Source organism: Rhipicephalus microplus, chromosome 6 (assembly GCF_043290135.1).
Source record: "Rhipicephalus microplus isolate Deutch F79 chromosome 6, USDA_Rmic, whole genome shotgun sequence".
Lineage (NCBI taxonomy): Eukaryota > Metazoa > Arthropoda > Arachnida > Ixodida > Ixodidae > Rhipicephalus > Rhipicephalus microplus.
The window spans coordinates 179,486,533-179,603,755 of NC_134705.1; the positions used below are offsets into that span (position 1 = coordinate 179,486,533).

The following is a 117,223-nucleotide window of genomic DNA, read 5'->3' on the forward strand; positions in this document are numbered from 1 at the left end:
ACGGGCCTAAAAGAACTTTCGCCTCCATAGAAAAAAAAGTGCCCGCTGTCGGGAATTGATCACGTGGCCTGCGCGTAGCACCATTGAGCGGATCTTGCATTTGTATTCATTTATGTGTTTGACCCAGCCCTGTTTCTTATGTTAATGTTTGCTGTTGCATTTTCAAAGATACTGTCCGTGTAAACGTTCGTGTACCGACACCGCCACATGAACCTCGTCCACTCTTTCGGACTTATCCACGATATGAAGAGGCAGAGGTCGCAGTTACACGCTCACCACCCTCTCCTCTTCCCCTCCCCCTCCGCCCCTCCCAGGGGCATGCCAGATATTTTTGCTCGAGGGGGGGGGAGGGGCTTCAACTATATTTTATGTATGTTCGTTCGTGCGTTTGTGTGTATGCGAGTATATATACGCCAGTAAATTTGAAAAAAAAAATTGTGGGGAAGGGGGGGGTGGTTCCCCATATCTCCTTGGTTACGTCACTGTACTCCCCTTTTCATTTTACTGACGGAGAACGCCTGTGCCCCACGAGGTCTCGATTACACAATAATTGGCGCTGCGGCTTTAAAGGCACCAACGCGGTCCTCCTGTCACCAGGGCGGCACGCGAAATCGCCGACGTCGAGATAGGGTCATCGTCTCCAACGCGCCCCTCTATCAAGGGCACGACGCCTTATCGAGCGCGCCCGTCCGTTGCTTTCCGTCGAGCTACGCGAAACCGTCCGCCCGTATCTCTCGGCACCCAGTGAATCTCGCACAGAACAGACGCTTGCGCGCATTGTATCCGGGACAGGGGGAAAACAAATTCGGCTGCTGTTGGCATACGTAGGGTCCGGACATATCCTTTCTTGTGATTCCTGCGCAGGACTGTAGAATAACCAGTATACGTTAGCTGTGGGAGCTCGCTTCATTCTCCAGCTACTCGAAAGGGCACAACGTGCCATATAACCGCCCAAACTTCTGTGTCCTCTTCAAAGGTGCCTTGCGGAAGCTTAAGTCCCTTGTTAGACCCACAACCCGTCCCCAAGATTGAAGGCTTGATGTGACCGACAGAGTCATAACAAGGGAATTCCCGAGTGTTCACTGCACACAGCCTCACCAGTGCAGCCCTGTGGGAGGTAACAGCATTAATTCTGTTGAAACCCCCGGTTGATTGCAGTGTGGCGAGGGGGAGTTGAAGCTCGGTGCAGTCGACCGTGTCCCGACAAGAGACGGCCAGGTGTTCACTATACAGCGCATCACCCGTGTACTCCAGAGGGGCTTACTGCATTCTGCCGAAACCGCCAGTTGACCGCTGTGCGACGGGTGAAGAGTTGACGTCAGCACTATTCTTGTCGGCGATCGCCAACCGACGTAGTTGAAACCATGCATCGCGTCCTCGCGCTGTTGACTCGCCTGGTGTCGTTCTTGTTCGGCTGGCTGCCGTTCTGTGGCCGTCGAGAACGTCTCGTCGGCGGAGACGGAAGACGTGTGCTGGTGAGTGGCTGCGACTCCGGCATCGGCTTGCGACTCGCGCAGAGGCTTCACGAGGCCGGCTATCGCGTACTGGCGGGCTGCCTCAGCGCGGACAGCGAGGGAGCCCGGCAACTTTCGAAGCTGCGCGACAGACAGCATCCGGTGCAGGTGCTCCAACTGGACGTCACCAGCGACAGCAGTGTGCAGCGGGCACTCGTTCAGGGACGAGTGCACGACGAAGGTAAGCGCAAGCCCAACCTCCGCCTATCCGGTGTTGTAGCCCGTAGTCCGAAGGATTGCTTGGGTTGGGTATTTCGCGTGATCCATCAGCAATACGGATTACGCGAAATTTCTGTAGACGAAAATTAAATATTCTAGGCTTCAAGCCCATTATAAACGAGTTAATCCTTACCTGTCTCCTCCTGGAATTTGTCAAGTAAACAGAGCGCAGGTCGCGGGATCTAGTCCTGGCTACGGCGGCTGCATTTTCGACGGAGGCGAAAATGCTGTAGGCCCGGGTGCTCAGATTTGGGTGCGCGTTAAAGAACCCCAGGTGGTCTAAATTTCCGGAGCCCTCTACTACGGCGTCTCTCATAATAATATGGTGGTTTTGGGACGTTAAACCCCACATGTCAATCAATCGAAGTAAAAAGACTGAAACACGAGAAGGTCAAATGAATACAGAAAGAAAGTTGGTCTGACAAAACAGGCCTGCGTTGACATTTAGTTCAAGATGGAGATGAAGAGATTTTCAAACCGTACGTTTAATGTTGCAGCCACATTAAAAAAAAACATGGTTGTGAACTGTACTTAAATAACTGTTGTGATTTTTATGCTACCCGTCAAGTGTACAAGCTCGCGAAAACCAAACGGTTTGTTTTGTTATATCCGATATAATGGCAACGCTCGCGTTTCCAGCTTTTTAAAAGAAAATAAATGTAATTGAAACGAAGTGTACGCAATCAAAGTTGAATTAATTATGGCGGTTTTGCGTCCCAACACAATGATACGATTATGCGGGACGCCGTAATGGACGGGTCCGAAAATTTCGGCCATCTGGAGTCGGTGGAGACGTGACTCTAAATGCGCGGGCTTCAAGCATTTCCACCACCGTCGAAAATGAGGCCGCCGCGGCCGGGATGCGATCCCGCTACCTTCTGGTCAGTAGAGCAGCCCGGCGGGTGTGAAAGATGGCATATTTCGCTATTACCGATAATTCGTATCATCGGGTGTTCGTTGTAACGCGGTTCGGCTGTACGCTCCGCTCACTGCAGGGCTGTGCGGTCTGGTGAACAACGCGGGCGTGTGCGTGCTCGGCGAGTTCGAGTGGATGACACCGGAGCAGGTGGAGCGGACCATGGCGGTCAACCTGTTGGGCACCATGAGGCTCACCAAGGCTTGCCTGCCTTACATACGGCGAAGCAAAGGTTAGACACGCGGTCACCACGCGTGAAGCGTGAGACCTCCCCCTCCCCCCTCTTCGTTGGAGGACGGCGTAAAATCCAGGATAACCGCTGGTCGTTAAGGGTAACTAACTGGATTCCCAGAGAAGGCAAGCGGGTTAGGGGGAGACAGAAGGTTAGGTGGGCAGATGAGATTAAGAAGTTTGCGGGTATAAATTGGCAGCAGCAAGCACAGGACCGGGTTAACTGGCGGAACATGGGAGAGGCCTTTGTCCTGCAGTGGACGTAGTCAAGCTGATGATGATGATGATGGCGTAAAATCGGAGTTCCCACTTTTTCGCGAACAGGTAAGCGCGGGTAATGGTAATGCACGATCGGCGTTATCTGTAGGGAAACAAGTAATGATGTGTTTTTTTTTCAATTGATTGGCTGGTTTCGTCAAAGTGTGCGACGATGTTGCGCTTATAATGACGGTTTGTTCATTTGTATGACGATGTAAACGATATTTCCATACATTTGCCAGTACGGTGGTGATGCACTCGCTCGAACCATCCTCGGTTTTACCGCCTGCTTCTCGCTATACGTGTGTTGCGATACACTAATAAATAAAATGAAATGATTCACTGCCAATAACTCACCGAAACTTTCACGTGAGGACAGAAGGTTATGTAAACCATTCAAAAGCAAAAGAAGACGGCCTTGTCTGTCCATGTGGGCATGCGTGAACAGTAAACACGAACTACTGAATCGGCCCTGTTTTACCATTATCTAAGAAAAAAATCTCTGCCTCGTGAGTATGTTATTATGAAAGAGAAGCCGACAACCACCTGAATGTCTCTCGAAGCCACAAGGAAATCCGCACGGATTTCTCACAAAGAAAAAAAAAGACTTCTTATTCGATCTGAGAAAATTCTTTGTGGTGCGATGGTCACCCACGGACCAACGCCTTTCATGCCAGCCATTGTGGGAGGGCAAATCGGTTCACGACAACTAGAAGCACACGGACACTATATTGGTCTTCCACTTCAAGTTGTCGACTGATCCGCCCTCGTGCTGAGAATGGTTAGCATACAAAAAAAAAAATCGGTACATTGACCTTCCCGGAGAGGCCTTAGTTCGGGTTCGGTCCTCGGACAAGGACGAACATTTATGACTAAGAAGATCTCGTTTATCTCTATATACATTGTCTTTTTTTGAAAAGGCGAGTGTATTTGCGGGTAGCTTCGTGCTACTAGACAGGCGGTTTTCAATGTTCCTTTTCAGAACTCGTCCGCCACCTCGCAGGACTCCCGCAAAACTGATTAGAAATATTCATTGCACCTGATCACTGCCATCCTGAACCATAGGCGTGTGCGGGGTTCCCCATTGAGGGGGGGGGGTGATTTCACTACAGAGCCTTCCCTTGACTCCCCAACCGCTGTTAGAGTACGTGCTTCCCACAACGACATGCACTAGGCTTTCCGGGGCTGAAGGTGAAAGGTAAACAGTTCTTTTGATGCATGGAGGAAAGAAATAGAAGGAGGGAGACGTCGCACAGCAAGTCTTGGCAGGCCGACCCGTTTTAAAGCCAGCAGTGTCGGCCCAAAACGTTACCTTTCTTGTCAAGATCTCGCTAGAAGTGAGATTTGCCGAGACTTCGGGGTATAGAACCCGGTAGCTTTTAAAAGCTCTGCGGGCTGGCCGGTCTGCGGCCAGCCCGCAGAGAAGGTTCAAAATCAGAACGTGACTGCGAGCACCAAAACCTACCGCACGCTCCGGCGTTTTGACCACGTCTTGGCCAACGTGGTGGGCCTCAATAGTGGGATGTAATGCTTCCTCCTTTCTTTTGTCTTACTTCATGTCTGAATGCAATGTCAGGGGTCCTCGGCCACCGTCATTGTCGAAAATCTCCACGGCCATAACCTTGAACTTCATTTTGTAACAACGACAAAGGCGCACTAGAAACAGCGACATAAGGAAGGCACATACACTCACGCAACGCTGTTACCGTTCTTGAAAACGGAGCCCGAATCGCCTGTTTCATGAACTTGCACTGAATAGGTAGTTTGGGAACTGGGGCCCCATGGAGCTTGTGGGCACTAGAGATTAGCAATTTGCCTGGGCGCGTGCGCAGACTCCAAGGCAATATTGGATTCTTGCCAATGAACCATACATTGTATCATGGCCTGCGCTGTCTGCATCGTCTTGCTAGCAACCCAAGACGCCTTGGGGACCCACGCTAGTTTTCAATTTTTCGGGGAAATCGGGTCAACGCAAGCAAAAGAGCCGCAATGGTTCGGGTCTGTGCATGCGCCCTAGAGGATCACAAGTTTCAAGAGTCCGAAACTCCCCAATGACGGCACAGGAACGACATAACTAAAGGTATGGGGCAGATTGCACACGCGTGTGTCCTATCTCAGAGTAGCAGTAAAAGGGGACTCCGAAATAATGGTAGATATAAAGTCACAGTTTGTGTATTGTAGACTATAAGCTACACTGGCCGAGGTTGAGCAGTTTCGCGTCACTCATCAAGAGCAGTGATACGCATACGCGAAAAGCAGTGACGTCATACAGCACACAGCTGGCGCGCCAGAGAAAGCCTGGAAACACCTGCAGTCACGTGTCGCGCTTAACTCGCGTGCGCCCACTCACTAGTCCGTCCGTCCATCTGTCCGTCGGTGAGTCCATCCATCCGTCTCTCCTTCCGTCTGTCCGTAGCTCACGCTACACATATCCTGCAATAGCCAAGCTAAGCCACTGCTAAGTTTTTCTGTGGTCTCTCGTATAGGGCGTGTGGTGTGCCTGAGTACGGTGGTGGCTGCGGCTCCTGCCATGCCGTGCATGTCCGCCTACTGCGCCAGCAAGACTGCCGTGGAATCGTTCACCCGCTGCCTGCGGCTCGAGTTGGCGCGCCACGGGGCCCACGCGATCGTCGTTCGACCCGGGGACCTGGCCAAGCACACGGGAATCATGAGACGCCAGGGTGACGACAACGAGGTATTACGGAGAGCCCATCTGAGTTCGTAACGAAAAATTGCTCTTGTTGCGTTCGTTCTAACGATAGGCATGCGCAAACTTGTCTATCAATGGAGGGAGGAGTAAGTTGAACCGCAAACGGCTTCCCTACTCCATGTTCAAGCAATAGAGATTCCTAAAATTAACGAGAGAGAACCCTGGCGCTGATGATTGTCCATCCACCATGGAAATGACGGGAAGCACGAACTGTTGGGCGAGTTGGTAATTAATCTTATCTGAGCGAGAAAAAAATGAAGTGCAAAAGAAAGACACCTGCACAAAGCGCACACTAGCAACGGCACCTTTATTGGAGAAAACAGACATATATATGCGGTTACGAGAACTCGTGTGGGGAAAGAAAATGAGTAGAAAGTGCGCTGTGTCCAAGTGTCTTCCTTTTATACTTCAATTTTTTTTTCACGCAACTCAGTTAAGAGGGACATGACGGCTACAACACAAATTTGCCTATATAGTCTTCGTGCTTGCGGGCATCGAACGCACTTGTGAGTTTGCTTATTGCCGTGTTTGGTTTGTTCTCTTTAATAAAAAGAACGGGCCGTTGCAAAATTCGTGAGCCGATTTGAACTGGTGAGCCCAAAAAGGTCAAGGCGGTGACGCGAAACTGCTGAACGTTCGATTAACTTCATCTTGCGGCAAAGCGAATTCACACACCACGAAGTCAAACGCAGCTGGAAGAACGAAGATTAGACAAATCCGTGTACTACCCACCACATATGGTGGGTAGTACACGGATTGGCCATGGAGCGTCAGTTACGCTGTCTGGAGCGCCGTGCGTTGAAGCTCCCACAGACACTAGTGCCAGAGTCCCCTCTAGTGTATCTTAGGAAAGCTTTTGATTGAAGCAGTCCAAGCAAATAAGGAGTCCGGTTGAGTGCGAAGGAAAACAATTCCCGCAACGGATTCAAAAATCAAAATGAACACGCGACGTTCTTCTCAGCGTCCATTCTTCCGCATGGTCCAGCGGTTGCGATGCTAGCTGCTGACTCGATTTAGGTGGCGGGCTGTCGCATTTCGACGAGGGGTGCTATATAGGTCCATGTAATGTGCGATGTCAGTGCCAGGTAAGAGCACGTCAAAGAACAGTAGACGGTCCGAATTTCCCGAGCCCGTCCCTCGTAAGGATATCGTGGTTTTGGGATGTAAAACTCCAGACATTACTACTATTACTACAACGGCCAATTCCTTTGGTCCCAGACTGTCCAGGAGTGAATGTAGGGAATAACGGTTCTAGTGATGCAACACGAGTGGTCTTCAGTCACCATTATCGCGGCGAACTTGCACGAGCGTACTTATGCAGTTCAGACAGGTGAAATAATGAGACAAACTTCGCCCCCCTCCCCCCCAAGATGATTAGTCGGAGCAGCCGTTGTAGCTGAAGGGTAAAAAGAAATGATTAATCAGTGCTTTATTTTTTTACCATGTCCAAAAGGAAATACGTCGCAGGCGAAATGCAAAACGTGGTTGTCTCTACCACCTATACTCTCTTTCGCACACTTTAATTTTATTTCTATATTTTTATTTATTATTATGTATGAAATTGAATATTAGATAAACGCTAGGTAACTTTCCCCGGCTATCTTTGGTCCTCATCGTCAGCTAGCTTTATTATGATTGTCAATAACGGTGGAAGTTGAGCCTGTAACATTCGGCTTCATCATCAGCATCAGCCTGACTACATCCACTGCAGGACAAAGGCCTCTCCCATTTTCCGCCACTCAACTCGGTCCTGTGCTTGCTGCGGCCAATTTATACCGGCAAACTTCTTAATCTCATCTGCCCACCTAACGTTCTGTCTCCCCCTAACCCACTCGCCTTCTCTAGGAATCCAGTTAGTTACCCTTAATGACCAACGGGTATACGTGCTACATGCCCGGCCCATGTCCATTTCCTCTTCTTGATTTCAATTATGATATCCTTAACCCCGGTTTGTTCGCTAATCCACTCTGCTCTTTTCTTGTCTCTTAGGTTACACCTACCATTTTTCTTTCCATTGCTCGCTGCGTCGTCCTCAATTTAAGCTGAACCCTTTTTATAAGCCTCCAAGTTTCTGCTCCGTAGCTAAGTACCAGCAAGACGCTGCTGTTATACACCTTCATCTTGAGAGATAGTGGCGTTCGGCTTGTTCCAGTGTAAAGGGGCGTTCTGAAGTTCCTCGGCAGACCATTATGAAGCTGGAAAACATGACTAGGACCGGAAGGCAAGACAGGGTACCGAAAGGGCCCGCGGAGCCTGACATAAACCGCCCTTGCATTGTTTCTAGTTTCAGTGTGTATCAACAAATCCACTGTTATAGACTACAGCATTATAGTTTATGTCGGTTTCCTCGGGCCTTTTCAGTGCCTTGCCTTGTCGCTTCTACTTTGCCCTCATTACTAAGCAGGAGAGATATCCTCCGTTAGTCAGACAACTTATGAAACTGGCTGCCACTGACCAAACCCCGGAAACACATAATTTGGGCTCCTAGCCATCGGAGTTTACGACGTAATGAGGCCGCCCGAGCGCTTATTAACACCGGGTTCCTCATCCCAGCTCTTACGACTCAGAGGCTAGTAAACCATTGCTGCTGTTCAACAATTATTATCGCGACACTCGCTGCCTTTTCTCGGCTCCTGCAAAGGAGCTGAGCTGGACGGTTGAACGAATTCTAAGGCGCCTGCATACAGGCCCTATATACTCTGTCTTGCAATTTTAAAACACATTGATCCGAACAAGGATCGGCGGTGCCCACAGGGGATACCTGCGATATCTCCCGCACGGTGACGGCATATGCCAGAAATCCCGACCTGCACGTTTCTGCTACCCTTTCCCGAGAGGCATGTGAGGCATGGGAGACTGCCCTCCTCAACTGCTCCTCCCTGGAGTCTTAACGGACTCCGGTGAGACGGGCATGCGGTGGGGCCTCGTCATGTGCCGTCCCGGGAGTATTTAGCTGGACCATGCTTTGGCCGCCAAAGTCTCTCTCTCTTTCACAATAAATGCAGTTTCTATCTATCTATCTATCTATCTATCTATCTATCTATCTATCTATCTATCTATCTATCTATCTATCTATCTATCTATCTATCTATCTATCTATCTATCTATCTATCTATCTATCTATCTATCTATCTATCTATCTATCTATCCATCCATCCATCCATCCATCCATCCATCCATCCATCCATCCATCCATCCATCCATCCATCCATCCATCCATCCATCCATGCATCCATCCATGCATCCATCCATCCATCCATCCATCCATCCGTCCATCCATCCATCCATCCATCCATCCATCCATCCATCCATCCATCCATCCATCCATCCATCCATCCCAGAGCGGCTTTAGTGTTTCACTACGTATCATCAAGTCCACATTAGCACACTTCATTGTGAAAGCGTTTTGCTGTATATGGCATCGCCATCTCCTTATTCCCCTCTTTCCCACGCAGGCAATGTGGGACTCCATGGACGAGGAGCAGCGTTCGGTTCACGGGCCTTACGTGAGGGGCTTCGTGCGCGGCTGGAAGTCCCAGCAGGGCGCGCTGTCTCCGGCTCGACTCGACGACAGCCCCGTGTTCGACCACGTTGAGCACGCGCTGGGCTCACGCAGTCCGCGCGCCCTCTACGTGAGCGACAGCGGCCTGTGGCCGCTGTTCCTGTGCGCGCTGTCCGTGCTGCCAACCGCGTTCTCAGACGCCATGGGGTCGCTCTACTACAAGTTCCTCAGGCGCAGTGGAAGCGAGTGACGAACTTCTGCTTAAACATGCACGGTGTCTGTACAGGGGCGGCGCAAGGGGGGGGGGGGGCAAGGGTGGGCTGGAGCCCCCCCCCAAATTCTCGCCTGCCCCCCCTATGCCCACCCAAGTGCCCGGAAGCATATATTGAAAACCTAGTAGGAGCAGAGCTAGCTTGCCCCCCCGGAGGAACTCACTTTTCGTGGTTGCCCCCCCCCCCCCCAGTAAAAACATCCTGGCGCCGCCCCTGTGTCTGTAGTGTTCCGCACATTAATGCTGCGATCAATTTTGAAGAGAGGGAGAGAAAGAAATAGCGCTTTACAAACGGAAATATATGTGTGCATGCTATGTATGTGATCTGTTTAGAAGAACTGGGAACTGGGCTATATAGCCACGGTGTCCGATTGATGATCACTAGATGGCGCCACGAAGCAGCCCAAAAACACTAGAAAGCACACGAAACACGAGCGCCGTACTCTGAACTTGGCTTTTATTCACATGGACAGATCATGTAAATCTGAATAAACATATCATCTGCGGGATGCCCGGTGTGTGTATATATGTTTATACGTTCTGAGCACGTGAATAAAAGTAGAACTGAGAGTTCGGCGCCAGTGCTTCGTGTGCTTCCTCGTTAAGTTCGTCCTGCTTCGTGATGAAGGAGAAATGAACTCTATTTGGTCCTGGAGAACCCGATCAGACACTCCACGAAGCGTTGTCCGCCGCAGCCGCGCCACCGTTTTAGCAATTATGCATGCGACCTCATAAACCTTGAAATCTCGGGGGCGGCGCGAAGTTCAAAACGACCCTCTCCATCCACAGCAGGCGGCTTTAACCCGTCTTCAACAACGAACGCGCGCAGAGCCGAGAAAAAAAAAAAAGGAAGGGAACAAAGACAAGCGCAGACTTCCAATTGACTTTGTCTTTCTTCTGGCCTGCCCTTGTTTTCTTTCGTGCACTTTGCGCTGGTTGTTGAAGATGGTTTGTCAACTAGGCCAATCTCAAGCGTGGCTTTAACCCGCCTGGAGGAGGCAGCGCGGACACCTAATGTTGGGTGTCAGTCATCCCGCTCCAGCAGTTTTCTTCTTAGTCTAGCGCCTACCAAGAATTTGGATGCCGGTAATACCTCAATAGCAAGGGCCATTTTAAGATGTCTTTGCCAGCGCATCCGCCATTTCATTCCTAAATAAGCCCTTATGCCCTGGAACCCATACCGATTTGATCAGATTGAGATGCGAGGGAACTAATGCTTTAATTGAAAGCACTCTGAGGCATGCGAGTTCTCATCTGCAGTAAGGGAGGCACGTACTGATGGTGAATCCGTCAAAATTACTGCCGAACTTAATGCAATCGTTATTTAACGGAGAGCTAGAATTATCGCTAAAGAATCTGCTTGAAAAATGGGCACAAAGCGAAACACTCATTTTTTTTTTTTGCCTGTTGGCGTCACGTAGCAAGTGATCTTATTGCGAGCTGCCAGCTGACCAAATATCCCTCGCATGCACCACCCGAAAGCGTGGTGCATGCGAGGGAAGGAAGTGTAAGTGGAAGTGAGGGAAGGAAGTGTAAAAATGTAAGGGCTAGTTTTCCTTTGTTAAACAATATAATAATGAGAAGTAACAATGATGCCAAGAGAGTAATGTAAGAGAGCTCGCCGCCGGCAGGTTCAGTCTTGTCTAGTCTTGTCTCCTAGGAGATCTTGGCTCATACCCACATGGGGGATTGGCCACACTGTACCTCACAATAGATCATTTTTTACAACGCTTGCTACAAAAAATAAAGAGAAATTAGATAGGAACAATCCAGCTGGTGGCAAGTTATTTTTTCGCTCTTTTCTTTCTTCGCATTAACTTTACAATCACTTCTGTACTTCCCATGACACCATCGGCTGTTAGATTTAATTTATATTGCGTCTAACAAAGACAAACGATCCCTTAAACTAATACACTTTTTCTGACAGTCAGACAGACACAATCACGAAATATGATCCTGCATATTTAACACTGGGTGAAAGCGGGGAAACTTTTCCTCTACTTAATCCGTCCACGGCTCCCTGGTATGTGTAGCAAGAGCCAGCACGCACAGCTAACATCTGTCCTCTACATCTATAGCGACCAACAGAAAAGTGGCTAAAACTGGGACTCATCAAGAACAATTCTTCATTACAATTATCACAACCTGATCTTCTTTCATTTGGAGCCTCTACGCTGGGTTTAAGCCACAGGGATGTTTTTATTCGCCGTTCAAGAATACATCACTGCGACTAAACGACTTTCTTGCTAAATTACGGTGTCGCCGTTTTTCTTCATTTTTTTTTCCTGCAAACTTGATATCGGCATTTCAAATAGAAATTAAGTTACAAAAAGTTTTGTAAGAATGACGCAATGCTGAAAATGTAGGGCAAATTCACCTTATAATCGGCCAATCCCTTCCTTTGGGTACGAGCCATTTGCACGGGGAAACAACAACAACAACAACAACAACAACAACAACAACAACAACAACAACCACCACTTGACACTGCAACCAATGTTGTATCTTGAAACGGTTTCAAACTATATGATCCACCCGACTCTTGGCCCGATACCCCGGAGTGGGTACAGGCGCAAATCATTTCAGGAGCGTCATCATCCACAACAGGGAAACAACGACAACTACTACTTGACACTGCAACCAATGTTGTATCTTAAAACGGTTTCAAATTATAAGATCCACCCGACTCTTCACCCGATACCCTTGAGTGGGTACAGGCGCAAATAATTCCAGGAGCGTCATCATCAGCAACAGGGAAACAACAACAACAACTACTACTTGACACTGCAACCAATGTTGTATCTTGAAACGGTTTCAAACTATATGATCCACCCGACTCTTGGCCCGATACCCTTGAGTGGGTACAGGCGCAAGTCATTCCAGGAGCGTCATCATCAGCAACAGGGAAACAACAACAACAACTACTACTTGACACTGCAACCAATGTTGTATCTTAAAACGGTTTCAAACTATAAGGTCCACCCGACTCTTGGCCCGATACCCTTGAGTGGGTACATGCGCAAATCCTTCCAGGAGCGTCATCATCAGCAACTACAGCCTCTCTCGGTCAGCCCGCGGGCCATCGACATCGCGGCAGGCCCCGAGGCGATGTCGACCGGCAGTGCGAGCCCGCTGCGGAATCCGCTGGGCACCGCGTCGCCCGCGACGCCGGGCACGCCGAATTCGGGGAGGCCCTTCTGCACGCTCACCGACTTCGGCCTGAAGCTGGTGGCGCACGCGCTGCAGGAGGGCCCCGACAACAACGTGTGCCTGTCCCCGTTCGGCGTTGCCGTCGCCTTGGGGATGGCCATCGTGGGCAGCAGCGACTCCACCACCGCCCAGGTGGTGCACGCCGTGGGCGCCATCGACTCCAACAACCTGTACCGCACCTGCGAGAGGATACTCTCCATGCTCAACGGCGCCATGCCCAAGACCAAGGTGCGCGTGTAACCTGCAGCTCTTCTCGCAGTGTGCGCCGAGCGCTTCGACTTTTCAAAGGGCCCCTAAAGCACCCCCCCCCCCGTAGTTTCTTAACATTTTCATGTGAAAGCGCGCAAGGATTTTAAGAATGCCGTCACTATGAACCATGCGGAACGCGGCAGCGCCACGAGTCGTGGATGTCTCTCTTTCTCTCTCTCACACACACAGAACAAAACAATCCCGTACTCTTTCCTGGGCATTTCGGTATCCCCTGCGTTGTCGTGACGTCAGCAAGCGCGTCCGGTCACGTCGATAACAACAAGAACCCGTTCGTTTGCAGCAGATATACGCGCCCTCCCTGCTCTGCATTCTCGCAGGCTGAGGAGGAGCGCTCGGCCAGGAAGAGGGACGAGCCGATGAAATGAGCGCAGCCAAGGAAAGGGTAAAGCGAGCGAGGGCTGCTAACGGATGTTCAAGCGCGTGTAGCTCCGCTATTACGGCACCATTTCGAAAAATTCTCGCGGTTCCGTGTTTGTTTCAGACTCGCGCACTACTTGCAACACCACAACTAAATATCCATCTCTGGGTAATTCAGAGTCCCTTTAAGGCGAAACGTAAGATGCCTCATCAAGCGCGGAAAGTAACCGTCAACCATAACACTATAGTGATTGCAGAATCTTCTCGTAATGACGCCACATATGACGTCACGGTTTTCCGGAATTCATGAAGCCACTGCGAGGTCGCACGACGCGGCGTCGCACGACGACGTGATCACGAGACACAGTTCCTTGCTCAAAGGTGGGCCGATCACGGAGCCACTGCAAGACCACATAAAGTAAAAAGAGGTTCCGATGCCTCCGATCCAGGAGGCAGTGCAAAAGGTACGTTCGGTGCAGAAAGCTTCCGAGAAGGGAAGCACAATCGATACAGTAGACAGAGAACGAGACGGCTTTCGTCTGCGAGTCGTCTAAGACGAACTCACGAGGGATCGTGTGATATAAAGGGACCCTAAAGAGCAAGACGATTTTTTCGCGTATAAGTAAACTACTACGTCGCATTACCGAAAGCACCACTGTTAACCACGACACGACGCTTTTTGAGCAAGGAAACAAAAATGCGTTGGGCGATGCCACCTTGAGACTCCCTCACCAGTTACCATGGCATAAGAAACTTTGAAGGCGTGTACTGGGCCCTGCGCAGTCTCACATTAATAAAAAAATGAAGTATGTTTTAATCTGTGGATGCCACAAACTTTGCATGCGAAGGTTCAGAAAATCGCGGCGTACCAATGCCACGAAAATACCGAAATTACATTTTGAAACTTACTACGTCAAGGGCAAATATTTTGGCGCCAAATTTACAAAACAAAAGCTCGACCAACATTTATCCCGTAATAATGAACTTGTGATCGTGAAACATACGGCATTAGAGTTCTCAGAGTGCAGTTTGTCAACCTAAACCAAGTTAGTGTTCCTCTTTCGTGTCCCTTTAAGGACGTTATATACAGTGTGGCTATTTCGCGGTGCTAAATCTTCTCCGGACTCTGCAGGTGTCACTGGGCAACAGACTCTTCGTGTCCGACGACATCCCGCTGCTGCCCGAGTTCAAGGAGACGTTGGCAGAGACCTTCTCCGTCGATCTGGGCCGCATGAATTTCAAGGAAAATCCGCAGGCGGCTGCCCAGGAGATCAACGCATGGGCAGCTAAGGTGACTTGCCCGCGGATTCGAAAGGACACCAAAGAGAAGCATTAAATCAGTTTAGAGAGATAAATTATTTTTTGGGCTATACACAGCTTGTATCGAGCGTCACAGAAGCACCACTAGAAGCGAAAAGGAACAGGGATGAGAGGACCTCGCACTAGTCTTCAACTAAACTTAATTACATTCAACGTGCAAGTATATACACTTAAAGATTACTGACGGCACCATCACAGGAGACCCATTATTATTAGAAAAAAGTTAAAATAAAAGTCACAGTCTTTCACAAGGGCGAAGTAATGAATGCGATAGCAACGAATCGTGTGTTATACGAAGTGAGGCCGACAGTTAATTTGTTTGGATGCAATCTCGCGTGACTTGACAAAACGCTGATTGTTTGATTAGGTGATTGATTGATTAATTGATTGATTGATATGTGGGGTTTAACGTCCCAAAACCACCATATCGTTATGAGAGATGCCATAGTGGAGGGCTCCGGAAATTTCAACCACCCGGGGTGCTTTAACGTGCAGCCAAATCTGAGCATACAGGCATTTGCGCCTCCATCGGAAATGGACGCGGAAAGCCGCCGCAGCCGGGACTCGATCCCGCGACCTGCCGTTTTTGACAAAACGCTGGTGTGAGAGAGAACGGCCGCTTAATGCAAGAATAGATTCTCTTTCCGCATAATCTTTTCGCGTTGAGGGCGCAGCACGTAGAGGGGTATACTATAGCATCCCGCTGATGACTACCGAGAAAGCACGCACTCCAGCAGCCGTGACCGCACCCTCAGAGGTTCAATGCTGCTTCTCTAGCGACCCCCGCCTCTCTCCTCACGTCTTTTCATGCTCGTTCAAAAGAGGCGGAATATTTCCTCTCTGCTTTGACGGAGGGCCTCCCTAGCGGGTAGACGTAATCGTAACAGCCCTCCGAGCGACGGAGATGGGCCGCCTGGATTGATCGATGCTTCAGCTGCGTCCGTCATCCGCGCTGGTGCGCTTTTTTCCGCGGAAGAACATACGATGCGTGAGGAGGGGGGGGGGGGGTGTTATCAATGTGAACCTTATACGGGACATGACGGCGACAGCGACGGCAGAAACCCATCGAGAGTGTCGATATAAATGATATCGCGATACAACGGAGCCCTCCAACACGTCGTCTTTCATTATCACATCAGAATTTTGGAACGTAAAACCCGCGTGCATTGTTATTAATCTCCCGAAAAAAAGCTGGCGCGTGAGTCAGTACACACTCGCTGTCACAGTTTTACAAGGAGCCTGATTACCCGAGAAGAAGTACAACAGGGGTCACCAACTGCGGAGAGTAATAACGGACCTCTGATGCGCATACGGTCGACAATTTTTATCCATGTACCAGTAGTGGTTCTCAGCCATGGATGTTTCGGGGACACCATGTGGACTGGTAAAAGCGATGTGGGACCCCTTGAAGTGAGAGAGAAAAAAAAGGGGAGGGGTGTCATCAAGGAGGTTATACTAAATCTTCTGGAGTGGCGGTCCCGCATACCCGCCCATGTCTCGAAGTGAAGCCGCGGCGGCCATATTGCTCAGGGCACAAGGAGGCGGCGCCTGTTTTGAAGCGCCGTGATGCTTGCCGTGCGTTTCGTTATTGCTACTAAAGCACCTGTTTAATATTTTTAGTAAGCGAACGAATGTGGAAAGGACTTTAATGCACATCTGCTTTAATTTTTCTTGGACATTTGGCGTTTCAAGCGTGTAAAAAAAAAAGAACACGCGAGATCTGCAAGAAACGCGCAGAACAGTCACAGCGAAAGCTGGGAGAGTGGTCTTTCGAAGCCTTCTCTAAAAACTCTTTGGGATGCTACAAGAGCACTGCTGGGTACCCACAGTGCCATAAATAATCATAAATTTTCTATAGTAGGCCAGCATTCACTATGCTATCCTTCGTCATTCATTGGAGAATCGTACGCGGTATTCGCTACACACATGTTTGAAGTTTAGTGCATCTTTTTATGCAGTGGCTGATGACGATGAAGAAATATGCGTGAAGTGGTTATGCACCACAGTTAATAGGTGATCAAGAATAAGTTTTTTAATGGATGCAAGCGTTGGACGACCAAGTCGTCAAGAAATTCGCATTGTGTGACGCCTCGCTGTTCCTTGATGGTCTAAAACGCTTTATTACTCATATTAATGCGACTCGTTTCCAGACATCAAGCCTGCCTAAAACCAGTTTAGAAACAATTTCCAGCGCTGGCGCGGCTCAGTGGTAGAATGCTGGGTTGGCACGCAGCGGACCCGGATTGGACTCTCATTGTGTCATTGATATTCTTAACTTAACGAATTTTTTTTTTGTTCGATACTAATTACGAGTGGCGGCGGCGGCGGACACGGCTCTACGCATGACCCGTGTTCTGATCTCGTAACACCTTTCAAGCGTACTCAGGGATATCTCACACACACACACACACACACACACACACACACACACACACACACACACACACACACACACACACACACACACACACACACACACACACACACACACACACACACACACACACACACACACACACACACACACACACACACACACACACACACACACACACACACACACACACACACACACACACACACACACACACACACACACACACACACACACACACACACACACACACACACACACACACACACACACACACACACACACACACACACACACACACACACACACACACACACACACACACACACACACACACACACACACACACACACACACACACACACACACACACACACACACACACACACACACACACACATATATATATATATATATATATATATATAGCCTACAAACATTACTACAAAAACATAGAGCCTGCAAAAAATTATTCTTAGTGTCATTGTGCCCCCGGACGCTGAAAGAAAATTTATGAATGCAGTCGCATAGTCGCTAAAATATGGGAGAATAAGTGAATGAGCGAAGCATGCCTACTTAAACATCGAAAGCTGAGCCCAGTGTCCACCTCACACGATTCGTGCAGCCAAATACCACCCAAGAGCCCAACATCGTCGTCTCAAAATGTGATCACAGACGTGTTCAGAAGCGTCTTGTTCAATTAGAGGCATGATACGCAACGTTACTAGCACCAAATCAACATGAAAGCCACGCAGGCTAAAATGCGCCCATCCGTTTTCTGCCCTGATCAATATGGCGGTGTCGGCTTCAGCTGCGGAACCTCTCCGCCACTCCAGAAGTTTTAATATAACCTCCTTGGGTGTCATAAATCAACACAACATGTGTTGCCTGATAGGCGCCCTTTGTTTCCCCGTGGCAACAAATGGTCAAACTAACGTGTCATTCGCATTCGATCGCAGAAGCTTGTCAATAAGTTCTGCGGTCAGCAGCCACATTCCACCTGCTTCTAGCTATGCTTGTTCTTCAAATTTACGAGCCCGGAAAAAGCACATGTCGTAGAAAATTGCAACAAACGCTTCACAGCCGTTTCGCGAAAAGAAAAGACGAGTTGGCTTCGCCGCATAGCGAAACCGTTATGCGGTGAGGCATACGAAAAAATTGAAAGGGGCCGTTGTTTCTGGACATTTTGTGCCTCATAAAAGAAGTTGAGAACCACGTTGAATGAAAGAAAGCAAAGTTGAAACCTAGCGTGGTCCCGTGTTTCTCCTTCTCGTCTCTGTATCATTGCGCTATAATCACAGGCGTGCGCAGGGTTTCCATTCAGGGAGTGGGGCGAAGGTTATTCGCCACGCCCCCCTCCCTATTATGTCAATGTGAACCTGATACGGGACGTGACAGCGACGGCGAAAACCCGTCGAGAGTGTTTGCGCCTCCCCCTCTTAGGTGACTAGAACGGGCGACTGCCCCCCCCCAGCTCCCCCCCCCCGGCGCATGACTATGCTAGTAATCACGTCCTATTATACAGTATACCTATAAACAACAGAACTTCAAGCGAGTAGGTAAGCGCCCATTTGTGGGATACGCACGCAGGCGACCGACGGCAACCTGACGCATTTGCTGCGAGACGGGGACGTGAGCGAGAACACCCGAATCTTGATGGTCAGCGCCATCTACTTCCGCGGCGTCTTCAGTGAGCCTTTCTGCGGACCCGTCAAGGCACCCTTCTACGTCAACGCAAGGGAAACGGTAGGGTAACACCTGTTTTTTTTTAGTTTCGAAGCGATATTCTTGCTAGTGAACCACACCGCCCTGCCCCCTAACCACTCCATCGTTTTCGTTGTTGCGGCCATTGACTTGCGCACGTTATACCTTACTACAGTGCCCCCCCCCCCCTCCCACGTGCTATATCGAATGATATTGCTACAAATGTTATTTTGATGAATTCGAATGTCTGGCAGCGCTTGCAACAGTGACCCGCATGGTTTCAAATTGTCCCGTTAAGATTGGGTGCAAGAGGCGAATAGTCTCGTCTATTCGAGAACTTACGTGGTCATGGACCAACGCTAGCGCAGGAACCTTCGATGTACGAAGTCTTCACATGTATGAAAGCGGACGTCTTTTACCGCTTGTCGGCTTATCGACGGCAGACGCTCTGCTCGCTGCTTTCAGTGTACAGGGAGTATATTGTGAGTCTTCATTTCCAGGGAACAGGTTAGACCAAATCAATAATTTCGCCGCGAACACGCTGACTGCTGCCATCGTCATCGTGACGATTCCGTGACCCTATCGTAACGTTCGTTCGAACCGCAATCGCAGGCTCAAGTGGACATGATGGAGTCGTGCCGCGGGGCCCTCTACTGCCGCAGCACTCGCATCCCGTGCGAGGCCATCGAACTGTCGTACGTGTGTCGGACCCTGAGCCTGCTCATCATCCTGCCGGACAAGGGCGTCCCCCTGAGCAAGCTGGTGGCCGCCCTCAGCAACGACGTCGTGCGGCGCCTCATGAAGGACCTCAAGCCCGTGCAATCGATGGCCGTGTGGCTGCCCCGCTTCCGGCTCCAGAACTCGTACTCCATGGTGCCCGCCCTGAAGGCGATCGGCATCACCCACCTGTTCGACGACCACGTGGTCGACCTGAGCCGCATGACGGGCAAGAGCACGGGACTGGCCGTCGACAACTTCGTCCACGAGGCCCTGTTCGAAACCTCCGAGGAAGGAGTCGGCGAGGCGACCAGGCCTCCGGAACCGCTCGACGCCTCCGTGATCACGTTCCGCGCCAACAGGCCGTTCCTGTACGTGCTGCTCCACCACTACAACCACGCGGTTGTCTTCATGGGGGCCGTCTGCAGACCGTGAAGACGTCGGTCCGCGGCGGTTTTCTCGGCGCCGCTCGAGTGTCGGACGGGGACGTGCGATTTCTTTCTTTCCACGAACAGCACGCGCCTCTAAACTTTTTCTATTTTTATTTTCCGGGCATAGTTCAGACGTATCGCAGGCTCTTACGAGTTCCGTACGAGCAGAGCTGTCAACCAATTCGAGTCATAATTCGTGCCGGAATTCCTGCGCCGTTTGGCAGCAAGGAGCGTCGATGATGCTTTTGTTTAAGTTGGTTAGCACAGGCTGCCGCGGACCTGTCGGCTCATAAACTAAATTTGACTCGAACGATGTCCAGACGAACGAGAGTCGTATGGTTGTTATCACACTAACAAATGCGTTTATGTACAGGAAGAGGTGCCGAGTTCTATAGGATCGCGACACGGAACCTCCATTAGAAGTAACAAAGCAATAAAGCCCGTGGCATTTCAATCTGTGAATGGCTGTAGTGCACGTAGTAAAATAAACGCGCGTGAATGCTTGTCAACCCCTAGCATAACCTAACAGCATACGTGTAGTATGTACGTCAATCGGAATAAATAAACCTGGTGTAAAATTGGTGTAACGAAGCATCACTTGTCAATGTTCCCATTAGTGATGTCATGCGCATATATATGCTTGCGCGCGAGGGGGGAAGGGGGGCGACCACCCCGTGGTCGCACAAGAGAGGGGCAAAAGGTCATCTCCATACGTTTTCATAAAGGGGGAGGGGGGCAAACTTTCGAGGACAAACCTCCCCCCTTTCCCATGAGGAGGAACCATGTAAAAGCCTGTGGTCATGTGATCCCTGCTGTGGTACACACAATCAAGTCTGCCACTCTCCACGAACCTATTGTAGGATTCAAGTTTGTAGCTGTGTCATTAGATTGGCCGTCATCATACCACCAAGCGCAAGCGTTTCTGCATGCAACAACCGCCTCCGAGATGTCGGCGCATGCACCACAGTTAATGGGTGAACAAGAACAACACGTCGGCGCAGGCATAATGTCGATACGTACGCCACCACGTTTCGTCTTCACTGCTGCTCAAAGGCATACCAGGTGTGGGAAGAGGGTGAAAGGCAGTTACCCCCCCCCCCCATTTCCATTTTACATGGGTACGTATACATACACGCATACAAATACAAGCATGCGACCATACAAAAAGAGTATTTGATCCCCTCTCCCCTTCCCATTCCTTTAATTCTTGGCCAGATTCGGTGCATGAAATACGATTTTTTTAAGAAATAGCGCGCCCGCTGCGGTGGTCTAGTGGCTAAGGCACACGGCTGCTGACCCGCAGGTCGCGAGATCGAATCCCGGCTTCGGTGGCTGCATGTTCGATGGAGGCGGAAATGCTGTAGACCCGTGTGCTCAGATTTGGGTGCACGTTAAAGAACTACGGGTGGTCTAAATTTCTGGAGGCACCCACTACGGCGTCTCTCATAACCATATTGTGGTTTTGAGAACGTTAAACCCTACATATCAATCAAGAAATTATAGCGCCAGTTAGACTGAATAGTTGATCTTAATGAGCATCGATAAGGATTGAGGTGATCTTAGACAACTTCGGTAACACACGATGAAGACATGTAAGATGGAAGGATACGCGATCTTCGTCGTAAAGGGGAGCGCTTAGTTCGGGGTCGCATTAACTCGCACCAGATCTCCTGCTCACTAGATCAGCCGACTCTGCCTCTCCTGATCTGGCCTGTACTGCGAGAAAAAAATAAGAAAAAAACATTCATTACTAAATATTAAAACCCGTTCTTGCGGTCACACCTCCTAGTAGGCATTTGAGGATGAAGGAATAAGAGGATAGCCGGTGGGTTTGGACACTGTCAAGTGCAGCGATGCACTCCACAGCAGTGGCAATACGAGGGATGTTGTGCGCAGTGGGCGAGGAAATAGATGACCAGAAAGACACGTCGGAGCAGGCTCACTTGAGCATTGGGCAAAGGACGGAGCCGCGAAGCGAAATTCGCCGTGAGGCTACCCGATCTTACTTGCAGTTTTCGAAGCTGAGCTCATGGCTGTCGTCATGACACTGCAAAAACTTCTGACGAACGAGAGCCGGGCGATAATAATAACATATTCGCTTTCGGTACGCCCAGTCCTTCCATTTCCGATGGAGGCGGAAATGTTGTAGGCCCGTGTACTCAGATTTGGGTGCACGTTAAAGAATCCCAGGTGCTCGAAATATCCGGAGCCCTCCACTACGGCGTCTCTCATAATCATATGGTGGTTTTGGGACGTTAAACCCCACAAATCAATCAATATATCAATCAATCAATCAATCAATCAATCAATCAACGCCCAGTCTTTCCAGCTTCACCATAACTCGCGTGCCCTCAAGACGTGATGGTCTTTATAGTTCTACTTCAGCTGAGGCACCTAAAATTAGTGTGGGTCGCAGGTCACGTGGGTTAAAATTAAATGAAATGGACGATGTTTTAGCCAGCACATCGCCAGATTTTCCAATGATTCAGGTTTTTTTAGTGGTAGGATACTTCACTGCAGCAAGATATAGAAAATTAGCAATTCACACAGATTGGATGGAATGAGTAACGATATGGACGGAGTAAAACCACCGAAATTTCCCAGGGAAGGCTCACTGGAGCCAATCTCGACAATCAGAAGTGACGATCACGAGATTTAGATGCCGTGTCTTCTTAGTAAACTTAAACATACGTAGGGCTGGTCTGACGATGTCACCCCTGTGTCAACTCTACGGAGGATCAGAAAATATCGCACACTACTTTCTGTCATGTCGCCGATATTCAAATATTAGAACACTTCTCATTAGTCCCCTTTCAAAATTAGGCCTATACTTAACTGAAACATTGTATTCAGCTTCGGCGTCTAAAATTTCGGATACTGCCACAGGGATGCCTTTGATACCGTGTGTAATTTAATTCAGAATACTAAACGAGTACCATGCATTAGTGTCGCCTTCAGAAATTTTAGTTATTAAAATTCAGTAAAACATTACTCACTTCTTTTAAGTTGTCTTGATCAGGCTTTTACGACAGTCTGAAATACGATCTCAAAAGTGTATTTCTTGTGTTCCTATTGTAATACGTATCATTACTAATTTATTTTATTTTTAAAAATTTCAAATCTGACATCCTCAAATGACCTTTCAAAATTTCTCAATTTCGTCTAATACTTCAGAGTGGGTGCGTACCATTGTTTTTAAAGGAAAAACAATTAAACTTCGCTGTACGTATAGATTTATATTGCAGGGTTTCGTCAGATCCACTGCGATATCAAAATGTTTTTTTTTAATGTCTCCTAAGTTTAACCGCCATATTTATGGCCAGGTTTCGGCAGCGGGTATGTGCCGCGGTGTAAGCTGCAAACAAGCAGGAAAGCAAGGCTAAAACTAAAACATTACCATGGTAGTGAACCCTAACCTTTTCAGATCTTTAGTTTATAATTCGTAGCGATATCTATCAGGAACAATAGATGGTTTGACCGCTTGCTCGGCAAACATTTTTTGTTTATTGGCAGTATTATCTCTAAACTAATTTTTCAGACTGGCTTTAATTTCATTTTGGTTTCATTTAAGTATCCTGCCGTTCGGTTCTTGGCCCATCCCCCTCTGTGGGCGAGCGCCATCCATCTGAGTCATCAGCATCAGCATCAGCAAGGAGGCTGAGCTAGGCCGCTGCCATGGCCGAGGATCAGTGTAAGTTGCTGCAACAGCGAACCGCGTGAAGCTGCCATAGCGTTGGTCGTAGTGAGATAGCGTTGAACTACATCCGCTATAAATTACCAGGTGACACGGTGTCCCTGAGAGTTGGACATTGACACACTCTTGGTTTACTGATGCGAAGATTAATAGACCAAAAGCTTCATAAATATTTTTTATTTTGTAAAGTAAGGAACATTTTCTTACAAAGACGCCCATATCTACAGCACCTATGGTTTCTTCATCTCTACCCGTACGCCATTGAGATGATACTTGAAGTAGCCTCGCTTAAACCAAATGCATTTCAAACGTAATGCAGAATACAGCGACATGGACATATGACATCTTGTCGTATTTCGGGACGTGACATGCAGTTGTTACCCTGTCGCGAGGCTTTGTATTGTGCCTGTTGCGTCAACTGGTTTCTTTGGAAGTAAATCAGATTGTTTGAGTTACATCAGGGACACTGCTGTTGTTGCAGTCAGTGTGTCTGTCGAGCCGACACATTTTCCTTCGATACAGAAGACATCTGTTTCGGTACGTGCTCTCTATATGTCGTAAGAACACGTGCAACAAAACACACTTTGTTGTTCCGTCAGGAAATGTCCGTGACATGTCAGGAATTTATAGTAACTACAGAGAAATTCTATCATAACCACACAAATTCCTTCTGCGCTGATGCCTAGTTATATTGTGATTTTCAACTAGGAAAGCTGATTTCTGTATCTTGAATTTTCTATTCACCCCCTTTTATTTTACTCTTTTTAAAGTATAGGATTACGTCCTTCGACACGCGAGAGATCTGTTGCACATGCTGCTCTCCTAACGCAGGCGGCGAACGCCAGGACCAGCAGGCCGTAGCCAGCGAGGTGTCCATCCGACGCCAGGTGTCGTTCAGAGTGAGAGCAGACCTACAGCTGCACGATGAAGCGGAGCTGCTCGCTCAGCCGGACCCCGGGCCTGGTGAGCATTCGCATAGTGCGGAAAAACGATGCGAGTGTAGTTCACCACTCTTGCCGTATCTCTAACGCAACGTGCAACGCACGGAACGACAGCATCTTGGACCACGGAGCCCTAACCACACGTACGCGCTGACGCGTTGTACGCGTTTCAACGCGCGTATCACTCTAAGCGCAGTAGCGTTTACTAAAGGTGCGAATGTTCAGCGCGTCAACGCCTATAGGCATGCCACTTGGAGTTATTGTATATGCTACCTACCTGCGATACATTGGTGGTGTGGGCACTCTAGCCATTCTCAGATCCTGTATGTGCTACCTTTAGGTATCAGAGTTGTATATGCCGTGTATGAGTTGTACTGTATATGCTACCTGCATGTACAGTAACTCTAACGCACTCTCTCTATGCGCACCCTTAGCCTCGGTAGGAGTGTTACGCGACGCCGAGTCTACACGGCGCGCGCTGACGCGTTGTGACGCGTACTTGTAGTTGGGGCTTAAGAGTGTGCGAAGTACTCCGTTAAGGGGAGCCAAGTTGAACCAGCAAAGCATGTAGAGAGAATGAAAGGCAATATAAGCGATGGTCATTAAGAGTAATAGAGTGGATTCCCAGAGAAGGCAAGTGCGCGAGGAGAAGGCAGGAAGTTAGGTGGGCATTCAGGAATCGGCGGGAATAAAAAGGCCGCAGAACGCATAGGACCGAGTTGACTGGCGAATCACGGGAGATGCATTTGTTCTGAAGTGGGCGTGGCCAGGCTGGTGATGATGATGATGATGAAGTTTCACCAGAGCGGCTCTCTTCACCTACTGCCTGCCGGTTTCGCAAACAAACCTCACAAGGGACACAAAAAAATAATAAAAAAGACGCCATGCTACTTGCGGTTCCCGGTTTCCCGGGTCAATGCAGGAAATATTCGTAAAAACGCCTTGCCTTAAAAATGCTTTCAAGGGAAGCTTTTAACCAATCGCGATGCTGAACATTTTATTAGCGAAGCCTGCGGACCAATGAGAGACATTACTTACGACAGAGAAGTATTGTGAATTCGGCCTCAGTTCTTGAGATGCAGCATCACATGTCCTCGGCTGCCATTAGCGTAAAATGTTTACGTAACCATAAGTCCGGGTTTTAAACAGAGACAGGACATGTCCGCCTGAGCAAAGATGTGGCGCGGACATGGCATCTTCTTTGATGTTAAGTCAGGCAGAGCAGGGGAGGAGCAAGATGATGAGGCGGTGCACTTTATATCTTGAAGCCCATGTAAGTACATCTTACTTAGGTTCGTTTTTCAGCAGTTTATTTCAATCACTGCTGTTCTCTTTATGTTAGCGAATATAGTAACGTGTGAAAAGTCCCCGCCGGCGCCAATTATAAATATGAAGACACCTTAAGTAAATATAATAATTAGGCACGTCTTTCTTCCCAACAAGACCATCGTGAGTGGTCGGCGCCATCTTAATGAAGTTCATATCATGTGACAAAACACAGGGCTGAAGCTTTTCTTTACGTTTGTATTCCAAGATATTCCAAGAAAGCTTTACGAAGTGAGCTACGCTTTAGCAAGCGCACTCCATTTCGACACCCCCTTCCCTGTTTGCAGACGGGCCAGAAATCTCGAATTACGCCTGCTCCGATCTCAGCTTCGACGGAGTCCCGATGGTCGGAGCCCCACTTCCTGGTGCTGCCGACATGGGTCTTCCGGAAGAAACACCAGTGGCACCACAAGGCGGCGCTTACGCGGTGAGCATTCAACGTGTGACTAAGCTTATCCTCCAAGATCAGGAAACACGCTATACGCGCCGTCATCCAATCTTGGAGGTCATGTTATGAACTATCGGCGGATACAACCTATAGAGCTTTTCATCGCGAGCTTATATCTGCCCCTTCCTGCCATTTTTTGGGTTCGTTCTACACCGCATCACAATTTTGTCGAGATATCTTTTTGCACTCTTCCGGCGAGCTGCGGGGAATAAACGACGCATTGCAACAGCCTTCATAATTGTACGTTCAGCTGATGAGCTCCTAAAAAGTGACTTCCTTACTGCAGCAGGGTTGCTAGCATTCGAAATATCCAGCACCATACAGCACAACATGGGTCCTCAGAAGAGGCCGCACAACGCTCCTGCTGTCCTAGTCTCATTCTGCTCCTGCTGTCAAAGTCTCACGCATTATATGCTTTACGTACTGTTTGTGTGAAAAGCAGAGAATGACGCGAAGGTTGCGGGTTCGATCCCAGCTGCGGCGGCCAAATTTCGATAGAGAAAACTCGAGTAACGTGTGATGTCAGTGAGCGTTAAAGAATACCAGACGGTAGAAATTTCCGGAGTCCTCCACAACAGCGTGCGTCGCAACCGAATCGTGGTTATGGCCCGTATGACTCCAGGTATTATAATTATAATATACAGGAAAAGTTGGACCCATGGACTCTTCATTCTTTGTTTAGTTTGTTATTGCATATCGGTCGTATGAATAATTCCCGGTAAGGCATATATGTTGCAGAAATTGCCGGTAAGATTTTCTATTATGGGGTTCTTGTAACTTTCTGTGAAGGAATATTGCCCTCTTTCTGTGAAGCGATGATCAAGTATTAACACATCAACGCAGGCCGGCCGAGACGGGGACATCGCAGCCACGAAATCATCGTCAGCTCACTCCGTTCGATCGACTGTGATCCAGATCGAGAAAGCAAATGACTTTCCTCGCGGACAGTTCCACAAGTACACGACCGTTCGTCCTGCAGCGGCAGTTACCGATCACTGGTCATTCGAAAGGCGTCTGGTGACCACGAAGGCGTCTCCCACGGGCGTGAAGGTGGACTGGGCTTCTAGCAAGACGGAGAACGCTGCCATCGCCGCCGACGGTCCGGTTGAGAACGCGGAGATAACCAAAGGCTCGACCGCTGCGATGACCGGCGCATCACGTGATCAAGACAACGCTGGAGAAAGAGCCGCTGTTGTGGTTGCCAAAGCTGTTCATTCCAGGATCAACGTGCTGGCTTCCACGACTAGACAGTCCACTATGGCGGCCACTAACGCTTCGACGACGGAGTCACAACACTCGGGCTCTTCCGTCATCATCCTCAATCCCAAGGACTCGTACGTTGACGTAAGCATTCGCGTGAAGGCGTGTGGAGGGAAGTCCGCCGATGGCAAGGAAGACTTCAAGATTCATGTGGCTCCCTCCAGGAGTCGTGACAGTATTCATCTGGAAGGCCACGTCATGACCCCGGCGTCCAGCAAAACGGACCTCGTTCACGACTTCAAGATCGCTGCCGTCCCTACCGTGCATCACGTGAAGGACCCCGTGGTAACACCCGACGAAGACCCGGACTATCCACCACACAGTAAGCTTTTACCGAGCGTCGAGGCTGCGGCGACGACTGAACAGAGCAGAGCGAAAACAAAAAGTCAGAAATCCGCTACAGAAGAGCTTCCGGCAGCCAAGGAGGTTCCTGTCCCCAAGGACCGCATCTCACACAAGGACCTTTCGGCACAAATTGACTTTCCCGAACCCAAAATGGTTTCCACACCCAAGTACCTTCCCCCACCGAAAGAGATTTCCGCACCTAAAGACCTTCCCGCAGTGAAGGAGGTTCTTGCACCGAAGTACCTTAAAGCACACAAGGAACCTCAGCCACTAAAGGAGGTTCCCACATCCAAGAATCTTCCACCACACAAGGACCTTATCACGTCGGAGGAAGTTCCTGCACCCAAAGACCTTCAAGCTCACAAGGACCCTTCGTCACCAAAGGAGCTTCCCGCATCCAAGGACCTTCCAGCCCACAAAGATCTTCCCGCGTCGAAGGAGGTCTCTGCGCCCAAGAACCTTCAAGCACACAAGGACTCTTCACCCCCAAAGGAGCTTCCCGCATCCAAGGACCTTCCAGCCCACAAAGATCTTCCCGCGTCGAAGGAGGTCTCTGCGCCCAAGAACCTTCAAGCACACAAGCAACCTTCCCCACCAAAAGAGATTGCCGCATCCAAGAATCTCCCGGCAAACAAGGGCCTTCCCGCGTCAGAGGAAGTTTCTGAACCCAAGGACCTTCAAGCTCACAAGGACCCTTCCGCACTGCAGGAGCTTCCCACATCCAAGGACCTTCCAGCCCACAGGGACCTTCCCGCATCAAAGGAGGTCTCTGCACCCAAGAACCTTCAAGCACACAAGGAACCTTCCCCACCAAAAGGGGTTGCCACATCCAAGAATCTCCCAGCAAACAAGGACCTTCCCGCGTTGAAGGAAGTTTTTGCACCCAAGGACCTTCAAGCTCACAAGGACTCTTCCCCACTGATGGGCGATCCCGCACGCAAAAACCATCCAGCACACAAGGACTTTCCGGTGGCGAAGGAAGTTCCTACACCAAAGACTGTTTCCGCCCCCAAAGACCTTTCGGCACCCAAAGAGCCCCTGGGGACCAAGGGTAATCTATACGAACCAGCACTCCCATTACAGATCCAAGTTGAACGTGAAAACATCACTGGTCGGGAGACTTTTCGCGCTGCCGTTGTCCCGGTAGCGAATAACGTTCCCGTCCTTGGATCTATCACCAAGGTGACGAGTTCGGTGCGAATTGCTGAAGATGGTGATTTATCGAGTCTGTGCGGCTTCGGAGACAACCGGTCCGGAGGCCCTTTTCAGCCTGAGTTATCAGCTGACGAGTTTGAGGAACCGAGCGACACTGCAATGGCATCTTGCACTGATCGTGCACTGAGAGGATCCAATGTGGTGCAGTGCGTAGCATCCACCGAGAATCGGGAGAGGGTACGAAGGGCAAAGTCAGAGTTGAGGGAAGAGTTTTTGTTTTCTGCTACGATGGTCGGCCTTACCGAAAATGATCGCCGAGACCTACCACCTGTGCGTGCTTCAAGTACAACCTCGTCGCGCGTCCACCTACGTCCCACGAACCAACTGTCCGAGTTCGGCTTTTCCGCGACAACTTTCGGAATCACAGACATAGAAGGTGGGGATGTCGCGTCGAGGCAGTCTCTCAACAAGCGTACCAGCGCTAGTCGCTTGTCGTGCGTCCAGCTGTGTCCTACAAAACGTTTATCCGAATTTGGATTTTCAGCGACAACCATCGGTCTCACGGACGCAGATCGTCGTGTCATAGCGTCTAGCCCATCGCTGAACAAGCGTCCCAGCAATAGCCATTCATACCGCGTGCACCTTCCTCCCACGAAACGGCTGACCGAGTTCGGTTTTTCTGCGACAACTATTGGGCTCACAGACAAAGATCACAGTGCTGTAGCGTCCAGCCAGTCGCTGGACAAGCGTGCAGAAATTAAACGTTCAAAAAGCAGGCACCTTGATCTAAATATGTCATCGAAGGACCTACGTGGCAGTGACTGTCACCTGCCAGGTCGCGAGGCTGAAGCAGAGTCTCGTCGTTCAGCGACAACTGTCCTTGCCAACAGAGGCGTGAAAAACCTGAGTCCTTCGAGAGAAAGATTTCGTGTCTCTGATGGTCAGTCATCGGGAACTGTGACTGTTGTGGCTGAAAGGATATCCGAGGAATTTCTTCCGATCACTCATGTCAGCCGTTCTACGGTGCGTTCCAGCAGATTGGTCGGAGGGATTCCGTCACAAATCATGGAAGGCTTCCTGGGACAAGAGCTCACAGAAAAGGAATATAAACAGAGCAGCAGATGCGTTTTTCGCAATGATCAAGAGGCAGAAATAGGTGTTACCGGCATGCGAAATCTCAACGTTTCTACCGAAAGGCTCTACAACACGAAGCGCCCAGCACTGTCCATTATCGACGAAGAAGACAGTACCACAGATGTCAATGTTGACGGAGTAACGCGTAAAAGGGCGCTGCAGGCACTACAGGTTACTCCCTCCAGAGAGCTGCTCAGCTCCGTCGAAGGATCGAGCGCATTCGAAAATTCCAACCCCGCCACGTACAACAGTTCTAATCAACCTGGTCAGCCTATAGGTAGTTTTTACGAAGAAAGACTTATAGACGAGCAGAATTCGGTAGGCGCCTCACTTGAGCCACCACGAAACAGACCATGCTCAGTCCGCTTTGTAGATGATATTTCAGTGCCACAGTGGGCTCCAGACGTCGCAGAAAACCTTCCTTCCGTAGACTTTCGGGGACACAAAGGACCAAGTGCCACGACATTCCCATCTGCCCGATCAATGATAGACTTTCAAACTGCCTACGACACGGCACACAACTCCAGCGAAGCTCAGTCACAATTGCCCATGTATGGTACGTCGAGGCTTGGTACCTTGAGTGTTTCGTCCAGCAGCTCGTTGGAAACAAACGGTCTTAAGTTTAACCAAGAGGCCCAATTAAGCGTGGTGCCTGGAACAACCACAGAACATGCAAGCGTTTTCAAAATTCCAGCGGCCAATATGATGTTACGAGACACCGGTGATTCTTTTGGCCCCAACATCGGAAGGAAGGAATGCGATCCTTCGGTTGTAACAGGTAATCAACTGAATTTAAATGAAGATAGATGTGATTCCCTCCAAGATCAGCAATATCTATTGGGTTTGCACAGTTCGATGACTGCACGACGCACAGGAAGCGCGGAGCTAGCCATGAGGCCACCGTACTACGGACAGTACGGCCAGCAGGCTGGTGCCGAAGGCTGGCTTCCTTATGAACAGTATTGTGAGCCTCCCATGTACCGAGAACTCGGTGCATTTCAGGCCAAATTCAAACCTCTCAAGCCCTTGCTACGCGTGCCTTACCCGAGAACACCGGGTGCGCAAGCCATCGTCGCACCAGCCGCTGGCGGAATTCATCGGATGACCCCGTTGGTTCGTCGCAGGTCGCCCGAATTCACGCACTGGCAGGTTCCGTATGGCAGGATGAGGCTTTCTACAGCGGGTGCTACGAGGAAGGTGCGTCGCGGGGACGGCATCTACCCACAACAGGACGTTCCGTACGCAGGACCGAGAGTGACAATCTCGATGCAACAAGACATAGGAGTGGGCCAAGCTTACGGACCACGCTCGACTTCACGCGCTAGGCGAAGCGTGTCTCCTGGTCGTATGACAGCGCGTGTCTTGCAACAAAGGTCCTACTCCCCACCAGGTCTACAGGATACACACTGGGGAAACACATATGCTCCCAGTATGGTTAACTCATGGCACGGCGGTTACGAAAATCCGGCGTTCGAGCCTTTGGAGCAGCCCATGCCTCCCCCGTTCACGAGCACCATGCCTGCGCCTTCTCCAACCATCGATGGACGAAGCTGGTGGACGCCATATCAGGAGTACCACGTGAAAAGGAAGAAGGCAGTCTTTCTCGAAGACAGCGTGAGCACATTTGAGAGTCACGAGAACCTCAAAGAGCCACGCGCGCCCAGAGTACGATCTCCGAGAGTTCTCAAGAAACTACCACCAGAAGAGAAGATTACGTCTACAAAGACGGTGCAGACTGAGGAGCGTGGTGGTATTAGCCGCGCCGAGACAGCGAAATCCAACGCGGGGCGGCCCAAAATCATAACGCCTAGGGTGAAAACGCACGTGGACGTAGACGACAGTAATAGCGAAATGATAAGCGCTAGCTACACACGCGTGAGGACCCATACAGAGATGGTTCAGCAACCCTGCGTGCCGGGGGGAAACGCACAACCGCCGGACTTCGCAAGAAGCCCGGACCAACCTTCTTTCTTTTCACCGAGCTCTGGCAGCCCGTCGTCTCCACATCCCGGCTACATAAATCAAAACTTTGTCTGTCCGCCTTATATGACAAACTTCCGTCCAGACGTAGGAGCAACGCCATCAGTGCCAGTTCCAGTAGCCGCTCCCTTTCTGGTGCAGCAAATGGCCCAGGTGACACCTCCAGCTGCTGCTCAGATGACGTATTACGGACAGTTACAGGCAGTCGCACCATTGCCGGTCCCGCAGCCGCCGGCTTCTACTCCAGCTGCTCCTGCGCGAAGTTCTTCAGATCGTGTTGCCTCTTGTCCCCTGTCTTCCTGCTTCAGAGGTGCCTCCTCTCGACCTGAGAAAAGCTCTGAAGGAGTGCGAGTGAAGGAGTGCCACGGAGCTGAATCCAAGGAGTGCGACCATCATTGCAGTCACCGCAAGCGAAGACACCGGCGCAGTGTCCGTTCCCCGCTTCCCCCACCGTCAGCGGGCAGCACCTTCACGGTAGGGTACATGATGAACTCAGAGAACGAGCTCAGCCCCATTTTCATGCCCTTAAATGACAAGCAGCCTCGAACAAACGAGACTACAGCAGCTTACAGTCCTACATCGCCGAGTGCTCATGTTGATTCGTCACCGGGATCAGCCAGTGAGGATGATCCCGTGGCGAAGTTAGAAAAGCGAGTTCAGGAGCAGATGGTGGAAATCGAGAAGGCTATCAAAGAACAAGACGCGAGGCGCGAAGAAAACGCGATGAAAAAGAGAAAGGAAAAGAGGAATGAGAAAAAGGAGGCACCGAAGAAGAGGATAGTTACACCGGCGAAACGCGGAGACCCAAGACTGCGCAAGATATTCGTGGCGAAGGCGGAAGACGAGTCCAGTACCGAAGAATTCGAGAGCGAGCCTCAGAGTTGGTTCTCGTGGTCGCGAACGAGCAAGCCCAGAAAGGGTGTTCAGCTGAAGGTGCCCCAGGGAGTGCGCCCGGTTAGTTCCACTGATTCACAGACGGCAGGGAGCTCAGCGAGTCAGGCTTTGTCGAAAGACAAATATTCGGAAGGAAGCGAGAAGATCGCGATCCTAGGAGTGTCCAGTAGTGAAGCCCCTACGCCTTCTGGATTCGCGTGGGCCGCGCGCCGTGAGAGATCCGCGAAGATTAGTTCTCGAAGTAAGCCCTACAGCAATGCCAGGCATTCCGGCTTCATATGGGCCACGCGAAAGAAGCCAGATCAATCTGGTTCGCGCGGTAGTCCCGGTAGCGACACCAAACGCACTGGCTTCACGTGGGCTACGCGCAAGAAGAAGCATTATCAGTCCAGCCAACGCGGCAGTGCCAGTCGCGAAGCGGTGTTTCGTGAGTTCTCGTTGGAGAGTTATCGAAGACAGTCTATTCCGCGAGGCAGTCCGAGCAATGAAGGCGTGCCTCACGAATTATCGTCGGAGGCTCATCGAAGAAAGTCTAGCCCACATGGCAGTCCCAGCCGAGAAGCCGCAGCTCATGAATTCTTGTCGCAAAGTCGTCGAAGGCAGCCTAGTCCACGCGGAAGTCCTGCCAAGGTGCCCTTGTGCAGCAGGTTCTCACCCGAGACGCATCAGAAGAAGCCTTCTGTCGAGCCTAGCCCGCGTGGCAGTCCCGAGAAGGAACCAACTCGTCCTGCTTTCACCATGAAGCTGCACAGAAACAAGTCTACCGAGTCTAGTCCACGCGGAAGTCCAGTTCGAAAGGTATATTACGCGGACAACGAAAGCGGCATGAGCGAAAATCACAGCCGCGGTGGGTCTCCACAACGTAAATCTGAAAAGAGAGCGCCCAGTCCACGTTCGAGTCCCAAATGCAGCGGTAGGTCGAGTCCAACGACAGACAAAAGCCGGCAGAAACGTCAGCCTGAGGAGCGCAGCGTCGACGAAGCTCACACGGACACAGACAGCCCTCTCTTGGCAAAGATACGAGTTGGTTTCCCGGGAGCCCGCAGAACCCAGAGGCGTTGGTCTCGCACGGAGATGCATCGTTCCACTTCGTACGACACGGCTGCGTCTTCGTTGGCTCCTTCATCAACAAAAGAGAAGCGCGCTCATTCCGCCGGACAATTTCCCAGCGCGAAGCCTCCCAGAGCCCATAAGAAAACGTCTGTCGAGACCATAAGCGAAGACCCACCGGCCTCGTGGTGGCAGTCTATGTGCAACATTTTTGGAGGGGCCGAACCCCAACCCGCTACCGAGAAAGCGGTTGGGACAAAGAAAAGTTGCTGCGATTCAGTGTGCGACCTGTGCAGATCCTGGTGTAGCGATGAGCCCAAACCTCGCAAGAAGTCGTCACCGCGTAGAAGATCGTCCGCCGGCTTTCCGTCTCCGCAACCGGTTCTACCGCCCCCGCCGCCCCCACCGGTGCTTCCGCTGCCTCCCGTGAATCCGCCTCAGCGTTCTGGCTACCCTCCGATGCCACCGAAACCAGAGTTTAGGCGCCGCCAAGGCAGTTCAGAAGACGTGGCAACCGAGAAAAACAAACCGGTAGAGACAAAGCCTTCTACCGGAGGGAGCATACTGTCGAATATCTTTAACTGGTTTTCCTCGCGAAGCGGAGAGAAGCAGGACGAAACGAAAGTCAAGGATGTCGGGAGCGGCATCCAGGGTAGCAGTTTTCAGCAATGGTTAGCGGCAAAAGAGTGCGCCCTTAAGCGAGACGAGAACAAGCATAGCGGCGAATTGATAGGACTAGCCGGCAAAGGATCGCCAGAGCGTCACAACGCCGGATCACGCGATGGCTCCCGTAAACGATCGCGGGAGCGCCTACCGTCGCAAGAAGCTTCGCCTGTTCCACGCGAGCTGTACTTCGAGGAGGAAGGAGGTCCACGGTGGGTCATCAAGTACTCTCCGTCTCCCTCCGTCACTCCGGGGCAACCAGCGGTGGACGGACCCAGCCTGCACAAGTCTACTAGGTCCCGGGAGAGGACACCTCCGGTCCTTGGCACGCAGCGCCCACCGGGGGCAGCAGAAACGGACTGGTCAGTCCAGTACTTGTACGGTCCCGGCGGGTATAAACAAGGATCACCTGCGCCATCGGGCTCGCGATCGCCCATGCGAATGCCCGCGCCACCGCCTTCCTTGGCCATAAGGTTTCAAGGAATGCACGGGCAACATGGTACGGGACAAGCGATGACAACGACAGGTTTCAGCGGGCCCTCGCCTCGCGGGTTCAACAATACGCCGGATTTTTCTATACGCATTAAGCAAGGCCGTGAGCGGTCTTCGTCGTCGCGCGCCTCAATTCGCTCGAAAGGTCCGGGAAGAGAGACTTCTCCGGCAGGGTCGAAGGAGGAGCCGTCGTTGATCTTACGGCTCGTCCAACCTCGTTCGAGAAGCCGCGGAAGTTCGATCCAGTCCCAAGAACACTCGAATGGCCCGGAGAAGAAAAAGAGCGAGGTGACCTTCAAGGATAAGGTCGAGACAAAAGTCATCGCCTCACCACCGACAGAACCGCCAGTCGGGAAACCCGCAAAGACAGAGCATCCTCCACCAGCGGAGACAGCGACAGCGCCGCCTGCGCCTCCTTCTATCACACCGCGTATTCTCAGGACGGAAGAAACGTTCAAGCACGAGTTCTTCGAGGAGATGGACGAACGCGGTAAGGCTGCGACCATGGCACCAGCGGTCAGTCACGTCGGTGGAGTATCCACGGAGGCGGCAGCTCAGTCGGTCAGCCAACAGATGGCGGCCATCAACGCACTCCTCGCCCACGACGCCGAGCAGAGCAAGGCACCCGAGACCCTGGCTACGGCTTCCGTCCCAAAAAAGCCCAGCCCCTCGAGTGCGCCACACACAGAAGAAAAGAAGCGCTCACATGCGAGATCATCGAAGGAAAAACCGGCCCAGATGCCACCGGATCAAGTTGGCGAAGCGCAGACGCCCGCCCTGCTGACGTCGCACTCCGATCCGGCGGGAAAGAAGGCGCAAAAGCCTCCCAAGTCGTCCGAGTCTCCCAAGCCCAGCGCCGGCGGCAAGAAGGCGTCACTGTCGCCCGGCGAGCCGGCGCACACAAACTACGTGCTGGAGATGAAGAGGCACCGGGAGCACGTGCCATACTGGAGCGACCCGCTGTCCTACAAGTGTCCGACGGTGCAGGAGGTGGCTGGCTACGCCATCATCACGGCCGTGCTCCTGCTTGGTCTCGTTCTGCTCGTGTCGGTGCCCAGATTACGCTCGCAAGGTACGCGCATGCGTTCAACGGCACTTGGCTAGTTTGTTCGCAACCATTTTCCATTCAACAAAGAAGTTGGCCCGAGGTTCCTACTAAGCCTATAGTTATCACGAGCGAAACGCATGTTCGGCTTGGTTTTGCATAGGCTACGCACACAGTGTTTCATTAAGGCTGGTCACGTGATACCGCGGCCGCGACGTCTCTTCCGCAGCGAATTACGTGTTTTGACGTCACCCCCAACGTGGTACCGCCTGCCATTCATGCTCGCTGGCGCCTCAATGCCATTGCAACGCGATGAATGATCTTGCAAGACAGCGTAGTAGAGCTTCCACGCTAATTATACCGCATATCCAGTGCACCCTATGTCCAAAGTGCCGCAGGACCTTACACATAATCCTCTATGCTGCGCATAAAGTCTTGTGATCACGCGAGTTCTCATAGAAGGTGTACGAGCACTTGACTATTGAATGTAACATTTGCCCGGCTTGCTTATTCGATCAGCAAACTTAACATCACTGCAGTTTATGTGCTTGTTACATTTATAACTAGTGAAACCGTGCGCATTCAAGCTATCCAATGGATTGATTGATTGATTGATATGTGGGGTTTAACGTCCCAAAACCACTATATGATTATGAAAGACGCCGTAGTGGAGGGCTCCGGAAATTTAGACCACCTGGGGTTCTTTAACGTGCACCCAAATCTGAGCACACGGGCCTACAACATTTCCGCCTCCATCGGAAATGCAGCCGCCGCAGCCGGGATTCGAACCCGCGCCCTGCGGGTCAGCAGCCGAGTACCTTAGCCATTAGACCACCGCGGCGGGGCTATCCAATGGATTAAGCGAAAACTGATCAAGATGCACTCGTGTTTAACTGCGTACATTGCGTTGACCGTCAACTATAGGTTTGCGCACTTGTCGCATTTCTGAAGAAAATCTTCAGAAGTGGTTGAATTGCGCCTATACATTTAGCTGGACCAGTTTTTACTGACCTGATGAATCTACAAAATTGCGAACGCACACTGCAGAGTAGACCGAAAGAACGGTTGTCGCGTGTCGTTTCGTTCTGTGTAGTCTGTAGCGCGTGTTCGCTAATATTATGAATTCATTAAGTCGAATTCCCCAGAGTACAGATTCACGCTCGTTCCGCACCTAGCAGCCCTGCCTAACCTCCTTCTGTCATATAGCTCACTCTCTCTTTCTTTCTTTTAAATATTTGTTTGTTTAAGATTATAACACTGGTGTCTCAAGTTGCTGAGAGCACGCTTTCCGGTTTGCTTTGCAGCCCCGAATTCCGAAGGGTGACACTCCTCGGAGACTCCTGTTATCTGCGTATCTGCTGTTATGCATATTCGTTCACCTCTTCTTGCAATAAAGCCTTCTTCCAGAACCTCTTCCTCCTTTCAACAGAGGGGCGCCGAACGTGGCACTGCAGTGCCAGCGTGGGAGGTATTTATTATTGCAACGGCAGTTACACGGACGCTCTTGGCAGATTTTTGCTGTCACCGTTGCCGTCATGTACCGTATATGCATGTGTTGTAGTGAAGCTGAATTCACAGCGCTGCAGTCACATCAACAGCCTTGTGCGACGTACGAGCTGGAGCTGTCTGGCCTGTTTTGCTGCTGCAGCGCTGCCCGCACCCGTCCAGCTCCTGTTGCTACTGTTCCGACACCACTAACGCCCTAAGTCCAGTGTTCGAATTATACTTAAAAAAACAAAAAAAATAAATCAGGAAAAATCACAGGATATTTAAAGCGCGAATGATGATTGGGGCGAAGCTTCGGAGGGTTTTATCGGGAATCCGTGAATCCGGTCATTTCGACGTGCCGCGAAAATATATAAGAGCATCGGATCCTGCATAGTTGACACTTGCAGCACGCTGCTTAAACACAAAGACGTGTCAGCGTTTAGTGCGCGCTTTCTCTGTGTATACACTTGTGTTTTCTTTTCGAGCGTTCTTCAGTGCCTTTCAGAGGCGCGCTGCGAGACTCAATTTGCTTGTCATTCTTCGCGTGGCATTCTAATTTCGTGCTATCGCATTCATTCCTTCGTTCTTGCGGTGAAACAGTGACTTTTTTAGTCTTTATATCGTGGAACTGTTAAAAAGGTCGAATGGGGTGGGCCTTGTGGCCGATTTTTATTGAAGAAAGTGTGCGAGTGCTAAATTCAACGTAAGTGGGCCCAGACAGGCACCGCTATGGCAGGAACATAGTGCTGCACGTGCATTATTTTATTACGTCATCATACCAGCCCGCATTAACAAAGAGTGAGCCTACAAGCCAAAGTGTAATACGACCACAAATTTATGCGAGTAAATATGTTATAGCTTGAAATAAATCACTCAGCTTTGGAAAATTAATATGACTATAGTTTGATATGACAATCTGAATATTTTTCCTTGAATCATTAATGACCCATTTTCCTACTGAAATTTCAAGGCAGAAAATTACCCATTCAACGCCCAAAAGAAAATTAGTGCTTGAAACTCTATTTTAAGTTCAATAGAATGTCTAGCACAGAATCGTATTTTCTGTTGAAAGAGATTGAACCTTAGCAGGCACCAAACTGTGGGAATGTCTCGTGCGTTCGCGAACTCTTTGGTACAAAGAAATGATAGCCAGCCCTCCAAGAAAAATAACGAAATTAAAACAAAAAAATATAAACAGTTAGACTTTCACGCAAGTTGTTTTTTATTCGAGTAACAGTGCAATGTGAAACAAAATTATATAAAAGGAAGAAGAGATACTTGAACGACAGCTAGTGTTAATTACGCGGCTTTGCGTTTCTCCTGGACACTCATGAGATATAGAAACTTTTGAAAATATAACGGCGCTGGAACCATATTGCTTCGACAAGTGGACATGTGAATTGAAGCGTTGCTTTTTGGGCTAGTCGTTTACGTGCGCCAAAATGCGGCGTAGAGCTCACACGGAAGGACGAAGAGAGAGAGAACAGGTCAAGCGCTTGTCCTGGTGTCGTTTCGTCGTCCGTGTGTGTTAGCACATGCCACACTTTGGCCAAACGTTCGTTCCAAGCAAAAGTGTTGTTAAAGGGTGGCAAACGAGGCGCCAGCCTCTCCCCCCACCTCCCCTCTTCGCCTCACCTTTCACTAAGTAGACGCCTTCTTCTAGAAAAAATGGGGGGGGGGGGGGTAGGAAACAATTTATGACTGTTGCTCCCCATAAATTAAAAATTTTGCATGTGTGTATGCATACATAAACAAAGGCAAGGAATTTGAAAGAGCTCGCTTCTTTGTCTGGCACAACCTTAATGAAAAGCAGCAGACAATGAAGACAGTGAGTGACAATAGTTAAAGGAGTGTTAGTTGTAATATTTTTAATTGTAATAATTGAAATATAGATGTGAAGAAAGTAAAAGAGTACGAGAGGAAAACTTGCCGCTACGGCAGGAGCCGAACCTTCGACCTTCAAATCGCAGACCACACACACACACGCGCGCGCACACACTCACACACCTACTTACGAACGAACGCATGAGCGACCATAATTATAGCATGCCTGAGCCCCCTTTCCTTCACGGGAAAACAAAATTGGCTACACTACTATACTGACCGGAAAGAGATCGCGTCTGCCAAGTAATAAAAGAGACAAATCATTCGTTTGCCGTGAGGTCAATACGACCAGCAGCGGTCCGAATGCCTCGGCGGCGATTTCCAATAACTGCTGAACCCGCCCCGCGGGCCTACACAACCCCGCTCCTCTTTTATAGAGAGAAAAAAGAGAGAGAGAGAGAGAGAGACAATAACACAAACAGCGCTCCGCTCCTGTTGTTTTGGCTCACCCATTCGCGTTTTCCCGCCTGCGCCACCTGCCCAGGCCGGCTATGCCACAGTTCCTGTCCGATCACTTCGTGCTCGAGAGGCCGCCAGGTGCAAGGCGACCTTCCGAATGGAGACCGTGACTCCCGCTCCCCATCGCGTGTAGACCACACGCACGATTCCCTGACCCTCGTCAGCAACCCCCCCCCCCCCCCCCCCCCCCGCCGCCCCCTTTGTTGTTTTTTTTAGGAACGGCGGTTGTATGCGAACTGGATTAGGTGCATGCGGTATGCTGGACGAAATGTCGATGCGTGGAACTGTCTTCATCAAATGCGTCCTGGCATCCTTGGCGTGTTGTATGATTTCGCCCCCCGTTCCGACTAAGAAGAGACCAAGAAACGCTACTACATAGACTGCGGATGGATGTTGCACACACGCGACGATGCTTATGCGTGACTGGACAAGAGCTAAATCCTATGACTGCAACTTGTGTAACAAGCCAGAAACTATTAATCACATCCTGCGTGGGTGTGCCCTTTATACGCAGTTGAAAGACAATCTCTCAAGTGCCTCACAGATGACCTATACTGCCAACCCTTTTCGCAAGAGAAACTTTTCGGTGCTTGGGAACGTGCGGATCACGCCCAACGCAGCTTAAAAGGGCCTGCTAGCATTTCTAAGCAAGACAGGTTTAGATTCCCGTCTTTCGAGACTCCTGCTAATGGAGAGACTTTTGTGCGTGTACTACACCGAACGAGACATTGTGTGCAGTGACTCATTGGGCTATACCACAACCACCCGTTATATACCCTCCTCTTTCTTTCCCCTTTTCCTTTACCCCCGAGAGGAGCAGCAGGCCAGAAACCCGCTTTCAAGGTCTCCTCCTCCTCTTCCTCCTCCTCCTCCTCCTCCTCCTCCTCTTCCTTCTTCTTCTTCTTCTTCTTCTTCTTCTTCTTCTTCTTCTTCTTCTTCTTCTTCTTCTTCTTCTTCTTCTTCTCAGAGGGGTTAGTCCTTGAGCGAAGTGACGTAAATATTCACGGGCCGTCAGTGTGTCTGTCAGTGCATGACGCTTCTAACTTTGAAGGTAACTGTACGGGTCGCAAGAAGTACTGCAGGTTAGAACCTTTATCACACCTTTTTCACAACTGTAAAGCCAGCTTTTCAGATTTGGGTGCACGTTAAAGAACCCCAGGTGGTCAAAATTTCCGGAGCCCTCCACTACGGCGTCTCTCATAATCATATGGTGGTTTTGGGACGTTAAACCCCACAAATCAATCAATCAATCAATCAAAGCCAGCTTTCCTGCTATGCACTAAGGCCAACCAAACGCAGCTAGCTACTGTTGCAAACGGCGCGGTGAAGCACATTTCGCTTGCGCTATAGCGCGGAAACGTATAAGCGCGAGTAATATATAAACGAGCCCCAGCACCAATTGCAACTATAGGACCCCTTTCTCCACTTTAAGTACGACAGGTGCGGCCATTACTAGGGCGAATGTGCAGCGCAGAGAAGCTCACTTGCGGAATACCGTATTTACTCGACTGTAACACGCGTGGTGACTTTTCAATGTGCCCAGGAAGAAAAAAAAAGACATGAATTTCCCTATTCTTACTTAACGCGAGGGCCGTCTTTATGTTGCAAAAATTAAAAACAAAAACAAAACTTGCGGTACATCTGAGTAAATACGCTACGAAAAAAGGCCTACAGGAGGGTTGTTACACGTGCACTTGCTTTCTTTATCGGTTATTGTCAGTTGTGATTCAGCGATGGCGAAGAAAAGCAGCATAGATCAAGCTTAATCTTCACTGTGTAAGACTAACTTAACGCACACCCATATAAAGGTACAAATAATCATCATCATCATCATCAGTCTGACTACGCCCGCTGCAGGGCAAAGGCCTGTCCCATGATCCGCCAATCGACCCCGGCCTTGTGCTTTCCGTCGCCACGTTATACCTGCGAACTTTTCAATCTCATCAGCCCACCTAACTTCCTGTCTCCCTTTCGTGCGTTTGCCTTCTCTGGGAATTTAGTAAGTTACCCTTAATGACCAGCGGTGATTCTGCCTACGTGCTACGTTCCCGGTCCATGTCTATTTCTTCTTTTTGATTTCAAGGACACCTGCGTACACTAATGTCATCTTAGGAAGGTAGACAGGTGTCTGAATTTCGCCCCGATCGAAATGCGGCGGCCATGACAGGGGCTCAAACCCGCGACCTCGAGCTTGCCAGTGCTACGCCCCCACGTGTTGGTCGCAGAGGTCAAGGACGCGTGGTACAGCGGGACCCGCCGCGACGGACAGCCTATACGACAGAGATAATTAAAAGAAAAAACACAACAGGCAGCGAGTACGCTGATCCGATAACTGTACAGTAGCCTGCGAGTGCGAACATGCGCGGGAAACAGGTGGTTACGCAAATCTGACTGGGCTCGCAGTGGGCACTGCAGGGTTCCGAAATAACACATAGAGGGCGTGTCGGTCGGAGAAAGGGTGGTGCCTCGTCCGTTTGATTCGTCCTTGAGCCTGAAAAAAAAAAAGATTGCGCTATATATAAGTCAAACCTCCTAACCCACCGGCCGCGTTCCTGCATTTAGCAACGCATTCTCGCGAAGCTACGATGAGTGCATAACGTCGTCAACGCGACACGCTACGAAACGCAATTAGCAGCCGTGTGAGCTGGTCGGAGCGTAGGTGCGCATTTGGGAGAGAGAAAAACTAAACGGTTATGCAATCTGACCGGGCTAGCACACGGGGGGGGTTTGCTCGTGGCGGCCAAGGGGAAGGAGTGAGGGTGACAAGGGTGGGCTGGGCTGAGAGTGAAATAAGAGGGGGGGGGGGGGAGAAAGGGGGGCGGGTCGCAGGTGGCTCCTCCGCGCGTAGCGGCGCATCGATCGCTCGGACGCGGCGCTGTGAACACTGAGCGTTACCCCGGAAACCGGGTGGCCCCGGGAAGAAGCCAGAGGGACGCAACTTTTACGACGGCTAGCCGGTCGTGAGTGTTAAGCGGCGGTGCGGTGTGGCTATATTTTCTTTTCACGGGCCCGAGGTGGGGGCCGGCGGCGAAGAGAAGGCCTAGGACTGCGTCCGGGTGTCTGGTGTGTGGATTCCCGAAAGAACACCGTGTTTGGTGCGGCGGTGCAGTTTTGAAGCGGCGGAGGCCCACCATGCAACGACGCCGTCTCATCGACCAGCAGCAGCCTGCGAGACGACGGTGACCTGCCATCTCGGTGTGAGTGCTTCTGGACTCGCTGCCTTTCTCTGTATGTACACTCGGCCCCCACCGACCGTCCAGTATAACGGTGGGTGCAAGCGCTATAGCTTTTGTGCGTACACCTCCAAGCAAGTACTTTATGCTCGCGCATCTTCTCCTGTACTTGCATCCACGTTGGGCCACCGAGATTTAGTATTATGTAGACTCTCGGCATGCTGTGATCGCGCATGCAAAAAAACGACACCAAAAAGCGTGGTATGCGTAAGCCTATGGGATTCGATCCGATTCCGTTGTTACGGTCCCGAAACTTGTCCTCCGCAATAGCATATCCCGTCAGAGACGGTCTGCCCAGAAGCCGTCGTCCGCAGGAGATCTCGAAGCGCTCTGCTCCACGAGCTCAGAACATGTCCACTGGCGACGCGCCAACGTGAGAACCTTATGGCCTTCGCGGTGGTACTTGCCGTGCGAGGTTCTTAGAGCATTGTTGCCTTAAACATTGAGAAAGTGCATCAGATGGGCTAGTTGGTATGACGTACCGAAGGGTAGTGATTCGCTGCAGACCTGCACACGGAGGAGTGAACACAACTGAACAAGTTCCATCCGTTTTGTGTTCTTTCGGTTGTTCGTATGTGTCTACGCCTTCAATTCATTATTGCCCTTAAGTATGCCTGAAACAAAACTAATTGAGCTGTACGTTCGTAGGCGTTGTGGATTGGATTAAGTACTACTCAACGTATAAGCGGCGACATTATGGCGACACGTGATTGGAAAAACCACGACTTTCATCATAGAGCATCGCCTCAGATCGGGTTGACAAAAACCGCTGAGCCCGTATCGATACTTAACATGCTATGTTTCGCCAACATCGGCTACAATAAGACAGTTCTTACGTTCACTGTTCTGTAGTTCCACTACAAATCTGATTAGGAGGCTCTTCGTGGGAACTCACACCACGCCCTTTTTATTTTTACTCGTGACGCATAGCGCGTTAATGTAAAGGAAATACATGAGTAACATGACCATTCAAGATGATAAATAATTGCTAACGGGTTTACGTCCCACGACCGCGGTATGACTATGGGAGGGGGGGCAACGTAGTGGAAGATTTTGCTAATTTCGACTACCTGAGGTTTCCTTAAGGTGCACCTAAAGCAGAGCACACGGGCCTCTATACACAGCGTTTAGCCACTATCGAAGTAAGGCCGGGATGAGATCCCTGGACCTTCGTGGTCATTTAAGAGAGATATGGAAAGAAGCTAGACCATCGCAGTGATTTTTTACTGACCAATAACAATGGTGGGGTCCTTTCAGTCCCGGGGTTTCCTTTGGTCGATGTTCAAAATGCTCTCGCCCCTCAGTGGAAACGATCCGTTTCCGGCAAGCTATACAGGTTTGGGTCGAGCGCGGTACCCTCCCATTGTATACTGTCGATGTATACTGTCTCACGTGACGCGCTTAAGTTTGGGGCTGTGTGTGCGGAACCAGGTTGTATAAAGCGAACTTCCAGTCTGATCTACGGCGTTAGAAGAAGTTAGAGGGTGATGCTCGCTAGGGTTATACGAGGACAGTAAGCGTGATTTTACGGAACTGTCGTAGTAGCGCAGCGCAGCACTTCCGTGCTGAGTCAAAGTTCGCAAGAAACGTGTTACGCTAAAGGTTTCCGCAATCATGAGCTTACTTTAGCCGATCGCGATGTGGGGCATGTCATTAGCGAACCCCGTTGACCAATGGGAAAACGCGCTTACAAAAAAAAAAAAGGAAGTGTTGTGAACGCGTCCCTTGGTCAGTGAAGTTTGAAGAAAGGGGAATACTCTCCTTGACAGATGAGTGTCGAAGATTATTGCTCTGTAAGTTGTAGGTAAGAGAGGGGGTAAAAAGAGTTCGGCTGATTATCGCGTTTCGTTTGGCATCCATTAATTATACACGAGCCGTATGTGATAGTCGGTCTATCGCACACTGCAGCATTTTCCAAAGGAGCACCAATTTGAAAGCATACATCTGCTTAGACTGATAAATTTTTAACCCAGAACTCTAGATGAGAAAATCGTTGTCGAAGCCTTCAATTTGAAATTTCCCACCAGAATTTCAATAATGACGTCGTGAATGTCGGAGTGTTTTTTTTGTGTATTCTGGCCACAGTGGTTTAACGAAATTTCCGGACACTTCTTACGTTGTCACTGACTCCCTCGGGAGACAGTGTACCTAATTTTCAGCGATTAGGAAGCACGTGGGATTTAGTGGACGCTGCCAAGAATCTGTGACATAACGGCGATTGGTGCGGGAATTTAACGGCGGCGTCGCCACCAGCATTTTCATTTTGCACATTTTCTCACTCAGTACCGAGCGTTTTCTCGAAGCAAGTGTACGATTGCTTTTCTTTCTCGAAAGATTTACTTACTGATGCGAAAAATATCGTGGTTATTTTTTTTTCTTTATCGTCCTTTTAAGTGCGCATAAGATGAATGAAAAACCCTTCAACATGAAGGCGTCCCATTTTGACATGCGGTGTGGTATGGACGGGTATTCTTGAAAGGTGGGCTTTAATAAAGAAAACACCACTTCTAGAAACGTTCGTTTCAGCAACCACCCACTCCCTCTCAACTATTTCTCATCTCTACAAGCTTCTATCTGCTCCTCATCTTCTAGCTTTCTAAATTTTTTTGTCCGCATCAGATTAATGGTCTTGATAGATACATGTCGGTCATGCATCGTTGACCAAGCGAGCTTGCGAGCGTCTGAGGCGTAAGAAGTGCGGTGCACGTGCTTATTTTTTTTCTCTTTTTTTCTTATGCGTAAGCACTTTTTACACCTGCTCAATGAGAAAACTGGTAGTGCGTCTGTTACTCTGTCACCTAAGACATCGCCACAAAAAATAATGAAAACAAAATAAATTTTCTTAGGCAGGGCTGGAATCAAACCCGAGTCTCCACACTCCGATTTCATGGATGTGTCTTAACCATGGCGTCGGACTTACTCGATTGTAACGCGACCACGATTGTAAACGCGAAGAGTGACTTTTCACTGCGTCTAGAAAAAAAATAGTTATTGAGTTGCTTGGGTATTCAGTTTATTTATTTATTTATCTATTTAGTTAGTTAGTTAGTTAGTTAGTTAGTTAGTTAGTTATTACATCAAATACCTCAGCTTGGGGTTTTACATGAGGGATGGGCTGTTATGTAGTGACAATGCCTCGATGTACATTTCGAAGGCTTGCGGGTTGGATTGGAGAGCAGCATTTCTGGGTAGACGGTTGCAGTCGCTTGCTGTGGTGACAAAGAAGGAGCTTAGATGCGCTGCGGTCTGTGCCGGTGGTGGGTAAACTGCTTTGGTGTGATTCGCGTGGCAGGATGGACGATGAGCAGGCAAGATTAATGAAGTGCTAGGAGAGGAGTGATAAAATTTGCGAAAAAAAAGGCACAATCTAGACCTAAGGCGTCTGAGTTCCAAGTTATCAAGGTGTGCTTTGGATTTCAGTTTTGTGACACTACTGTGGGAAGAATAATCTGAATGGATGTAGCGAACTGCGCCGTTTTGTACTGCTTCGAGCGCTTTAATAAGGTCAGTTTGGTGTGGGTTCCAAGCGGAGCATACGTGTTCTAACTTGGGCCGTACGCATGTTTGATAAGCTAGCAATTTGACTGATGGGGGAGCAAGACACAAGTTCCTTCGAAAGTATCCCAATGTGCGGTTAGTGTTCGTTAGTGGTGCTTGTGATGTGAGAGGACCAGGAAAGATCGCCGTAGATTGTAACGCGCGTGCCGACATTAAGTAGCGAAAATTCTCGCGGAACTCTCATTACAGTCGTGTCGAGGAAAAACGCAGTTGCTCGGCTTCTATTTACTGTCGTCAGCATGGGCGCGCGCACGGAGGAGGAGGAGGAGCTGCCGTCCCTCCCCCCCCCCCGTCCACCTATGAGGAGAAGAGGACGCAAAGTTAGCCTGATGCATTGACATAATAGAGAGGGGGCGCTGCGGCTCGAGGGGGGAGGAGCAAAGTAGGCCCCATACATTGACATAATAGAGAGGGTGGGAGAGGGCGCTGCGACAAAGCTTCGCCCCCCCCCCCCCCCCTAGCCACCTCTGAAGGGGAACCGTGCGTACATACGCCTATGGTCATCAGTGTCATCGGGTGAGACTGAGTCGCTACATATAAAACGATTTGAAACGAGAGGACAAGATTCAAAACATAACTCCATGAAATGCGCGTTTTATTTTCGTTTTTTTGTTTTTGGTGCAAGGACGAGGTCTAGGAGAAAACAGAATCTTGGATCTATGAGAAATCCTTGGAACACGGGTTATCGTTCGAGCCAATAGCGTTTCGATGAGCCGTGTTGTCTCTGTCAAGGCTAACACTGAAGCATTGAATGAAGACTTTCAGAAAGACAAGCCCGCTTGTCAAAACGTTGGCTTCGACGACAACCCACGTTCCAAGGATTTTTTCATGGCTTCCAACCCAAGGTTGTATGATCGTCCTCAAGGCAACTTAAGCGGGACTTGAGACCGAAATCATTCTCGAGCCTTATTATAACGATCAGCACGGGGTAGGCACCAGAACTTTTTTTATTCGGAGGAGTGCCCACGACAATTGTGTTCCTTAATTGGGACAGTGAGGTATGGAACTTATGCGTTGTTTTGACTATGTTTGCTCTTTTGTTTTGGGGGGGGGGGGGGGGGTCAGCCCGAAATTCCAAAGGGACTCACGCCCCTTCATACCCCCCATCCCCCCTGGCGCCGCCCCCCGGCAACAGTCACGAATACGGTCCATGTGGGAAGTGAAACAGCGCACCTACTCGTACAGCCGCTCATAATTTTTTTCTAGTTTTAATTAGCAATGACGTCACTCGTGACGCGCCACAACCACTGAAGCACTCAGCCTGCCACCATTTAGATGTGATAGGTGTATTACGAGTATGCATGTCTAGGTTTATGCCACACATATATTAGTGCAAAATAGAGGAAAATAAACGAGCAGAGGAAAAGTGAAGATTATGATTGTGGTAGCCATTATTAAAAATACGGTGATTGTGGTGATGATGATGCGCATTTGCATTGTGGTATACCTGGGCAAGATAAAGCATAGGTCAAGAACTTCGTTTTCTTTTGCACAATTATTAATTTAACGAACGTGAACTTCAAAAAGCAAAAAAAAAGAAACAAAAACGCGGCAAATAAGAAGTTAATGTCATTGAGCAGTAAATCCAGGGGAATTAATGACTACATATACTTTTCTTGAAAAGAAGCAAGGTTCACTGAACAGTTCGTACTGGGAGGAATTCGTAAAAATATTCATAACGGGAGAAGTAGCGAAGGCAGCGTATGCTTACGCGGTCTTGCAAACACTGTCTTGCTTGAACGGAAATCACACGCAGCTTCAAGCTAGAACTTGCGGCTTAACTCTGGCTCCCCAGACAGCTAGAGCCATAATATCATGCTAGAACACGAGCCTATATAGTCCACTAAGGAGTGCTTCAATTTTTTGTTAGCGTCCATCACCTGACGAAATCGGCATAGCGGCGGTAATATCACAACACACCCGGATCTGCATAAACGGCAACGCCGACCTAGTGATCATTTCTTCCGATCGTAACGACGGGCGCTACGTTTTCGGGTTTTTTTTTTTCCTCGGGGAATTCTCGAGACGTTCCGATTCTGCAGAGTGTATCGATGCGGTGCTGATGGTTCCCGGCGGTATTGGAGGAACAGAAATTGCTTTCCCCATTTATGGGACTCGCTCCCTCTCACTTTAAGGGGCAGTTCATTTCGTTTGAAATGTCAACCGCAGCGACACGTTATACGCCAGAAATCACCTAGCGAAGTTTTGCTCAGAATTGCAACGTCGTGGCCTTGCACAGTAGCCACGTACTTCGTGGTCAAAGGTTTTAATAAACGCGTTTAACGTTCCGCGCACTTTTCGTAACCTTTGCCCTTCGTCCTATACGCCCGGTATCGCGAAACAGTACGACGCTATTGAATCGTTTGTAAAAAAAAAACAAGAAAAACAGTGTCAGCCAGAGAAATGCATTACAGTAGGAGCTTGTGCGAGTTGGTAAGGAATCACGCCTTTATTCTCGTGTGCTTCACCACGCTTGTATACCTGTTCCGTTTAGTCATGTCATCTATATATTTCTAAGCATCGCGAAGCGGACACGTATAAAGCATATACAAGTGTTGGTGTCAGCCAATCCTGACGCTCGGCATATCATCATTGAAAGCGACCGACCAATGGCAATACGAGAAAAAAAAAACGATTTGTCGATTCCAATTTCTCTCTCTTCGCGCCAGATGCAAAGAAGCTCAGGCCATCGCCCTAATCGACGAAAACAACCGGCGAAATATTGTGAACTCGTGTCACTAAATGAGGGGCGACATTTCGAAGGCCAAATTTACGATTGATTGATTGATTGATTTGTGGGGTTTAAAGTCCCAAAACCACCATATGATTATGAGAGACGCCGTAGTGGAGGGCTCCGGGAATTTCGGCCACCTGGGGTTCTTTAGCGTGCACCCAAATCTGAGCACACGGGCCTGCAACATTTCCGCCTCCATCGGAAATGCAGCCGCCGCAGCCGGGAATCGAACCCGCGACCTGCGGCTCAGCAGCCGAGTACCTTAGCCACTAGACCACCGCGGCGGGGCGCCAAATTTGCGAAGCTTATAGTGCTAATGATTTATCGGGTATTACGTGTGAAAATCGTGGTATCGTTGTCAGACACACAAGGTGAATGGGGTGCAGGAATTTCGAACATGTATATAGGTGCATAGATTCAAGTAGGCGGGGCTCTCGCATTCCGTCTACTCGCTTTCGTCGAGCATTTCCATCGGTAGTCCATCTGGGCTTAAGACATCTCCAGCCATCACAATTGGCTTTTCCTTTTTAAATAATTGTCGCGGGTCCACCTTATATTTTGACCAGCACCAGCAATCTTGAAACCGGTTGTCTTTCGTCGGTTCTAAGGTCACAAGCGTTGTACCTCAAAAAACTTCCGGTCACCTCATTTACCAGGTCCTAACGTCGAAACTGAAAGCGCGTTTACAAGTTGTTGTTTTTTTTTTTCAAGGGAAAAGAAAGTATCTCGTTAGTTTTTCACATAAAGGAACGCGCGTTAAGTTCAAGCAAATCTCTTATAATTTCTATGTAGCTCAAAAGAACATCTATTTGAATATAGTTTGCCAAATAAGGAAAGAAAAGTGTAGAAAATGAGCGAACTTTCTTCTAAAGCGCTGTTTTTTATGTGACTTTCGTCTAAAGCTCTTCTTGCCCACCGCTGCTATTAAGGCACATCGGTGGACAAAACCCGATGTCATCTAGGGCGTGTGCTTGTAAACAGTAAAAGGGTTTATAGCACACGGTTCATTTACTTGTTAAACAAACAAAATGGCAAAGTTAACAGTTCAATATGGCCGCACCTAAAACCCATTCGTAAATACCTCACTCTCGGAGTGGTATGCAGCGCCACAACCATAGACGTTTGCCCGTCAGGGCCGATGGGGAGGGGGGGGGGGGGAGAGGCTTGTTGTGGCGCCCCCTGCTTATTATTTGCGCGCCCCTCCCCTTTATATGACAAAGGTGGCGGCCAACCCCTTGCACACGTGTATATGCCATCAAACGGCCCTTTGCGGCTGAAATTTCGCCGTCTTAACCGCAGGCGTGGAAATCAAAGAAGTTAAATTACTGCGGTGCGGCCGAACGCAACCGGATTGCGCAATCGTGCGGCCGATGTATAGCGCTCGCCAATTTGCGAATACCTTTCCCGGACATCATCCCCGAAAAAAACAAAAACAGCTTACTTACGTAAGAGAACACAAGGGAAAAGCTTTCACAACGCCGTCTGGATTGCTTTCGTGACCCGGAGGGCCCTTGCGCGCCTGCAGGTGGCAGTAGCAATAAGTGACATTGTCATCCTGCTCCTCTCTCTCTCACATACTTTTTGTCGATGTAAACGCTTTCCTCTTGTTGTCCCAATCTATACGAGTGTACGACCATTACAGAACCGAAGTTACGCAAGAATAAGGTACATTGTTGTCGATTCTCTTTATAAAATGAGAAACGGATCGCTAACGGACTGTGGGAACTTCAACGTGCCTGCGATAAGGAAAAGAAAGAAAGAAAGAAAGAGAGAAAGAAAAAAAGAAAGAAAGAAAAGAAAGAAAGACAAAAAGAAAAGAAAGAAAGAAAGAAAGAAAGAAAGAAAGAAGGAAGGAAAGAAAGAAAGAAAGAGAGAAAGAAACGCCGGAGGAAGTGTCGAAACTCGAAGTCCATTGTGCGTGTACAGGTTGCCTCTGAAAGGGGAGCTAACAGCGCTCTTCGTAAAATGGCTTAGGGAGGACGGGCAGGAAAAGATGTTCTACACTCGATCATACATGTGTCCCAAGAAGTCTTTTCAAACATTCAGAACGTCCCCCCCCCCCCCCCCCCCACAAGCACCCAGCACACCCGAAACATATCCTCTCCTGGGGTTCCTAATTTATCGCTTTCATTCTTCTTTTTAATGTCGGCCAACCACGATGGTCTAGTGACGAAATATGGCAAATTAGGCTAGTTGGAACATACTCGCGGCAGTCAGCGCGAGAAAGAAACTTGGATTAGAAGCTTGACCGGGGGGGGGGGGGGGGGGGAGGGGGTCAGAAGGTTTTTGTCGGTGCTTTCTTTTCTGTTCAAATACGCCACGATTTCGCCATTGAATTGCCAGTGAATTTCACCAGTGAATTTCGATTTCGCCAGTGAATTTTCTCGTGATTCATGTGTCCTGTGCACTACTAACTGTCGTGGGTGTTTTAGTGGAGTCGGGAACAAATTAAAAATATATATATATGGGCGATCTAGTAGTTATGGTACTCGACTGCTGACTCCTCTAGGTCGCGCGTTCGAATCCCCACAATTTTCGATGGAGGCAGAAATGATCGATCCCCGTGTACTTATATTCGGGCTCACTTTAAAGGAGCCTTAGGTGGTCCAAATTTCCGGAGACCGTCACTGTGGAGTCCCTCCTAGTCATCACGTGGTTTTGGGACGGTAAATCCCACCAATTTACTTCTCTTATTGATGTTACGTCATATACTCTGGTTCCTTTAAGACGCACTTCTATAACTGCATTGACAGGGTACAAACGTCACGGTGTAGATACGTACACAAGATTGTTTCATCGCGATTTTGTATAAAAGTGAGAGTGCTTCTCCAAATGGCCAAAAAAATTTTGATGATTGATTGATAGGTTGGGTTTAACGTGCCAAAACCACCATGATTATGAGAGACGCCGTAGTGGAGGGCTCCGGAGAATTCGACCACCTGGGGTTCTTTAACGTGCACCCAAATCTGAGCACACGGGCCTACGACATTTCCTGCCTTCATAGGAAATGCAGCCGCCGCAGCCGGGTTTCGATCCCGCGACCTGCTGGTCAGCAGCCGAGTACCTTAGCCACTAGACCACCGCGGCGGGAAAGGAGAAAACAGCTTCGCTCCACGCACACTGATGAAGCAGCGAAGCTGAAAACGTTCTCTTAGTGAGGCGAACGCATTTTTATGTTTTGCAATTATTTCACGTACGTTATGACACCGCACTTTACTAAACGCCCCTTGTTAAGCTTTTAGGCGTCAGCGTATTTTTACTGCATCCTGAGCCCACCACGCTCATACCCCAGGTTTGCAAGAAGCATTCGCATAAAATACTCCGGCAGGCTTTATCGCTGCTCTTTGTCAATCGGTGGCATAGCATAGCCGCCACCTTATACGACCACAAAATATCACGTGACAGTGAAGTGACTATGGTGATTATGCATGGTAGAGCGCATGACATAGGTCGGGCTGTTGCCTTCTAGTGGATTGATTGATAAGTAAGGTTTAATGTCCCAAAACCACCACATGATTATGAGAGACGCCGTAGTGGAGGGCTCCGGAAATTTCGACCACCTGAGGTTCTTTACCGTGTACACAAATCTGAGCACACGGGCCTACAACATTTCCGCCTCCATCGGAAATGCAGCCGCCGCAGCCGGGAATCGATTCCGCGACTTGCGGGTCAGCAGCCGAGTACCTTAGCCATTAGACCACGGCGGCGGGGCTGCCTTCTAGTGGATGCTGTGTGTATAGGTGGGATGTGCTCAATTTACGTGGCACGCAGGCGTTTATGGTGATGACTGTTTTCTGAAAGGCCGCACAGATCTCTGCAGCACATGTCCGTTTATGATGACCGCAAACGTTGGCCCGGATATCGGATGTGAAACGCTCAACCAAAAAACGACGGCTTCGCTGTTCAAAAGTGAGAACGGTGTTCTGCGGACATTCAAAGCGCTTCGTTATACAAGTCTATTCATTATAGAAGCATTCAATGTATAGAGGAATTCGGTTGTGCAATTTTTAGGCAAATAGAGGGCATTCGCTTGGCTCCGGCTTTGTCGCAAGAAAATCCCCAGCACCCTGCACTGAGAGAGAGAGAGAGAGAGAGAGAGAGAGAGAGAGAGAGAGAGAAATTAGCCCCGTATCTGCAAGTCACACTGCAAATGTCATCGAAAGACGATAATCTTGCATCTGGAAAGGCCGAACAAAATGTTTATTTGATCTTTTGCGCAAGAAAATCGGTGAACGGTATACTGGAGGCGCTGCGTTACAGTGCCTCGAGCGTGCAGCGGAGATGAACGAACGCATCAAGTGACGTCACACGTGAGACGTGAGCGCCATCTGTCCGTTATCTTGGAAAGCAAAGCGCGCGCGCCCTGCGCGCCCGTCTCGGAGGTGATGTGGTGTAGAACGCAAGTCGACGGGTAGGTGCCACCACCGTGTCGTCTTAGCGAAGCGTTTTTTACATTTGCCTTTTCGTGCAAGCGTCGCCTGGTCAGCGCGACGTGATAAACGCTACGGTCCTTATAATTACTTATGTATGCCTTTTCTAGTAAGAGACACACACACAGAATATTGACGTGTTGTTATGGCACCTCAGATATGCGAAATAATTTTTTTTAATTGACAATCGCTCAAGTATGCACGCTTTAGCTTGAGCAATATTGGTGGGCGCTGCGGGTGAGTCGGCCGTTTGAAGTATCGTTTGGTCACTTTGGTGTCGCTTAGGGTACTGTTAAGGGCGGAAAAACAGACAGACAGACAGACCAAAATTTTTGCGTCGAAGGTCTCCAAGAAAGACTATCGTCTTTAAAAATTTATTTGCGCATACCGCGGAGCATTTCAAATGGTAGGAACCCTGTTCCAGGGCTCTGCTTACTCTTACCATCATATCTGCCCGTTGGGCCAGCCAAAGCTGATTGTCAATGGCTGAGTTGGACCGCAGTGGCTCCCATTGTTCCTCCGTGTTGTTCATGTTGTGGTGTTCCTCACTGTGAACAGTACGCTCCCACGTAATGAAAAACCACGGACATGTATCTCTGTATTCTGTGCGGGTAGAATAAAAGTAGCCTGTGCAAGTTCGTGTATGTGTTCGTCTGGAAGAACATGTTAACTTCCTCTACACGTTTGCGTGAGAACAAAAAAAAAAAAAAAAATCTGGGCCCATGTTCTCAAAAACGTTTTACGCTACACTAAAGAAAAAAAAAACTGTCGTTTTCCTCTTATTTCACGCACGTAAGGGTCACGTGCCTATAGTACTCTCTTGAGAGGGGCGCGTTTACTCCCTTTATATAGGAGAGTTGTGCAATGACTCTCTTTTGGAAAGTGGTGCGTCCCACAACTCCCCTAAAGAGAGTCACCATGCCTCTCTAAAGAGAGTACAAGACACGTGACTCTCACGTGTGTAAAAAGAGAACCACAGTTCTTAAGGAGTATAGCGTGATGGAATCTGCACGTTTTAAAAGCCACACCAGATGGCTTGCTCCTTCGAGTCGTTTTACGCCAGGGACCGCGTGTTTCTATATGGGATCGTGCGTTTAGAAAAAAAGTGGTTAACGATTGAGAGTACGATGTACTCTACTATGGGAGAGCTTAAAGTCATCCCGTGGGCCTCACACTTATAGGCCAATAGATAACCAGTTAGGAGATATCTTGTCTTTAAATGGCAACATTAGGTGACACATTTTTCAACACATGCCACCGCCCTCGCTCCCGAACCTTCTGAACCGTTCGGCCCTAGCGGCGGTCTATGAGGGAAGCTTCAGAATCATGTCTCAGGCCAAGGGTCTCAAACACGTGACCAACACGTAGATCACTTTTTTCGTTCCACTTTTTTCTTTAATTCGTACGTTTACGAGCTCCAGAAGCACGACTGGCTAAGAGTGTCTTCTTTTCTCACGAGGCAACTCCTTGCGGTTCACAATGTGTTTATACACAACCGTGAAACAAAACTCCAGAATCGGCATTCTGATTTTAGAAATTTCGGACACCGGCATCGAATTGCTATCGGTATCCTGGCTCCTGATCCCCTTCAGAAATGGCTCATATATGAGATATGGAAAATGCTTTTTCCAATGGCGTCATTAGCTGACATATATTGTACTGACCCCCCCCCCCACCCGCTTCCGCTTTTACTTTTTTTTTCTTGACCCGGGCTCAGCTCCGCTAAATTCTGTGACCACGGCCCACCGCCGGAGATGTTTGACACCCCGTCTTACACACACACACACTTTGTGAGTCGTCGAAGGGTGCGAGTGAAAAAGACAAAGACGTTGCTTGAAATTCGCTAAAGGAACGTTAGAATCGAAAGGAGATGGACCTATTATTATGATGGTAATATTATCATTATGTTGTGAAATGATCATATCATTATTGTTAATCAAGCTTGTTCATGATTGCTCGCACGTCTGTATGCATTTACTGCACTTTTTGTAGCCGAATGCATAAGAGATGAGTTTATCCTTTTAATCACCATTACGACGCCAACGACGTTCACGCCACGGACGGAGCGGTGCTCGAAACGAGGCCAGCGGGACTCGGAAGCACGCTCCGCTTAATTCCGAAGAATCTGTCGCCCGAGGGCGCGCGTGAACACGTCACAAAAGTGGGAGAGGGGGAGCAGCCGCCGCAGACGGGGCGCGATCGAAGAGTTGCAAAATGGACGCCGTCTCGCTGTTCCTGTGTATAGTTTCACTTTCTCTTCCGCGCCGGCACGACGGTGCCTTCGCTGCCGCTACTCCGACGTCGGGAGCAACGTGCGCTAGACGACGGGTGTGCTCCTTATACACTCTACGCGACGTCAGGGGGGGAGTGGGGACGACGAAGGCTACGGGGAGAGCAATCGATTCGTCAATGAAGTGGCCCAATCAATCATTTTCAGAGTGGTGGTGGTGGCCCGCGTTGAGCACATGCGATCTTCACGTGCTTCTTCTCTCCCTGTCCTATCGTCACGAATACAGCACCGGGTGTAATGGTACAGGCATGCCTTGATTCGGTGCTGTATGAGGTTCTAGTTATTCTGCGGAAATAATGAAAGGATGGAGGCGGAAATGTTGTAGGCCCGTGTGCTCAGATTTGGGTGCACGTTAAAGAACCCCAGGTGGTCGAAATTTCAGGAGCCCTCCACTACGGCGTCTCTCATAATCATATAGTTGTTTTGAGACGTTAAACCCCACTTATCAATCAAATCAATAATGAAAGGTAAAAAAAAAGAGAGAATGGTGATCGAAGCACACGTGCCGAAATCGACGTGAAGCGAAGCTTCGCATAGATACTAGCACGTTTCGTTAGCTTTATTTAGAAAATTTATTTTCATATATTTGCACGATTCACGAAGAAAACTGAGATGTTTCACCAGTTTTTCTACGCAATTCTTAAAATTTAACTGAGAACAGTACGCATTTATGAAAATGAAAAAAATGCGTACACGATGAAATTCAAAAACACGAATGAAATAAATGATAAAGAGACTGAGGGGGGTTCTTTAGTGAGTGTTCAAGATTGCAGCTCGGCCACATTGCTACGAGGAACAATCTAGGTCACGTAGACAGCTCTCGACAGATACAAAAAATGCACACAACAACCACGGCACCAAAAAAAAAAAAAGAAAGAAAAAAGACAATTTCAATGTAGCCAGTAAGGAAGTTAAGTGCTAAGAAAAACAGGAAATCTAAATGGCATGCGCACATTCGCTTTCAGTGTAATCTAAGCCAAACTGCAATCTCATGCGTTATTCACGTTTATGCACGGCGTATAGGATGTATCTTCAGTGCGATGGAATGAGCCGTTTATGGAATACACCATTTCAGAAGCTTTCGTAGAAACGCGAGTAATATACCTCACAAGCATGCGTACTCTATGAGACGTCGAAGAGAACGAGTGAAAAAGACGAAGACGTTGCTTGAACTTTGATGAAGGAACGTTAGAATTGAAAGAATTTCGACCTACCATTATGATGGTAGTATTACCAATATGGTGCGCAATGATCATATCGTTATTGGTAATCAAGCTTGTTCATTATTGCTCGCACGTCTGTATGCATTTACTGTACTTTTTGTAATTGAACCCAATTCATGTAGCCATAGTAGGTCCCTCTGTCAGTTTGTCTGAAATTTGGGGACCTCCTGCTCTAGTATGCTAACAACGTAACTCAACTGCACTATTTAAGAAACTTTACTTGACCAATTTGCAGTAGTTTCGCGTGAAAGGCAATTTGGCGTGCTCATTAATCGACTGACACACATATATACCACGCGCAAACACACACACACAAACACACACACACACACACGCACACACACAAACACACACACCCACACACACACACACAAACACACCCCCCCACACACAAACACACACCCACACACACACGCACACACACGCAAACACACACACACACAAACACACACACCCACACACACACGCGCGCACACACACACACGCCCACACACACACAAACACACCCACACACACACGCACCCACACACACACACACACACAAACACACACACCCACACACACACCCTCACACACGCACACGCAAACACACACACAAACACACACACCCACACACACGCACACACACACGCAAACACACACACACCCACACACACACACAAACACACACACCCACACACGCAAACACACACACAAACACACACCCATACACACACACAAACACACACACAAACACACACACCCACGCACGCACACACACACGCCCAAACACACACACACCCACACACACACACACACAAAGACACACACACACGCACACACACACACAAACACACACACACCCACACACACACACACACAAACACACACACCCACACACATCCACACAAACACACACAAACACACACACCCACACACACACACACAAACACACACACACGCCCAAACACACACACCCCCACACACACACAAGCACACACACCCACACACAAACACACACACACACAAACACCCACACACCCACAAACACCCCCCCCCCCCCCACACACACACACTAAGCTTCAGAAACGCGCTAGTGCTTTCGTGCCTGCGTCATCAACGACAACCGACCATCGCTAAGCCTGAACTTCAAATCCGTACGCGCCCTGCGTCTGCCACGGTGAGGACTCGTACCAACGCATTCCGCAAAAAGGGTTTGCGAAACGCTTCGCTTTTTACTCGGGCCTCCCGGCTTCAATTACGGAGAGAGCAATCGCGAGAAAAACCGTACTGACTACGTGTGCGCGTACGTGAGCCAAGCAGCCGCTTACCGGATTCAAACTAAAGCCATTTTAGTCATCGTCTGTCGTGCAGTCATTCGCGATTCCGCTTTAAGCCGAACCTAACTCGACGCGAGCGCCACCTCTCACGAGCGCGCCATCGTCGCGTTTCCCAGGAGGCCTTTCTACCACGTACGTTAACACCATAGCGCTTCCGTCAAAGCCCCTGGAGTTTTGCAAATCGTGAGGGTGAATGCAATCCTCCTTCTCGTTTCTTTCATCTCTCTTGGTGACGTCTGCGCGCCGGTTCCTTCTAATGCTTTTTTTTACCCTCCACAAGGCCACGACCAGAATAAACATCGTCGGCCACTAATAGAGATTATGTCACTTACGTAGCAATAAAGTTGAGAGGACACAAGAGACCGTGGCTTCCTCTTCTTGTTTCACTTCTTTTTTTTGTCTTCTATTTCTTCTCGACAAACGCAGCAAGATAACTGAGCTTTCTGTCGTTCTCGACACGTCAATTTGCGCGGGATCCCGGCTCTCTAAAGACCCTGGAGAAATCAGCATGCAGTGTCAAGCGGCAAAAAAGACAGCGGCGCCCTCTCGCGTCGGTGCTTCATTTTAGATTCGCCGACAGAATGTATACACACGTAGCCTAGGAAACATTAACATCTCGTCTGGCCTTTTTTTGTTTGTTTTCGCCGTCTGCCCGGTTCTTTTATTTACGCATGTATGCTTCTCTCATCAAGTATGATATCTGCACTGCATCGCGAAAGCGATGTGCGGAATGACTCGGAATATGAAACGCCGAGCGCAGTCGAAAAGTTTTTAAGAAGCCCCTGGGAGAGGATACGATGGGTAGACACTTATACGCAAGGCAGACGCAACGCCCACGCCGCGTTACGCTCCGCAACGCCTACGCTCCGATCAGATCCGCAACGCCCACACACCTCCGTGACCTACGACTTTTGGTTAGTCGGGCTTTGCCGCACGTGCACTATGCCTGCAGCGAAACGCTCTTTACAGCTTGCCGCAACTTTTTTTACAGCAGGAATTATAGTCGGGCTTTGCCACAAATACGTTCAACTTGCAGTGAAACAAGCTTTTGTGCACGTCGCAGACTTCTCCGGCACGAACTGCAAGACGATAGAGCGGGAAAACAAAACGACGACACAGAGACAAGAAGGGCACGAAGGACACTAGCGCTAACTCCCAGCTGAGTTTATTGCGCAGAGCACGAAAATATATAGAGGAGACGAAACCATGTGACAAAAACCATACGACACAAAGAGCAAAACATGAGTAAGAGAAAAACAAAAACAAAAAAGCACAGAAAAAAGGCAAATAAAAGTCTATAAGAAAACGATACACAAAAGTAAAGATAATATAACTACTTGCGCCCACCGAAACCTTCGAGGAACCTTAGTTTTTTTTCTCGGACAAAGGTACGGAGGGCTTGCTAATGGAAAGCACCTGTTCGCGTACCATCTAAGGAACTGCAACTTGAGGTAACCATGATCGCTTGCGTGTAGAGTAAAGTAGCAGCGCGATAGGACTTGGACAAGCGTTTCTCGAAAAATGCGCAGGAGAGAAGGCTTATACTAGACGTTTCCTCGTTGCCTATCGCTCTATTTTCTACGTGCGTAAGCATGTTCGTACTACGAATGGCTGGGCGTATGGGTGTTACCTAATATATGTAATAACGGTGCATTGGGCATGCGGTGTGTCTGCGTTTTTGAACAGTCCTCGTCGTCTGCGCTGCCCTTACACTTAAGTTACCGCGAACACTATTTTTCGGAACCTAATCATGACACTCTGAGCTTTTTCATCAATAATGAACGCCTAGAAGAATACTAAAGCGGCACGAAATCGACCAATAACAGAAGTTTTGTTGTTGTTGTTGTTGTTGTTGTTGTTGTTGTTGTTGTTGTTGTTTTGCAGTCAGAGTTTTCAGTGACCATCACTGGCTTAGGTTTGCATACGGGTGAAAAATAGAGGATGGGGGGGGGGGGAGGCTCGAAAGGGGCATGAAGCGCCCTCTCCTTATTACTATCCGCGATCCTTAGAAAAAGGAAAGGGGTCTTCGCAGCTCCCTCTCCCTCCCCCGCCTTCACTTATCCAGGACCGGGGAGAGAAGAGTTAGTGGGAATACAAGGAGAGGTGCAATTCCTACGTTAATCCGCACAGTGACCGTATGCACGGCCCAGACATTCGGCCGCTTCTAAGCCGCGAACATGCATTTGTTGTTAAGGTCGATAATAACTGCAAATTTAAGAAATCAGTTTCCCAGAAGGTTCCATTTTCGTTTTTGGGAATCACTTGTTATAAGTTTTCTTTCAGCGCAATAAGAATAACACTCAGTAGTAAAGCCACGTGGTTTCGTTTCTGCAGGACCGTTGTTTTATTCTGATTTGAGTTTCCTTGCCTGTGCGTTCCTAGGCACGGCGCTGTGTCAATAAGCCGCAAACTTGAACTCTACAAAAGGATAACAAAAAAAAAACTAACTAACACCTTGCGAAAATGTTTAGATTCCGCGTAATACGGCTGTTTCTGGAACTAGTCTAGACAGCAAAGCTGTGCTCAGATCGAAGCCAAGAAATAACGTACGCAATGTCCGAGGTTACATGGGTAACATTTAAAACCACATTTCTCGCGTTCTAGTGTCATTGCAGGGACGTGCGCCGCCTAGATAAATAAAGTAGCAGAAAAAAAAAGAAAGTTCTCGTAGAACCTTCGGGAGTAAAAACGGGGAAATGTGAATCCAAGCGCTCATGCCGCAATCAAGGTGAAGCGAAGCTTTCGTGAAAGTGTGCTGTAAATTTGTGTATCTATACTAACACGTTTCGTAACCTTTATTTCGACAATTCAACATCAAGTTTGCACAGTGCACGAAGAGAAATGATGGATTACGCGTAGTACGGCCATTTTGTATACAATATCGTTTCATGGTGATTTCGTGTTCATGTGTGCGACTGCTTCGCCAAACGGCCATCTCCGAAAGTCAGAATCCGTAACTATAGCGGTGTTCTTTGAGCATTAAAGAAATGCTTCGTTATATAAGTTTATTCGCTATTCGCGACGTTGGCGTTGCGGGTGAGGCCGCAACGCCCACACAGCGATCCGCTTTGCAACGCCCACGCGGAACTCCGTGTCCTGCGACGTTTTGTTAGGCTCGGCCACCTATACCATAATGCTTGCAGTGAAGCTATCTTTACAGCTAGCAACGGGGTCTTTCATTGCAGGACGTATAGACAAATTCCACCGGACTTACGTCACGAAAATGCGGTGGCGCTGTCTTGGTGGGCAAAAGACGCTCTGCCTACCACAGTTTCTGCTGCATGTGGTGTTCTCAGTCAAGCAATGAGGAAAAAAAAAACGGTATGCCGACGAATCGCGTCGCGGTTGGATGTGAGTCGCGTCCCACAACTTAGTTTTGCTTGTTGGCGCACATCGCAGCCCTCAGCGCTTATGGCGGAAGTTACGTGCGGACGTCGCTATAATTTTACCCGTATAATCGACATCGGCCTACCTGTGTTTACAAACATGGAATGGGTCTATAACTAAAGTGACCGCCATACTACTTGCATGTCGAGTGAAGAAACTACGCAATGAAACTTGAGAATCCAAGGATCGATGTTGCGAAGGACGTTCGAAAGTTTGGCGATGCATATGCGACATCTGTAACCGCATTCATCACGTTCTAATGTCGTTCAAGTGACGCACGTCGGCTAAGGCGTGGTCATTTAGGCGCGATTTCGCTTTATCTGCATATTGTATGAGTGTTATCATTTTTCGCATCGTTATCTAATAAAGCCCAAATTTGCATACCTTGCAGCTAGTGCGACCGTAGACCGGAGCTATGCGGTTGCTGCTACTGTTGCTGGCCACTGCGGTGCTGCCCCTCGTCCTGAGCCAGGTGAGCTTGACTATTATACTATCTACCTGCTCTCTGTCGACCTTGATTTTATTTCTCACCGTGTCCTTGTAAACAACAATACCAGGATTACAGAGAATAATAGCCTTTTTTTTACCTAAAATAAGATCGAACTATGGCAGATTCACAGGTCGTTTCTATGGTATCCATCTTTGGAATTACATAACCCCATGTTAAGTCATCTTGGTCATTGGAATCGTTTTAACACAACATGAAAAACACGCTGTTAAATGAGCGTTTTCTTCTTCTGGAATAAATTTATTTTCGTCATCACTTCAATCTCTTGTTTTTTCTACCTATAGGTATTTTTAAGAGTTGTATAATTCTGCCACGACAAATAAATGTTTTTTTTTATTTTTTCAGTATGCATCGTTCTGTATTGATTGTGTTTTTTTTATTTGTTCGAACTTTTAGCCTTTGCTGCTGTTACCTTTTATGTACGTCGATAATGACAGGAGGTCCCGCTGATAGTTTCTTACTTTAGGACCTACTGATTTTGTATGTATATATTACTGATTTTATTTTATTCTTGTTCACGCAATAACAACAAACAAACTCGTACCTATCGGCGTCCATTCGACAAACATTGACTCCATGACTGCACAGAGACGCATTTCGAAGACAATGCTTTCCTGGGCTTTACACGTTCAAACTACCTTACAATGAGCACTCTTCGATGATATTCAGTACTTGACTCGCGACGTGATTTGCAAGTTGGCAAAATCCCGCCAGAAAGCCGCCATGTTTAAGCCTACTTTGTCTTTAATGCTGGCACTGACAACAGCGTCGATGTCTCCGACGGTGCACGCTGCACTGGATGTGTTTTCTGATCTGCATGTGTAAAACAAAAAGGCGACGACTGACGCGACAGCGAAGAACGGTTAATGAGGTGGCTCCTGTAATCCCGGACTCACTATTTTATTCAATGCCTATTTCGCTATTCATTTTACTTGCTTTATTTAACGCGCCACCTTCCTCAAACAGCACCGCGACGCCTGTTCAGGTAGTCGAGAATCCCCGGTTTCGAGTTTAGAAATTTCGGAGAGTACGTTAACAAAGTGGGTTATTACAACGATCGAACGATGAAGCGGTAGGAGGTATACGACTTCGGCGCCTGCAAACGCCCCCACTTTTTTGTTTGCTTGTTGCGACTTATATCCTGACAGCCCCATCCGAAACAAACCGGAAGGCCTTAACAGTACAGCGACTTGCTCTATCGGCGCGTGCACTGCGGCCAGAGACGGGACGTGCTCGAGTGTACGATAGACGCGTTCTATAGGGCTTGTGACGTGTGCACCTTTGCACTTCGCGGCTAATAAAACACCTCGCTTCCTCAATATTTCTTACCGTCTTCCTGCTCTCGCGTGCACGCAATCGATGAGCCACAAGGCGAAATAAAATCACATATTTGTAACGGCGCGTAAAAAAGGTTAGCAATTAAGAAAATTTTCGATTTCGTGCCGTGTAGGGAAAATTCACGACTTCGCTACCGTTTGTGGTTGTGGCGTTATATTTCATTTTTTTTTTGTTTTTTGATGGCTGTTAGTTGTTCCCTCCGTACGTAGATGGCGACGATGGCAACGAGCCGCCAAATACTGGATACATGGGCTTCTATGGAAGTTGCACTACCAATTTACATATACCTTGGTTGTATTTCGTGGCATAAGAGGGATGACAGGACAAAAAAAAATCGTGAATATTAAGATTAAAAGCAAGAGGGCATCCAAGCGATAGTTATTACCCGTATACAATAGTTACAAAATTTCAAAGTGAGCAAACAAAAAACAAGTAATCTTTGTCCACATTGTGGGGAAATAGCTTCATTAGAACACATGCTCTGGCAGTGCACCAAATTCGCTCATTTATCGCACATCACCTCTGCCAGATGGGAGGCGGCAATCCGCAGCTCATCCTTGGCAGATCAGCTCTGGGCTGTCCACCAAGCCCGCGAGGCGGCTGAGGAGCTTGGCATCTCAGTCCCCACGTGGGAGCTGTCCGCAACACAGTGATCTGTGTTTTGGAGGACCAAATAAAAGTTTATCCAATCTAATCCAATCCAAACGAAAAACAGGAACACATCGATGTTTCTTGAGCAAAGAACCGCAGTATAGATGATTGTGCAGCAGCATGCCTGCACATTAGTGCATATGAAATAACACCGGACATGCAATACATTCATAGACGCCGTAGCGGTTTCTTTCTTTCGAATTTTAACCTGCGCTTTATTGGCGAACACGCGATCGCGCTAACTATACGGGATTTATCGGGGTGACGTGACACCTAGCAATCTGGACTAGAGCTCGAACCGTATGAAGCCACTGAGGGGGGGCTTCGGCCGGACGAAAGCGACGCAGAACAATACACCGGACGTTTCATACGGGTGCGGCAAACGCTCAACAACGTCTAGTGAGCTTCCCATATTGAAAATACCAGAGGGAACTTCGGCGAAGCGAGCCCTCTTAGGTGGGCTCGGGCGCAAGTTAATTGCAATAGGGTCCCCGTTGCGCAGGATTGCGTGTGCGGTACTAGGGTAACCAGTGTTCACAAAGTGCCAACACGCGCCGGTAAGGACTTAACGTGGCGCGTGGACTGCTGGGCTAGTTGGTTGTGAATATCACTATGATACATTTTTTATCAGCACAAAGAAAAAAAGTGCGGAACGGTAGAGTTGCCGGCGTTCGTATTGCACGTTACTATTCTATCAATGCGTGTTCTTTGCGTGCTGGGATGTATATAAGGACTCAAGCATTTCTACAACATGGATTTCCCATCCACCCACCCGAAAAAAGGTGTTCTGGTGACCGACTCTCCTCACACGCAACCCCCACCACCTTGGCCGTGAGGTACCAAACAGAGTGCTATGCATTAGCGACCTCATTGGAGTTCCAGTGACTCCCGGCGGGTAAGCTCGTTCACATTGGGGCATAGCGTGTAAAAACGTATTGGCCTCTTCGCCGGAAGGCACGCGATTGACTTTTAGTTTTTAGTGCCAGCAATCTCTTTTTTTTTTTCAGCGGTGAGGAAGAGCACGGTCACGCGTTCCTTTAAAGAGCCACTCATCAGGCTCTCAAAAATGCAAAAACTGAGCGCAATATTCTCTCCTGATATTTCTTGTCCTTCTAGCGCACTTCTGTGAAGCAGACAGTATACTTTCCGTGACGTATATAGCGTACATGATCTCGAGTGGTCCATATACGCGAAATATCAAATGCGATTTGTCTCCTGCACTGCCTTGCCATGCAGCCGCCCATCTGTTCTTGTTTGTCTCGAATGAATATCGCACACTATCAACCGATCACGCTTCATTTCGTGTGTTTACAACTGCACAAGCGGCGATGACAGCCCGTAGCTGAGAAGCGCGAAATCCCGATGGGCTGTGTCGGTTAGTGCTGGTATTGTTCACGTGCTTTCAGGAACTAAAGGGCGAGGAGGATGCATCGCGTGTGCGAAGGAGAGGAGAAAGCCACCTCCTTGCCTTTAACCCATTAACGCCTGAATTACGAAACCGCCGAGTGAAATAAAAACTCTTTTCATTTTTCAGCTTTAATTAACAACCGTTAAATGATTCCGTAGTTAAATTGTCTGACATTCAACTTTAATTTACACTTTATGTATGTCGCGAATTCTCCATATCCCGTCCCTCCCCCCCCCCCCCCCCCCCCCCCCGCCGCGGTGGTATAGTGGCTAAGGTACTCGGCTGCTGACCCGCAGGTCGCGGAATCGAATCCCGGCTGCGGCGGCTGCATTTCCGATGGAGGCGGAAATGTTGTAGGCCCGTGTGCTCAGATTTGGGTGCACGTTAAAGAACCCCAGGTGATCGAAATTTCCGGAGCCCTCCACTACGGCGTCTCTCATAATCATATCATGGTTTTGGGACGTTAAACCCCACATATCAATCAATTCTTCATATGCCACAGAAGCGAGAAACGTACAGTAAAAAAAAAAAACGCACTTCAGAACTACGTAACCTGTCGCGTGTCACCTCTTGGGTGTGTACACACGAAATTTATCGAAGATGGAACTTACGTCACTTAAGCGAGAGAAAAAAAAACAAAAAAATTGAGAGCTGTTGCACGCGCTTCCCGCTATCCGCAATCACCTAAAGAACAATTGGTTCTAACATAAAATACCTCAGACGAAACGGCGCTCAATTTTTAATGCTGAAAGCTACATTGGCTAACTTCCCCGTGAGTATAACTTAACAGCCAGTACTAAAGGCGGCGCGCGTTTTCTGACTTCTTTGCTCGAAGTTAATCGGTATGTCACGGATTCGCGACACTCAAGGATTAAACACGTGGTGGGTGGTGAGTGGCCGTTTAAGGACTGTGGTACGGGAGTACAAAAGGCTGACATCGCTGCCTCCGTTGTGCGTTTTGGGACGATAACGTATAGTTCCAAACAACCGAGAGGACGTAATGGCGGTTCCCTAAGAGGGGCACCGCCAATGAGGTGCCCCTTTAGGTCGCGAAAATTTTTCACAGATCCTCTTCTGCCGCTGTTGTGAAGCGATGCAGTTCCACGACGTGGTGGTGGTGGTGGTGAGTGGTTTTAAAAAAAAAGAGGAAAAAGGCACCTAATTTCTGTCTGCCTCAAGGGCGACACGGCGCAGTGCCTTGTAGGGGAGGGGGGATGAAACGAATAGAAGAAAATAGGTGAAGGAATAGATATGGGCAGCTGTCACTGCAATCACAGTATAACCAGTATAGTGCACGAGAGTCCGCTGGGACTTCTCGAAGTGAGGGGGCATTTCTGCCCCACCACCGCGGCGTCTGAAATTCAACGAAGCCTGCAGATTTCCTGCGGCACTGGTCGTGTCCTTTTTTGGTAGTGGTTAATAAAAAAGTGCGGCTCACAGTGGCGCTCCCAGATGTTGCAGTGCCATGACACGGTCTTATCAGGCCGAGTTAAGGCCGATACCTCAAAGACGGGAAATATGATGTGTTGTACTGGTTTTTGCATATGTGATCGCAAGTGGTTTTGTTTATTTGTTCGGAAAGATACCTGTCCTGTGTGTTCTTGTGTTGGGATTAGTTAACAGAAAGCATTTGGTGCTTAGATTCTGATCGGTTTTGACAATAGGTGTATTATCTCCGGAAGATTCCCGGTTCTTCAGCTGAAATGTACCTCTCTGAAATATTGTCTTTACGTTGTGGCAGAAAATAAATCTTTTCTATTTTGAGAGCCCCTCGCTTCCTTATACGTTCCCAGGAGTCGTCGCTGGCTGCCCTGGGCCCTTCGGCCGTGGTGCTGGAGGGATCGAGCAGTTCGTACGCGCAGCTGCGACGCTGGCAGGCCGGCCCTCAGGCCGCCCTGAGCCTCGACTTCCAGACGCAGGAGCCCAGCGGACTGCTGCTCTACGCCGACGATGGCGGACGCGGGGACTTCGTCGAACTCAAGCTGGTCGAGGGAACACTCAGGCACGTCGATGACGCCGTGTGTCTGATGTTTTTTGATTATTGATTTATATCATTTATCTATTCGGTATTGCTGTTATTGTTGACTTCACATTGCTGATTGTTTGCCACTGCCGTCGTGCTAAAAGGTACCTGTAGGCCTTTGTCAAAAAGAGAGAGAGAGAGAGAGAGATAAATAGAGAATGGGGCCTTTGTCCAGCTGGCTTTTTCGGAAAGCAGCTTTTACCTGCAGCTGTCCTTCATCAAACTATTGATGAAAAATTATTATTATTATTATTATTATTATTATTATTATTATTATTATTATTATTATTATTATTATTATTATTATTATTATTATTATTATTATTATTAACACGCCACAACTTTGCAAGGCCGCATGACAACCATCACGGAAGTCTAGTGACTGAGGACCCTGGCTGCTGACCCGTGTGTCGCGGGATCGAATCCCGGCCACCGCGGCTGCATTCTCGATGGAGGCGAAAATGTCGTAGGCCCGTGTGCTTAGATCTGGGTGCACGGTAAATAATTCCGATGTGGTCCAAGTTGCCGGAGCCCTCCGCTACGGCGTCTCTCGTACTCTTATAGTTGTTTTGGGACGTTAATTCCCCCCCCCCCTTAATTACTAGTGTCAAATATTAGTACCAAACAGCTGTCTTAATAATCCATAAAACATTATTTTTTTTCAAGAGAGAGCGTACCATAAGAGGTAAACTGTAGAATCAGAAGTAGTTTTTGGGTTTCGCTTATAGTCGGCACTCGCAAGACCGAGAAAGAAAAAAAAAAAAAACACAAGGATCCTAAAGCAAAGTACAAAACGAAAGACATATCACATAAAACTCATCAAGGCCAAGTACAAAACTACAAGGGTAGTGAATTTCAAAAGAAATATGTCTATCACGGATTATTCAATGCCTTGTAATAACTTTAAATCTAATAACGCGACACATTACTGCGAGTAAGAGAAGCATTTAACGGGACACTGGCATAATGTGGCATACCACCCTTAATGCATCGGCCAGCTATTATGTGCGGCCGCTGGAACGGCTGAACAAACCTCCATAAGCGATGCAGTGTGCCTTGAGCAGACGCGACGTTCAGTCTATCACGAACGACCAGATCGCGGAAGACTGACCACACAGCTGATCAGTCAAACAAGCCATATTATAATGTTTTATCTGCAACACCTAAAGCTAGCTAACATAAGCATTCGTCTGTGGCTACAGGCTGTACCATGAGTGCGGGCTGCGAGTCGTCTGTGATGGTGCTTCTCACCCCCTCGTTCCCCTCCTCCCGAAATGTGGGGTATCTAATCGGACACAGCCGAGTTACCTCTCCTTTTCTTCATTGCATCCTCCAGTACACTCTACAAAAAGTGCGAGTAAAAAGGGTGTTTTTTTGTCCCACAACAATAATCGTCATCTATATTGCGTTCCATCCTTGCGCTATCGCCCCGCGCCCGGTACATTCCGGTCACGATCGACACGCCCATTATCAGGGTTACATTGCATTCTCAATGGGAAAGTGGCCAGCGCCGAGTTTTCAAGCAAGGAAGCGCACGCAAGCCTGACGGCGATTATTAGAGAGTTTTAGTACTGCGGAATGGTGCTACGTGCGCATCACGCAAGCGCCTTGCGTTACGTGGCGTCGTTTGCCACTAATCGGCTTTTAGTACGCCGTAGTACCCGCGCACGTAACGAGCGTCAATCGTGTTGCGTCATCTTGCAGATCAAAATAGAAGCACGTGTTGTTGACAGCCAATGTGAGCCAATCCAAGTGTTATAGCCAGATTATGGTCATATTTTAAGCCACAGAGCCGGTCGGTGCTTGCCTTCGATGCCGCCATTTCGCAAAACGAAGTCTCGCGCTGTCGCGAACTTGTTCGAGAGTGGCGCGATCAGCTCATACGTACGCACGCACGCATCTCACGCGTGCGTACGTAGCGGCTGCGTACGTAACGCGATACGTGCGCGTTGCGGTCTGCGCATGCGCACTACGGAGAACGTGGCGTCCTTACGTACGCAACGCCGCCACGTACGCAGCGTACGCAGTACTAAAACTCTCTATTGTTGTGGGACAAAAAAACGCCCTTTTTACTCGATATTTTTTTATAGTGTACAGGTTACCAATGTGTACGCTCTGAACGCAGGCTGCGGCTGAGCCTTGGCTCCGGCAGCGGACGGCCGGTGTCGCAGGAGCCCTTCCTTCTCAGCGCGGGCCGAAACCTGCACGACGGCGCATGGCATCGAGCCGAGATCGTGCGCAACGGGTACGTCTCATGTACAAGCACGCAGTGTTCGCAGATCATGCAAACCGTGTACGTTTCCAGTCACGTCATAAAGCGAAGGACAGGACAAAAAAAAATTTACGGCAGATCCACGAGGTAAATAACGATGAGATTGGGCGAAGCTGCCTGGAAGCAATACCGTGAAATTTTCTCCCGTTGATTCGCCCGATAAAACCATTGCTTTATAAAACACCTGGCTTCTTTCATTAAGCAGCTGGCGTCTTCTTTTTTTGTTTTGCTTTAGAAAACATCTGGCGTCTTTTGTTGGTTTATTTCATCAATAAACGGCGTTTTGAACAAAATTTTTTTTATTGTTTAATCACGCACAGGAGAAATCTCACCAGGCACTACCTTGGAGGTAAACAATGGCTGCTATACTGGGAATTAGAGACAACAGAAGTCGGCTTTTAACACTTCTACTTCTACTAACGTTTCCTACTGGAACATGCCAATGGCTGCTAATGGGGAATGAGAGACAGGAGCATTCGGCTTTCAGTTAACGCGCACGCCACGCACTTATTATTGTTCAACAAAGCACAGGAGAAATCACCCAACGGCACCACCTTGCAGGTCAAAACGTAACACTTGTTACACACTACGACTACGACTACGAGGGACGAACAAATGCGCTTTAAGGAGCTTCGCCTCTAAAAAAAAAATGGCAGCATATTCACGGAGTGAATGATGGGGAGTGGGGCGAAGCATTCGTCCGTCCATTCGTTCTTGCTTCCGTCCGTTCCTGCGTACGTCTGTGTAACCGTCCATGCGTCCATCCACCCGTCCATGCGTGCGTCTGTTCGTGCGTCCGTCCCTGCGTTCGTCCATGCATCCGCGCCTGCGTCCGTTCTTGCGTCCATCCGTGCATCTGTCTGTGTGTCCGTTCGTCCATCTATTCAGCACTCCAAGTACCACCATCTCGCATCTTTTCATCATATATTCTCCATATAGAAGCACCGCCATCCAGCGGACATTTCAAGGACTAAACGGGAGCTGGCACATGCACACTTTCTTACGGCTTGCGATTCGGGTTTACTTCCCACCTTTAACCACCTCGAGTTCATGGTATATACTAGTTCACTGTATTCATGGCTATGCTGCCCAACGCTCGCTAAACCTTTCTAAAACCAAGGAGGTTACAACCAGCGAGCATAACGTAGCAACCCTTTCTTGTCAGATCGTGCTTAATGTACATGTCAATAACTGCTAATGGGGATCGCAGCGTGCGCGTTACCTAAAGGCCGAATGCTCCTGTCTCTCATTCCCCCTTAGCAGCCATTACCATACATGTGCATTGAGCACTATCTTTTATTGTTTAACAACGCACAGAAGAAATCTCTCACCGGAACCACCTTGGAGTGAGGACCGCTATTTCGGGTATGTGCCACTGGTGGTTACGTACTACGAGGGACGCACAAGCCACGCCATAAGGAGCTTCGCCCCTAAAAGTCGAACGGTATTTTGTGCATTTGCTTGGCGCTACAGAAAGGCGAACGTCGCGACCTTCTCTTTCGCCTCGGGCGATTCGATTGATCCCCTGCGGCACCCGAAAGCATTCTGCGCCGAACGCGCTTCTGCAGTGCCTTCTGAATCGAAGCACTCTTGACCAAGCGACTATGTCGTGTGATGACCTCTTCACGCCACGTGATGACATGTAACGCCATCTAGTTTCCTACAATATTAACTATCGAGGACTTGGCGTTGCGATCGTTCAGCCATGTACCATGGTAATGATGGGTAGTACCCAAATTCTTGCGGTAATTTTTGCGGCCTTCAACGCACTTGCGGCTTCATTTATTGCTGTGTGTTTGTTTTTGTTTTTCGAATAAAAGAACCGACCGTAGTGAATTTCGTGACCCGATTTGAATCAGTGAGCCATAAGGTCAAAGTGGTGGACCACAACTGCTGAACATTTGCCGACTGTTGTTTCGTGACAAAGCGGTTCCAAGCCGCACGAAACCAAACTGGACCGAAAGAATTAAGATTGTACAAATTCGTGTACTACACATCGTTTCAACGCTGGCGAAGCACCGTGTGTTGAGCCTCCCATAGACACTAGCGCCAGAGTCTCCCTCTAGTGTACTTATAGGAAGCTCTATATGTAACGTCATGGTGCCGTCACAAATTTCGGCGATGTTGTGACATCGTGATGAGGTCATCACACGATAACTTTTCCGCATCACTCGCGTTCAACTTGACGCTGATGGTAATTTTTTTTTCCCGCGTGACGAAGCATCTAAAACTGACGAGCAAGCGTCATCTTTGACAACGTCATAACATGACTTCACTGATTACGTGATGCGACGCTTCGCCCTCATACTAGTTTGATGTGTATTTCGGATCATGTGCTTGTTAACACGACTCACTTCCGGAGACCCGGTGTGCAAGTGTCATGCTTGTGGGAGAACACAAATGTGGACGGCCCGGAATACGCCGTATTTGCCTTTTTTCGGTCGGTTTAAAGATTCGGATAGCATCAGCACGTTTCGCACACCCGAAAAACTTCCATCCACTTTAGTTACTGCTCTTCAACGCCGAACTAGAAGAAAGCGTATTTCTTTTAGGGGCGAAGCTCCTTATAAAGACACCCGTTCGTCCCTCGTAGTCGTAGTCGCAGTGTGTAACCAGTGTTACATTTTGACCTCCAAGGTTGTGCCGGTGGGAGATTTCTCCTGTGCGTTGTTGAATAATAAAAAAATTCGGAGCGTGCGCATTAACTAAAAGCCGAATGCTCCTGTCTTTTATTCCCCATTAGCAGCCATTGACTTGTACATTGAGCACTATCTGACAAGAAAGGGTTGCTACGTTATACTCGCTGGGTAAGGCTTAGCGAGCGTCGAGCCGCAGTGCCATGAATACATTGAACTAGTATATACCATGAACTCGAGGTGGTTAAAGGTGGGAAGTAGATACGAAGCGCAAGCCGTAAGAAAGTAAAAGACAAATTATCCTGTCTCTCATTTCCCATTAGCAGTCATTGGCATGTACATTGGGCACTATCTGACAGGAAAAGGTTGCTACGTTATACTCGCTGGGCGTAACCTCCTTGGTTTTAGAAATGTTTAGCTAGCATTGGGCCGCAGTGCCATGAATACAGTGAACTAGTATATACCATGAACTCGAGGTGGTTAAAGGTGGGAAGTGGACCCGAAGCGCAAGCCGTAAGAAAGTGTGCGTGTGCCACCTCTCGTTTAGCCCTTCGAATGTCCGCTGGATGGAAGTACTTGTATATGGGGAATATATGATGAAAAAATGCGAGATGGTGGTACTTGGAGTGTTGAATAGATGGACAAACGGACACACAGACAGATGCATGGATGAACGCATGAACGGACGCAGCTGCGGATGAATAGACGAATGCAGGGACGGACGCACGAACAGACGCACGTACGGACGGGCGGATGGACGCATGGATGGTCACACAGACGGACGCATGGACGGACGGAAGCAAGAACGAATGGACGGACGAATGCTTCGCCCCACTCTCCATCATTCACACCGTGGATATGCTGCCATTTTTTTAGGTTGTGCCAACGTAGGCAGAGACTCTCTTTTCCGCTTACGAAAAATAAAGGCACATATAAGTCAAGGATTAGCTCGTATAATGTCGCGTTCAGCTTAGAACTATTTATTTTCTTAATTATTCAGCCAAACACAAGGAAGAAAAGTGGTGAAAATGTGTGGGCTTCTCGCCAGCACGTTCGTTCTCCGCCAATGCCACCAGGCTACACCGACGCACCAATAAATACCCGGCAATGAGTACCCTGTTCTCTAAATCGTTACCCCCTTTTTCTAACCCCCCCTCCTTCTTGTAATACTTCTTACTGCACTCTTTGCAGCTCGGAATGGCTTTAAGCTTTCCCATAGTAGAGTACCCTGTGCTCTAAATCGTTACCCCCTTTTTCTAACCCCCCCCCTCTTGTTTACTTTGCAATATTCATGCGTATCTGTCCCTTTGTGACACTTTTTTTTTGTGGCTGTGTTTGCGTGAACCATCAAAATGTACATGCTCTTTCAACGTCATCTCACATTCATGTAAATGAAGTCTGTTGTGTCATCATCGTCTAAGAAGAGAACGATCTGTTGAAATGTTAATGACGTCTGTGACAATAAGTGTTTCTAAGCAAGCTATGTACGCGGCCTATTACTGCGAGTATGAAAAAAAAATTAGCAGGACAAGGTGCAAGCCGTCCAGCACCAGTGTTTGTAAACACCGAAGTGTTTGTACACGGGTCATTCCGAGCATAACGAAACTGTGGATGAGCCACAGACTGCGGACGTAGATGGCCCAGAAGACGCCGTATCAAATGGCTCGCCTCATGTACTACTACAGGGCCGAGACGCGGCTACGCGTGGACGACCAGAGCGACGCGGGCGCGCTGCAGGGCGCCAGCGACCTGCACATGGGCAACGAGTCGAGCAACAGCTTCGTCTACGTGGGCGGAGTGCCTTCCTGGTACGGGGCCAAGTTGGCCGCCCTCTCGCTGCCCACCGTGTTCTTCGAGCCGAGGCTGCGCGGAGCGGTCCGCAACGTGGTCTACGCCTCCGAGCACGGACGGCCGCCGAAGAGGCAGGAGCCCATCGGTGAGGCACCGCTTCTCCCGTACACGGACTGTCAGTAATCGAAACGAGCGAGCTATTGCAGGAAGAGGCTGCGCTTGCAAAGTTGAGGACGAAAAAACTGGACTGACACAGGGAAAGCGCGTCTAAAAAACTGAAGTTCATTGAAACAAATAGCCAAAGAGGGGGTGGAGTAACATACACTGCAGTGGGCACTGCAAGTTTTTCGTCCTCAACTTTGTAGCGCAGCCTTTTCCTCCAGTATGTTCCCACTAGCCCCCACACAAACTTTTCCGAGTTATTGAGCAAGAGCTCTTCGCCGCGCGTCTCGCTTTGTCTGCCGTCGCCCCCACCAAAGACGTGAGGGGTGCTTAATTATGTTGATTTATTTTAACCACTTTTTAACGTTCGTAACACGTGCATATGTTAGTTTTTAACTGTAATATTGCTTACTGCTAACACCACAGTGAAGTACACAAAACATTGTTTGCGAAGTTACAAACACAAAATGCAAATTGTTATGTTTCTGTCCTTTTTCCCTCTGGAAGATTACAACTGCATAGTCAAAAAATTTCGAGATTCTCGTATTTCTTCACCACTGTCTAGATAAATGGATAAATACAGTCAGAATTAACCAGGACCGCGCGAGCTGGTGCTGCTGCATTTTCCCCATATCTATTTCTTGCCAGTCCTGATATGACGTTGGAAAAGCTATAGCTGTAAACAAAACAGACTGTTTTCACTATTTAATTTACCAGATACCGTTTTGTTTCCTTGATACTCTGTGTGTGTGTGTGTGTGTGTGTGTGTGTGTGTGTGTGCGTGTGTGTGTGTGTGTGTGTGTGTGTGTGTGTGTGTGTGTGTGTGTGTGTGTGTGTGTGTGTGTGTGTGTGTGTGTGTGTGTGGGCACGCGCGCATAAAGAGACAGAGGAAGATGACAAAGTCATTTATTGCTGCTGTCACGTGCAGACGCGCAGTGCCCCTTTGGACCACGAAAAAGCAGTTCCGAAGTTGTTGAAACAACCAATACTGCGGAATTCCATTGTAAATGTGACATGTATTGCAGTTAATTAACCACGCACTGCTAATTAGCGTAACGGGCTCGAAGTTCTGTGCGAGGCACGCGACCCGGAGCTCACTGCTGCTTTGCGACAAAGGATCACGCTGACCGCCCCATGTATGCTCGTATCACGTACGTCATTAATTACCTTTAGGGATATGGGGGCCAATCCGAAGCTACGAAGAAAGAACAGCGGAGCGTTGTTCCCACGCAGGTTTCAAGGGAGTGCGGCTGCGCAGCGACGAGCCCTGCGAGCAGCGCGACCCGTGTCAACACGGCGGAAGCTGCATCAGCACCGACACGGGCGCCGTGTGCGACTGTCGGGGTTTGGACTACGAAGGGTCTTTCTGCGACCAAGGTCAGTGAGTGGGCTTTACAGCTCAGCGAATATCGGCTGTAACGAGTGTTCGCGCAAGGTTCAGGAATCTGACGTTGGCATAAAAAGCAAAATTGTTAATGAAATACAATTCGCAACCACGTGGAAGGAGAATTCACAAACACAACAGAGAACCTGTTTTGTCAAAGAAGGTTGTTTGTGTAGTAACTTCACCCTCTAATACTTCGGTCTACTTAGTTTGAGATGAAGGTAGCTGAGGACTGAGTCGCTTATAGCGGCTTTGAAGCAAAGAACACGACGTTTTCGTACCTAGGATTTTTCGCGCGAGCCAGATTGCCGATTGGTTAAAGCGAATCTCATCTTTGCTGTTACAGCGAAACTCGGGCATAACGAACCACTTTATGATCACGAAACTAATCCGTTATTAAGACCTGGCTAATTAGGGTGGTTATATTTAAGGTCATGCTAATTATTAACTGACTACAATATGCAAATGTGCTTGCATTACAACGCGGGGCGCTGCCGACCTGCATTGCAGAAAAGCAGCCCTCGGAGGCCACGTTTCGGGGACACGAGTTCTTGTCTCTGGACTCGAGTCGCGCCCCGGTGATCAGCGGCTCGGACCAGGTGACGCTGCTGTTCAAGACGCGCCAATCGAGCGCCCTGCTGTGGCACAGCGGCCGAGGCGGGGACTTCATGCAGCTGTCGCTGCGCGACGGAGGACTCCAGCTCTCGGTCGTGCTGGGCGCCGGCGCACTAGAGAAGAGCGTGCGGCCCGCCAGGGTGCGCTTCGACGACAACCAGTGGCACCGAGTGGTGGTGCACAGAAAAGTGCGGCACATGACCAAGACCACCAGCTTTTACCACGTAAGACGGCATTCCTTTCTATCTATCTATCTATCTATCTATCTATCTATCTATCTATCTATCTATCTATCTATCTATCTATCTATCTATCTATCTATCTATCTATCTATCTATCTATCTATCTATCTATCTATCTATCTATCTATCTATCTATCTATCTATCTATCTATCTATCTATCTATCTATCTATCTATCTATCTATCTATCTATCTATCTATCTATCTATCTATCTATCTATCTATCTATCTTTTCAACGTGGGTTGCTCGATGCAGTGTAAATAATCAGAATAGAATGCGTCTGGGCTAACTCATAACCTTGCACGTTGTGTATGTCAATATGTTCTAGTAAAGCTAGCTTGCACGGGGGACGTCATGAGTACAGCTTCATAACGTGCTCGTCTACCAACACGGCAGCCTTGATGACGTATAGTTAGCATAATCACATCGCACTGGAACTGCTTGAATACGAAAACGATGTGATTTGCATTTTATTGTCCTCTTAGCGTCCACAACAACAACAACAACAACAAAAACTGGCAAGTGATGCAATTAAAACAATATCACGCGACGTCACAAGCCTTGCGTGTACTATGCGGTGCATCGACATGGTTGTTTCAGTGACGTCAAAATGTCTCAAAACTACGTGAACTTGGCCGGTTCGCGCAGCTGTCCATCACGGCCGACGGCGTGTACACCGAGAGGGGCTCGACGGCGGGCGCGTTCTCCTTCCTGGCGAGCAGCGCCCTCTTCGTCGGCGGTTCTGACGTCCCACTGCCGGGACCAAAGAGGCCCAACTTCGTCGGGTGCCTCAGAAAGGTATGCGCGCCGTTTCGCTGCTTCTCCTCAACCATCTTCTACCGATTGACTCTAGAAACTGGTGAAGGTGACATCCGCGCATGCGCACCAACCACGCAGGTTGAGCTGGTGGCCGACAGCTTGCAGCTGGACCTGGTCGATCTGGCTCGCTCGGGCAACCGGCTGGTGCAGGCTCGAGGTAACATCCACTTCGTGTGTCAGGAGGTGGACGCCGCCGACCCGGTCACCTTCACGACAAGGGACTCGTTTCTGGTAAGTGAGACACTGCGGCTGCTTCTGGAACTATAGGTCCCGTGCGGGGCGAGACACTGGTTTTCAAGCCTCTTTTCCAGCCCGCGAGGAACATGCATGTATCATAAGGCGAAAAGCATGGCACTGTTTAAGCGGAAGCCGGCTGTCGGTGCAAACACCGAAGTGGTCATTTAAGGAGTGGTGCGTGAAGAAGGAGCGAGCTTGTGACGTCAAGGGCAACCAAAAAATGTGCGGTCATCCTGATGATGTCACATGATGATGTCTGTACACATCATCACCATCATCACTTGATCAAAGTAGGGTTGATACCTATGGTGTCGCGACACCGAGTACGATGCAGGCAGCATTTTCTTTCAGAAGTCAGGGTGGGTGGAGGGGAAGGAAGGTGTGAGAGAACAGTGTAATCGACGGGAAGGAAATGTAATGCAGGAAGTCTGCTCAACGATCGTGTAACGTAATGCATTATCAACTTTACGACAAGAGCGTTGAGTGCTCGGCCAGTCGGTGCATCACTGCGAAAATCACTGAGCGACACAGAACGGGACAGACGCTACCACTTAGAAGTGTGGCAGCTTGGGCTAGTTGGTATGGCATGGCGATAGTTATAGCGCGAGAACAAAACGACGACAGAGAGACAAGAAGTGTCTTTCGTGTCCTTCTTGTCTCTGTGTCGTCGTTTTGTTCTCGCGCTATAACTATCGTCATCAAGACGCTACAAGTTTCGTCTACGGCTGCCGAACGTTTTCTTTTCCCTTTGTTTCCGCGGCTGTTGGAACTAATTCCTCGGGATCCGTTTTCCTCAAACCCCGCAGGCCCTGCCCGGCTGGGAGGAGCCTCGCACGGCTGGCGCCCTCTCGGTGCGAGTTCGCACCGTGGAGCCGGACGGACTGCTGCTGTACGCCAGCGGCGCGCAGGGGGACCTCATCGCCCTGGAGCTGCTCGAGGGCCGCCTGCACTTCGTACTCGACCTCGGCTCGGGACCCGTCAAGGTGCGCACCGAGCGCCGCCTGGACGACGGCCACTGGCACCAGCTGCAAGTGGCGCGCACGGGCCGCGCGGGTACGCTCACCGTGGACGAGACCGTCTCCGAATTCGTCGCACCAGGTAAGCGAACCTCGTGGAATTTCGTTTACTGTTTAATCCAGTACTTGACTATAGTTACGTCCATAGTCGAAGCCGCATATAATTGCGCCAGTTTGGGAAGAAACATCTGTTCGTGAACTGTCTACCTCCTCATGTAACACCCCTTGACTGGGGCCCTTGAGGTATTATAAATAAATAAAAAATAAATAAGTAAATAACGTGTTTAATCTTTCTTAAAGCACAAGTCTATTAGCAGTTCACGGGAGTGGACGGCCCTAAGTTGACACTAGCGACGCGCTGTTTAAAGACCAAGAAAAATACACGAAAAGCACAGGTAGAACGCAACTCAAGTGCGGACTTTACGCTTTACTGATTCTCGCGGACAAAACACATGTATAGGCTTTCTGACTTCTCATTCTGCACTACTTTAATGGTTGTTCTGTTTGGGCTGGCCCACGAGCACTACTTGATACTTCCAGCCTTTCCCATTTCGTCAACCCTTCCCGATAACGTCATACTGTTTACGTTAGCAGCCTCTGTTGAGAATTGAATGTACGAGAAAATGCCCTCGATATGTGCAATGAACAACGAAGAACGCTCCTTTTAGGCGACGAATACGACAGTTGGCATGGAACAAGCGTTTTTTCTGCTGTTCCGCCATCTTGGCTGGAGGACTCCCCTGTGTACACTTTGCAAATGTATTTCTTTCTCACTTATAAATTTCGCTCGTCGATGCAGCAACATGATGAACGCGTGGGCAAGAGCGAACCTTCGCATTCGTTCAACCGTTAATCTATTGCCAAATCATACAGGCTCCTTCGTAGCATGAGACAGGACGTGAAATACCACTCTCTTACTTTCACTCTCTCTGCAAACGACAACTCTCAACCTCTCTAAGCCGTATGCCAGCGTTACGTTATCCTTCTTGTTTGTATACGTATTCTTGATCGTTCCCCGATCTTTACAACCTTTTTTTTTACCCTATTGTAGGATAGTATAGCCATGGAAGGAGGACGAAAACTACCCGCCGTGGTGGTGTAGTGGCTAAGGTACTCGTTCACTGAACCGCAGGTTGAGAGATCAAATCCCGGCTGCGGTGGCTGCATTTTCGATGAAGGCGAAAATGCTGTGGACCCGTGTGACCAGATTTCGGTGCAAGTTAAAGATCCCCAAGTGGTAGAAATTCCCGGAGCCCTCTACTACGGCGTCTCTCATAATTATATGGTGGTTTTATGTCGTTAAACGCCACATGCAAATCAAGGAGGAAGAAAGAGAAAAAAAAACTAGCGAAGAACGTCACGCGATTCCATTGGCCTTGGTAAGCCGCCTCCAACGCCACCGCTCGCAGTTCCTCGTGGGTAGGATTAGGCCCCCACTGCAGACACGATCAAAGCGAGCCAACCAAAAGTAGCTCCTGCCTGTCGCATGGCCAGGGCTTATCTCGCCTTTGAATTTTTTAATCACTAGGCTTCAATGTCGCCAAAGTTCAATCCTAGTCTTTTGTTTGTTTGTTTAGCCGTGACTGTAGCAAACCAGACAGCAAAACGATGTAAGACTGTGCGAGTTGGTTCAGAATCATGGTTTTAAGGAGCGCAAAAGACGGAAGCACGAGACAACCAATAACACAGGTCAAGGAGCCGAACTAAGAGCCGTTAATTCAGCGCCCCGTCTAGTGGCCTTTTTTGCCTTGTGCTTCCTTCTCTTGCGTTGCTTCCAGCTAAAAAGAAAGCACTCGCGTCAGGTCACCTCAGCGCAGGATAGCAATCCGGACACTTACATCTGGTTAACGCAGTCTTTGATTGTTTTTCCTCTAAGGCTTCGTTTCTCGATGGGCTTCATAATAGGGCCGTAGCTAGGAGGGCTTGAGGGGGCTAATGACACCTTCCAAAATTCTTCGGTCCTTTAACGTTTCGGGTGATACTAACGTATTTTAACGCCTTCATCATCCCCAGTTGCCAAAGTTAGCCGTTCTACAGATAAATACCCTTTGAAAAAAGTTCATGGGTAGTACTGCCCTGCCTCACACACACGCGCGTCAATCTGCGCAGGCAACTCCAAGCAGCTGGACGTGGAAGGTCCGCTCTTCGTCGGCGGCGTCGGCACGACGGCGCGAGACGACACGCCGCTGCCGCCGGCCCTCTGGTCGGGCTCCCTCCGGCTGGGCTTCGTGGGATGCCTGCGAGACCTGGTGGTGGGCGGCGCCGCCGTCGACCTGGCCTCCTACGCGCAGCGCCAGGACTCCGGCGCCGTGAGGGCCTCGTGTCACCGGTCCGCGGGGCCGCCGCCCTGCGCCTCGCAGCCGTGTCTGCACGGCGGACGCTGCGTCGAGGGGTGGAACCGGTTCGTCTGCGACTGCGACCACACGCCTTTCACGGGACCCGTTTGCGCCAAGGGTGAGGGACGGCGCTTTCATAATATTTTGCACACCTTATTTCATATTAATTCATATTATTTTGCACACCTAACACCTTATTTTGCACGGACAGATGCATTTAAAATTTCTTTTTTTTCCACGAACAATGGAAGAATGGAACCTTCTAAAAGACTGTTTAAAGATTCACTTTGGTTGATTTACTGTGTGTAAACAGTGTGTTGGGTGTGTAAACCTGTACTTGTATGTTGAATTCTTTCCTTTTTCCTTTTCTACGTGACTTGAGTGCCTAACGTGTACTTGCTACTTGTACCGTGCCCACCTGCTTGGACCTGTGAAGGTCTGCAGTATGCATTAAATAAAATAAATAAATGAAATATAATAATATATAAAGGCTCTAGCTTGGTGGTTGTTCTCGTCACGTCGGCGTGTACGTCGGTAAAACATCCATTCTAGCCCAAAGGAACGGCGAGGAAATCGCGACTTCAGGAAGATTATGTTAAATGTTACAGATTAAGAACGAAAGAAAAACTGTTTTCTTGAAATATGTGTGCCAATAGTATAAGCATAAAAAAGCGAGTTTTAGTGCCGGAGTACCAAAGCCCCTTTGCGTATACGCACGCTTTTGCGTTCCCTTGTACTCCCAACCACCCCCACGAAGAATACAAACGGGTCGCGACGAGCCTCTCACGCACGGCGAGCAAGGGTACCAAAGCACCGGACATTTCTGGCTTTCTCACCCCTAAGAAAAAAGCCGGTCTGGCTTCGAAACATCAGGTTTCATAATAGAATCTTTCGGTTGGAGTGCCCTAACTGCCTCATTTCTTATTCCAAACCAGGCAGAGTTCTGCGAATGTTTACCTTTAAAAGAACACAAGGTCTTGTGTACACACTGTCATGCATTCCTTTCTTTGTACTCCCGGTGCCATCCACGGTTGATACATAGAAACGCAAGCCACTTTGAGGCTCCAGCACTAGAACTTTCTACTGAGTAGTCTATCTAGCCACTTAAAAAAAAACAGCGCCAATAACGAGGGACAAGAGAAAGAAAAAGACAAACAGCGGCACTGACTTACAACAAGATTTATTTGCTAGAACCGCACAATATATACTTGGGCAGTATCTGAAAAAAAAGAGAAAAATACAAAATAAACAAAACAGAATCCACCTAACAACCACATAGGTGGATTCTGTTTTGTTTGTTTTGTATTTTTCTTTTTTTTGTCAGATACTGCCCAAGTATATATTGTGCGGTTCTAGCAAATAAATCTTGTTGTAAGTCAGTGCCGCTGTTTGTCTCTTTCTTTCTTTTGTCCCTCGTTATTGGCGCTGTTTTTTTAAGTGATTCATGTCGTACCAACTCGCCCAAGCAACCACGTTAGCTATCTAGCCAATGATTCTTTTACAGACGTAGTGTCCTCGCCGCAAAAGAGCTCGTATCGAGCGAACATCTTTGTCGCAAGCTTTGACCTGCCGCATATATGCAATGGCAAGCGTGGTGGTTGCGACTACACCGGGACCTGCTGTGAAGCTCCGCTTCCTTTTGCCACGCCCTGCAGAAGCCACGAGCGTGCGCTTCGACGGCGAGCAGTACGCCCGGGTGCAGCTGTCCCGGCCGCTGCGCTCGGAGGCCGAGCGTCTGCGGCTTCGCTTCCGCTCGGCCCGGGGCCAGGGGCTGCTGCTGGCTGCAGCCGCCGACGCGCACGCCACACTGCACACGGCCCTGGTGCTGGCGCTGGAGAACGCGAGACTCAAGGTCGCCTACAACTTGGGCGACGGAAACAAGGTGACTCTTCACACGCGTGCTGAAAGCAAGGCGACCCTCAAAGGGGCCCTGCACTTTTCTTTTTCGGCATGATCAGAAAACGCTGTCGAACGGTCGGAGACTCCTGTGAACGCGCGAGCCGACCGCAGCACGTAGTCTGGAAATTACTATCATTTCCCCAAGTCAGCTGCAAGTCGTTCCCTTTTCTATGAACGAATTATGTCATAAACCCGGTTGACCGCACTACAAGACCCATGTCGAATATTACATCTAGCCCAGGAGGTGCTAGCCGGCCAACTTATTACAATAGAACACTTATTACAATGAAATTTAACCAACTAGCCCAAATAGCCATTCTCCACCAACTAGCAGAGGAGTTAACGGTTACAAGCACATAATTGTCGCGAGATCTTTGGTCGGTATCGCGGGTATTTTGAATTTACGAACATTTGACAGAATTTGCCGAAACGCGCATGTTCGACGAACTAACGGCGAATTCGGAAGATAGGAGATAACGTACTAGACAACCGCGACTGACACTATGAGGACCGCGCGCTGTGCGTTTTCGCAGATATTCTACGTGGGCCAGGCGCTGGACGACGACCGCTGGCACAGCGTCCAGCTGGACCGCAGGGGACACCGCGTCCAGCTCAAGTTGGACTCGGACACCACCACCGGAGGTTCGTGGTTTCACACCGGCCCGTCACCGATTCCGTCAGATCAATATATCGCCATCTTGTTCTTCCACGCTTCGTGACCGTATGCTTTTTTTTTTCGCGGCCAATAAAATCAGTCGGGAATAGCCAGTGCGGATGAAAGCGATACTTTAGTCCACGGCACCCTCTTCACGGGGGGATGAGCAATCTGTAGAGTACATGCATTGGCGGTGCCCCTCGATACGTGAGCACAAGGACCTTGCAGAGCAAAGAGAGTTTGTAATCGTCATCATATCAAATTGAGCTGTCCAGAGAACCTGCGATGAGGCGGCTAGGCCAATGGTCAACTGTCCCCGCGTAGCAGAAACTTACTGTGCCATCTTATAGGATGGCACAGCAAGTAACTCTATTCAAAACGTCCTGAGAAGTGCCAAGCTTCATAAAAGATGGCACTTCTCAAAACATTTTGAATAGAGTTCGTCGCATTGTATAATAGCATTTTACTTCAATACTTATACCCTGCAGACAGGTACTAAAGGATACAACAGCTTGGTGACGCCCCCGCACCAGTTTATGCAGCATTTACAAAAACCATATCCAATCAGGTGCACATTATATGAAAATCGCAGTCTGCATTACCTCCATATATCATCATCATCAGCTTGACTACGTCCACTGCAGGACAAAGGCCTCTCCCACGTTCCGCCAGTTAACCCGGTCCTGTGCTTGCTGCTGCCAATTTATACCCGCAAACTTCTTAATCTCATCTGCCCACCTAACCTTCTGTCTCCCCCTAACCCGCTTCCCTTCTCTGGGAATCCAGTCAGTTACCCTTAATGACCAGCGGTTATCCTGTCTACGCGCTACATGCCCTGCCCATGTCCATTTCTTCATCTTGATTTCAGCTATGATATCCTTGACCCCCGTTTGTTCCCTAATCCACTCTGCTCTCTTCTTGTCTTTTAAGGTTACACCTACCATTTTTTTTTCCATTGCTCACTGCGTCGTCCTCAATTTAAGCTGAACCCTCTTTGTAAGTCTCCAGGTTTCTGCTCCGTAGCTAAGTACCGGCAAGATACAGCTGTTATATACCTTCCTCTTGAGGGATAGTGGCAATCTACCTGTCATAATTTGAGAGTGCGTGCCGAATGTGCTCCACCCCATTCTTATTCTTCTAGTTACTTCAATCTCGTGGTTCGGCTCTGCGGTTATTACCTGCCCTAAGTAGACATAGTCTTTTACACTTCAAGTGCACTATTACCTATCTCGAAGCGCTGCTCCTTGCCGAGGTTGTTGTACATTACTTTCGGTTTCTGCAGATTAATTTTAAGACCCACCTTTCTGCTCTCCTTGTCTAACTCCGTAATCATGAGTTGCAATTCGTCCCCCGAGTTACTCAGCAATGCAATGTCATCGGCGAAGCGCAGGTTACTAAGGTATTCTCCATTGACTCTTATCCCTAACTGCTCCCATTCTAGGCTTCTGAAAACCTCCTGTAAGCACGCGGTAAATAGCATTGGGGAAATTGTGTCCCCCTGCCTTACACCCTTCTTGATTGGTATTCTGTTGCTTTCTTTATGAAGCAAGAAGCAAATCAATCAGCTAACACTGAGAGGGAAAGTACTGGGAATTCAGAGTGTCGTTGCAGAACAGGTACTCGGCTCTTAGTGAGGAAACCAACCTTAGCGTAGATACAATGAATGATAATCTGACGAGTATCATTACGGAGTGTGCAGTGGAAGTCGGAGGCCGGGTAGTTAGACAGGACACTGGCAAGCTTTCCCAAGAAACGAAGAACCTAATTAAGAAGCGTCAAATCATGAAAGTGTCAAGTACAACAGACAAAATAGAACTGGCAGAGCTTTCGAAGTTGATTAATAGACGTAAGGTATGCGATGTAAGAAGGTATAACATGGAGAGAATTGAACACGCTCTGAAAAACTGAGGAAGTGTCAAAGCATGGAAGAGGAAACTTGGGATAGGCAAAAGTCGGATGTATGCACTAAGGGACAAAGAAGGCAAAATAACTACCAATATGGATAGGAGAGTTAAAATAGCGGAGGAGTTTTACAGAGATCTGTACAGTAGCCGAGACAACCACGACCTTAATACTATAAGAACTAGCAGTAACCCAGATTAAACCCCACCAGTAATGATAGAAGAAGTCAGAAAAGCTTTGGAGAGCATGCAAAGGGGCAAAGCTGCTGGTGAGGATCAGGTAACATCAGATCTGCTGAAAGATGGAGGACAGATTGTGTTAGAAAAACTAGCCACCCTGTTTACGAAGTGTCTCCTGACGGGAAGAGTACCAGAGTCTTGGAAGAACGCTAACATCATCTTAATACATAAGAAAGGAGATGACAAGGACTTGAAGAATTACAGGCCGATCAGCTTGCTCTCTGTAGTATACAAGCTATTTACAAAGGTAATTGCTAACAGAGTAAAGAAAACATTAGAATTCAATCAACCAAAGGAACAAGCAGGATTTCGAACAGACTACTCAACAATTGACCACATTCATACTATCAATCAGGTAATAGAGAAATGCTCAGAGTATAACCAACCACTATACATAGCCTTCATAGATTACGAGAAGGCGTTTGATTCAGTAGAAATATCAGCCGTCATGCAAACACTGCGGAATCAGGGCGTATATGAAGTATATATAAACATTCTGGAAGAAATCTACAGGGGATCAACCTCCATATATACCTCCCCACAAATGTAAATCCACTTATAGTCCAGTTCCGGTGCGTACGTAGTGATACTTCGGCTTCGTGTCGGTATAAAGCCACATTGTTTCGTAAGTTCAGGTGACCAAATGTATACTTTGACGTATCGCCTTCCTCGATTACATCCATGAGCAACTCAGTGGCGGCGCGCACGTATGCCTTAGTTCTTTCGCATTCAGGCAAACAGACACGCTTAATAATCGTTAAGCAACACCAGTCTCGTCTGCATGCGGTCACTGACGGCTTGTGTAGGGTCTGCTGCGAGACTCGCAAAGGGTAATCATGGCGCTCCGTTCGCCAACTTACACATGCAACGGGAATGATGGCCAGTACGTGTACTTGCCCCTATAAAAACTTTGAGCTCCGGTTGATGTATCATAAGGTGTTGGGAATGGTCTATATATTCCTAATGTAGAGTGGTCGCAGCAAACATTCGACGTGAGCGCGAAAAAAAAATAAACACAAAGAAAGTACGATTTTTTTTTCTTTCTTTCCGTGCGTCTAATCGTTTCCTGAAACCGTTCGACATGCAACATCAACAACAAGCCCTCACGCAAGCCATTCTCCCGTTTATAGACCTTTGGTATAAGTCACCTAACGGCCGCCAGCTTGTGCTGTTAAGCGAATTATGTTACTTTTTTGTACATCCAAACGTGATCCATCCACGGCATGGAACTTCGAATCATGCAGCAAGGAAAAAAAGAAAGGAGAATTACGTCACGTGACTGAAGGCCACTGTATCGGCCCAACACGCGATCGAAAACTCAGAGCATGCGGTAGGTTTTAGTACTCTTGGTGGCGTTTCGTTTGTGAACCTGCCGCGCGAGCCGGCTGGTCTGCGCCAAAGAAGCGCGTTTCGAATAAAAGCTACCAGGCGCCACACTCGGAAGTCTCGGCAAGTCTCGTTGCTCACGTATTCTTGACGTAAAAAGGTCCTTGTTTAGCCGACACTGCTTGCTTCAAAACGGGGTGTGGCTTGCAAGGGCTGCCTGCATGACGTCACGCTCCTTCCTCCATTTTTTTTTCCCTCCATGCTTCGAACGCACCGACCAGTTGAATTCGATGCGTGCTGGTCTACTGCAGCGCACTTCGTTTAATTGTAAAAGTTACACAACGGCAAGGCCTTCAGCTCAGTATGGCGGCACCGAAACCCTTCCGAAAGATAGTCTATACTCAGAAAATTCTACAAGGCCTTCAGCTCAGTATGGCGGCACCGAAACCCATCCGTAAGATGGTCTATACTCAGAAAATTCTACAAGGCCTTCACCTATGTATGGTGGCACCGAAACCCATCCGAAAGATAGTCTATACTCAGAAAATTCTACAAGGCCCTCAGCTCAGTATGGTGGCACCGAAACCCATCCGAAAGATAGTCTATACTCAGAAAATTCTACAAGGCCCTCAGCTCAGTATGGTGGCACCGAAACCCATCCGAAAGATAGTCTATACTCAGAAAATTCTACAACGCCTTCAGCTCAGTATGGCGGCACCGAAACCCACCCGAAAGATGGTCTATACTCAAAACATTCTGCTCCACACGCAGAGATTCGCGGCGAGCACGCCGCCCTGGAGGTGCGAACCGTGCACGTGGGAGGAGTGACGCGCGAGGGACCTCACTTCCCGGCCCGAGACCTGCCCGGGTTCGTGGGACACATGCAACAGCTTCAGCTCAACGGACAGCCCCTGTTCGAGATGGCCCGACAGGGACACATACCCAGTCTTCAGGTATGCACACCTTGGAATTCATCGCCCCTCTGCAAGGTGCGAACGCCTTATATGGGTTTTCAAGCTAAAGCCACGTGAGACACTACAAAAGCGTTACTGCACTTAATCTGGTGCGCCAGCCTGTTTCCGAGCTTGAGACGATTGATTGATTGATTGATTGATTGATTGATTGATTGATTGATTGATTGATTGATTGATTGAGTGATTGATATGTGGGGTCTAACGTCCCAAAAACCACCATATGATTACGAGAGACGCCGTAGTGGAAGGCTCCGGAAATTTCGACCACCTGGGGTTCTTTAACGTGCGCCCAAATCTGAGCACACGGGCCTACGACATTTCTGCCTCCATCGGAAATGCAGCCGCCGCAGCCGGGATTCGATCCCGCGACCTGCGGGTCAGCATGCAGCCGAGTACCTTAGCCACTAGACCACCGCGGCGGGGCGAGCTTGAGACGAAGTGAGCAATGATTGTTGCACCTATGTATGTGTCACCTTCTCCTCCTTATCTTAGTCTCTTTTTTTTAATTCTTGCTTCGGTTAAGAAGCTAAGCAGGTTCATTTAACCTAAAGATAACCTCTCTGAATTTCCTTCATCACGTCTCCCTCTCTCTCTCTCTCTCTCTCTCTCTCTCCCAACAAAGCGTTTCACTCGCAAGTCCACCGACGGGAATTAAAATGCGCCGCAAATGTGAATCTCAGGAATCGGAATTTTCTCAGCGATGTTATTGTTGAATCCAGTCGTCTTGACGCGTGGGCGCACACAGTTCGAAATTTCTCATTACGTGCAAGGAAACGAAGCGGACGTTTCTGCTATACTTGAGGGCTAAAGCGCCAAGTATAAACGACGGGACGACGGCACACAGCGCTAGTCCCTGTCTGTCGCCGCCCTCTCATTTCTACTTCGCGGCGTAACCCGAACGTTATCGGAGTAAGAACTAGACAAAGCTGCCATACTTGCAAGAAGGATGATGAGCACCAGGGTGTACGAAACTAAGACCTCCCGAAGAACGCTATTTATGACGCCTCACAATTGAGTGGAAGAAGATAACACATCTAGTTCACAGCAGCTGCTTAAGAAATCCAATTAACAACGCAGCTGCGTCAATTAAAATTTAATTATACCAAATATATATTCAATTATTATCGTTGCCGTTGTGAACTTGCAAGAACGCTCGCCACTGTGATCTTGCTATGGACACTGTCGCTCAATGCGAGTGCGAACCGGAGTTTTGGTCGCAGAAAACACCCCTCTAACACCGTTTTCCGCATCGCTTTCTCGTCAGATGACAGCCCAGCTCGGACCCCAGGGCGAGTCCTCGCAGCTGCATCAGCCGGTGACGTTCCGGTCTCGGCTGGCGTTCGTGGGTCTCCCTCAGCTGAAGGCCTACTCGTCCATGCACCTGCACTTCCAGTTCAAGACCCTCGAGCCCTCCGGCCTGCTGCTCTACAACGCCGGCAAGGGACAGGACTTCGTGGCCGTCGAGTTGGTCGACGGTCACCTGCACTACCAGTTCAACCTCGGAGACGGACCTCGAAAGGTGCGTGCGCCCGATCGCCAGAGTGGTCCGTTAGTTACAGTCAGACCACGTTACATACACAGTTGAATCCACGCTAGTCCCGCAATTTTCATTTGTGAAAGGCAGTCATGCGATGGCACAACGGTAGGTAAAATGTCAATTGAACCTCCCCATGACATCACCCCAACTAATGGTGATAAAATACACCTGTCAAGCGTGCTTCTCCGCCTAACAACCTAGTTTTGTGGCAAAGCATTACGCTTGTAAAGTATGCAGCACCGGTCGACAGACTTGCCTGATGGCGAAGCTGTGCAATCGTCGATATTTGTCAGGACATCCAAGCTTGTTCGTATGATGCCCTTAAGAAAAATTGATCATCTAGGTTAGCAAGCACCACGAAAGGTAGCATTGTGGAAACTTGGAAAATCGAACAAACAGAGACAAATTGGATTTATGGGTGCGTTTGTGGGCGCGACTTCCAAGCGCGAACAAATGAACGCGGCGATTTAATAATGTGTATCGAGTCCAACCGCTATCTACCGTATGGAAACGCCTACGAGCGTTAAAAAAAAACATGCTTTACCTACACGCACGCAGTCAATCAAAATCATCCCAAGAGGCCCTACTAACGCCAACTAACGCCTCCGACTACATAATCTGCATTGAAATTTTTTATCTATTAGCGAGTGTATCTGTTTATGAGCACTTTGTGTAAAACAGTACGTTATCTTCAATTGTTCGGTCCAGTTTTCAACGCCAGGTGTAAAGCGCGTTTCACCATTTCCCTACCTCGTCCATCGGCGAAGCAGCACGGTCGCAAACACGATTCGCCCTTTGACAACCTCGTCTAGCGGCTAAGCAGTACAACTGCTACTCAAGACTTGACAAATTTCTTTAATGGCACAGTAGTAAAATCTAAAGGTGCTTCCCCATGACACGAGCCTGACTTAAAACGATAAAGTGCGTCTGTAAATCATGCTTTTTTGCTTGGCGATTCTGTATTGTGGTGAAGCAGTACGTTTTTAAAGCGTGCACCATTGTTCGACAGCCTTAAATTAGCAAAGCAGCAGGAACTGTAAAGATTAGGCCGCGATTTCGTTACGATCTCGTAAAGTCGCGAAACACCGCCCCTCGTTTGTATGTCGGAAAACGTGCGAAATTGGCAGCTATACGCTCTAGCGCTGCGAAAATTGAGGAAACGGCGGAGCTGGTAGCTTCTCGAATTTCCCTCGTCTGCATCCTAACTTCCTTTTCCCGCCTTTTCCCACCCTAGACTTCACTAAACCATTTTATGCTTTTGCCCTTTTGCCTCTTTCCTTTTCCTTTCTCTCCTGCTCGCCCTCAAGTCACTCCACCTCCCGATCCCTTTCCTACCATTTTCTATCCATTGCTTCCCCCTCTCCCCTGCTCCTCAGATACACTTCCGATTCCCTTTTTAGTTATAATATACAATACAACGCTACGCTATGAATTGCACTCCCCCCCCCCCCCTAATCTTTTCTTCCTCCTCAACCTCACTTCTCCTTCCAACCCCTCGCTAAGTTGTGATTTGCATGTATGTGTTCTGCTTTACCATCTCCCCTCCTCTTCAGCCACACATCACTCCTCTTCGATTCTTTTTCCCACCCCTTTGCTACACTACACCACGCAATGGCTATGCTATGATTGATTGATTGATATGTGGGGTTTAACGTCCCAAAACCACTATATGATTATGAGAGACGCCGTAGTGGAGGGCTCCGGACATTACGACCACCTGGGGTTCTTCTTTAACGTGCACCCAAATCTGAGCACACGGGCCTACATTTCCGCCTCCATCGGAAATGCAGCCGCCGCAGCCGGGATTCGAACCCGCGCCCTGCTGGTCAGCAGCCGAGTACCTTAGCCACTAGACCACCGCGGCGGGGCAATGGCTATGCTATGCTAAAAGCTGCGCGGTAAACATCCACTTTCCGTGAGCATATCCGCCGAGGTTTTCGCGAACGATCTCACGGCGGAACCTGCAGCTTCAACAGCTCCACTGTTAAAAACCCTTGACACCGACGGCGCAGGTGCGTTCTAACACGGCACGCCCTCTGAACGACAACCGGTGGCACGCGGTGACCCTGGGCCGCAGCTCCCTGCGCCAGCACAGCCTGGTGGTGGACGACCGCGTGGCCACGGTGAGCAGCCCAGGCGCCAACGTGCACCTGGACCTCGAGGGGCTACTCTACCTGGGAGGAGTGCGCCGGGGCGGCTACTCGGCGCTTCCCAAGACCCTGGCGTCTCGCACGGGCTTCCTGGGCTGCCTCGCCTCGTTGGACTTGAACGGCGAGGCGCTGCACCCGCTGGACGACGCGCTGCTGCCGAGCCCGCTCGTTTCCCGAGGATGCCACGGTGAGCGCTGCAATCGCATGTTCGCACGCCGTTCCAAGACCGTCACCTGGGCGAATGCGCTCACCGTCTCAGTAAATTGATTGATATGTGGGGTTTAACGTCCCAAAACCACCATATGATCATGAGAGACGCCGTAGTGGAGGGCTCCGAAAATTTCGACCACCTGGGGTTCTTTAACGTGCGCCCAAATCTGAGCACACGGGCCTACAACATTTCCGCCTCCATCGGAAATGCAGCCGTCGCAGCAGGGATTGGATCCTGCGACCTGCGAGTCAGCAGCCGAGTACCTTAGCCACTAGACCACCGCGGCGGGGCCCGTCTCAGTAAACCAGAGTGCATCCTGCTGGTTGTTTTATGTCGCACGCAGTTGAATTATCAGAAGCTAATTTTTTTTTCGCAACTTGTGTGCTTGTTACCTGGTGCGTTTGCATTATATGTTTAGTCGTGAGTTCCCGTTTGCTTGCTATTCGCGTAACGAATTCTTTGTTTGCCTACTTTTCTTTATTTTGTTTGCTATTCCATTCCTGATTGGGCCTGTCATGGCCTGTAGTAATGCGAAACTAATTAAATAAATTTTCAGCTCTCTGGTGTTTTACTGTCGTGTTATCTTAGTTCTCGAGTCCAAGTTACCCTTCTCTCTAACTTTCCTTAATTATTCACCCACCACGATAGCTTACAAGTTATGGGGCTAGATTACTGATATGAAGGACGCGGTAGCGAATGCCGACCGCGAGTGCCGCATTTCTACAGGGGTGATATCTCGGCATGCCACCGACAAAACGTGCAATTTTTCGTCCAGATGCCCGCGTGCTTATTTTTACGCACATGGTGGTCGAAATATCCGAAGCTCTCCGCTACGGTGTCCGTGATAATCATATTGTCGCGCGTGAACAAGAGGGACTTCAGGTAAAGAATACCGCGTAGTCACAGAGGCGCAGGTCAGGGACACCACAACCAAAAACAAAAGTCTCGGCGAGAGCGCGCTAGCCCAACAACTTCTTCCTCGTTTTTTTCTCCTCGATGCGGGCTCGTGCTCGCCGCAGTTCATGGCCAGGTGGCATTATTCCCCCACTGAAAAAAAAGCATCGCCCCGATGCTCGCGCGAATGGTAGTGGATAAGCGGAAGTAAAGCAGACATGCACACTGTGGGCACACTTAAGAAAAAAAACAACAACAAAAGAACAAGGCTGAGGCACGGTCCCACTAACGTACGAAGTACGGCTTGAGCCGTACAACGTGAACAATCTCTGGGTAGTGCTTTCGACGCTGGGGTGACATGGTTCCATATGGAACCACCTCATAATTCACGTCACTGATGCGACGCACTACTTTGTAGGGTCCAAAGTAGCGACTCAGGAGCTTTTCGGACAACCCTTGGCGGCGAACCGGAGTCCATACCCAAACTAGATCTCCTGGGTGGTATTCGACCTGTCGATGGCGAAGATTGTAGCGGCGTGCATCTGCAGTTTGTTGTTGCGTAATATGCAGGCGTGCCAACTGTCGAGCTTCTTCGGCAAACTGAGCAAGCTGCTCAGCGTCAGGTGTGAGCGACCCGTCGTAATCGTGTGGCAACATAGCGTCCAACATGGTCTGGACCTCACGCCCATAGACGAGACGGAACGGTGTGAATCGTGTCGTTTCTTGGATGGCAGTGTTGTAGGCGAATGTTACGTATGGAAGGACCTGATCCCACGTCTTGTGTTGAACGTCTACATACATGGACAACATATCGGCGATGGTCTTGTTAAGTCGTTCCGTCAGGCCGTTAGTCTGCGGATGATACGCCGTCGTCTTGCGATGGCTCGTGAAGCTTAGCTTGAATACATCGTCAATGAGCTGAGCCGTGAAAGCTGTTCCGCGATCAGTGATGACGCAAGACGGGGCGCCATGGCGAAGAACGATCTGTTCGACGAAAAACTGGGCAACATCGGAAGCTGTAGCTCGTTGCAGGGCTCTTGTCTCGGCGTATCTCGTTAGATAATCTGTCGCTACAACTATCCATTTGTTACCGGCAGATGACAGAGGAAACGGCCCCAGTAAATCCATGCCTATTTGATCGAACGGCGACCTTGGTGGTGTGATTGGTTGCAGCAGGCCTGCAGGCTTCAGTGGCGGAGATTTGCGGCGTTGACATTCACGGCAGCTTTTCACATATCTCTTGACGTACATAGCAAGTCTCGGCCAGTAGTACGCCTGTTGAACTCTGGCGAGAGTTCGTGAAGAACCTAGATGCCCGGATGTGGGTTCGTCGTGGCAGGCCAGAAGAATGTCGTCTCGCATGTCAGATGGGACCACTAGCAAGTAGGCTTTTCCATTGCCGTTCGAGTTTGATTTATACAAGACACCGTTCCGCATGCAGAACGAAGAGAGATTGCGAGAGATGTGCCGAGGTACGGGTGTGTTGCGTCCTTCTAGTTGGTCAATGATTGCGCGAATCTCGACGTCATCGTGTTGTCGTGCGATCAAGTCTGTTGCAGTGAGGACTCCGAGAAAGCCGCAGTCATCGTCATTGTCGGGATCACAAACTCCGGTAGGTGCACGTGACAAGGAATCAGCATCTTCGTGCTTGCGGCCTGATTTATAGACAATGGTAAGGTCAAACTCTTGCAAACGAAGGCTCCATCGTGCCAGACGCCCAGACGGGTCTCGTAAATTGGCTAACCAGCACAATGAGTGATGATCAGTAACTACTTTAAAGTGACGACCGTAGAGGTAAGGCCTGAATTTCATAGTGGCCCACACTACTGCTAGGCACTCTTTCTCCGAGGTGGAATAGTTCATCTCGGCGCGAGACAGGGCACGGCTGGCGTAAGCTATCACGCGCTCGGTGCCTTCTTGATGTTGGACAAGCACGGCGCCGAGACCTACATTGCTCGCGTCGGTATGAACTTCCGTGGCAGCATCCTCGTCGAAGTGAGCAAGAACTGGTGGTGCCTGCATACGCTCACGTAGATCGATAAAAGCCGCGTTCTGTTCTTCATTCCAAACGAATGGTACGTCGTCACGTGTGAGACGAGTCAGAGGCTCGGCAATTCTAGAAAAATTGGCGATGAAGCGACGATAGTAGGCGCACAGACCGAGGAAGCGGCGTACTGCTTTCTTGTCACGGGGAACGGGAAAGGAGGCTACGGCGGTTGTCTTGTCGGGGTCAGGTCGAACACCGTCTGCGCTCACAACATGCCCCAGAAATTTAAGTTCTTTATAGCCAAAGTGGCATTTTTCTGGCTTCAGCGTGAGGTTCGCAGAGTGGAGTGCTTCCAGAACAGCCTGCAGACGTTTCAAGTGTTCCTCGAAAGTGACCGAAAATACGACGACATCATCGAGATAAACTAAGCAGGTGTTCCACTTCAGACCGGTAAGAACAGTGTCCATCATTCTTTGGAATGTCGCTGGTGCAGAACACAGGCCGAAGGGAAGCACCTTGAATTCATACAGGCCGTCCGGTGTAACAAAAGCAGTTTTTTCTCGGTCTCTTTCATCAACCTCAATCTGCCAGTATCCGCTTTTCAAGTCTATGGATGAAAAATACCTTGCTCGCCGTAGTCTGTCTAGTGAATCATCGATGCGTGGCAGAGGATACACGTCTTTTTTTGTCACGTCGTTCAGCTTTCTGTAGTCCACGCAGAAACGCAACGTTCCGTCCTTTTTCTTTACAAGAACGACTGGCGATGACCATGGACTATTGGACGGCTGTATAACATCATCCTGAAGCATCTCTTCGACTTGAGCATTGATCGCGTCACGTTCTTTGGCAGAAACTCGGTAGGGTTGTTGCTTTATGGGCGAGACATCGGTGTGTATAATAATCCGGTGTTTCATAAGGGGCGTTTGACGCACCTTTGAGGATGAAGCGAAACACTCTTGAAATTCAAGCAACAGCTCCTGCAGCGCTGTGCGTTCTTTCTGCGTGAGGCTCGAATTGATGTCCACCTTTTCAAGAGCCTTAGAAACGCCGGTCGATGTCGATTGTAGCCCACTATTTATTGATGCGGCAGAAAAACATTCAGCAACGTCTTCGATGGGGTAGGCGAAAGCGATAGCGGTGCGTCGAAACAGGTGCCGCTGCTCATTACTAAAATTTGTCACAAGCAGCGTGGCACGTCTGTCGTGAAGCGTAATGAGGCTGCGGGCTGCGCAGACACCTATGCTAAACAAAAGTGTCAAGTTGCCTTCGGCGACTGCCTCACCGTCACGTATCTCGTCACACACGACTTCAACCAGGATGCTTGAACGTGGAGGCAACGTGATTATGTCGGCCGAAACACGAAGCGAACTGAGATGGCTGTCATCAGGCTTTTCTGCTTTGTCTGTAGAGAACGTCACTGTGCGCTGTCGGAGGTCAATGATAGCGCCGTATTCACGTAAAAAGTCGACGCCTAGGATGAGGTCTCGGGAGCATTCAGGAAGTATAAGGCAGCTGCAGAGAAATGTGCGTTTGCGAATGCCGACTCTAATCGTGCAGATACCGAGAGGGGTGACGACGTGCCCGCCGGCTGTACGGATTCGTGTCCCGTACCACGGCGTACCCACTTTCTTGAGATGCGTCGCCAGTTTTCTGCTCATGATGGAGTAGTCGGCCCCTGTGTCTAATAAAGCTGTAATATCGTGGCGGCCGTCGAGCACTACAGGTATATCTAGGGAAAGTCGGCTTTCTGATTCGGGAGCTGTCGTCGTTGAACCACTGCTGGTACGTACTCGCATGGATTGGGGCCCTTGTTCGTGTCGTTTATCAGCGGCCCCGCCCCCGAAGGTCGCTGTCGTTAGTTTTCCCGCCTAGGGCTGAGCGGCCGTGCTGGCGCCGCCCCTGGGTAGTTCGGGACACTTGACGAAGACCTTCTTGGAGATGGTGATCGTGACTGGCGCCGCGGGAGCAGTGGCATGCGCTGCTCGGACAGGTACTCCTCAATCGCTCTGGGTCTTTCGCCAAATCTTGGCCTGGGTGAGTCGACGGCGAAACCCTGAAGTCCGAGGCGACGGTACTGGCATTCGCGGTACACGTGTCCGGCTTCGCCACAGTGGTAGCACAGCGGCCGCCTGTCCGGTGTGCGCCATACGTCCGATTTCCGCGGGAGGAGCTGCCGATTCTCGAAATGCTGGACTGGTTGAACTGCTGGGAGTGGATCGCGATGTGCAGGGTGTACGAAACGGCGTGGAGGAGCGTAACGACTCGCAGCTTCGGCGTACGATGCAGGAGCGACGTAACAGCTCACAGCCTCGGCATAAGATGCGCGGTGAGGCTCGATCGGTACAGGCGGGGAAGCATCGTTGGACAGCGGGACTTGCAAAGCCTGCTGTACTTCACTCCTGATGAGGCTGGAGATGGATCCCGCAGCAGGTGGAGGCGGCCCGTGAATCTTCTGCAGCTCGTCGCGTACCACCGATCTGATGAGGTCGCAGAGAGCTTCGAGATTGACGTTACTCCCCGCAACTCCAATCTGGTCCACCGGCGAGGCAACATTCACGTGGCGGTCGTACACAGCTGATCGCTGCTGCAGCATGTTTTCCATTGTCGTTGCTTCAGTTAAAAACTCTGCCACAGTATTCGGGGGACTTCGCACGAGACCAGCGAAGAGTTGCTCCTTAACTCCTCGCATTAGGTGGCGCAACTTCTTGTCTTCTCCCATACCTGGGTCAGCGCGACGGAAAAGGCTCGTCATGTCCTCCACGTACGCCATCACGCTCTCGTTCGGCATTTGGATGCGTGATTGGATGGCCCGTTCCGCTCGTTCACGGCGATGGGGGTCAGCGTAACTTGCCAGCAGCTGACGACAAAACATCGTCCACGACGAGAAGGGTTCGCGGTTCTCGTACCAAGTACGAGCTCCGTCCTCAAGGCTGAAATATACATTCCGCAGCTTGTTGGCGTCGGTCCACTCGTTGAAAGCCGCAACGCGTTCAAAGTGAGCCAACCAGTCCACAACATCCTCCAACATGGAGCCACGGAACACCTTCGGCACTCGTGGCTTCTGCAGCGTGTAATTAGCCATCGGAATATTTTCCGTACCGCTCTGGGGTGGTGCAGTTGATGCCATCTCCGGTAGAGGTTCACGCTCGGGGGACAATCCTCGGATTCTCCGGCTGGCCCGGTGGACAGGTGTTGCGACTGCGGGTATAGGGCTCCCAGGAGGCGTTTGGATCATTGACTGGGCATACCCAGCGACTCCACCAGTTGTCGCGCGTGAACAAGAGGGACTTCAGGTAAAGAATACCGCGTAGTCACAGAGGCGCAGGTCAGGGACACCACAACCAAAAACAAAAGTCTCGGCGAGAGCGCGCTAGCCCAACAACTTCTTCCTCGTTTTTTTCTCCTCGATGCGGGCTCGTGCTCGCCGCAGTTCATGGCCAGGTGGCAATATCGTGGTTTTCGGACGTAAAAATTCCACAATCATTATCAAATAGTGCAAACCCAATATACTAATTTGCACCCCCCGATAAATTACGTTCTCTCTCTTATCTTGACATCAATTATTGATTATTGCATCATTATTGAGTACTTCCTTGTGCCCATAGAAGGCTGAACTACATCAGTTGTATAAAATTTTGAGATTCCTTACTAATTTAGCTGTGGTACTGTGAATGGTTGTGGTATCTCGAAGCTCTTGATAATAAATGCAATTTCTATACAAGTTTGGTGCAGATGTGATTATGTGTGATTGTTTGACTTAGCCCAGGGTATGCTTGGAGTGGTGTGATAGTAATATGTCGCGTTATGAAGAGATAGGTATTCAACGAGGGTGTGCAATCATCAAGTCATCTATTATTGGTGGCAACTAACTATTGCATCTCATCACAAGCTCGCAGAAAAAAACATTGTGCCAAATGATTTAAATTGTACTAATTCTACTTCTGGGCGTGCATTCGAAGTACGTTTTGTACTCGGGAAATTATCACATTGTCATTTTCTTCGTATGTTATGGTGCGCTATTCTTCACGACACCCTTACCGACTTTTCCCCCATGGCACTCTTTTGTTGTCACACTTGTCGTTGTTGCGCTCACTGTTGTTGTAAGAATACAGCCATCGTAACTGCGTAGGATCTGGACGGTGCCAGTTCTTTCCCGTCTACGTGAGGAGGTAAGGTTGCTCGTAACACGTGACTTCGCGCTTGCATTTCTGCGCAGCCACGTGGGCCCCGTGCGGCGACGCAGCGTGCAGCAACGGAGGAGTGTGCACGCCCGGCTGGAACGAGCAGCAGTCGTGCGACTGCGACGCAACATCCTTCAGCGGACCCACGTGTTCGGACGGTAAGCAGAGGCGTAATGAAAGCACACACGTTACTTCCCGTAGAGGAAGGTATATAACAGCTGTATCTTGCCGGTACTTGGCTACGGAGCAGAAACCTGGAGACTTACAAAGAGGGTTCAGCTTAAATTGAGGACGACGCAGCGGGCAATGGAAAGAAAAATGGTAGGTGTAACCTTAAGAGACAAGAAGAAAGCAGAGTGGATGAGGGAACAAACGGAGGTTAAGGATATCATAGTTGAATTCAAGAAGAGGAAATGGACATGGGCCGGGCATGTAGCGCGTAGACAGGATAACCGCTGGTCATTAAGGGTAACTAACTGGATTCCCAGAGAAGGCAAGCGGGTTAGGGGGAGACGGAAGGTTAGGTGGGCTGATGAGATTTAAGAAGTTTGCGGGTATAAATTGGCAGCAGCAAGCACAGGACTGGGTTAACTGGCGGAACATGGGAGAGACCTTTGTCCTGCAATGGACGTAGTCAGGCTGTTTATGATGACGATGATGATTATGATGATGACGTCTCCCCGTAAAGGGTACCCTGAGTAGTGTGCGAAGAGGCCAATTTCTGTAAATACGCGCTTCTTGTTCATCGTCATAGACGTTCATGGTTGCGCAACACTGCCGTTTTAGGAGCCCTCTCCTCCACCGCACTACCGCTCATGCCTTTATTCGTACTACTGCGCTGTGTGTGTGAGAGAGAGAAAGGGATAAGCTCGTTTATTATACAGAGGAGCGCAGCGCTTCTAGCGGCATCCACTCATACCAGAACACGCGCAAAGGGGAGCGAGCACTCTACCGCAGAGCCATTTAGTGGACGGTCCGAGTACTATAGCGTGGTGTTACGTAGCGTTCCGCTGTCACCACTGTTGGGTAACGCGTGTTTCTCAGCTCGCGGCTGCCACCGCGCAGAGCTGACAGACGGAGCGGACAAAGCGACGTTGAGTTAAGGCAACATTTATGTACAGCATAAATAGAGGCCTTAAATTACATATTCGGCACTGGGGCCGACAGCTTAGGGAGCTCGAAGAGATGAGATGACTTCAGACGCTCTCGTCTGTTTTGACGCTATCGTCTGCTGCTGGCCGACGCGCCGCTTAGTTCTTTTAGAGTCCCTGGTGTCCCTTGCGTCAGCAGCCTCCAATCAGGAACGCCGCTGGTCCTTGCGTCAGCAGCCTCCAATCAGGAACCGCCGATGGATTGTACCCATTGGCGAGTGGTATGCCACGCGTTGCCCAAGACGCGCCGGGCTAGATGACGTCTACTGCATCATCGGGCCGGAATCGGACCCGTGGGTGGAGGGAACTTGCCGTGCGTTGCGTAAGACACACCGGTGACGGTGATGGTGTCAGCCGGGCACGCTCGCTGGTTTTGGCGCTGGTTGGCTTTGCAGAAGCAACGAAGTTCGGTTTGGACTCCAAGGCATAACAGTGACTACAAACAACGGACAAGCCCCTACCACAAGCTTTTTCGCATCTAAAACACGGGCTAAGCAGTGTGTCCCGTGCAGAAGCTTCAATGTTCCCTGTATTAACGGTCCCATTTTTTTTCTTCTTCGCAGAGAGCATCGCGTACAAGTTCGGTCCCCGACCGGGCCTGGTACGCTTCACGCCGAGTGGCGGACCGCGAGCGGCGTCTCGCGCCGACCTCCTCGCACTGGCTTTCCTGAGCACGGCCGACGACGCCGTGCTGGTGCACGTCTCGGGACCCGACCAGCACTTCCTGCTCCTACACATTGTGAGTGTTAATGGCCTACCGAGCATCTACGCATAGAATAGGGATTAAAAATTATATAACAGGTCATGTCACCAGAGCCGACGTGTCGACAAAGAGGCAAGTCTTCTTGTCGAACCGACGGCTCCGGCAAATCCCTGTTCAGGAATATTCATCTCCTCAAGCCTCCACCTGCACCTGAACCTCTCTCTTGTTTGGATAATACGTACGCTCAGAAGTGTGGAGTCGCTCGCTGGACTCCGTGCCGACCGGTTGTGCGCCCGCGCGCTCCGCGCGCTCGCGACCTTCGGCGTCATCGTAGCTCTGGCCGACTAGGCTCGCCCTACGTCACCTCCTGCCGCCGACGACCTTCGACGGCAGTGAAGCTCTGACTTACTGGACCTGCTCTACGCCATCTACAGACGCCGACAACATCTCTCGCAAGTGTACCCCGTCCTCGGACTCCAGTGACCGTGCTTCCATCTTTCCTGTCTCTCCTATCCCCCAGATTGTTGTTGCTTCTTCCTCTTTTCTATACCTTTACTCCTAACTTTTATATCCCTCCTCACCCCCATCCCTTGTGAGCCCTGTGGCGGTGTCGCTCACTGAAGCAGACAATAACGGGGTTCACTTTTCTCTTCCTTTCTCTTTCTCAAGAACCACTACGCACAGAAGTGTGACTAAGAAAGTTCACGAGTGTGACAGTATACACTGAGTGTAACAGTGACCGTAATGTGACAGTAGCATTACTACGTGACTGTAGCGTTTATACACAAGAGTACGGCTATGTCACTGCAGTGTAAACACTGCAGAGACTCTGGCCCTGTGAACGCAAAAAGCGCGCGGGCTTCGCGTCTTCGTGTCAATGTGCTCTTGCGCTGCTCTCATCTATGATAAGCGCAAGTTGGCAACCCATCCTATGCAGCCATGTCGTACCAACTTTAGCCCACTTCGAAGCACTTATGAAACTCAGCATAGCTAAACAAGTTGTGGTAGTTACGATTATGCCCGCGATTCGCCAACTACCCACCAAATGTCGTAAGTTCTTGAGCGACTGCATCCTGGTTGCATCTGGAAGCTTCAATTGCGCCTGCTCTCGAGGAAAGGCAGCTGGCTGCTATCAGAACGTATAGCGAGAAGACATCGTAGCGGACGAGGGCAGATGCGGACACAAGACGAGCGCTGTATCGCGTTTCCGGTGCTCGTCTGTCGCGTTGCATTCCATTGCAAAATGCAACGTCAACTATGTGGCCCAGCGTCGCGCCCAAGTTATTAGCTACGCTTTGCGTGTACTATACTCGGCATCGGTGTCAACCATAACAATGTTGATAATATGGACCACCAATGTACCTCTTTTGACGTCAATCATTTCGTTTTAAATGTGGTCCTGGCGCAGGGAAGCCATTATGTAAAGGAAAGGGTCTATCCTTTTCGCTCCTTCTACCTTGCTCCGGAACGCATCTTAATAAAAAAAAATTGGTCGCGTATCTGTGCGCTTCGCTACAAATGTCGTCGAAAGAAGATATTCCGCAGGCCTTCCTTCGTGCATAGCGTGGCATTTTCAACACAGCCTAAGGACCACTAGGGTCTTTAGAATTACGTATTTATGTATTTTCTAGTTGAAGACCACACGACCTACTACTCATGCATTGATGCCTCACATATGAGTAATATTAGCTTTTTGATCGACAATATTCACTTGTATCACCGCGGCCACCACTTCAAGATGGCTGAGCTACAATAGTTACAAGCTTTATACAATATTTACAGCAATTGAAAGTGAAAAGGTGTAAAGGAAAAAAGAAAGAATTAGAGCAAATGCTTCTTAAGCAAAGTAACACACTGATAGATAGATAGATAGATAGATAGATAGATAGATAGATAGATAGATAGATAGATAGATAGATAGATAGATAGATAGATAGATAGATAGATAGATAGATAGATAGATAGATAGATAGATAGATAGATAGATAGATAGATAGATAGATAGATAGATAGATAGATAGATAGATAGATAGATAGATAGATAGATAGATAGATAGATAGATATAGATGGATGTACGGACGGACGGACGGACGGACGGACGGAAGGACGGATGGACGGACGGACGGATGGACGGATGGATGGATGGATGGATGGATGGATGGATGGATGGATGGATGGATGGATGGATGGATGGATGGATGGATGGATAAAAATTTTTGCGTTCAAATATTCGAAGACTGTCGTCTTTAAAGTACGAACCAACATCGCGCTTTGCTCCTAATTCTTTTCCAGGAGGGCGGCAAGCTGCTGGTGACGTACAGCGCGGGCAACGCGGGAGACCTGACGGCCAGCGATCCGGGCCTTCGAGTGAACGACGGCCGCTACCATGTGGCCCGCGTGCGACGGGACGGCGCCAACGTCACGCTCACCGTTGACGACCGGACGGCGCACGCGAGAAGCATCAAAGGTGCGCACCCGGAACCATCCTTTGCTGTCCACGTTAATCTATCGACCCCGCTATCATAAAAAGCGTGAGACAGGAAGGAGACAGGATAGAAGAGACAAGAGCCCTCGTCTTATATTCTGCCTTGTCTCGGCTCTGCATGACGCTCTTGAATACGGACGACGAGCTCTCTGTAGCGTATTTTTTTTCCTCCACGCTTTCCCAAAAGCCGCCCACCTTATTTGGACACCCATGCAGTTTCCACCAGTTCTTGTATTCGCGAAGCTTTCTTTTTTGCCGGCTTCATCAAATGCGAAATAATACCATAAATTGTAGCTCTCCGTGCCACAACGGTAGCGCATCATGGCCAGTCGTTTTATGGTCTCTTCGGAAAACTGAATCACCGGATGAAGCATTTCAAATGTTCGTCGTTGAGTTGGGACCTGACTCAAAACTAGATTATATGGTCAGCTCTCTGTTCAGCCACCTGCACGCGGCGAGTTTAGTGCGAAAACACAGCCTCTCAATGGGTGCCGGCAGGTCGCGCCCCTGGCGTACTGTCCCGCTACTTTTCGGTGGAGGCCGGCGGCTTCCGTAGCAGTCACCAGCAGGGTGGCGCCGACCGCGACACCGTGCAGCGCCCCTTCGAGGGCGTCATGGCGGGCCTGGTGTTCGACGGTGTGCGCCTCCTGGACCTGGCCGCCGAGAACGAGCCCCGGGTTCGAATCCAGGGGGACGTCCAGCTACTACTCTCCATCCCGTACGAGCCGCCAAAAGGGTCGCCACGCATGCAGCAGGTGGGCCACCTGCTCTCTCTCGCACGATCAGAACATCGGTAGCTTGTCATCTGAAAGCCTGTGTTATATGAAGAGCTGCCGCTTTGCGACTCGTATAATATAGTGCACGATGTGTCTCTCAAATGGCATCACTTGCTATTTCCACGTTCACGCCCAATAGTACGAGATTCGTTTCTTTCGGTGCCTGCCGAAAAGACAGTCACTCTTCCTGCAGTGATATCGTGGTATAATGTCGACCACATATAAGATGAACACCTTAATAGTATATTCAAGTCGTCATTACTAACACATTTATTATATGTACTTCCCGAGAAAAATGGTCATTACATGATTCACACTATGGTGCCGATAAACATACTAATATGTGTCTTTTCAGTTATGTACTAATCATCAGGTTATAAGCTGTCTTGAATACTAATGAGGTGTTCACCTCGGATGAGGACAACCCCTTAGTGCATAGCACTGAGACGACCTAAGTTTAATGCATGACCAGCGTAGCCCTGTTCACACCTAAAGATGATCACTAAAGACCTGCAATCGGCCACATGCCTTGTTTACCCTGAATATCGCAAGAACAGGCGCGCTTGTAACCCGTTGCCACTGATTCTATAGATTCAAATAACACTAATCAAAGCCACGTTCCCTAAGCGATTACGTTTTATTTGGATGTAATCAATCAATCAATCAGTTTATTATCGATTGATTGTTGTAAGGCAACATGATTACAATGTCAAGCCTGCTTGAAGATACGTACCTGTGTGTTTGCACGCTATGCCTTCACGCGGCATACTTTGTGTTTTACGGAATGAGTTCGAGTGACATCGACGGTTGTGTTTGTATCGCAGCAACCGCGAGCCTCTCCCGGATCCTACGAGGGCGACGACCTGGTATTCTCGGAAGGCTCCGGCTGCTTCGACAGCGACGACGACGATTGCGGAGCGGACGGATTCGGCTCTGGTAAGGCTCTAAGCGGTTGTGGAAGGAAGTAGTGAACAGAAAAGTTCCGAGCCGTAACTGTCTCTCCGTATACGACAACACCTCGACAGGTCGTCACAAGGATGGGGTGTGAGTAGGGAAAGATATAAGAAAGAAGAACTGACAGGATGTGAATTGAAAAATATAGACTGCCACGCGCCGGCCACAAGCACGAATCTTACAGCCAACCAGGAAAGCCGCCAAGAACACCGTCAGAAAAAGGATTGCCAATCAAGGAAAAGAAACGGGCCTTAAAGGCGTGCTTTAAAGGGTCCCTGGAACGTTTTTTTTTTTACAAATTCCGTTTTTATTAGACCACTATTGGAGCAAATCTGGCAGCAGAGTTCAATCGAAACGCCCATTATTAACGAAGTAACGTATACTGAAAAAGTACCCTCCCCCTCCGCTCCGCCTTCCAGCCTCAGCTACCCTCAACTCTTCCTTCGAGCCCCGAGCGCTCGAAGGAAGAAACCAGAGCGCTCGAAGGAAGTTATTCACGGCGCCTGCGTCACGATGAGGCGTGAGACCGCGTAAATCCCGCCGCCGATCCGATATCGGCAGTCTGTGCTGCGCGCTCCACAGCCAATCAGATCAGCTGGAAACGATGACGTCAGAGGGGCAGAGCGTGTCGCTTGGTGTGCTTTAGCTGTCTATGCTAATTTAAGTCCACTTCGAAGGGTCTGGCCAATCGAAGGGCCAATCGAATGCACACTGTGCAAGACTTCCGTTAACATTGTGGGCAGGCTGAGAGAGAACGAGAGAGAGAGAGAGAAGCAAGGAGGTTGACCAGACGCACTTCCGATTCGCTACTCCGCCCTGGCAGAATGAATAAAGAGGCGGAGACAGAAGAAAAAAGATACATGGATAGAATTACGCGTGTTCTTGGAGGAGCACATAAATACTGCAGGCGGACTAGCAGATCTGTTGGCATTAGGTGTTTCAGTAGCGCTTTCGTCGCCTTCTTTTGTGCCTTCCAGGGCACATGTCTATGGTCCTAGAATCTTGGTCGTAGAAAATGGTCTCGGGTCTGGGTTATTCAGAAGCATCCACAACGGGCAAAACAAAGGCAAACAAAGCTTTCGCTCATGGTAACTAAGGGCCGAATTCACAAATAATTCACTGAACTTAAGTTTCGGAAGTAATTTTTCTCATTGGCTAGCCAATCTCGCTAATGATATGACCCGCATCGTGACCGACTGAAATTTTATCTTACAAAAATTACTGTGCAAGGCGATTTTGTGAAAACAGGCCTAGGTTTACAATAGCTCAATTGAGCCTTTTGTTTTTTTCAGGAGATGACCTCATCACGGCCGTGTACGTGCAGCCGACCGCGAGACCAGCACCCTCGCCTCCACCGGTGGTCGTCACTCACGGCGACTGCGACGACGAGGACTGCCTCGACGGCGGCTCCGGCTCGGCGCCCGACGGCGACGAAGACGACGACAGCGGTGACGGGGCGTCGCCGACGCCACCCGACCAGGGGTTCTCGAGCAGCTCGACGACTCCGAGCACGACGGCCGCGGCCACGATGACGCCCTCGACGTCCACCACGACGCGACGTCGCCAGCACGAGTGGAGCATCGTGCGCACATTCACGGTGACGCGCGCCCCCTGGCAGCCTCGAAGCACGCAGGGCGCCCCGCCCGCCGTCATCAGCGTGCCCATCCCGGAGTTGACCGTGCCGGACCAGGAGAGGGCGCGCCCGGCGCCCAAGCTCAAGAGCTCGGCGGACAGCACGGCCTTGGTGATCGGCGTCATCGCCGGCATCCTCATCAGCATCGTGATCGTGGCGCTACTCGTGTACCAGTTCCGAAGCCGGCCAGCAGGCGCCTACAAAGTCGAGCAGGCCGGGGCTGCAGCGGTCGCCACCGGAGGCGCCTCCAAGGGCGCCGGGGCGCCGCAGAGCGAGGCCTACCAACCCGTGGCCACAGCACAACAACTCAACGGCGCCGTACAGCCGAAGGCCGGAAACGGAGCCAAGAGAAAGAAGGACCTGCGAGAGTGGTACGTCTGAACCACCACGACCACCTCAACAGGACCTCCACGGGCCCCAACTCCTCGACATGCGACGAGTTTACGTCTTTCAAAAAAAAAAAAAACACCGGGGCGGGGCCGCGCCGCTATCCCACCCACAACTCCCCAAACTTCTTCTAAGTCGTCGCGTGGCTGCAAGAAGTTTTGGCCCCGCCCTGCAGCCAAGGAGAAGAGACTCCAGCGCTCATGACGTCATCCCAGTGACGTCACTGCTACCACTGCAGGCCCCCCGCCATTGCCGTACAAAATAGACTCGCGCCGCAGGAGGATCGCATATCAGTTTGGACAATGTCCTCCATTTTGGTTCTGCCCCGCGCAAGAAGCCTCGGTGCACGTCTTCGTCTTATTCTTCCTTTTTTATGTTTTATATCTGTGTGTGTATTTCTTTTCTTCATTTATTCAGCGACGAAAGGTGCGGACCGACCTCCCGTGCTTTGTGATGACCTCACTGTAGGTGGACAAAGTGTTAATCGTGCCGCGATCGGGCAGCAGCGAGCAACACCAGCAATAATTCTAGAGGACCGATGATGACAGTGCAGTTAATAAAACTGGGACATTGCGCGCGTGCGTTCGCATCAATTTATCCATTGCTGCGCAATGATAGGCTCAGACACGAGTTCTCTTCCGGGAAGCTATATAGTTACCCTAAAGCGCAGGTCATTCGTAAGAGCTGCTCATTGGTCTAACATAATTTTATTTTGAACCGATGACGTCAACAAAGGTGACATAAGTTAGTTTTAATAAGAAAGAGAGAGAAGGACAGAGATACAAGGAAAAGAAAGGAGGCTAACCAGACGTTTGTCCGGTCTGCTACCTTGTACTGGGGAAGAGCGGTGAAGGCGTGAAAAGAGGGCACGAAGAGGAGAAGGGAAGAGAGGTGCACAGAATCACGAGCCCACTTGGGGAGCACATGCATCCAACATATAGACGGTTGCTCAGATTTGTTGAGTGTGGAAACCTCAGTAATGCTTCAGTTGTTTTTTGCATGCGCTATCAAAGCACACGTGCAAGGTTATTGACGCGTTTCGACAGAAAATGATCTGATGACTAAAAAAAAAATCAGACACCATCATACGCGACTCTCGCTCAGCCATCACCAACTACAGCAAAGGCCGCATTTCTCCTCAAGCGCATCGCATCCTCTGTCAGGTACAACACTCCAAAGGCAACATGATCACCATGACATGGATAAGCGCCCACGCGAGCCCAGTTCACCCACACCTTCCCAACCTCAACGAGGCCACCCACTCCCTTGTGCGAGGCCTTGTCAACCGCGCAGGAGCTACTGGAGACGAGATGGACACCAGGGACAATCTGACTACCTACAATGACCCCGTTAAGAACTTTTACCTCAGGCGCCGAGTATTTCCCCCACCTCACCCCAAGCTCAACCGGGCACAGGCCAGCACTTAGCGTTTACTTCAAACAAACAGGTATCCTTCGCCTGCCCGCCTTCACCTCATATTCCCGGACGTCTACACAACCTCACGCTGCCGCTGCTGTGGCACTCACCCGGCTACGCTTCCGCATGTGCTGTGGGAGTGCCCGGCACAGAACAGACACACTAACACCACGACCCTTTCGTCGAAACTCCATGAGGCTCTGCGGAGCCCCGCTCTTGACGACCAAACCTAGGCGACCCAACACGCCCGTCAGGAGGCGTCGAGGCAAGCCCTTGACGTCCCCTCATGGGAAGCCTAGGCCCGGCTACCTAAACCTGCTGGTTTCTTATGATCAAGTTTATTCTTCCTCCCGAGCCCTCCTAGATAGAAAAAGAGAAGTCGATTAACAGCACAAAACAGTTTCTTTTGTTTGCATGTGTATCAGGGACGAAACTTGGACATTGCTGGCGAACTGGTCCCTCATCACAGCGGAACCTGTTATAAAATCACAACAAGGGTCGCGAACCGTTGAAGACCGACACGTCAGCGCGCGTCAAGCTGGTGTCTCGGGACCCATGCAAGTGTGCGCAGATCGAAGCACGTCAAGCGTCAGGGTGTTGAGGAGGAGGAAAAAACTTTATTTTCAGAATCAGGTAGCCTCAGTGGTACGGTTCAAACGCCTAGGTGTCAGCCAGGGGCCCTTGGGCCCTGGCAGCGTCCTTGGCCCGTCAAATTGTCCAGAGATGTTCCTCTGGGTCTGAGCTGAGCAAGACGGTCCCCAACTTCTCACCAGTATCGATTGTGCGACCCTGTCGGACCGCCTTTGGGCAGGCCCACAGGATGTCAGGTGGGTCCGCCCTTTTCTTACATAATTTGCACCTGTCGGTGTATTGATTTGCGTAATAGTGGCTATGTGCCAGCGGGTCCGGGTACGTGTTTGTTCGATGGAGGCGCCAGGCCAACGCTTGTTACTCGCCAAGGGTGTGGTGCGCGGGAGAATACCGGGCCCTCTCCAATCGATAATGATTTAAAATTGCTTACATTAAAGAATAAGCTCAGACTCAAAACAGCGGCGCGCCTGCCATGCATCTGGGCAAACGAGTCGCGCTAGTGGTTTTCTTTATAGCTCAAGTACTTTTTTTCACTGCTAATGCAAATATTACTCATATAGTAATAAAAGTTCGCCGCCTCTTCTCATAATGCCACGCTTCTCTGAGCATTAATGTCATCATCTTTGTTGACTGCAGCAGGAACTTCAAGTTCTTGGCTGAAAAAACAGTGACGACCAACGTGCGTCCGTATGGCGAAATAGACTGCCTGAAATACGTGAATGTTTGAAGTGACTGAAATTAGCAATCGACAGAATGGGGACACTCTCCGTCTCGGTGGAAGACCTCCGTAATGTAGGAGCCAAGCGTAACGGGACGGCTTTCTGCTCTCCCATAGTTGAGTACATCGTACTCTAAATCGTTAACAACTCTTTCTAAACTCACTCGTTGGGCGTGCGAAGGAAACGCTCCGTCTTTATGCTTCACGGGACAGCTTTAAGCTCTCCCATAGTAGAGTGTCCTATACTCTAAATCGTTACCCACTTTCTCTACCCCCCCCCCCCCAGCCCTGATTCTCTCTATAAGTAGGACAGCGACTGCGATGGGCTGAGCTATTTTTCAGATAGTAACCGAATGTAGCGAATTCCGCCAAAACAGCTCTCCAACCAATAAAGACAAAGGCTGACTGTTCCATAAGATAACGTTCGAGAGACAGCAAGGGGTATTAATATAATACCTGGAGTTTAGCGTCCCAAAACGAAGACACGATTACGAGATTCCGTATAGTGGATGGCTCCGGCAATTTCGACCATCTGGTGCCAATTATCGTGCACTGACGTCACACAGTACACGCGCCTTTACCATTTCGCCTCCGTCGAAATGCGACAGCCCCGGCCGGTATCGAACCCTCGACCTTTGGGTGACCAGTCGAGCGTCCCAACCGCAGCAACACAGCGGCGTAGCACGTGGGGTAATAAGGGCGCTCACGATAAAACGTTGAGTTACCTTGAAGTTTCCGGTCGCACGCATGGCCATCGAATTCATTACTCCCGAAAGCATTGCGTTTGAATCGGCAAGTTTCGGGAGATTTTATTGAACCAACGTGGCCAAAATACAAAAAAAGCTTTGGCGCAAAATTTAAAAAGATAGCAATTAACATTACATTTTTTTTCTTTCGTCAGTAGTTCTTAAGTAGAATTATCAGGCTACAAATTATCTTAGTGATTCGCATTTTTGGCCCTCTAAGACCTCGTACAGCAAGGAGCCTTTTGATGAACCAAAGTCTTGTTCGCTAACGCTACTAACGTCATTAATACAGCAAAGCCATCAATAAAGCAAAGCTGAATCGCCTGCTCCCCAATATGAATAAATATTCGAATGCCTACAGCTACCACGCATAGACCAGAACTTCGAGACTTTAGTACAAGAGATGGACACTTTAACTATATGAGATAGGCTCATACGCATTATGTGGAACACTGTTAGAAACATTACCCGCGTGCAAGCCAAAGCTAGGGTATCGAGATGCTCCACGCATTTTCCACAACCGTATGACTGTTATGCCGTGGGCCTTATTTATTTAGAGAGGTGCGATGCTTGCACCACCACTGTCAGCGCTGTTGGTCACGCTTGTCCGACCATGGCCTCCGTGATCAGATTCGGCAGCGAGGCGGGCTACCTGAGCTGATCACGGAGGCCGTGGTTCGACTCCATCAGTGTCCCGTCCACCAATGTAGAGCTAACGCTCTTTTCTCGTATTAGCCGCTAAATTAACAACGCTATTTTTTTTCCGAAGTTGAAAACTGGGCGTGTTGTGCTACAGCCACGTTATTTTTTCATCCCACTATTTCGCAATAGGTGAATCGGAGGCAGGTCAATACTATGCAAACACAAACTATGAAAAAAAATCACAGCATATCCACGGAGGGAATGATAATCAGTGGGGCGAAGCTTCGGAGGGTTTTATGGGTAAATTGTGAATCATCCGTCCACTGGCCGCGTCTGTCCATCCATCCGTTCGTCAGTCTGTCTGTATTCCTGTCCATCCGTCGATCTATCTATCTACCTGTCCATCCGCCCACCCGTTCGTCCTTCCATCTGTCTGTCCGTCCCTCCGAACGTTCGTCTGTCCATCCATCCGTCCGTATGTCTGTCCGTCCGTCCACCTAGTGAACACTTTAAGTAGCGCCATGTCGCATATTTTCATCATATATTCGTCATATACAAGTACCGCCATCCAGCGGTAATTCCAAGGACTAAACGAGAGGTGGCTACCTATACATACTTCGAGGACGCAGGACCCGCGGCTTAAGAAGCTTCGTCCCTAAAGAGTCAGGCGAAGCTGGCACTGAGGCTTAAAACTGCGAAGCTGGACTATCCCGAAAACTATATCTGCTGACAGGCTTTAAGGTCATGTTAGGTCATTCTCAGCGAACAGATAGATGTTCGAGCTACACCACAGGATGTCACAAACACGACATGGGCATGTCGTCATTGGCGTATAGGCCTTACAACTTTTCGGGAGTCTTCTCGCACCGGCCGTCGTCTTTTCCGTTCCCTAGTATTCTCTCGTTGTTACGTATACTCGGAGTCTTCGGCTCGCCGTAGTCGCTTCGCAGCCACCAGTTGTTGGGCTACCGTTGCCTTTCTCATCTTTAGTGGACCGGAGATGTGGGTTGTAAAATTTACCCAATATCTCCGGCACATAGCGTTTTATGATGATGACAGTTTTTTTGTACGGGCTGAAAAAGGACAGATTTGCTCAACGGAGCTGTCAAAGCGTACGTTTCAGCCCGTTTCACGTCGTGAAAGTCTTCGGAAAGCGAAGTTGTAAGCGCTCGAGTGAGTGCGATCAGGCTAGCGGGATCACGTGCATGGTGCTGCCGATCCACCGTTAGATTTCGAATACGCGCGTTTACGCAATTCGAAATCATCATGATAACCATAATTTAGCATCATAACCATTTATCCTGTCATTATTATCATCATTGTTATTTTGAGCAGCCCCATCTTCTTGGCCTTACTTCTGTAGTCACTATCCCCTTAGGTCCCATCACTGCGCGACACCTCCTTCACCAACAACTGCTGCTACTGTCTCACTACTACTACTACAACTACTACTACTACTACTACTACTACTACTACTACTACTACTACTACTACTACTACTACTACACTATGACGACTACGACGACAGTGGCACGTGGCAACTATACTTTCTACGTAAGCGGTCTTAAAGGCGACACCGCGGGGGCCGTACCGTATAGTAAACTGCAGAAATTATTAGATAAATTGACTCACTGTTCGGATTATCACCCCAAAGGGTATGAGCCATGTCCAGAGGAAAACAAGGACAAAATATCTGGTCTCGTTGTAAAATTGTCGGTATAAGTCTGCACGAGCGTGGAATAATAAATGGCGTCCCACGCGTAAAGTGGAAGTCTCTATAACAAAATTATGTTGCCGTGTACCACCTCTTAATTTCTACTTAAACAGGTCTGGTCTGGTGCCATCCCTTATGTGCTCAAGCTGTAACGAACCCGAACATATCGACCATTTTCTCGTCACATGTCACCGTTTCAAAAATTAAAAAAAAAATTTTCAAAATTTGATTAAAAAAAACTAGGAATATCACTTACTACTCCTAATATTTTGTCTATTGGGGCTGCTTCATTAGGACGCAGCGACGGGAACATCTGCGGGGCTCTATGCGAATTCCTACGTAACACAAGAAGATTACCTTGCTGAGCCACTGATCAGCTCTCGGTTTTTACTAGCCAATGCAACATTTATTATTTAGCTATTACACTGTAAAGATTTAACCTTCAGAAGAATTTTATATAACAAATACACCTCAGATATTCAAGAAATTCTATTATTTCTCTCCTTTCCACTTGTTTTTCACATTGTGCCAAATTAATCTCACAAAGTCAAAACTAAGTAATCCTATTCCCCTAGCCTGGACAACCTAAAGGTATTGACTTGCATTAACGACTGGCTCCTTGGCCAAACCCCCTTAGTGGGTGAGAGCCCCAAAAGAAAGGATCAAGCAAGCAAGCAAGCAAGTCTACACGAATGACTGAGCATTAGAAGCTGTGACTATATATAGTAACGTTTAGCGCTACCTTGACACCAGCGATAACTGCAGCAACGTATCAAGAACAGTTGCAACGGTTGCTTTTTGGAGAAACGTCGCAATCTATATGCGACGCACAAAGATAGCATAAACAGCAGCGTACTGACAAGCAGTGAGAACAATAGTAACGTTTACAGTAGCAGCACAAGCAATAGCGGGCAGAATCGCAACGCTTGCAACACGGTGATAAACTGCGACGCAGTTCGGTCTCTCAGTAGTCATGAACCAATGAACGCGTCTTCACGCTCTGCGACGCTGACGTGCACGCTCGCGACATTACCGTCTCGTCCGCCATTTCGAACTACCACTGCACCGCCTATAGTCGCTGCAGAATGATCGAATAAAGTGACAATAACAGTAACCACTGGCGGTATATAACAGCTGTATCTTGCCGGTATACTTAGCCACGGATCAGAAACCTGGAGACTTACAAGGAGGGTTCAGCTTAAGCTGAGGACGACGCAGCGAGCAATGGAAACAAATGGTAGGTGTAACCTTAAGAGACAAGAAGAGAGCAGAGTGGATTAGGGGACAAACGGGGGTTAAGGATATCATAGTTGAAATTAAGAAGAGGAAATGGACAAGGGACGGGCATGTAGCGCGTAGACAGGATAACCGCCCGTCATTAAGGGTAACTAACTGGATTCCCAGAGAAGGAAAGCGGGTTAGGGGGAGACAGAAGGTTATAGGTGGGCAGATGAGATTAAGAAGTTTGCGGGTATAAATTGGCAGCAGCAAGCACAGGACCGGGTTGACTGGCGGAACATGGGAGAGGCCTTTGTCCTGCAGTGGACTTAGTCAGGTTGTTGTTGTTGTTGTTGTTGTTGTTGTTGTTGTTGATGATGATGATGATGATGATGATGATGATGATGATGATGACGACGACGACGACGACGACGACGACTGGCGCAGTCAAGGAAAGCGCGGGTTATCTCTCCCCACCCCACCAAAATTTTTCGATTTCGAAAAAACTACTTGACAATGGCAGGATGCGAACGTGAGTGAGACCGTCGAATCTTAGCATCTATATCTCATTTCTTGATTACACCTGGAGTTTTACGTCTTAAACACACGACATGATCACGGGAGACGCCTTAGTGGAAGGCTCCGCAATTTTCTACCGTCTGACGTTATTTAGCGTGCACTGACGTCGCACATGCACAGGCCCCTATATCTACCATTTCGCCTCAATCAAAATGCGACCACCGTGGCAGAGATCAAACTAGCGACATTCGTTTCAGAGGCTAAGCACCATAAGCATTGATTGATATGTGGAGTTTAACGTCCCAAAACCATCATATGACTATGAGAGACGCCATAGTGGAGGGCTACGGAAATTTCGACCACCTGGGGCTCTTTAACGTGCACCCAAATCTGAGCACATGGGCCTACAACATTTCCGCCTCCGTCGGAGGAGGCCGCCACCGCAGCCGGGATTCGATCCCGCGACCTGCGGGTCAGCAGCCGAGTACCTTAGCCACTAGACCGCCACGCTGGGGCCACCATAAGCACTGCTTCACTGTGGCGGGTATATAACATTTCATCATATTTATATGGCAGTCATAATGATACACATAAAGCCATACCATTAACGTCTTCTACACTTTTCTTAGCTTCACTACATTGTGGTTTCAATTGCCTGCGTACATAAGGTGTTTGTGCATCCAATTCATAAGTACAGCGAATGTACAAACAACAAACCGACGGACAAACGATAACAAGCCCCGCCACAGTGGTCTAGTGACTAAGGTACTCGGCTGCTGACCCGCAGGTCGCGGGATCGAATCCCAGCTGCGGCGGCTGCATTTCCGATGGAGCGGCTGCATTTCCGATGGAGCAGGAAATGCTGTAGGGCCATGTGCTCAGATTTCGATGCACGTTAAAGAACCACATTTAGGTGGTCGAAATTTCCGGAGCCCTCCACTACAGCATCTCTCATAATCATATGGTGGTTTTGGGACGTTAAACCCCACAAATCAATCAATCATCACCAACGAGGACAAGCACTCGCCTTCGTCGGTCCGGCCTTTCGCTGTGTTTCCAAGCTTCGCAGTCAGATTTGAAACGGAATACCAATATCCCGTTCCAAGGCCCTGTGTGTACAAGGCGGCCCAACGTTCCCGCTGTCCCTTAGTCATATGCCTTCCATTGCCCGCACTCTGTCCTTTTACGCGCTGCGTTCTTCACAAAAAAGGAAAAAGGGGAGCTGAGTTGCTGACAGAACTGCAATGCTGTTCTTTTCTTTTCACTCATGTTTCTTGTTTGTTTGCTTGTTTGTTTGAGGAGCCATTCGCGAAGGGAGACGATGGTGAAACGGACACGCTGAGAAGCTGGGCTGCCAAAAGAGAGGGCAATCTTTTAAGAAAATGGCATCCCCCCTCCACTCACGCAGAGACACACCCCGACACCTCTTGGAATCAAGCGACCTCTTGGGGGTGGAGGCGGTGACGATGCCGCACACGATTGCAACGGATCACGTAACTGTTTCCCAGAAACTGTTTGCTGACCGCAAACTGTTTCAACTTGCTGTAAGCAGCATTCTAAAAAAGAAGTATAGAAAAAAAAGAAAGCACTTCCCTCTCTCACAAACGAAATAACCCGTCAAAGGGGAGCGGCTTGACGGCTTCCTTTGATGAGGTGGGTGTATACTCGACGGAACTCCCATTTCACGCTCGTCCCCTTCTTGTCCCTTTGTCGCCGTTCCGTTCTCGCGCTATAACTATC

General features: G+C 49.3%; 3 protein-coding genes across 3 annotated transcripts; all 3 read left to right on the forward strand.

Moving 5' to 3' along the window:
- Positions 1-686: 686 nt before the first annotated feature.
- On the forward strand, positions 687-10,501 carry LOC119168282 (retinol dehydrogenase 7). The gene is made up of 4 exons (XM_075867165.1): positions 687-1,695; positions 2,729-2,881; positions 5,625-5,833; positions 9,304-10,501. The coding sequence occupies exons 1-4, from the start codon at positions 1,365-1,367 to the stop codon at positions 9,598-9,600; spliced, it is 990 nt and encodes a 329-aa protein (XP_075723280.1). The 5' UTR covers positions 687-1,364; the 3' UTR covers positions 9,601-10,501.
- Positions 10,502-12,444: 1,943 nt separating this feature from the next.
- On the forward strand, positions 12,445-20,519 carry LOC119168281 (serpin B9). Its single transcript, XM_075867934.1, has 4 exons — positions 12,445-13,059; positions 14,591-14,749; positions 18,743-18,898; positions 19,469-20,519. Exons 1-4 carry the CDS (start codon positions 12,445-12,447, stop codon positions 20,006-20,008), a joined length of 1,470 nt encoding a protein of 489 aa, XP_075724049.1. The 3' UTR covers positions 20,009-20,519.
- A 22,800-nt stretch (positions 20,520-43,319) lies between these two features.
- LOC119167069 (neurexin 1) lies at positions 43,320-108,051 on the forward strand. Its single transcript, XM_075867166.1, has 22 exons — positions 43,320-43,459; positions 62,828-62,908; positions 68,135-68,343; positions 70,490-70,609; positions 74,958-75,208; positions 76,459-76,602; positions 77,120-77,448; positions 78,115-78,264; positions 78,364-78,516; positions 79,329-79,620; positions 81,648-81,992; positions 83,530-83,756; positions 84,307-84,415; positions 88,667-88,848; positions 90,134-90,388; positions 92,419-92,743; positions 99,865-99,987; positions 101,544-101,719; positions 103,977-104,151; positions 104,668-104,924; positions 105,770-105,881; positions 107,192-108,051. Exons 2-22 carry the CDS (start codon positions 62,852-62,854, stop codon positions 107,911-107,913), a joined length of 4,713 nt encoding a protein of 1,570 aa, XP_075723281.1. The 5' UTR covers positions 43,320-43,459; positions 62,828-62,851; the 3' UTR covers positions 107,914-108,051.
- Positions 108,052-117,223: the final 9,172 nt, after the last annotated feature.

Excerpts from the sequence above, each read along its gene's own strand:
- LOC119168282 (XM_075867165.1), top strand. The coding sequence starts at position 1,365 with ATGCATCGCGTCCTCGCGCTGTTGACTCGCCTGGTGTCGTTCTTGTTC. Across the intron at positions 1,696-2,728 it reads GGGACGAGTGCACGACGAAG|GGCTGTGCGGTCTGGTGAAC; the intron begins GTAAGCGCAAGC and ends CGCTCACTGCAG. Across the intron at positions 5,834-9,303 it reads GCCAGGGTGACGACAACGAG|GCAATGTGGGACTCCATGGA; the intron begins GTATTACGGAGA and ends TTTCCCACGCAG.
- LOC119168281 (XM_075867934.1), top strand. The coding sequence starts at position 12,445 with ATGATCCACCCGACTCTTGGCCCGATACCCTTGAGTGGGTACAGGCGC. Across the intron at positions 13,060-14,590 it reads GCGCCATGCCCAAGACCAAG|GTGTCACTGGGCAACAGACT; the intron begins GTGCGCGTGTAA and ends CGGACTCTGCAG. Across the intron at positions 18,899-19,468 it reads ACGTCAACGCAAGGGAAACG|GCTCAAGTGGACATGATGGA; the intron begins GTAGGGTAACAC and ends CCGCAATCGCAG.
- LOC119167069 (XM_075867166.1), top strand. The coding sequence starts at position 62,852 with ATGCGGTTGCTGCTACTGTTGCTGGCCACTGCGGTGCTGCCCCTCGTC. Across the intron at positions 92,744-99,864 it reads CGTTTCCCGAGGATGCCACG|CCACGTGGGCCCCGTGCGGC; the intron begins GTGAGCGCTGCA and ends ATTTCTGCGCAG. Across the intron at positions 101,720-103,976 it reads ACTTCCTGCTCCTACACATT|GAGGGCGGCAAGCTGCTGGT; the intron begins GTGAGTGTTAAT and ends ATTCTTTTCCAG.